The 144,179-nt window shown below is 38.4% G+C and overlaps 2 protein-coding genes and 1 non-coding gene across 3 annotated transcripts; 1 reads left to right on the top strand and 2 right to left on the bottom strand.

Annotated features, from left to right (window-relative positions):
* The first annotated feature begins 802 nt into the window (after positions 1–802).
* On the top strand, positions 803–42,585 carry PRSS12 (serine protease 12). Its single transcript, XM_074154721.1, has 13 exons — positions 803–1,133; positions 9,776–9,914; positions 12,108–12,286; positions 13,741–13,891; positions 18,803–18,981; positions 19,635–19,776; positions 20,746–20,942; positions 24,079–24,220; positions 30,297–30,502; positions 31,150–31,228; positions 33,287–33,409; positions 40,114–40,394; positions 42,278–42,585. The coding sequence occupies exons 1-13, from the start codon at positions 803–805 to the stop codon at positions 42,583–42,585; spliced, it is 2,457 nt and encodes an 818-aa protein (XP_074010822.1).
* A 7,431-nt stretch (positions 42,586–50,016) lies between these two features.
* On the bottom strand, positions 50,017–50,147 carry LOC141469706 (small nucleolar RNA SNORA24). The gene has a single exon (XR_012463473.1). It is a non-coding gene; the product is annotated as a small nucleolar RNA SNORA24 (small nucleolar RNA).
* A 6,922-nt stretch (positions 50,148–57,069) lies between these two features.
* On the bottom strand, positions 57,070–115,794 carry LOC141469700 (bifunctional heparan sulfate N-deacetylase/N-sulfotransferase 3). Its single transcript, XM_074155347.1, has 13 exons — positions 114,814–115,794; positions 93,421–93,508; positions 89,709–89,863; positions 86,143–86,328; positions 83,335–83,463; positions 70,033–70,215; positions 67,919–68,015; positions 67,015–67,138; positions 63,712–63,886; positions 62,503–62,673; positions 58,403–58,512; positions 57,695–57,797; positions 57,070–57,189 (listed from the first exon to the last, which is right to left on the bottom strand). Exons 1-13 carry the CDS (start codon positions 115,792–115,794, stop codon positions 57,070–57,072), a joined length of 2,622 nt encoding a protein of 873 aa, XP_074011448.1.
* Between the last annotated feature and the right edge of the window lie 28,385 nt (positions 115,795–144,179).

Consider the following 144,179-nt stretch of genomic DNA (forward strand, 5'->3'; position numbering starts at 1 on the left):
AAAAAATTAGAGAGGAAAAAAGATCCTATGAAGAGGTGAATCTACAGACTTGTACTACAGACAAATTGGCAAATAAAGGGTGCGCGCTCTAACAGGCAGAGATGAACTTTGCCAAATATGAACATCATAGATTAAAAACAGTGGTAAATTAAAAAATAATACTTAACCCAAGCTAACAACTGAAGAATATGAGACAAAGAGGCAAAAGTAACTGACAGCCATCCTGGTAGAAAAAAGAAACCAGGGATGATCAGGTCACGCAGAACTCTACAGCGGTTTGGAATAAGCAGATTACTATTCAGAGCACATGGGGCTGGGATAAAGCTAAACCGTCAAAGACATTTCTCTTCACGGCATTTGTGTCTAGCCCCTTTGTTTCCCGCAGACACGTCTGGGGCTCTCTCCATCCCTCTCCCTCCTCAGCCGCCGTGCGGGTCCGTTTTGTCCCCTTCTCGCCAGCTTTGCCCGGGCTCCTTCTGCTCTTTGTGAGGCTGACGAAGTGGCCAGGGGAACTGCAGCCGCGGGGACGAGGGCAGAGAAGGAGGTGGCTGGTAGTGGAGTAGCGGGGCGGGGGAGAGCCTGCGGGGCTGCGGCGGGACCGCGAGCAGGGACAAACCCGGGGGGCGGCCGGGGAGGTCCGGGGGAGCAGCGGCAGCGCCCGGGACTGGCGGGGGAGCTGGAGGGAGGGCGGCAGGGGTATGCGGCGTGGGGGATTAGTGGGACGCCGCGGCCCCGCCTTCCCCCTTCGCATCCAAGGAGCGATGAGAGGGGGAGATGGACCCGAGCCGGCGGGACTGGCACCATGACATTCGCCGGCTTCGTGGTAGCACTGGTGATCGGGACGATCCCCGGAGCCCGCGGGCTGGGGCAAGTCTCCGCCAGCCTCCCGGCTGCCCGCCACCCGCAGCCCCCGGCCCCGCCGGCGACCCCCGCTGGCTGCCCCGCCGGGGGCTTCCCCGCGGCCCGGCGTCCCTGGCCACCGGCGGTGGCCGCCCTCCCGCGGCGGGGAACGACGGGCCGGGCGCCGCGGGGCCGTCGCAGCTCCTGCGACCTGCCCGCCGGCGGCGGCGGGCGGCCCGGGTGCGCTGCCGGCGGCGGCCGGGCGGAGCGGGGCCGCGCTGACTGCGAGCGAGGTGAGCAGGGCTGGGGGCGCCGGGCGCTGCGGGGGGCTGGAGCGCGGTGGCTCCGCGGGACTTGGGTCCCTTTGCCGGGCAGGAGTCCTTCATATCCCGGAACCGATTCCCCGTCGCGGGAGGGGAAACAGAGACCTTCTGCCAAAGTGACAGTAAAGGCTTTTCTGACAAGGGGAGTTTAAACTTCTACATCAGCAGATACATCGGAAAGACGAAGATCCTACCTAGTTTTATTCCGAAGCTATTTTAATAGTAAGTAAATCTCGTTAAGAAGCCGTGCCATAAGCATCGAGTAGGCTCAGTTAGCCAGGACTGGCATTCCCTTTTTTGCAATCGGGCACACTTCTCTGGGAAGCACTTGGTCCACAGAAGTGGCAGAAGGAAAAGCAAAAGGATGCCTTGCTCTAAACACGATCTGTTCACGTAGTATCACTTGCTTTCTGATTTTTTTCCCACGTCTTGGGATAATGGGGTCTGCAAGTTAATACTGGTGATTAAGTACATCTGTGAGCCCAGCCAAGAGACCTGTGCTCTCCCCCAAAGACTCCTAGCGAAACCCCTGATCAGTGGCTTCAGTAAAAGTTTTCAGCGCTTAAGGACTGAACAGCAATTTCAGCATTCAGCCCTTGAGCAGCTGATCAGCTTTACATTTCATCACTGCTGGCACCCCTCCACAGGGTTAAATATATTTATGTACAGTCTGGTTTTGAATGACTTCACATTTTCTCCTCCATTGCTCTGGTATTATCTCCTACCTAAATAAGAATTACGTCCTATCTATACCTATACTAAAAATGATCAAGCATAATTGTTGCAATGAAAATAAAAAATCCCTTCTTTGTTGCCTTTCCTTTTACATATTTTGTAATATCACAAGGTCAACAATGAAGTTGATGATTAATATTATTAATAATGATTTTGTTCTTGAGGAAATTGGTTTTGGGATTTTTTTATTTTTTATTAATTTACTTTCAGATCTCTGAAGAAGATTGTTATCTTTCTCTTCCAACACCTTAGAAGGTGTGTGAAAAAAAGATGATAATTTGAACAATGTGATAATTCTACATATTGGTATAAAATATCCCATGAAGAGCATATGGAGGCACCAAAGTCTATATTGATCATTTAAGCATTTAAAAAAATGCAGCTTCCAAAGCTGTGTTCCAAGTCAAATGTTGTATTCCTTCAAGAAAATAGAATGATGTTATGCATCACAGATGTTTCCCTGGAAAGAATACCAGGCAGCTGATGCCACAGAGGAGAAAACAGACAACTAGACGCAGATGAAAAAAAAAAAAAGGCAGAAGACTTCACGCCCTTTAACTGGTCTCAGTTTGGGAAAGGGTCCCACAGTTGCTGCTTTGATTTAGCCCACCATATTTATAGCTTTTTTTCAGAATTCTTCAGTCTGGTTCCCAAAATACTTTGTGAGCACTTGGTCTAATATGTTACAGTGAGGACGAATGCGGCGTTTTATTGCTAAGAACCCAATCTTGCACTGACTAAAGTAAATTCCAGAATCCCCTTTAAGTTCAGCACAAATGTGATTTAAGTAAAAAAATGCCAAAAATACTACATGGTTTGGGTTTAGCTGTGTTTCTTCAGTCTTTTCAGAATGCTGGGTTTTTTTCCCCAGAAGAAGGAAATCCAGGTTAGCCTTCGTTAAAGAGGACATAGCTACTGAACAATAGCCAATACTTTCTAATTGAAAGGTCATCTACTTCTGTTGGACTCAGTGGTAAACTCTCAGTGACATCAATGGGGCAAATGTCTGTCCAAAAGCCCTCACGGAGGTGATATGAAAGAATTAGAGAGTGTGTGGGATGGCTTAAGGTGGAATGTGGAAATATATCAAGCCATTTGCCCAGAAACAGACATTATTACAACATTTGTCCTGAAGTATGTTCCTTTCTTACAAGAAGCAAAGAAGTGCAAGGCAATGTTATGATGCAGTTTATAGCTAGAGAAGGACAGATTACTCAGAGATAAACTCATTGCATGTGTTGCTTTAGTACATGTGCCACAGAAGCACATACTTAGTTATTAGGCACCTGCAATAACTAAATATGATACCATGTTCAAAGCCTTCAATCTCCTGACTTTTCTAGCTTAGTATTAAAACTTATCTGCAGAGTTAATTGGCGAAACTTTGTGCATGTGTATATATTAAACTGCTTTATATTTAAACATTAGTGATGAAAAATTAAAAAAAAAAAGCACCTTTGCAATTATACTATGTGTACCAGTCTAAAATTAGGTTTATAGTTTAAAATAACAGATTTTGGTGTTTCACTTCCTTCCTTCTAAAATGAGAGGCATCTGGGTAATGATTTATTCATGCCTTGAAAGCAAGTAAACCAAATACAAATATATATGAATTATCATGATTAACCAAGGAAATCATATAGGAAAATAAATGAGTACAAAAGTACTCTGTACACAGAGCCAGCCGAAGTCCAGCAGAATTTACTATTTTAGTTACTGCTAATAACAACTTACCTGTGATGTACTCATGCTTCAAAAAAGAGGCCTACCTCAGTCATTAGAAGCAACTGCTGCCACACGATATGTATGTGCCATATAGTTACAGTATTCTGCATGATATGTTGTTCATGCTATGTTTTTACTTATATAAAGCTCTTTGAGTAAAGTGAGTTAACTATTTTTCTTTATTTTACAAAGGGGAAACCCTACAAGAGAGGGTAAGTGTCTTTGCCAGAGGTCACACTACCAATCAGTGGCAGAACTGGAAATAAAATACACATTTCCAGAATGGTGAGATTTAGAGTCTTTCAGTTTAAATTGCTTTTATCACATAGTATTTCCATTAATACCAACAAAATCATGCTTCCCTACACTTTTGTGAGAGAAGAATCAAGCCTCAGGCTTGTAGTCTAAACACTAGATTATTCTCCCTACCTGTTACAGTATAGTCCAGACAGTTGATGGAAGGTCTTTTGGGGGTTTTGGCATTCTTAATAGCATAGGGTTAAAGAAAAAAAGTATGACGAATAATTAAACATGAATGTCTGTATTTTCCTTCTAAGAAGCAGCTTTTCTGGAACTATTCTTATTACAGCATGAGAAGCTTTATGCACAGCATGAGAAGCCTCATTTTCTGCAGCTCTGTACCACAGAAGACAACTGCAGTCCTTTAAAGCCCATTACATTCCGAACACTTATGTTTTCAGAGCCTTAAACTATTGATCGTTGACGTGATGAATCTCAGTGCTGTAGAGGAACCAATTCAGCACATTACAAACTCAATATATACAATATTTATTAAACTTCTAATATGAGGATCCTTAGAGGATCCTTAGTATGCAGCACTGCTATCTGCTAAAGTTCTCAAGATAGTTCTTAAAAAATAATTCCAATGGATGCACCCAAAAAATACTTCTGATGGATGCACCCCTTTTTCAAGGTTAAAATACCAGGAGTAAATAGTTATAATTTTAGACTAAGAGCGGTGCTCAGGAAGGTGGTGGACAATAGCATTCATTGATCGCAGTAAGCGTCAACTGTAGTTCTGCTGAACTCAACAGGATTATTTTTTTTTTATTGTAGCCAGACTTGATCCTGGCAAGGAAGAAAATTTTCCATTGATTTGAACTGGTGTTAGATTTGACCTATACTACAGGTAGCTTCTTACAAGTACCTCAGGCAAACTGATGAATTAGTTTCATTCTGAAACTGGGATAGGCTCTTTCGTATGTATTATGAATCATCCACTAGTGTTCTGAAATACTATGAGTTATAATGTAATACACAGCATGTAACAATGGGAGACTCTCACTTTATGTCAACTTGGACTTACCTAACTGACTCCAAGGCAACAGAGATGAATTATCAGTGCAGGGCCTTTCTGTGGCACTATCCCATGTTGGAACACCTTGGAAATGAAAACAGAAATAAAAATATTTGTTGTTTTTACATATTTCCAAAATTCAAAATACTTATTTCACTTTGCTTTAAATCTGCAATTTCAGAGCACCCAGCACCAGGGTGAAAGGCATAGGCAACTTCTATTTCTGATCCCTCTTTTCCAAATCTACACTTACAGCCAAATTACAAACCTTTGGACACAGGTGTTTATGAAGAAACTGCTGGCACACCTTTAGCCAACACAATAAACCCCACTGCTGTGGCACTTAAATGTACAGCAGAAGTGGAAGTGATTCCCATTCTATCTGCAATTCAGCCACACACAGTAACAATGCTTGTTCTCAGTGAGATGTAGAAAATAAAATAGGGTTTGAAGTTACCCAGCATCTCTGGACGTGCAAATGGTACAGGAAAATAGGCCAAGCACAACAGCACAATTCCTTTGAAGTTCTTCTGCTTTTTGGAGTTAATTAAAAGTTGGCTGAGGTTTTCCTCTCCCTTTTTTCCTGTGTGTCTCATCTTGAGCCTATATGGCAGGTGTTGCAGAGCAAGTCTCAGCAGCACCCACTGGATACCCTTACTTCCTTGCATTTGCAAGTATAACTTAATCTCTTTTAAACAGTGATAGCAGATAGGAAAGACTGACTTGGGCAGATACCAGGGCAACTAAAATTACCAGACTGTACATAAACAACATGAATTGACCGTCAGTAACCTCGGCTCGAACATAATTATAAGAAAAGCTTAAATATTTTTTGAGTGTATATAAATGAAGGAGTTCCTGTCAAGACAGTAGATTTGTATTCTTCAATACAGGGCTGAATTAAGTCTGTCATAAGACTGCAGTATGTGTCCTAGAGCTGCTTAGTTAGCCTGCTTTGTGGTCCTGTGCCCTTATTTCTAACTCTCATGGGGTCAGTTCACCTCTCCTCATCCTTCCTTATCCTGACCAGTGCTGAGGAGGGCACTGAGAGCCATGGGCAGGATCCTTGTACTCATGTTCCCTGCTGTTGAGCTTGGTGTTGAGGCAGTGAAGGTTTGATAAGCCCTATGAGAGGCTTGGTGGAGAGGGGAGAGGGTGCGAGTTTCTCAGAGCATTGCATAAAAACCACAGTAGATACTACTGCATTAGCTCTACTCCCAACATGTTTAGTTTTCTTCAGCAACTAAAAGAGCTGAAAACTTATAGCTTAAAAAATTGAGATGCTATCATATCTACGACTCCAGAAACCTAGAGCCTCCAATGCATACGTTTAAGCCAGACCTGTTTGCTAAGAAGTAATTCAGATGCTCTTCTGCGGAGCTTCTTGTACCCTAGGGGGAGCACAGCAGGAAGCCCCTTGGGCAGATGTGTTGGGGTGGGCTTGAGGTGTTAAAATCTAACAGTAGAAGACTTACTTAACCAGTGAAATTAAGAATTAGCCAGTACCCTTTTAATCATGCTATATTGGATTTCTTGCTGCCTGTGAAGTGAAAGAGTGTTTCCTGGTCATTTTAACAATGCAAACATTGATTATCTTGCAATTAAGACCTTAACACATTCTTAATAACTGAATCTTAAAGACTGAATCATGAGTAATAAACAGATACTTGGTAATATAGCATAAAGATACATGATGGCAGATTATGTTGGTCATCTTGCAATTCCCTATAATCAATTTAGACATGAAGCACAAATCTGTGTTTCATTATGAAGTAAGAGTTTTATCTATTGGAAAGAAAAAATAAGCTACTGAAAATAAAGTCTGTGTTTTAGAGTTCTGTTTTATGAGGTATCCACGTTACTGTACTAATGTATCTCTTGATCCAGTAAAATAACTACTAGGGGTCTGAATACCTCAACGTATTGACTAAGCAACAGAGAAATAATTTTCTCATTAGTGTGCCCTTTGATTTGTTTGCTACATAATTATGACTTGTCATATGATATTGGTTGATAAATACTTCAAAGTGCATATGAAACAAAAAAACTGTATCATTTTACTCTTTATGAATTCAGTGCTGAAAAACTGAGTTAGAAACACTTAGACTAGACTTAGAAAAATATGTTAAGAGATATTAACCTTTCAGATGGTTTTTGATTCTGACTTTTCTTTTAAAAAAATGGTTTTACTTACTGTTTTTCTTGAGGAGAGAATGCTGGAATTTTTCCTGGATGGTTTAGATTAATCATAGCTGCAGATATCAATACTGTCCTATGAGAAGAGTAAGGAGTTGGAGCAATCGGCACGTTAGAATTATTATACCTTATATTCGGTTAACTCTATTAAACAGTAGGCATAATAAAAGATTTAATATTAGTTGCATGGAAAAATAGGCTTTATTTTTACTTCTTTCTGGAGTAACTTATCAGGTGAAAATCAAGGATATTTTAAATCTCTTACAAAATTACCTTTAACAGTCATTCTGTGTGTTTTCTCTTCTGTATGACAGAAGCTGGTTCTCTATCATATTTTCTTGTGAGATGAACAAAGGTCTGTTATGAATGCTACTACCCTTCATAAAACATCAGTGTTCCTATACACAGCTGTAAATCTAAAGGAAAAAAGCAAACCAAAGTATTTTGTTGATATATTAGATGAATTTTTAAAAAATCCCTCACTTAACTGTTTCCATCTACGTCATCTCCCACAGGCACATAGAAATAAGGCACTGTCCCTTCCAGTAATTTTCCCTTCCTTACCAACTGATACCAGTAGTGTGTTTTCCCACTTCAACAGGGACCAGAAGTCACCCAGGGTTCTTTAGGGAAGTGGGTGGTGAGGGGAAGTCTGTTTTCTTTGTTTAATGGTACGCATCCCCAGCAAGAACTCTGTGCTTTTCAAACTTCTTTCCCGAGGCTTCTACCAGAGATGCAAAGGATTTCAGATTTCTTTCATTTTTAATTGTTGTGCAAAAGTTATCTCTTGTGCTATCTTTTGCTCTGTGTATGCAAATATTCTTCCAATGTTGTTATTGGGAATTCTATAAACAGAAAAAGGAGTGAGCCAAATTCTGCCATGGAGACCTTAGAAAAGAATTTCATTCTTTGAGTACTCCCTTATTCAAATATTTAAATAGAAATATTGTGTAATGTGTACTCAGGAAACACTACATTGTTTTCAGTAGGTGTCATGCAGGACTATAAGCAATCATGTAAGAAAATAAACTTATTTTTGGAGATGACATCTTCAAAATTGCCTTCTGGTATGTCAGGAATCACTTTGCTATGACTGCAGTTGATGTTTCAAGGGAAAATAATAGTCTATACAAAAGTCTGGTGAAGAGCAGAAATAAACAAAATTCCAGACTCTGTCTGTATGTGACAGAAAAACACAAAGAGAAAAATTATAAAGACAGATAAATAATGTGCAACTTCTAATAGTATTGTTATAATTAACAATCCTCTATTTGGAATGATAGCTCACGCTGTAACATGAGTTGAATAGGTTTTGTTTGTAATTTACTGCACAGTAAGTTACTGCTGAGAAAGTAAATAGGAGGCAAATAGGAATACACAAAACCAAGTTTGAGGTTAATTAATTCCTCGAGTTATTTGGCAGTTGTTTGGCTTCGTGGTTTTATAAAATACAGTGAACTAAATTAAAACCAGGACGCAATCCAAGTGAAAGCTGCAAGAAAACTGGATCTACCTACTACACTTTTTGGGGTTTTTTTTTACACATATCTGAACACACATACAATGAAATGCAGGCACAAACATTGACTTTTCTCCCACTGCTAAAAACCCTGCAAACTGGATGATGGTGTAGCTTCCAATTTTAAGTAGATCACAGGAGAGAGACAGATGGATTAAGTGAGATTTCAGGCAACACTAATGCATACAATTAGGCTACATTTGATAATTTAACAGAAATGTATTCTTTCTTGTTGAATTACTGCTCTGTTTCAACTCTTTGTTCTGCTTGTGTAGAGTTCTGTAGAATTACACCTATGACCAGCTTTTCCCCACCTTTAGTTCGCAGGGCACTTGGCTACCTTCAACAGCAGATGCATCTGGCATCTCAAGTAAAACTACTGTAATAAAAAGATGCAAAATCTGTTTATTTGCTTGGATTTCTGTATTCTGTAGCTCTCAAGAAGCAGATTTTTTTCCACTTCTTTTAGACAATTCCTCATGTTTTTAGCTTATTTTGTCTGCAAATATGGTAAAGATCTCTCATGAATTAATAGAACTACATCCAGTGTTTTTCTGTCTGAGAACAAGTATGAACAAACGAATTCTTTGGCTAAAATAAACTGCTGACATCCGTGACATGCACAAAGTTATATGGGTCAGAGCAAAAGCTATGCAGTCTATGTGGTTGTTTTCTGATTCCCTTTCATTGGATAGAATTATGTGGAAGATAAAAGTATAGCACTCTATGGATACACGTTTTGCTCATTTGGGTAGAGGCAACCACATTTAAATAATTAGGTGTAGTTTATACATACTTATTTTTCGTGTTAGATCTTTAACTAAGTTGTAGCATCAGAAGTATCAGAAATGTGATGTAATTTCATTATAAGAAGCAAAATTTTTCCTCATGTAAAAAAAAAGGTTATCTCCTTTTGCATATTGCTGTATAAGAAAGTTAGATGTGCCACAGCACTTCTTAGAAGCAGCTCACCCAAAGAGAACAGAGATGGTAATACATGAAACAGAAACTCTCTCTGCAGTAGGAAAATCAGGTTTGGAGTCTTTTGTGGGGGATACGTTAATTGAGCAACGGAATATCTTGGAGGCTTATTTTTTTTTTATTTTTTTTTTTAACCAGGGTCAGTGAGACTCCAGGGTGGCAAGAATGAGTTTGAAGGTACAGTGGAAGTTTATTTGAACGGAATCTGGGGAACAATCTGTGGGAGCCATTGGGACAACAATGATGCAACAGTCGTATGTCGACAGCTTGCACTTGGGTAAGTTTCAGTCCTACTGAAAATCAGTCAACTTACTTTAATGATCTTTCAGTATAATGGACAATCTACTTTGCAAATCCTGAGGGCTTTTTGTGTTTGATGATTATTTTTTCTGTTTGAAAGTTGTTGAATGCTGAAGTTGTTCTTCCCAGAATCCTTTGCTTCCTACAATTGCATTGTACTTCAAAAAAGTCGCTGTGAGAATCAGTATTTCATTTGAAAGCTGCATATGGGATCTGGAGAGGAGCAGAACAGGGTAGATGCTCTTGGCAGAAATATGAGGTCTAATCCTGATCTCACTTATGTAAGTGTCAACTAAGAACAGCTCCAGTAAGGTTACTGAATCTATACAAACATAAATGTGGCCAGAATTAGACTCTACATGGGCTCCTAATCGTAGGAAAATTCCTGGTTCTCAGGAGCATGGGCTTACCCTCGTAATCATCCATTCCATCCTGCTGAAAAACATCTGGGACTCATCCTAGATTTGTGGAAGATGTGGTATTTTTGTTGTGCATATCTTCTTCTAGCTAGATAATTTGTAGGGTTTACTTTCAGAGTTGCACATTGATATCTAAAACCAAAACCAGGGAAGTTTTGCAGCTTTACATTTTCATGGAAATATTTCACGGAGTTACAGCAATATTGGACAGGTTGAAAGTCCCTTCATTTTCCTCATTGACCACTACTTCCCACTGCTGTCAGCATGGAGTTAATCAACAGGACCCTTTAGCATAATTTGGTCATTAAACTCTAGATAATGCCTATAGTGATACTGCAAATGCACAATAAGATGAAACTGAGGTAAGGAAGAAAATGCCCATACCAAAAGAGAGTTTTAAAAATGAAATGAAATTTCAGCTTCTAAAAAATCAATGCTGTTCAAGTTAGCAACCAAATTACTTGAATATCCCCCCTCAGCACCCCATTCAGTTTGCACTTTGTCAATAAGCCACAAAGTATAGCTGGCTTTATTGCCTTTCTAACAGTTCTTTCAGTCACACAGCAAAGTACTGATTTTTTTTTTGCTACAAGCAGTAAGGGGCTTTTATAGCATACTTGCACTGTGACATTCCTAACAATCATTCCACTTTTTAAGACTGCTAGCCAGAACTAAATCTAAGCTGTTTTATAATGTTCAATACTAATCTGCACATAACATGCCAACTTATAAAAATATGAGGATTAGAAGAGATAAAAGTTCAGCCATCTGGAGGCTGTGATTTTGCTTATGACTTAGCTGTCTACGTGCAATGTCTCCTTTCCTCGTTTTCATGTAAGTTCTTTTTCCCTTTCATACCCTAAACATTTCAGCTGAACAAGACTGCTATTAGCAAAAGTAGTTCAGTGATATGGGTGAGTGGTTTGGTCTTTTCAACAGAAATGGCTTAAATCTGAATCCAGGCCAAAAAGCCCCAAGCAAACAGTAGTTGAAAGTTTCTGTTATCCCAAGTGTTTGGCATAAATTTGGATCTATATACTACAAGGTGAACTCACCAGGCATTATTGGTGCTTTTCAGGTGCTTCCATCTATCTGTTAATTTGATTTTTTAATATTTGGGCTTTGTTTTTAATTTAATTTTGCTGGGCAAAATATGGAAGAAAAGATGGCTCAATAATTGTAGCTTTAGATTCAGTTTGGGAAGGAAAGGAAGCTGGTTTTGAATGTTCTGGATGGATAGGAATGGCTGAATAGAGAATAATGGACATGGGCCTGATCTAATGGAATACGAGGTGATTTCACTGCGCCATGGTCACAACCATATTATATGACATGTGCATGGGCAGAGCACTGGTATGTTTTACTGGGGTAAAGGAGAGGGTAAGGGTGAAAGGCTGGTTAGTATTACCTCTCATGGAAGTATAATTGCAGTAGGATGGTAGTGTAGTTTCACCTATGGACTGTGCACTCGGTGTTGATTTTTGTAGTTAAGAACAGTGAGAACAAGAATGTAGCTGGCCTGCAGCAACACAGGCCATTGTACTAAAATATCACACAACAAAATGGTGAGAACTGGGTCACATCTGTTACTTTTCTTTGTGCAGAAGACAATGCTGAACTGTATGAAAATGTGATGAATTTACACTGCTGAAGAAAGCCCTTTCTTTTCTACTCCAAGATTTGTATATGAGAAAATGTTCCACTTCCCCTCCTTCCACTCTAATGTGCTATGCTGATTATTCTTCTTACAGTGGAAAAGGTACAGCAAAACACATACCATTTTCTGGACTGGGCCTTGTTCCTGTTTACTGGAGTGAAGTGCGTTGTCGTGGTGATGAAGAAAATATACTGTTATGTGAAAAAGTCATTGGGCAAGACGGAACATGTCCTCAAAAAATGGCAGCTGCTGTCACATGTAGCTCTTCCCTGGGTAAAAAAAACACTTATGGTTTGGTTAACTCATTACCTTAGTAATAATTACTAAAGTTTAAATTAGAAAAAAATTACTAAGACTTCTTGGAACAGGAAATTAAACAGATTTAATCATCGCATCATTAACCATTTCAAGTTCCTCTATGCTGTGCAAGCAGCAACTAGCTGAACTGCTTTTAACCTTTCTATAATCAACAAGCAAATTATTGCTTTGAGATGTAGGTTGTGAGAAAGTTTGAAGCAGCAAGAATCTCTGGCTGTAAAAGTAGGATTGTTTCCCCCCACATTTTTTTAAACATTTAAAAAAAAAATATTATATTAATTAATTAATTAATTTGTCTACTCAGAGGTTGTCTTTGGTAGCTACATGGGCTACATGTCAATTTGTTAGCTTTTCTTGAACAGTAGGGAGCAGTGGCAATTTCACAAACAGGCTACACAGCCACCTTTGCTACAGAAGCTGACATTCCCTAATGGGAACATGGATGACATCACACAAGGAACTGCCAAGTTTTTGCCCTATTCTGCATACACTTAAAACAGGTCCAGGTCCTCCTAGCTGAAGATTGCTACTTAACACATCACTCACACAAGTCAAAATTATATTATTAATGCTTTAAAGATATATCAGATTATTTTAATGAACATGATAAATGGCAACTATATGGGCAATTATGCCATGAGGTATAAGATATTGCTGACCTCGAGGAAGGCTAGGCTATCAGTGCTGAGGAGCTCACAATGGCAATCTCTTCAGTTGTAACCGGAACATGTATGGCTGCAAGCCAGCTCTGTGCTGCCTTTCCTCTCCTATTGCATTCCTATCAAAAGACAGATGTATTTTTGTCCTAAAGCTCTGCTATTCATGAGGAATATTTTGATAAATTACTTCTAAAAAATCATTTTGGTCATTTAGAAAACTATAGTGTAGAGGGAAGGAAGAATCTTTTTAAGCTAGGAGACAAGCTGAAGCACCAAAGCAAGAGAAATAGTTTTCCCTAAAGAAACTGCAAACTATAAATTTGCAAATTTTACTTTTAGATCATAAAGTATCCCTTCTGTTTATAGACTCTTACTTGAAATTATACCCTCCTGTATAGGACCAAGACTATACAGAGCCAATTTTGCTCTTACTGTTAGAAATGCAGCTCTACAGACTGATTGTAGTATTGGCCTTACAGCCCTAAGTATCTTTGAATGCTTTGACACTTAAGTAACTCAAGATCAGTATGATTACGTGTCTGCATAATATTCTTCAGCTACTGAAAGTGGAGCTTAGGGGAACTCATTTCTAAGAAGTTTAATTTCAGGTTTTCCATCTAACTAGAAAAAATAAGGTGTGGATCTTGAGTGATGTCAGAGAAACCATTAAGCCATCTTCTTTTTCTTTACTATCAGGATAACATTTTGGGAAAGAAATTACCTTTTCCTAAGCTTTATGTTTGATTGCAGCCCCTGTCTTTACTCCGATCCGGCTGGCTGGTGGGAACAATGCTCACGAAGGAAGAGTAGAAGTCTACCATGCTGGCCAGTGGGGAACTGTCTGTGATGATCAGTGGGATGATGCAGATGCTGAAGTTGTCTGTCGGCAGCTTGGCCTTGGGTTTGTTTTTCTACGTATTTTCTACTCCAACAGCAAAGCAGAAGAGTTAATCAGCCACATAGCTTGGAGTTATCAAAAGACACTCCTTTAAAATAGCAGTAATACTTTGAAACAGTAACTAAGTTTATTTATAGAAGGTTCAGGTACAGCACCATTACTTTCTATTATCTGGAATTTTGATTTGTAGGATCCAGTTTTCAGTGTCATGTGATAGGGGCAATTTTGTCTGTAGGACAGACAAAGAATGTGTCTCAGAATAAAGGCTTTTACTTAGTGAAAACTCACTACAATTTCAGTAAAGTTTCAATCAAAAACTCTAGGTGAAGTAAAGGAAGTTGCTTTGACTGTTAAAATCCTGACATCTGTTTTAGTGAAGAGTCTAACAGCCTCCTTGCTTTGGAGTAAGAGCACTGCTTTGTCAGAAAGGATATGCTTTTTGGCATGCCCGTGAAACCTCTCAAGATTTGATAAGTAAGTCACAAGTCTCTCAAGATTGTCAGTTTGCATATACTGAGTAGAGATCTGTTTGAAGTTTTGACAATTAAGCTTGTCAGTGATTCTGTCTGAACTAAGCATGGTCCATTAATACAGTCACAGCAGCAGAACAGGATTTTCTTGCTCCTCTTCTGAACAGCTGGGGGTGATTTTTATATCGCACAGAAAGATAAATATTCAGTATTTGAGGAAAGGTGCTGCAGAAGCGGGAGGCAAAGACGAGAACTGCTGGATGAGAGAGGAAGGAGATGGGGACAACTGGGATGAAAGGCCAGATGGGTTGAACTAGGAGCAAGATGCAGCGAAGACACTAAGATGTAAACCCAAGAAGAAGGGGATTATGTCTGAGACTGGATGAGAACTAAGCAGGTCAGTGCGGAGGAGAATGGAACAGAACTTGCCTGTTCAACCCTGCTGGGATTATGATGAATTAAAAGTGGCATTGAAGGTAGCAAGCTTTGTGGCATTTAATGGGTGGCCCCCAGTGGACATGTTTTGTAATGTGAAACTGAGGCCTTGGACTGCTGGTGCCACCCAAATTAGCTCAAAAGGATGAGAACTGTGCAGTACTTAAAAGGCTTCTAGATCTCCTGGTGAGCCATGTGGGAATCAACATGCTACTCTGACATAAGATTTTCATCTTTCCCCAGTTTATTTTATGCTATATTTCTATATTCCTGTACATTTTTAGCTGGGAATACTTAATAGAAAGTCTATCTTCTTACAAGCTTTTTCTGCTTTTGAATTGGGCCACTATTAAGAAGTTTGGGGAGTTACGAAACTATGCTTTACATTTCTGTATATTAATGACAAATGCCATGCTCTTAACCTGCCTCCTTATTGATTACACTAAAACATTTGATTACTTATATTTAATGATATTTCAGAAACTGCAGTTCTGAGACACTTCTAATTTGATTCATTTTTCTGAGTAAACAAATTGTATTAATATGGTGCTAAATCTTTTTGAAGTATGTCTAGGGATTTACAGAATTTCTCAAGTAATCAAGATGTCTTGACAAATGTGCTCATTACTGTTAAGCACAATTTTACCAACAGTGGCACTAGACCAGTTATGAAGTAATAAAAATAATTTAAAATTGCATACTCTTAATCCATCTGGAAACCTGCCACAAATTGTAAAAGTAAAGGATCTCAGTAAGTAGCTTCCCCCACCTTTCCAGCTTTCCTGTAGCACTCCTATAAAACTTCAGAGTATTAATCTACTATTAATAGGTGAAAAATAATGATAATTTATTTTATTATTTAGTTTTATAAATACTTTTTGCCCTTGTTATAGTAATGGCATCTGTTGTCTCTGCTTTATTGGATCTCCAGAGAATCTTACTAGAATCATAGAATCGTCTAGGTTGGAAGAGACCCTTGGGATCATCAAGTCCAACCATCTACCCTACTCTACAAAGTTCTCCCCTATACCATATCCCCCAACACCACATCTAAACGTCTCTTAAACACATCCAGGGATGGTGACTCAACCACCTCCCTGGGCAGCCTATTCCAATGCCCGACCACTCTTTCTGTGAAAAATTCTTTCCTAATGTTCAGTCTAAACCTACCCTGTTGGAGCTTGAAGCCATTCCCTCTCGTTCTGTCATTCATTACCTGGGAGAAGAGACCAGCACCAACCTCTCTACAGTGTCCTTTCAACTAGATTATGGTATAATTTGTTTTCAACATTCAGAGTAGTCAAGCATTATCTCTTTGATTTCAGCCAGCTTCCCAATCAATAAGGACTTTTTTCTAACACTTTCTATACATTTGTACCAGCATCAGAATTAAAAAAATACAAGAAGCAGAAGCTATGTACAAGAATTTTCTTTTTGTGTAAAGTTTGTATATATGCAAATACTACTCAACAAACTTAAATGAACATAGTTTATCTTATACATATAAATGACACATATAAATATAAAAGTAGAATAATCTTAAAAACTATCAGTAAAAGGCTTTCTGTAATAAGCCTGTAATATATTTAGGGTCATATTAATAAAAATAGGTATCCTGAAAGTAGGCTCTTCAGTCCATATTTATTCAATTCTACAAAACTAGCATGAAGTGCTGAGAACTCACAGAGCCTATCTTGGTACATCAGACATTTTTATTTCTTTAGATGCTTAAATATAAATGGGATATCTATAGCTGAAATAAGTATTACCCTTAGTGTATCCTATGGATTATATTTTCTTAGTTTACTATATAGTCATTCACAATTTAAACAAATTCGGAAAGCAGCTCTTTATGAAATATAGGAGATGAAGGAGTTGGCTCTTTTTACCATTACCAGCATTGCAAAATGCAAGTGTTCAGTAAATTAATGCTATGTATAAAAATACATCGTTACTTAACAAACTAAATGAAAGAAGAGTAAAGGGCAATCAGGAAATGCTTGTGAATCTCTGGGAAAACTATAATTTCTGATCTATTAAAATTGTTCTTGGCATGGCAAAATGAGAAAAATTAGAGCAAGATATCTGTTAATACGTTATTTGGAATAGGAAGTTCATTCCAAAGAAAAATTAATACTGAATTAAAAAGCTCTCTCAAAGGTAGTAACTTCTGACTGAAGCTATGTGTTTTGCTAAAATGTTGCCTGCTGAGTGCTTGAGGATATTTTTGGTTTGCTTACCTGCTTCTTTGAAGCAATCGCTGATTGTAACTTTTCTCCCTACTGAGTAAATAAGACCTGCTTTTTGGTGTTTTCCATGTTCTTCACCACTTCAAGAAGGCATCTGGTCATCAAAGAAACAGTGAAAATTAACAGTGCCTTTTCAAGACTAAAGAAGCACATTAGCTTGAAAATATTAAAAAGAAATTTATTTTAAACAAAATGAAAATGCAAACAACAGATTACTTAATTTACATTTCTTGTGAGTGCTTTTACTTACTGAACACGACCATCTATACAGTCTACTATGAATTTCCATATCCTTCCTTTTTATAGAACTTTTTCCTGATCCTAATTTAATTTTTATAAGCCTCTTAATATTGTTATTTTTCCCATATCCCTTTACTGTTTATCAAGTTTGTATGATTGCTAATTGTAAATTCATTATTGTTTTCCTTTAAAAAAAGAGAGAACAGAAATTGTTATGTATTCATACAAAGCACTAGAAATTAAATCCACACCTACCTAAATCCATACATGGATTAATGAGTCAGTGCCTTAAAAACATGAACTGCTGCAACTTACATTAAAAAAAATAAATCACAGCAATGTACTATTCTGACACACAGTGGCAAAAGCCAGGTAAGAGTTTGAATGATTACATCCTAAAACAAAATAGTCAAGACCTGTCATGTTTTCAGTACAAGCTGAACATGCCATTCCTGTTTGGTGTTACGTGACAATATATGGCTGGTAGTGGAAAATTCTCTTTAAAGCAAATGAATAATTAGTATAGAGCCCTGCACCCAAATTGTATGTTAATGAATTTAAAATAATCCTTTAGATAGGTAATTCATTATAGTAAAAAATTTAGAAAGATATTTCAGCCTTACAATTTGAAAAAGAAGACAGGTATTGAGAATACTCCTATAAAAACTAGACTGGATATGTGAACAGAGAAGCTATTGAGTAGAAGGAAACCAAACCATGAAAAACATTTACACATGAAAGACATGGTATTTTAAATAGAATTGGAAAAGTCCTGATATATGGTCAAATGTTAAACACTGCATAATTTCTGTAATGCTGAAACAATGGAGCGCTTTCAATTTATGTAGGTTTTGGTGCTCAAAATCGTCTGTGCTGACACAAAGAGTGTAACACACAAGGCTAGTCATTGGTCTGTTTTATGTTCTTATTTCTGCCACTGACTGGTGATGTGACATTGTCAAGTCACTTAAGATCTCTTTGCCATGTTTTTTACATGACTAAAGGGGAAACGATCACTTTTATCTGCCTCACCTGGGTATTTGAGATTTGATTCATGTGCTTTGAGGACAACAGGTGAAAGTCACTGTAGAAATATATATCGGATTATTTTTACTACATATAAACATTAAATGAAAATTAAAATTAGAATCCTCATACCTAAGCTGTACATCTATAATCTTTCTAGGAAAGTTATTCTTAAAAATCAAAAGGGATGGGAAAGGAAAATCTCTTAGATACAAAACAATAGAAACTGATGCTCTAAATATGTTCAAACTGTGGAAGTGTGGAAACGGTTTAAGTCACCCCATAGTCTCAGCTGAGACTGAGGTTGACTGTGGAACCACTTCCCATTACATGACCTAAAGCGGGCTGCACTGTCAGTTATCAGTGCAGCAGCTATGTAGGCAGTCCCATCTGCCATTTCAGAAGCTGGATATACAATATTTTAGCTTTCCCCAGTGAGTCCCAGACTCTTCAGCTTGCTTGTTCCTGACTGGGTGTTGGTTACATTTCCACAGGGGTGTTGCTAAGGCATGGAGCCAGGCTTACTTTGGAGAAGGCTCAGGCCCCGTGCTGCTGGATGAAGTGCAGTGCACAGGAAATGAACTATCGATAGAACAGTGTCCAAAAAGCTCCTGGCGAGAACACAACTGCGGCCACAAAGAAGATGCTGGCGTTTCCTGCATGCCTCTCACAGGTACTTCAGTTACCAATAATCACATGGGAAAACAGTGTCAAATGCAGAGTTCACAGCTCTGGAAAGAGAATTTTCAAAGTTTGCAAATGTACAAAACCCCACAGTAATAAAGTGTTCTGGCAGTATCAAAATGAACCAGCTGTTGTCTATGGAAATTTTACAGGTACAGAAGATCTCATTATACAACAAAAATCCTTGGTTCTTCAGTAACCTGCTAACTGCCACTTACTATGTGGGGCATGCCTGAACTGTGTATCACATCTGTCAATGGCAGTAAGCATTTCAACATTAAAGCAATGGGAAATAACAGAAGATATGAAGAAAAAGATAAGGTGTATAGACAGTGAAATCATATAATCAGAGCCCACTAGTGGACTTGGCATCTAAATAAGGGCTTGGGGGGGTCAATACCTTGTGCCATTTCTCTTGCATTTAAGCAAGTGCATTATGCAACACTTCACAGCTGACCAGCTGCGTTGTGGCATTTCTTTCATCTTACTAAATGATACTTAGTGCTCAGCACTAGATTTAGTGGTATAATATTCTGATCAGATGCAGTAAATGCAATAGTACTAGTTTTGTTTCAGAACAATAATTGGACCTACGAAAAACTGATTCTTCTTTTTGTTTTTCCTTACTTGTTAATGACACAGATGGTGCACTAAGACTAACAAGTGGGAAAGGCAGTCATGAGGGACGCCTGGAGGTCTATTATACTGGGCAGTGGGGCACAATCTGCGATGATGGGTGGACAGAGCTGAATACACAGGTGGTTTGCCGGCAGCTGGGATTTAAGTAAGATTACTTGATATTAGATATCTGACTCTTTGACTTGACAATGATAACAAACATTTACATGAACTCTACATTATTCAATAGTCTGTTTTTTTAATATTACCCGAGTGCTTCATAAAAACTACCAAGTTAAAATCCATTAAAGCTTGCTCCTCTCAGTCTTGAAGAGATATTTATGGCCTCAGTTTAGGTAGAAGAAAAAGCTTCAACTGAGGCTGTGATTCAGCAGCTTTTATTCACTGAGTTTCTTCCAATCATGTTTTTGGCTGAGATCAATCAACACATATGTTATAGAGAAAAACTGATTTGTTGTATTCTTTTCTGCCTATAAAATTTTGATTCTTCAAAATCTTTGCTTAGAATCACAGACATTTTCAAGGTATAAGCCATTCTGGATCTAACTCAGAAAACCCCACAGTTTTCCCCTGGAACACCGTTAGATATTGAAAAGCATATTTTAGAAAAAATCCCATTAGTTTCATGCATTCACTCTTCACTACTTTTCGTACCGACTGTGGCTACAAAGACATACTCTCACTAGGTGATTGTTGTCTTGCCTTCAGATTATAACAGCTTACATTCAAAAAACATTTTTGTTTAATTTTTCCCTGGGCTGTGACATTTAAATGTATATATATAATACTAGGAACATGCTTTAAGTCTCAAAGTCAGTGAGACAGTCATATGCTTGGTTGAAAGGAGGCCTTAATCAAAGGTATTACATACTCAAGTTTGCATTAATGTAACAGTAATTCCTCAAAAAAACATTACCAAAGAAGCAGCATATGGTGCTCTCATTGAATTGAATGTTAACTGAATCTGCTCTGTCATGGTTAACACTGTTTACTGTTACTACTTGAGAAACCTTTATTTCTTCAGAAATAATTTATTTCCCTTCTAGTGCTTAAGCATCACATGCCCTCTGATCCCTGTGGACCAAAACATTATGTATATGTATGTGTTATGCAGGTATGGAAAAAGTGTACCTGAGAGCTACTCAGAAGGAAGCTCTGGGCCTATCTGGTTGGATGATGTCAGCTGCTCAGGGAAGGAGACAAACCTTCTGCAGTGCTCAAGGAGAGAGTGGGGAAAGCATGACTGCAGCCATCAGGAGGATGTCAGACTCATTTGCCATCCAGATAACGACAGCCATAAACTCTCACTTGGTAAGGCATCTCTTTGGTAAAGTCACAGTATGAGTATTGCGGTGGTTGTAGAACCAAGCAACGTAGAATATATTTAAGGATGCTTAAAATCTTATTATTTGGCAGATTTGTGCAAAGAAGGAACAGGAAGGGAAAAAAACTCACTTTTCTCCTGAAGATCATAGGAAGTAATCAAGCTTTACTAAAGGAACATAAACGGCCAGAACATTAAAGATCAGCACAAATTTGTAAGGTAACAAAGTCAGATTCCAGAGATCCTGTTCTCTCAATCTCCACCAGATTTGAGACCTATTCAGCACTTCCAAATAGTATACTGCATTTCAACCAACACTCTCCAAGTTCTAAGTAACTGTCTCACGCTATCAACAGTTGGAGACATACCCAAGCACTGAGGAATATAAGTCAATAGTATATCCTCCTATGGCCTTACATACAGACAATCCAGAAAAAAAAAGATATGGAGAAAGAGGGGAAGTTCAGAGATAGCAAGAGGGAGGGGTGAGAAGCATGAAATGATTTCTGTATTACTATTTCCTACCATTTATATTGTGCCTGGGTGAATGGACCCCACTTGCTGACCAGGGCAGAACAATACTACAAACACAGATCAAAGAGCCAGTTCCAATGTCAAAAAGCCTACAAATTTGTATGAAAAGAAAAAAAAAAAAGAAAAAGAAGACAGGTAAGAAAAGAAATGAGAGAAAAATACTAATTACATAGTGACATTGTAGAACAAAATGTATACAAACAAATTCCAAAGATTCCTAAATCCACATGTAGATAATTAAAAAAAGAATTCTGGCTATCAGATATGCACAGTAAAAATTACAGGGGAACAATGGGTTGCTCAGCAATTCTGAAAAACAGTTTAATTTTTAAAATTTGCTACATACAAAGTTTGTAGCTTGTCAGTAGGTAGTCTTTTACAAAATTGTTGCCAATACTCTTTAGTTTACCCAAGAATATTCTAGTCGGTTTTGAAATTAGAATTATAACTAGTGGAGTTAAGAGTCACAGCTTCTACTGAAACATAATGGATTTGTGTGCCTGGGTGCCTGAAGTTCTCTGGAAATTACAGACTGAAGGTCTATCCTGCAAACTAAGAAATTAATTTACTGCACAACATTGCTACCTGTTATAACAACAATCAGCACTTTCACACATACATTTCTAGTCTCTCCCTCTTTATAGTCTTTTTCTTTATAGCCTTTTGATCTCTCACAAATCAATGAATGTTTTATGTTGTGGTACAGTTCCATTATGTGTAGATGATGGCAAATCATATTTGGTAGAAAGAATTTTCTCAGACCAAAAATTACAGGAATTCATATCATGATGCTGTCTTTACAGATACAAACCATCTATGCTGCTTTGCTCAAATTCCTCTAAAATATAATCTTAGCTGATGGAGGTCTGGTTCAGTTAAATGCATCCATATGGTAACATTCTCACATCCCCCATTACCAAAAAGTTATATTAATTTCATGTTCATAAATAAATAAATAAATATTCTAAAACACAAGAAGATGAGATAAAAAGAAAATAGCTATACTGTATCAATAATATCCCATGCCTATAGTTGGGTAATATAATTTTCACCTAAATCATATTCTTGCAGAATAACGCATAATGTCAACAAGAAAATTTAGACAGTGTATCTGACATTTCCTACAATATCTCTGATTGGAAAGTGGACAAAGACTCTGTCGTTACCATTTACTTCCCAGCACTTGAAAAAGCCTTTTTTTCTTCCTCTAAGGATGAATTCAGTAGAAAAATATAAGAAATTAGTGGATTATATGACTTGAGGAAATACAGATATAAGGAACACTAAAAATGAGATAGAATACACTACAATAACTACAACATTTGTTTAGTATGTAAGATCATGACAATGCAGCTAAACAGAAAGTTGGTGAAGTTAATTCATGTAACTGTCAAAGAGTATGAACTCCAATATAAACAATATGCTTTAAATGACATATGAAGCAAACGGACTTTAATTTTGTTTTGAAATCTTTCCTCCTTTAATTAACGAATTAGGCTAGATTTAACTAGCTCTGATCCAGAGTAAACTTTGGTATATAAAAGTTATTCATACCCTAAATTAATCTGAATTAAATACCAAATTCAAATGTCTCAACATACTGCTTTATTTAAGAGCATAAGTAAGTAATTTCTTATCCTTACAGACTTGGAAAACATTAGAAGCAGGTTAGAACAATGAGGAACAGTCTTCCCAATTATTCCAAAAAGAAACTCTCATTAGTATATTAAGGATTATAAAGTATGACATACTAAAATATTTAGAAGGTGATTCTCACTTAAACATTATAAAGTGGCCACAGTGGAATTCATAAGTGTTTTGAGGCTACTTGCATTGCTTGCATGCTATGAAGCAGTTTTAACGTGAGAATCAAATATGTACTTCGCCTAATGGTTCAAAATTTAACCACAGACCAAGCACTGAATGAAACATAATTAATTAAGTCTGACTAATCCACATGAGTGAGATTTTGTATTATGAACATATCCAAATAAGCAATCAATTTAAATTCCTTGAAAAATAATCATGCATTAGTCTAGAATAACATGCTGTAAAACACTATGCTGTCACACAAAATACTCTACTGAATAGCATGCATAACGATAAGTAATAACTGAAGTTCAACACAATGCTGCACTTTTTTGCTGAGACAGTAGTTAAGAAGAGTGGTAGCAACCAGTTTGAGAATGGATTTATGAATTGAGATAAATTCACCCATAAAGTTTCTGCAAGTAAAACATGTCCATCTTGTATGAGTATCATATCAAAGAGAGATCTCGGGTGTTTTCTGGGAGAATTGTTCTATGCCCATTGTGGTCAAATTCTGAGCTATGTCACATATTTGTATGAAATGAAGGAACCAGATGAACTCTGAAGTTCAAAATACAGTAGTATTTTGTATTTGTCTTGTAATTTGTACAAACTGTTTCCTTTTGCCAGCCAGGAAAAATATGACTACTTTAACAGCTGATATTAGGCGTGTTGAACATAAACATCAGTTGACCTTACATACTGAATGTGATGAAAATTACTTAAAGTACTAGTTCTTGCTTCTGTTGTTGTGAGTTGACAGCAGTAATTTATTCCCAGGTCCCCCCATCAGGCTGATGGATGGTGAGAATAAGAAGGAAGGACGTGTAGAGATTTTTATCAATGGCCAGTGGGGCACAATTTGTGATGATGGATGGTCCGATAAGGATGCAGCTGTAGTCTGTCGACAGCTTGGCTACACGTAAGAAAACTCATTAAGCTGTTTCTCAATTTATCTCTTTGCTGTATCTAAAAATGTTAAGTTTCTGCAACCGAATATCACCAACATACATCTGATAACGTAATATATGCCTTTTAAAACTTGTCTGTTTGGCATTCTCTTAGAAAAGCGTATTTATACTATTTTTATAACAAGTAGTAAGGCTATGTCTTCAAATGGAGTATTCATTAACTAGCATAATTGGGAAAAGGAATTTTATTATTCAAAGACATATCACAGTATAGCTGGCAACTCAAATCCTAATTATTAAATATTTTTGTAGAAGTTAAATATTCCAAATTACCAAGCTATTGACTAAATACTATATTTTATACTTATGGTGCTACATGTCTATATGACATAAACATATTACACCTATTTTTTATTTTATTTTTTTTACACTTTGTTGCACTGAAGTAACTGAGAATTTGATTTACTCTATCTGCTCCGCTCTCTTTGCCACTTGAACTGTTCTTAATTTACTTCTTTCATCTTTGGTTTTCAGATTTCTAAACATTTTTAAAAAGCTAGAGTGAAATTTGTGATTTGAAAAAATGGGGAAAACTAGTATTAACAACTAACACAGATGCTTACATATTCTGTGAACTATGTAGATATTCTGTTTTGTGTCTGATCTTGTGTGAGAGCTCTGTGTTTCACCATACCTAAGTGACAATTTTCATTCATATTACAATTCTTATACTGAGTTATCTTTAGTCAACACAGAAAAACTTAAGGAACATAAATTCTAGTGCTTTTGTGATTTGATGTAACAGTATACGTAGAAAAACCTTTGGGAATTTAAAATGCCTTTTTCATTATATTAGTAGAGAAAATGCAAGTATTCAGAACTTAGTTTACTGAAATTGTCTGAAATTTGGCTAAAATTTCAGGGGTAATGGCTGTATTGTTTCAAAAAGCTCCTGATCTGTTTTCACTGAAAGGTATAATTTTGCATATTGTTAATACTTATTTTTGTGAACCTTAATGATGACTTTGAAATCCTTACAGGTTCTAACATAACTGTTAAAATTTTTAATGGAACATAGCAACAGGCCAGTGTTCACTGTCACAAGATGTGGATAGATCTGCAAATTCAGATGTAGGCACACCAGCTACTGAATTCCTAGCTTCATGGTTTTTTTTCCCTTCATTTACTGATCTGACATGACTTAATGTAGCTTGGAGATTTGATAAAACTGTTATAGAAAGGATTATGGCTTCAGCCTGCACGACAGTAATTTCAATAAGCTTAATTTAATACAGGAATAGACCTGACAGGATAAAAAAAAACCTCATTAAAAAAAGCACTGCAACGTATACGTGCCGCTTTTGAACTAAGTTGGTTAATCAGTCTTACATCATTCATAAGCAATTTTTTTCTGGATACCTAAGAGCAGTAAAGATGTAACAGCTATAGGGCAGACATGTAAATAGCAGAAAAAATATGAGCTGAAAAATATCCAGAACATTAGTGAAATAAAACAGGAAACTAGTGAAATGCCTTCTCTGAGAAATACAAATCATGTTATCCGTTTGCTGTACCTAACAATGTTTAGTTTGTGCAACCAGATATCATCAAATTATATCTGAACACATAATATATGCCTTTTAAAAACTGTCTGGTATTTGTTTAGTAAAGCATATTTATAAGTAGCAGTAGACTATGGCTTCAAAACTACAAATCTCCTACTGAATCATTCATTTAGTCAGCTTTATGATCAGCCTCTCTGGTCTTTTATGTATCTCCTTCAGATGATCAAACTCAACCACTTATCCCCACCTTCTGTTTTTATATCTCTGCAAAGCCAGACAGTTGGCTGGATTCCCAATTTGTGTCATGTCAGAATAGGGGGTTAAGATTATGGGATACAACAGAGCACATGTTTCCTGAAGAATTAGGGACAGACACATTTTAGAAATCTAAAATTAGGCTCCAGAAATTGGGAGAGCTTGTTGGAAATGCTGGATCTTGGTGACCCTATGTCTAGACAGCTGCATTCCACAAACCTGACTATGCCATTACAGGCACTGATGAGCTGGAATTGCTTCTGGGCCTAGGAGTTCATGCCCAGATCTTTTTGCTGAAGTTCAAATTCCATTCAGTGGTCACTTCACTGTTCCAAAGCAAGGATGGGGCTTCTAGATTGATGCACCTGAGCTTGAGGCTTGATGAATGTTTTTTCTTTAGAAATAAACACATTATGACCTTTTGGAAGGAATTAAAAAAGCACCCAATACTGAAGTTGATATCAGTTTTCTTTAAGACTGATCACAGAACTAAACAGTATCATTCAGCTCCCTTTACAAAGCTATGTTTAATTCTCAAGTCTTTCCTACTGGGAAATTACATTCCTTGAGGGGGCAGGGAAAGGGGGAAATCACACATTTATTATTAAAAATGAGATAAAAGAGTGCCTTAAAAAGGAAGACTTGTGTAAGCAAAAGATAAGCAGAGAAAATGGACTGAGATTTTCCTGCATATGTTACTCATATTGTCCATGCTTATCTGTACATTTATTTTATGAAATCCTGCTTCAGAACATTCTCAGCCATTTACTAGGGTTCATTCTGAGACTGAAATAAGAAAAACCCTGAGTTGGCAAAATCACTAGGTTCAAAGCAATACTAGTTTTAAAGATGTCTCGTTAAGCCAATTTGGCAAATTCACAATTAACGTTAGAAAAACATAATATAGAGAACATTAGAAAACAGCCCTAGTCATTGGCTAAAATCAGTCATAAAAATAATTAATAGCACCCTAGTCAAAGTATATTTGCAGCAAGATAAACACGAAGAGAACACACACCTTTTCTGAAGTACTATCTACTATGTGATTTGGTTTAACATACAAAAGTATTTTGGCATAACGAGTAAAGAGCAAAAGACAGTTTTACAAGCTCTTGCATTTTAGTGAATTAAGTGGCCCAGTAAAATCGGACCCTTTTAATTTAGGACAGGCTTCTAAGAACACACATGCACCCCTCCTCATCTTCCCCAAAATGAACACATACCCTGCTATTAGTGCTCCAAAAATTATCTACTACAGGGAAAAAAAAAAAAGTTCTAGGGTAGTTGGCCATCTATACTAAGCCAGTTTTTTCCTGATTAACAGTATTATGAATAATGGTAATACTGCATCTGAAGAACTCAGCATGTTATTGTGTAGGGCCTTATGTCTGAGAAAAGCTAGGGGATAAGACCTGAAGCCGTCTTTCTCTCTAGCGACAGATCTGAGCAAGCAAAAAGGTTGTTTCTCTGATGGCCATCTGTGCATAAATAGCTGGCCTGGAAAGCAGCAATTAAGAGACACATACACCTTGGTTAAGGGTAGACTAAAACCAGTTGTAAGAGCACATTCCAGCGTGTAACAAACACAGATGATGTAACACTTCTACATTTAGAGATCTCCCCATTACATAATTTTCTCTATTAAGCTGCACTACTTGCTTTAGAACATCAAAAATTTTACATTTGTTTCCTGGTAGTTGTTCTATTTATATAGTGGGGTTTTTTTGTTAAGAGTAGGTATGTACAAACCTTTCATAGCAATTACCAGCAAACTGACAGATTACTTACGCACAGTAAGAGACAGATAGCTTTCATAGAAAGGTATGAAGAATCTTTGCAGCCCAAGTCCCATGATTCAGTTCATGTCAATGCATGATTGCGATCCATACACAACAAGTTCCCTTCTTCATCTTTGTCTCTTTACACTTCTTTTCACCTAAAATATTTACATATGCAACCTCATAGATGTCAGAATATTCTTTGAGATTTACTTGGTAAGCCAATGCAGGCAGTGCCCTTATAAAGTAGCCAGTAAGAGTCTGCAGAGACAATTCTATACTAAACTGCAATAAATACTTCTCTGGGAAAGGTTAAGAATACTGTGGTGATTCACCATGAAGAAGTTTTCATACCCTGGGGAACTTTACAGCAATGCCCTAAAGCAGAAACCTAGTTTTTGACATAGAGATAACAAAACCAGATAAGATTTTGCAACGAGTGCCTGTACTGTCTCACTATTTTGTAATAGCACATAGACACATCAGTTGCCTATGGTTATCAGAGCTGGACATTTTTTGTAGTTATCTGTAATCAGAGTATCATTCACAAAAGAAAAATATTTGGAGGAAAAAGAGACACATTGCTTATGACTGACAAGTTAATCATACTAAACTCATTAGGCAAAGATTGTCCTATGCTGGTTCCAAAGTCATTTAAGGCTTTGGATTATCTGGTAACTACATACTAGCCATGGAAATTAAAAATGTGTAAGGACAGTTGACCTTGTGGTATCATCTCTGTCAGATGTTTTACATACTTCTCTTTCCTGGCTTTTTATAATTCATGCATTCTAACCAACATTCCCTACTTCGAAAACCTGCCCACCTACCCTTCAGTACATGGTAAAAAAATCCAAACAGGCAAGGCTTTCTGCTTGCAAGTTTGAAAAAAAAAAAGGAAACTTCTATGTATTACTTCCATATTTCAATTATATGGACATGGGCAATTGAGGGCTGGATTCTTTGAGTTTGATCCAGCCACACTTCTAGTATGAAGAAGTTTTGAAAATGGTATGACAAATCAAAATTCTCCCCAACAGACAATCCCTAGCTGATGAAGGGACATCATAAACTCTTTATGCAATGCTAACCTATCTTCCCCAGCATTGCAGGTATTACGAAAGGTAGAAAAAGAGGTGTAAAGGGAGAGAAATACTTTCTTGCCTAATACATTTTCATTGTTAAACTCTCTTTCTCTACTCCAGCATTTCATTTACATGCAGTTACTCTTTTGTAGATATAGAAGTACTGTCCTTTACAATATGCAATTATAACATATCTTTTAAAATGGAAACCTATGATATAGTGCAGCATTTTAGTTATCTAGAATTCAGTGTATTCTTATCACCATAAAATATTAGTAAATTGCTCTTAACTGATTATGTAAACTTGTAGTTCAGACACACCTAGAAGCAGCTGTGGCTTCCTGCCCCACTTCTCTGTATAGCCAGTTGGGTTATCTCCACTCATAATTCTTTCTGGCTCTTAAACCCTATACAACAAAACATCTATTTATATATTAAGAAGCATTATCCTAAGTAATTAAAAGTAAAAATCTACCACAAAGTTACCAAATCAGATGCTTACATGCACAACACGTTGTTTTTTTATTGCATTTGTTCATCCACTCCCTCATTTTGGAAAAAAGTTCACCTTTCAAAAGAGGTCCTTCACTCAACTGACACAGCGGTCATTGCTGAAGTTGCAGGGCACTGCATATAAGCTATAAGGATCAGGACTTCAAACCCTAATAAAATGTCCTAAGTCTGACATTTAAATACTTAGGTTTGATACTTATCCTCATACAAGCATAGGATTATCATACTGACCTTCTTTGTAAAGTGCCTTGAGGCCTATGAATGACGACGCCACACAAGCACGAAGTATGGGGAAAAGGTGGGTGCGGAGACTGAACTGGGTTCAGTCTTTCTCCAATCACACTACAGTTTTAGAACTCAACTGTGGGGTGCACTTTAAAAATAGCATGAAAATGAAGTATGTTAATAACTATGAACAACTAATATATCTGTAAATCGTAGCTCCTACTACACTGCAAGTATATGGTATTTGACTGGCCCATCTTTCTGAGGGAATCAGACCAGAACAAATTATTTTTAGCATTCACAGATGCTGATTTTATATGAGGATTAAAGAGATTATGAAAAAGCAGCTTTCATATATTTTGCTTTATAGGTATTTGTAATACCATTACAAGATGTTACTTTGCATAGTGCCTTCTAACTAGATACATAAAAGCACTTTTTAAACATTAATGCACTGTAGCAATTTTGTTGCACTTATTTTTTTCTACTTACCAGAGTAACAGAGGCAGTGAGAAGTTGTCATCAAGTGAATCAGTGACAGGACTTAGAATAAAACCTCAATGCCTTTCATGACTCAATATTTCACTCAATATTTCAGTTGAGTAAAACGTAGAAATATTTGCCTCAAAATGTTTAATAACAATAAAAAAAATGCTTTGTTTCCAGAGGTCCGGCTAAAGCAAGGACAATGGCATATTTTGGGGAGGGCAAAGGCCCGATCCACGTGGATAACGCAAAATGCACAGGAAATGAGAGATCCTTGGCAGACTGCATTAAGCAGGACATTGGGACGCACAACTGCCGTCACAGCGAGGACGCAGGAGTCATCTGCGACCACCTAAGCAAGAAGAACCCTGGGAACAGCAATAAAGGTGAAGCCCCGTTGTGAGTGGCAGACCAACAGGTTGAGATGGGGAATTGTCACAGTAGAAAGAGACGAATGTAAACAATCCCACCTCACAAAGGAAATATATATCAAAAGAACTATAGAAACAAAAAGTGGTGGGAAATCCTCTCTGCTTACACTGAGTGATCTTACTGCTGTGCAAAGGAATCATAAAGACTATTCAAATGATACAGGGTAATTGTCTACAACAGCTTACAGCAGTCATGTTTCAAGTTGCACAAGGGACATGAAAATGCAAAAACCTAGACAGCTACTTTCAACTTTTCAAGGTATAGGTTACCTTCAGCTGAGGACTGAGACCTATGTGGTATGCCAAGCTCTGCTTCCACTTACATGAAGAACCCTATAAAAAAATCCTACACTTGAGAAGCAGAGCACAAATGTCTAAATTGCTCTGTGATCACAGTCAAAAGATCTCAGCTAAAAAGAATTTCTATGTCTGAGAGAATTCAGTGTATTTTCCCTGAGCAAAATTTGGTTGTTAAAAACTACATGAAACACACAGTAACTTCAGCCTTAGTGTTTGGTTTTTTTTTTCAGTTAACTCTCATTGAAGATCGGCTACTTTTCATTTTGAGTTTAATGCTGTCTACATCTCCCTTTCTGGTTTAGATTCTCTTGCTTCTGTTTGTGGATTGCGGTTACTACATCGTCGACAAAAGCGAATAATTGGTGGGAGAAATTCTTTACGGTAAATATTTGGTAAAGACAAGTAATTTTGAAAATAAAGCTTCTAAGACATGCACTTGCTACAAGCAGTGTGCCTAATTTATGGTTTTATTGTAGGTTTGTTGGTTTTTTTCTCTGTTGACTTGTCATGAGGTAGAAGACAAAATACACTCAAAGCAAATTTGGTAGGAAATTAAAAAATATTAATTGATAAATACTTGCAGCATTAGTTGAAAATCTGTAGATGCTTATGGGTTTAGTCCTTGATTGGGTTAAATTTCTTACTTTCAAAATAGCCATTTTACTTTTTTTCAAAGGATATCTTGATATCAGGATGTGAGCTATATGAAGAGAGCCATGAATACAGTACAAGGTTTTAAATGGTACCTACACTGAAAAAAAAAAGGCCTGGGTATTATTTACTGCCTAAGACCTGATTTTCCTTCGCAAAATAAGCCTTGATGATGACACAGCTATAAAACCACTTTGTTCTTAGCTTTTAATTACATGTTTACATTTAGTTAATATAAACAGATTAACCGAATAATACTACTACTATTAAATGCTACAACAGGAAGTACAGGCTTTATTTTCTGAACAGTTGTGAGTAACAACAAAAAATATGTATTCACAGAGTTTTACAAAAGGAATTGTAAAAAATACACTTAATTGTGCAACCTATTTCAAACTACATGCACAGCATCAATCAATCCATTTCAAAAAAAGACACTGCCTAAGACACTGGAGGAGCTTCAAAGAACAGTAACAAGAGAGAGTCCAGAAAAAATTTAAGTGCAGTCAGACAGAGTGAAGTAGGATTACTTACCCTAGTAAAGAGACAAATGTGATTAATAAATAACAGATTGCACAGATAAAGAATATTGAGAATTATTGTCTCAGAATACGTGTACAAAGGACACTGAATGAAATGAAATGGTGACAAATAATGGACTGCACAGTAAGTCAAAGCAATACATTTGATCTCATAATAAATAAGCTTGGGGACATTAGATGAAGAAAAAGGTGAGAGGAATCAAATAGTGCACTTAGAAATGCTTCAAAATCAAGAAAATATGAACAATATAAGAAAAGAACTCATTGTCACAAGAAATGATTAAGACAAAGAACTTGACAAAGGCTGAAAAGGAACTGAATACTTACATACATACCAGGAAATCCAAAGCTATCCAAATTGGAAAGACATATTAAATCACACCTTCCAAAACTAAGAAAATGTCTAAATTGTTTTATGCTTTATGGGAAGTAAATTCCTCCACCTTACTTTAAAACATTTGGGACTGGCAACTCTGAGATAGGATGCTGGACTAGATGATCCTGGGCAGCTCTTGTACTCTAGCACACCTATTCAACTTGACAGTACTCAGAAAACACCTAGGCCTACCTGTTGCTTACTCTTGGATATTGCCGTTGCTTACAGGTGCACCTCTCTCCCACTCCGTATTTTGCTAATCTATTAAACTGGCGAAAAATAATCCACCCTATCTTCATAGGCCTGCAAATACACACCCCAGACCTACTATACAAAACAGATGATCAAAGGCTGCAAAAAGGTGCTTATCTGTTACTTGTGGTTTCTAGAGTTCCTTTAGACCTCTTGGTTTGCCAGCTTTCCTTTTCAAACAGCTCAGAACCGACAAAGATATTAACACAGACAGGAAAGGATGCTGGGTTAAGCTTTTCAAGAAATTCCCTTCTTTACCCTCTCCAGATGACAGGAAATTTCTGGTTTGTTGACTTGGACGGTATTTGGCAAGGAACTCACAGAATGTATTTTGGCACAAATGAATGCAATCTGAGAAGGGAAAATTAAAATAATTGACAGTGGGAGGAAGCACTCAGAGTGCCGGATGTCCCAAAAAAATCTGTAAAGTAATCCTGACCATTGTTAAACGGAAATCCGAATCCTGCAGGAATATAAAGGTATTCTCAACTGTTACTCAATAAATAACATGGTTTACAGTCAAAGAAACTAAAGAAGATTTACATTTAAGGTGACTGACAAACTACCTTACTTTTCCATTGTTGTACACTGAATGCCAATGTCTTATGTCCTCTGCAGAGGTGGCTGGCCATGGCAGGTTGCACTCCGACTGAAATCTTCTCATGGTGATGGAAGACTCTTGTGTGGTGCTACTCTCATCAGCAGCTGCTGGGTCCTCACAGCTGCACATTGCTTTAAAAGGTAGGTCTCTCTTCAATAGTGAAGTGCATTTTCAAACTATTTTGTTGTTCTGGGTATAGGCAAAACATTCCAGTTCAAGCCCTCTGAAAACTGTTCCAAGGAGTTGGCCTTTGGTTTAAAAAAACCCTACCAACCAACCTCCTTTCCCTACAAGTGAAAACAAACAAAAAACCCTAATACACTGAAATTATTCCGGGTGTCATCATTTATGAGAGTTGTATTCAAAACTTCAGCACTTCCATGAGAAAAATATAGACAATACTTCCGACATTTTAACACAGCTTTCCGTTCCAAAAAACCTGCACCTTATGGCTCTCAGGTTTCCTCAGACAACTGAGCAAACATCAAACACAAGGACTGTAATATTTTGGATTATTTTTTGGTAATGATAGATACTGGCAGTGATAGACATTTTCACTGTAATCCTGCAGTGACTAGATGAACCAGTCCCCTCAAACCCATTTTAGTGTAAAGCAATATTATGTATTTTGCTGAGTCTAACAGGATAATAAATCTGTACACCTTTAGCTCTAAGTTGACATTGGACAGACTGGGCTGAACTTCCTAATCATCTCCGAGTGATTTTAAGGGGCTAGGTTTCCAAGAGCTATCTATAGATCAAGCGCCTTCTTCACATATTTTCCACAGAGAGACAAGAGAAAGGCCAGTATAGCATTTCTCATATCCTGGAAATTGGAACACTGCTTAAGTAACAAAAGTGGGCTCATCTGTACTATGGATAAAAATTAAATGCAATTTTATGCATGATGATTAGAATTGTTCACCAGTAGTATAGCAGTATTACTGGTTTCTGTAATGTCATAGACACATAATTTAAGATCAAAAATTATTTGAAGGTACTTTTCCTTTTATAACCCACCCATCTTACTAGCAAGTTTTGTTCTGAGTGGTTCTGATGGGTATAGGGAATTTGCAGGTCTATACATAAAAAAAAAATTAACTTTGGATAATTAGAAACATGAGGCATAGAAAAAAATGAAATTACATTGACCAGGATGTCATTTTAGGAAATACTGTGTTACTTGAACACTGTACTGTTTTAATAATATAACTCTTATTTAAGTGCTTCTTTAGCATTCCTGAACACCCATGTATACTTCAACATGGTTCTGGTAACTGGTTTTTTTGAGAACTAGGGACCCTGAGGCACAGTGGAGCCAAATACCTAGTAAGACACCAGAAACCAAAGCAATCACCAGAATTAAAATTCAGTTTTCTCAAATTTAGCATGAATGGTGATATGAATTCAGGTATGCCTTCACTGTCAGTACATTACTTGACTGGCAGCAGGATGATATTAGCATGGTGGCTGATTAAACCATCCTCCAGGAACTGGCTGGGAAATAAACCTTCTAGGAGGTGCTAAGGTGAACATTGCCAGGCTGCACTAGACCTTAAAGGCATGTCCAGCCCAGTGATCCATCAGAGGTGTAACACCCTGAAAGCAACGTTATTTTCCGCCCTTGAAGCACTCCCAGACGACTCCTCTGCCTCCATTCTTCAAATGTGATACAAGTGATGGTTCTCTACCATTTCATAGGTGGCTTTTGGGTGATGAAGACTGGACACCCCTGAGCTAGACTACTTTGCCTTTTTCACATACTGATGCTCTATCACAATATTTCCACATTTGGCAAATACCAGCTACTACAGGGGAAGAAATAGAGTGAAATTGTCTACAGATTCAAAAATCAGTTTAAGAAAGCCTTATGCATGTGAATGTGCACAGAAACGTGCACGTCTGTAAATCTGTGCAGAGACTGCTCATTAAGCTTCTCACGAGAAGCCTTGTAGCTATTAAAATTTCATACATTTGCATGAGAAGCAGCACTTCTCATTCTATTAAATGTTTAAAATCAGTACTTTTAATTAAGATAAGCTTTCCTGAATCTCCTGTCTTCATTATTCTGCTATAAATAACCACCATCCATGACACAGAAAAACAACTGGAACCTATTAAAGAGAACACTGCTCCTTTTGTCAGAATCAAGGATGTAACATTAAATAGAAGCAGCAAGTTTTCTACTACACTATTTGATACATGGCTGACAGCAGAGCACTCGTTATCACTAGTCATAAACAACTTTCCTTCACCCTTAGCTTACAAATCGAAATAAACAATTTAAAATCAAGTTCCTTTCATTATTAAACCAGGTTAGGAAGGAAGTGTGTTCATTTCTCATCTAAATTACAAACACCTAATACATTTGTGATTCTGTAGAACTCTGACTTCCTTGAGGTTTAAAAAAAAAACACCACAAGAAAAACCCACACAACCCCTGTGCCCCTTCAAATGGCATTAAAGATAATGGATAGAGTATTTGGTAAATCCTGTAATTGATGTTGTGGAGAAGGCCTATAAACTAAAATGCAGAGGCACCCATTACATTTAAAAAGAAAATAAAGATTTATACCATGTAAAATTACATTACCTTTCTCTACTTGAAAGCAAAATTTCCATTGCACCACTGATAATGCACATCTGCAAAGTACTGTGATTGTGTTTGTTTATATATACAAAACCTTTATGTCAGTGTACATAATGGTTAACTTAGATGGGCAAATATTTATTGACTGCAAAAAAGCTTTCATAATCCAGAAAATATCTGCATAGCACTAATACGTGGTTTGCTGCACAGAGCCAAAAGTGTATCTATAAATTATGAGAGAGTATTTTCACTGACCCTTGGAAATGTTTTTGGCAGACTATGTCAGGCAAATATATATTTAATGCTAATGACCTTGTACATTTGTATTCCGATATGACACTCAGACATGTACCAAAATTTGTTAAAATATTACTTTCAAACATTCAAAGATTGTATCTAGCAATACATTCTAGGGTACAGAATCCTTTTTATGTTAGCTTTTCACAGCAACAAGACCAACAGTTAAAACCAATTGCTGTAGCACAAATTATTAAACTATTTAATATTGCTTAACTGGCAAAGGAAATAGCATAATTTTATTTAATTTACTTGGCTCAGTTGCTATATCATTTAGATTCTTAAGTGGAATGTCATCATGCAGTTATGAAATTTGAGCAGAAAAATATATCTGATATGTCAGTAACAAAACCAACTCTTCCATTTACTTTAACGAGGGTTTTGCATGCAAGTTAAGAGTAATTCAAATGAAAATATTAAAGCCATTTTACCGCAATAGTAACTACAGCACTTTCTGTATCAGCTTCCTTTTCTAATTTACTCTGAGCAAAATAGATCCTACAAAGTTGGCTAGCGCATCAGCCAAGATTGTTTGTAATCTCGGCCTGGGCAAGACATCGGAGAAGTACTTAGTTGGCTGTATAACTCATCCCAGTGTTACTACACTCTTTACGTTCTGATCATTATATCTGTTCTGTAAATAGATTTTGTAAAAGTGAAAGTGTTTGATACTGCACACCCTGACCATTCAGCTACCTACCTCTATACTGACCTTGTCCACTTTGGAGAGGGGCACAGGAGTTGTGCTGTCAGTGTGGTAAACATTCTATAGTTGGGTGTTTTATTCCTCTGTTTTACAAGTTTCACAAAAGACCAATGAACTGATTAGCCTACACAATAAAATGAACTACCATGGTCTGTCAGTTTAGTTTTCATAGTGTATTCAAGTTACTTTATATATCATAGTAGCACGCTTTCTGTCAAATGATCAATATTATGGATACTTCCATGAAAAAGATGGCCAAAATTATCAATACACTTGCCCTTGATTTAGTAGTTTCTCTTGCTGCAACCAATTCAGAAATCTTTAAGCTGTAGTTCCAGGAAATACTCTACCTATGAGGTTATATAACTTCCATGTGAAGACACAACCAACCATTTCATATATATAAATATGGAACTCCAGATGCAACTTTCTACAGAACACAAGATTAAACTAAGGAATCAGATTCATTTTCCTACCAATATTTTTTCATAACTAGAGGAATAAAAAGTACTTTCCCCCTAATTTGTATATTTATATAAAAATATGTTTCTAACTTTGAATGCTATCGTTTTGCCAAAGCATTACTGAAAATTTTTGCACATGGACCAGGAAAATTTGCTTTCAAGTCTATCTATATGTAAACATGCTAAATTAAACTCTGAATTATAGTTTCTAAAAATTCCCAGAAGCAATAGCGAGCAAATACATAAAACCTATTCAGTATAAACTGGTACTGAAATGTACCAAGCATTTTATTGTAAAGATGCACAACTTATGCATAAAAAAGTCACTTTCACAGAAATAATGCTAGAAGAAAGCTGTGTTAAGTAACACCTATACAATATGGTATTTTAATGTACTGAACATGTGTGTAGCCTTACACCTTGCTGTATTAAGGAAAGCAAAATAGATGGTGAAAGAAAAAACAAAAAAGCAGCTCACCCAATGTCACAGATCATAACACAGCACTGCTGTAAAAAACCCCTGTTTTCTAGCCAATGCCAGACTCTACTTTTACAGGCTCCCACATCATAGCTCAGAGTAACAATAATAGAAGTTATATTGACAATATACTGATAATAGTATACTAAGTGTCTCGGCAAAGTATCGTAAGATTAACCTTTTCTGATGTAAGATGTGTGGCTACAGTGACCCAGGAGGGGATTCATCAGTGTCAGAGCAGAAATCCTTGGCAGGCAGCAGGCGGCAAGGTTTTGACAGACAATCCATAAGGCTGCAGAATTTAGAACTTCACTGATGGGCAGATACAGATGCATATCCAGAAACTAGTTAAGACCTAACTAGATGCAGATCCAGAAACTAGTTAAGGCCTAACAGCCTTTCTTACTCTGAAGAATCTCCTTGAAGGCAACAAAAATAAAAGCAACGTATCAGGTGCCAAACCTACTTCCATGGAATTTTGCCATTTATTTTATTAGGAAAAGAATCAACTATGAAGTCTTAGTGAGCTTTTAAAACTGGCAAAACCACACAAGATGGTCTAGAAATGAGAAAGTGAGATCCAGTGCAAGAGAAAGAGAGATTCAAGTACTTGTTTTTTAGAAAAGCTTACAAAGAAATACTTTTATCCTAGAAACTTCAAGGGACTGGAGTCAGAACGCCTGGAGCAGAAAAATTCCTAAGGAAAATTGATTCGGTGATAAGTTACAAAATACTAGCACTTTTGTGGTCAAAATAGAAAGATTAGTAATGTGACACATACAAACAGAGGTTTTTTTCCTAAATATCTTTGAGATAAACATACTGATCCACAAATTAAAAAAGCTCTTGAGCTATTTTTTCAGGGAGGAAACAAGTAATGTATTCGGTAGAACATATGATTCAATTTTTCTCAGTTCTCCCTCTGAGACTAAAGCCAGTATGAATACTTTTTTAAACACCTCTGTAAACTTTAAAAGTCTGCATCAGCTGCATCTCTTCACTTCCAGCTGCTATAGTATTTTGATTTCCAACCACAAGGAAAATACATTATCTGGAGAGTATTTCACAGAGACTACTACAGAGGAGGACCTGGAAAAAAGGTCTTGTGGTAGACAAGTTACTTCATTTTTCCTATACAGAAGGTCATCTTCAGATGAACATATGTTTGGTCATAGTCTGCAACTCTCTCTCCATACAAGCCTAGAAGTGAAATTTTGCTCATAGAAGACCTGAAGAAGATGTGCAGAATTTGACAAAGAAAGCTTTGCAGGCAACCAGGAATGCAATCCACAATTAGAAGAAATATTTAGTGGTACAGCTATATATTGTTCAGAAGAAACCTGTAATGTTCCTGCTTTGTCTGCTGCTCCTCAAGCAGGCTTTAGTATGCTATGGAGATCAGCACACTGCTGGAGGGTATAAAAAGAACAAGTATAAAAAGAACAAGTATAGGTTAGAAGGTGACGGAACACTGTAGGGTATTTTCTGTACACGTATTACAAATTTCCTGTTGAAGGCCATGAGGGCAAGGGAGAAGTCAAAGGAAAAATATTTGGGTTAGCTTAGCCAGATATTAAAATAAATATATGTACCCAACAGTACTCCCTTGTTTGCATTTTCCTGAGAAGGGGTGTGTATCCTGTAATCCAAAAATCTCCAAAGGCACATACAGAAAATTGTTATTTGAGCAACAGTAATCATCTCTAAGCTATTTACCATTTAGTCTATGATGTGAAAGAAATTGAGTCATATTAGATGCAAAACAAGTCTAAGATGTGCAGGCCTTCTGTCACTTTGACAATAGGTTCTTGCGATGCACATATGCTTTGTTTTTCTTATTATAACTTCAGTTTATCAAGTTATCTAGGCCTCTAGAATTTCTCAACCAACCTACAAAGCAAGTTTGAACACTGTTTTCATTTCAGTAACTATTTAGAGTATCACAATGACGTTAGTACTCAGGTTTTCATTATAATTACTAGCAGTTTGTGTTACCCTTACGAAATACATTTATAATGCACACCTTTGAAATCAGTGCTAGTCATGGCACATGGCCAGAAGAAACCTTGCCTATGAAAATATACAAAAAGGCACATAGCTCAACCCGAAACTTTAGGAGAAGTTTTTTGGTGTTCTTTAGGATACACTTGACTGTCAATCTAAACATCTGAGAAGGCATTTTTGCTCTTTAAAAAAAACTTTTGGTATCGTTATTTATATGAGCAATAAAGACCCTGATCAAATCTGTTTGCATGCTCAGGACCTGACTCTGCATGAGCCAGCCCTATTTGTTTTCACCTCAATCTTAGGTATGGCAACAACACTCGGAACTATGCTGTGCGAGTTGGAGACTATCACACATTGGTACCAGAAGAGTATGAGGAAGAAATTGCAGTCCAACAGATTGTGATGCATAAAGAGTACAGGCCTGACAGCAGCGACTATGACATTGCACTGGTGAGGCTACAGGGGCCAGAGGAACAGTGTGCCAGATTCAGTACCCACGTCTTACCTGCTTGTTTGCCATTAAGGAGAGAGAGACCACAGAAAACTGCTCCCAACTGTTATATCACCGGATGGGGTGACACAGGTAAAAATGTTTTAATGGTTTCCACCCACTGATCTCGTTACCTGGGGCTGTTTAAAAAAAAAATCTCAAATATTTAAGATAATGCTCAAAAGGGAATAAATTTACTCTTTTTATATAGGGGAATATTTTCTCACCTGATCCTTAAACAGGAATGACAACACTTTGTTTACTGAATTTAGTTAGTGCTTGAAAAGTGGCAATTAACCCTGTCACTCTAAATCACAGAACGAGGCAGTAAGATGGCCTCATTAAGACTGACAAGCATGAATGAAAGCCAGGCACACCCTGCACAACAGCTTATCACCTCCTGCCTCAGAACATAACTAACAGCTCTAGTATATTTAAGGTTTTTAAGGTAAGTCCTTTGAATATTTTAGAAAGGTTATTTAAATTATACTACTTCAACAGAAAAATTGATAGAAAATATACATATAATAGAATTTTAGACATTTTTAGTCTCCCTTGTTACCACTGACATTTTCAATCACAAGTTAGATTTAAATAAGAGAACAACTTGCCAAAATTTACAAGAGCCACAATGCAATCAGCCAGTATAAGATTCTTCCTCTTCAAAGGTCTTTGTCCCTTAGATGTTTCACAAATTAATAACCATGGTTTACTTTCATGCTTTTGTGGTGCTGAATACAGTGCAAGAGAGCAACCACACTTGAGCCTTTGTTCCAGTGACTCATTCAAACTGGCAAGTAGACAAGGCAGCAAGGCCAAATATCAGTTTTTCCTCTACATGCCTTAATCTGTGTGCACAGATGTCTGGGTCACTGTGCCACAATAAAGGAGACAGACACAAGGCTACAAAGGGCGGGGGTCTTGCTAAAAACAATTGCTAATTCATTGCCTAGCTCTGTCTAGATTTTTACACAATTCACTGAAAGTTCTGCAATACTGTTAATCTAGGACATCTATTTAAGGAAACATTAACCACTGCAATTGACTTTAATTACAGTAAGAAATTACATCATTGCAGTACTTCAGTTGACATTTCACACTTACTATATGAATCATAATTACAAGTATTAAGATTTTTAAAAAAACCCAACACTGGCTTTGATTTCCCATGTTTCCAACTGAAAAAGGTGCTAGCAATAGAAAAAAAGCCAAATGATTTAGATCTTGACCTTTTATAAGCAGAGCACTGCCTATACAATGCAGGATTCACTACAGATAAAGAAAACCAAAAGGCAAGTTCTGGTCACCCCCAAAAAATGAAGATTAGTGTCATTAGTACTCTGGTACACAGAAGTTGCCAGGATTGTAAAAGACTCAAAATGATACCACCGCTCTCTACCAGAGTACACTTGGGCTCAGAAACTTTAGCTCCTCAGGTGAGGTGACAAGCAAGTTTACATGTACTTCCAGGGCATAAGCCTGATGGTTGGCTGGACGCTCTGCTTGGAAGCCGACAGAGAATCTGCCAGGCTGAGCGAGACTAAATTTGAACTGGTGAACTTGAAATGAACTTTTTCTACAGCGTTAGTCTCTACTGCTCAAGACTCCTAAAAATAGCTTCCTCATTTAAGTATTAAGGCATGTATTATTGTAGAAGACACAGAAAGTTTATCTGGAACAAAACAAAACCCAGCCTTGGAAAGGTCCAGTGAACAAGAGGAGTAAAGTTACACCTTACATGTTCAACTTTTTTTTTTTTCCAAAACAAAATCTATATTCTGTATTTACAATATCTACATAGTATTTTAGTATTATATATAATGGACAGCAGATTTTTCAGTATTTACTCTTGTTTTTGGTTATTTTATTTAATGACAAAGAGTGTGAAAGACTGACAGCAAACATTAGATTAAATCTTATTTATGTTTCCAAGACCAAGCATCTTAATGAGACAATAATTTGGGTCCTCTTTTCAGGAAGAGCTTATTCAAGAACACTACAACAGGCTGCCATCCCCTTACTTCCCAAGAGGGTATGTGAAGAGCGTTACAAAAGAAGATTCACAGGAAGAATGCTCTGTGCTGGAAATGTCCAGGAACAGAAACGTGTTGATAGCTGTCAAGGAGATAGTGGCGGACCACTGATGTGTGAACGTCCAGGGGAAAGCTGGGTTGTGTATGGTGTGACCTCCTGGGGCTACGGTTGTGGAGTTAAAGATTCTCCAGGTGTCTATACAAAAGTATCATCTTTTGTACCCTGGATAAAAAGTGTGACCAAACTATGAATGACCATAATGGAAACCAAACTTTTTTTAATAAAGTTTGAGGCAGGACAACTTGATCAGCACAAACAGTGCACAGCTGGGGCCCACAGTGGGTGGAAACTGGCACATTTTCCTGATTCATGTTTTTGTTAAATCCAAGCTATATACACGCAACGTTTCCAGTTAGGGATTACTATCCAAACAAAACCCCTCTGTGTTAAGGAAGTTTATATATTGCACGAACAAGCTACCATGTATCTAAGATGAAGAGAAAAGTGATAGCCAGCTTAGACTAACACTGGAGCAGGAGGACAGCTGGAGAGTTCACCATGAGATTCACTGCCCACAGGAAGACCGTAGTAGCTCCAAGCTATTTATTCTCCAGGCTTCTCTAGAATTAATTACAGATCCCAGCCAAGTTTATTTAATCAGCTGTTGACTGTTTTCCTGTTATTCCTATGATCTTACACTCAGCCCTCTAATTTTGACTCATATTTCATTAGCTAATGAGACCATTAGCCGGTTGATTCTTGGTAAGTAATTCTGAGTATGTATTAAACATTAGAAGAAAAATAATCGTGAATAATCAGATCTCTGGCTATTCTGACAACTGTTCTCACAGCTTAGTATGCATAAAGTACATTCCCAAGTAAAACGGGCAGTACGCTGGAAGTTAGTTGCCCTGCAAACATCCTGCACAGCTGCAACAGCTAGATCAAAAACAAATGACTTATTTTCTTTCCTCTAGACAGATACATTTGTATTCTTTCTGAAACTCATCATTTTTAATACATACAGCATTTCAGAGAGAATTTACTTTTCCTATTTGCCACTAGCTGTCAGTACAGTATCAGACAAACATCCCAATTCTCTCATTGATGGTTTTGGAAGGGCTTTACTCAAGTAACACTAAGAACTTCTGACAATCTTACAAGAGGATGTTGTAAGTACGTGCAATGCAAATATTGGAGATGTTGAGTCTTAAACTACTATTCTCTACAAGATATTTAGACAATTCTCTCCTGCTTAGTTGCAACACTGGTTCAGACTGATCATACAGGAAAGGTGAGAGCTAGATAGTTTTAAGTGACTTCTGAAGTATTGACATATTTTGATTGCATTTAATTCCTTCTATAGATACTGTCCCCCACGCTATGAAAACCGTAGTGGTTTATTATAAAAATTCACTGATAAAAAGTTACTCTTGACGTACAAGTCAAATACAAACCAACTTGCTATCCTTTTAGAAAGGGCCAGCCCACTGAATTTACCACCCAGAACACAGGAAGTAATCATGATCTTAGGGCAACAACAGGTATCAGGCTTGAAAATATTCGAGACAAACTACAGTCAAGAGGGAGACAGGAAAGTTCAGTGCTACCTCTATGACCCCTGCCAAAGGCCATTCTGCATGTGTGCTCTACATATTACATTAATAAACATGCTTCTTAAAAAGCAGAACTGAAAGCTCTGTGGGCCATAAAACACTCCAGTGTGGCAGATGTGTGTCACCACATCGTGACTGTGCAAACTGACCACCAGTGACTATTGTCCTGTGTTTCCTATCCCCAAACACTGGCTATCAGTGTTGTGTGGCGCTTCGTGAACAAAGTGGGATGCTTGTATTCACGTTGTAAGTGGGCAGTAATTCATTTCTGTATGGTTCTATGTCTCTCTGGTGTTTTAAAAAATACCCAAGGCAACTCAATTTGCATACAAAAATGGTGATGATATTGCAGAAGCCCATGAGATTGAAGACTTAGCCCTTAATTTCTCTCTGACCTCAAACTTAGTTTTCAAGGGTCACGACTAGTTTAAATATCTTGTTGGAACTGGTGCTAAACTAGTACATGAGGTGCTTTAATATATTTTAGTTTTCTGTAATTCCACACTATTTGAAATAGTGTGAAATATTTTATTTAAACATATGTCAAAAATCATAGTACTGTGACCACCTACTGTTAGACCTGCTAGTGAACTTCAAACCCATTTACATTTTTACTTATTGCACACAGCCCTTTTAATTAAAGGGGAAGTAAATCTGTCAAAATATATCTACTTGTACCATCAAAGCTTTGCTATACAAGACCCATTGTTTTGAGACTTGTGGTAAAGTAGGCTACATAGTGCAATACATATGTAGTAAACAGTGGAAATAATTTTTAGAAGTTGCACCACAGAAACATGATACTGGGGGGTGGGGGGGACGACACACGACGACACCAGGTCTGCATACTAAATGTAGTATTTAGTACAGTAGTTTTGCTCTTTTAATAGGATGCTTTTTTAGATTTTAAAATGTTGCACTATCATTTTCATGCAGAAAGCATGTCTTTTCAGTTTCTAATGTAAAATGAAATTGTGTTTGTTATGCCATTCTAATTTTTGTTCAATGAGCCTGATGATGTAAATGTATACAATAAAAACTGCCACACTGACTACAACTTTTATGCATTAATCTTGTGGATAACATACAAGCAGAAGCTGCAGGAACATCAGCTGGGTAAACTTCACATGAGCTTTCTTTAGCAGAAAAGGGTGCTCTTGATAGTATTTTCTCCAAAGCATGTAAGATTTGGACCATTTTCTCAGACAAAAAAAAGTTTGGTTTGTATGATGGAATTCCTAGTGCTTTGTGTCCTTTAACTTAGACCAGTTAGGTTATCATAAATAAGTTTCTCCTACAGTCTTAAAACTGCTCATTATTTCTTTTGACCTTTGCTGTTCTTCTCTGTTCAAGATTTTTAATACATACAAGGTTGTAGAAAAAAAACTGTTCTTTGGCTTACGCTAAGGGTTTTTTGTATTAAGCAGGTTGGTCAGTGTTAACAGTGGCATAAAACTAAGAAAACACCCAGCACTTCTATTTCCAGATTAGATGACCATCTTAAACACTGATGTGTAATCTATCCAGGTTCCCCAACATTGTTAAGATTTATAATCAGATGCAGTCCCCTTGATTTTCCCGAGTTTTTGTCCATTTTCCAGAGAATATACAGAAAAGTAAGATAAAGAGCAGAAACATGACTGCAACTGACACAAAACCTGTTTAACATGCATTTATCTCAACCCTGAACAACCCCCCAAAGTAAAAGGGCACATATCTGTAAACCACAGATAAACCAAGATCCCATTTTATGATCATTATATGCAGAATATCTATAACCTCAGCTTATTTCCAGGAAAATTCACAGCACTATAATAACTTATACTTAACAAGTCAGTCCTGAATCGATGTTTTCCATCGTTTTCAATGTTGCTGCAACCATTTCACACTTTTGAAGTGCTAGAATATTTATGCTCAAGATTTTAATGCTGTTACAATTTCAGAGCAGCAATCATGAAACATAACATAAAAGAAGGCTAAAACAATTAGGCTCGAGTAGCAGATCCCAGTAGAAGAAACCACCCAGAAAACAAGAATTTTGTGGTATCAGGAAAGAAAAATGGGTTTTGTTTGTGCTCCAAGCTGCTAGCTAAGTTAACTAGTTAAGTTAATGCAGTTAACTGAGGTAGTAGAGACCAGACCTACCTCATACACATTATATACCTGCTCAGATGCAGTAGTTCCTATTCCATTTATTTAGCATGGAACACAGAAACCGCCCATATAACTTCCTGCAAATATAACACCAAGCAACCACAGACAGGAGAAAGATGACCTAGGAATTTGGAAATAAGTATTTACCTTTGTAATAATGTAAAGGAAAAAAAAGACAGTGTTGGATGGAAGTTGGAGAGGCATGAGACACTAATGTAACTGCAGATAGAACAGTATGCAGAAAAATAAGGAGCATCTATAAAGGCAAGAGCTAAGATGGAACAGGAATAGATTGAAAAGATGGGAAGCAGCCATTTGGGAAATGGGAATTAAATTTTAAGAGAAATCATGACAAACAAGCCATCCTAAGCCATATGGAAATGAGGAAATCACATCTTTTAATACCTCTATTGTACTCAAGTAATGACAGAAAGCAGATTTTACTATCCTCTGTGCATGTGACAGTGCTCATGAAAAGCTTGTCATAGGCAAAGGCTATGGAACCTCACTAAGCACTCAGAAATAGTAAGATACCCACAGCAAACATTATAGTTCATACTTTTGCATTTGACCATAATGTTGAAAATTAGTTTTTCCTTCTCTTGATCCAAACACAGTTTTATCTTTGCAAGTTCTAAATATTGATGCAGAGCTAAAAATTGAAAATCTAACCTGCAGGCCAGATCAAGCCACCAGGCCAATTTATTCAGCCTGTGACCTACTTGCCACCACCTGTTCCGAAGAACCTTAAAGCACTCCCCCACAGATCATGGGATTCATGACCACTGAGGTGGAATACCAGTGACCTCATCACTTAGCTCACACAATGGACTAGCAGGACAGCTACAGGGCTCTCCTTTTAGTTTCACACAGAAAGATCCTCCTTATAGGAGGCAGAGACAGGACAGTCACTCTTCAAAGCACAACTTGTAAAAAAAAAAGAAAAAAAAAAGGAACAAAACCCAAGATAATATCATGCACTGGAGTTGCTAAAATAGATTAAAAAGGCACCTGCTGTCTGGTAAGAGCAAAGGTTAAAATACAAGGGAATTACCACATCAGTGGAATGCCATACAGTAGCTAAAAGCAAACACCAGAAAATCTAAACTTTTCAATATCATTTCAGTGAACGCAAAAGAAAAATGCTTTTCTCCAGACCTTCATGTCACATTCTTGAGCTTTGTATTGTGTGTTAGTAATTTTCATGCATTTCAGATCCCTGGAGAAATAGGTCCCCAGCCCTACTCCTGCTTCTTCCTATTCATGTGCCTATACCTGATTTTCTTCGTGGGATCAAACCCAGTCACACAAAAAAAAATTGATGTAAAAACTCAGGAAGCCACTTTGCATCAGGGTGCCTGCCAGAACAGCAACCACACAGTGCTAGCACTCTCCCACCCACACCTTGTCCCTGGATAGCAGCAGCTCTCTCCTGGCCACTGCCCTTGTAGAATAGATGTATTAATTTACATTTCCAAAAGCACTACGGTTACTACCGAAGTCCACTCTTCTTGGAGAAAAGGAAATTTGTAGTACACGCTCATCGTGACTGTTGGCTACCAGGCCTGGCAGCCACAAACTTGGAATCCTAAGCACTAAAGATGTCATATGATAGGGTTGTACACAGAGCTGTTTAAAAGGAAGGAGTAATCACACACCACCAATTAAACAGGTGTAGTACCACTTATTATAACTCCACACAGAATATACAATCAGCCATACTTTGGCAATGGCAAGAAAAAGCACCTGCTTGAAAAAAAAAAAGCCACACCAAAACGTTTCCTGTGACAGCTCCCTAATCTCCCTATCATTCTATTCGAAAGTGTGACTAACATGAACATCGGAAGTCATTTCCTCAGACCTAATCCATGTTGTAATTAAAGTCCACAATTCTACCCCCATCCACTTCAAATAGTAATCTCCCCCCATCAGTTGCCAAGTACTTAGAAGTAACTGCATTGCCTGCTGATCTCAGTTCTAACTTCACGGATTTTGTTTCCCAGTCCTTTAAAGACTCCTTTCCCCCCTAACTTTTCAGTTTGCAATGATTTGCGAAAAAATGCCTTATTAACTAGAAGATATTCCACAAAAGACTGTGCCAGCAGAGCTGGTATTAGCTAAGACCGTAAATTTACTTGTAAGTAAAACATGTACCTTGTCTTGATTCTGCAATGACTCACCATCTACTGGAGCTCCACAGATTCTTTTCTTGAATATGGATTAAATAAAAGATCCCCAAGTAACCAAAACTGAAAAAGCAGCTATATTCAAAGTCACATGTTCTCCCCTGCAGCAGTAACCTCTCTTTAAAATCATGTGACTTCTGGAACAGCTCCCAGACAATGCATTAGCCACTGCTTTGCCCTGAAACCATAGAGTCATAAATATAAGGCCCAGCTACCAAAAGCTGTATTCCCCACAACTGGCAGATTTGGCATCTATCAGTACTTTCAAAGAACATGTGCAGGTCTAGTTTTGGTTATCAGTAGGCTTGTAAGGAAGAAGCGACACTTGCAGTGAAAGTTGATATCTCTTTATTAACTTATTCATACATTTGAATGGTTTACATTGACATATATACTAAAATTATGACTGTAAATTTCACATTTATTTTCTACACTTCACAGACTTACCTTCAGCTTAGGTTGCTGCAAGAAGTATCCGTGAACTGCACTTCTAACACACTTAAACAGCAGAAGAGCCAACACTGAAGGTGCACAGAACTGGATTTAATAATACTGCAGTATGGTCAGCCACATGACAGACTGCAGTGCAGTCACTAGATTACTGAGAGCATTATTATAATTGCTTAAGACTTGGTGACAGCCCAAAGATCCAGGAAAGCAGCACAAAATGAGCTAGTCTAGTCATGCTAATCGTAAGCAGCAAAGGCTAACTTTAGGCACACTAAGCTACACTCCAGCCCCTTTCTAAAGATGAGAAATGGGCTGCATAACATCCCATTTGGGCTCCAAGTCTGAACTTTATCAAAACCCACTCGTTTGCCTTAAGTCTTAGGCAAGATTAAGATCTAGCCTAGAATTAGCTTTCAGTAGCTCTGCGTGATAAACAGAAATACTATTGCTTGCAAAAGGCATCATCAATTCCAGACGATTAGACAAATCCACCCTACCCTAAATTAAAAGTTCTAGTCACAGCTACTCATAGAGTTCACATGTGGAATTTAGCCCCATCTTCTTCTGTCATCACAACTCAAGAGTTTTTCCCCTGTAAAAACAAGTTTGAGGCAGTTTAATAGTGCTACCAGAAACACACACAACACAGCAAACATCACTGAACCGTATGATGCCCTCCTAGGAGTTGTAAACTGCACTGAAACAGTTCTTGCACAGACATCCCTGAGAAATCTGTGGATTCGGATGCCTCCAGTTTGGCAGTCGAAGGTTCTGGCAACGGACCCTTTATCATAATTCCGTATTCCTAGTATAAGTAATACATCTACACCCAAGCCCATTTCTTCCTAGTCGCACTAACTTATGCCCTTCGTTATATTTTTCTGTCAATAAAACAGACACGCAAACGAAGTATGCCTTAAAATCAAAACACTAAACCTATACCTTGATTTCAACAAGTATCAGTAGTTTAGTCACTAAAGAGAAGTTAGCAAATCGGTATTATCCCCACCCAAACACTCAGTTTAAAGGGTTTATTACGTAACACGCACCCAGTCACATACTTTTTGGAGGAAAGGATCTTGAACGGCAACGGATGCGTCTCCGGGCTTTCAGTTTCTGCACTCCTAAGAGGAAAAAAAAAAAAAAAGGAGGCAAAAAAAAAAAAGGAGAAAATGTTTAAAAACTAGTCTCTAACGCTTATCGAGAAAAACAAACAAAAAACACGAAAGGGGGCAGGCGGCAAAACCCGCGGTGGAGCACACCTCGGCCGACTCGGCCTGTTACTTGCTACAGTCAACGACTAATGCCCACAAGAGGGTAAAAGTTTTGCCAATTAGCAAGGAACTGCTCTTCCATGCCTAGGAAGGGAGACAGCCACAGGCGGCTGCCCCTATGGAGTCATGGATCACCCCTCCCCACCCTCCGCCACGTGGCGGCCGCCATTTTTCCTCCCTCCCCCGCTTCCTCTCCCCCCGGCCCCCTATCTCTCCCTCCTCCCGACGCGGGCCCCACCGCCGCCTAACGACTCCCGCCCGCCCCTCACCTCACCTCGGCGCCCACCTGCTGCTCGTTCCGCTCCTCCGCCGCGGCCGGTCCGCTAGGGCTCGATCAACCGCGCCTGTGGAGAGGAGCGCGCCACAGTGCCTCACGCCTCCCCAGCCCTCCGCCTCACCCCCAACGGCTGTCCCGCGCGCCCGCCAACGGCCGCCAGCTCTTCGTCAACGGCCGTCTCGCGCGCCCGCCAACGGCCGCCAGCTCTTCATCAACGGGCTGCCCCGCGCCACCCAGCAGCTCGGAGAGCTCGCGCCACGAGACCACCACCGCCCGCGCCGCCTGGAAGTGGGCACTGTCGGGGCGGGGCGCTCCGCCCACGGGGTGGGCGGGGCCGTCCCCCTGCGCGCGCAGTGGGCGGGGCAGAGGGCAGGGCAGCGGCTCCGCCTCCGCGGCTCTGGGACCGGACGTCCAGCTGGTTCCGGCATTGGTGCCGCTTCCTGTCTGCAGGTAGGGGTACGTGCTCTATGCAGATACATACGCGTACGTGTGCTCGGTCAAGTCATAAGATGGGCCTTAAATGCTAAACCGCCGCTATTTGTTATTTGGTAAGCGTGGACCAGTGAGAAAGACGAACTTGTGAAAGATGCAGTAGAAAATGAAGTCACCCCTTTAGGTGAACACGGGAAATTTTCCTTTTCTGGTCTATTATAAACAAGGGTAAGTGGTTAATGCTGGCCAAATTCCCCCACCCTCATTTTTAATTAGGACAGGACAGGATAGGACAGGACTATTTCAGTTGGCTGGGACCTACAAGGATCACCTGGTTCAGCTGCCTGACCACTTCATGGCTGACCAGAAGTTAAAGCAAGTTGTTAAGGGCCTTGTCCAAAGACCTCTTGAACACCACCGTGTTCGGGGCAGCGGCCACCCCTCTGGGAAGCCTGTTCCAGGGTCTGACCAACTTCTCGGTAAAGAAACGCTTCTTCATGTCAAACCTAAACCTCCCCTAATTGCCATACCTCTCTGCTTCTTAATTTAAGCATTACTGCAGTCACCCTCAGGGCAGGGAAGGGCGGTTTTTTAAAGGCTGGGCACAGGCTGCCACTCATCTCAAAGGTGAGTTCGTGTTCTGTTCACGGGTGCACTGGAAAGACGAGACAGGCAATTTTGGCTTCTGCAGGCCAGATGCCCGTGACCTGACACAGCCAGGGGACTGAAACTCTGGCTCAATCAGCTACAGATGACTTTGTATTCGAATTGTTGGGGAGAACTTTGAAGAGGCTGGAAGCGATGACTAGTGCAGTGCAGGAAGCTGCCTTCTGGCTCGTATTTTAGTATCCATATTTCTTACCTTTTTTTTTCCTGTGGAAAAGATAGGAAATTATTTAAGGCATATCTGTCACATTAGGTGTTTTTCATCATTTTCAGACAATGGTGGTGCTGCTGCAAATTTAGGACTATCAAGCAGTGTTGCAGAATATGAAACTGCTGCAAGCGCAGAGACAAATTCCAGTCCTGCCATGTCCTACAGTCCTACCTGTGCTGTGAGCTAAGCCTCAGCTCCTCTGACCTTGCACCGTTTGCGTTCAGGAATTTTATTTCTACTCTGTCATGTGTGTAAGAGAGCTGGCTGCTGCCTTTAGGTCATAATGTTGTCCTTCCAGGCAGAGTTCTATCATTAAAACATATGTACTGTGTTTGTGTATACAGTTATGCCAAAAATGCTTTTCTGTTTTGTTTTTGTTTGGGTTTTTTTTTTTTGTACAGGAGTAAATCGGTTCAGAATTTAGCTGAAGAAAGGAGCTCTACTGGGAGAGATAATAGGACAGACAGTCTTGATGAGATAATTCAGGAGAAAAGAGTAAGAATTTCTTTTCAGGCAAAAAGCCCATTTCTCTGATCTCCTGAATAACACAGGTTATAGGATTTGAACTGGTTTCAGTTGTTAATTACTTTCCTGTTCCTGTGATTTGTCCTTTGATGCTGACTGTTGTGCTTTCCTCATCCATGTGGTCCACAGAGACAAAAAAGTGTTTTTTGCCCTTGAGCTCTTAAGAATTTTGGGATTGGAAGAACTGAAAAGAAACATTAAATGAAAGCAGATAAATTGGAGACAGAGGTCAGGCAGCTGTTATTTGTAGCAGGATCTTTTCCCTTTGCTTAGTACCTTTCTGTTATAACTTCACTGTTCCACTTTTGTTATTCTTAGAGGTTATAGAGATGAGTATCCTAAAAGAAGCTTAGACTTCTAAATAGAGGTTCCATCATTTCTCTGTAATGAACAGAGTATTTTGTTAACGTAGGTTTCCTATTTTCTGCACCCCTATGAATGTATTAAGCAGCTTTAGCCCAGCTAGATAGTACACTTTTCTATTCTGTTCCGAATTTGTTGATAACAGTGAACTTCCCTTTGGACATTCATACTGTCTTTAGAGGTTTCTCCTAAGAATGGTTTTCTCACGTCTGTGTGGGCCGATGCATTGGCACAACTATTGAATCCCCAAGGCAAATAATTTGAATAAAGTCTGCTTGTTATCTTAAAAATAGCAAGCTCTGGAAGGGTTTCTACAACACATTAGCAATTTCTGGCACAAGAAATAAAAAGTAAGCAGGAAGCAAAAGCAGTAAAATGAGCAGCTGCATAAAGTGGTAATATTCACTCACAGAGAAAGCAAGCAATATTTTTCATTTCTGAAAGCATTTCATGCTGCTCCCATGCTCCTGGATTGTGTTGTAGCTCAGTGTCAAGCTGCAATAGCTGCTAACAAACCTGGAAAAGGACAACTTTTGTGAACATAAAATTCACTTCCACACAGCACTACATTTTCTTATCAGAGTTTATTGTTGCACTTCAGATACCATGCCACTATCAGAATAATATCTATTTTTTATTTTAAAAAAATTTGAGAAAAATGTTTCCAGCAATTTTCATTCAATGTGAATGACAAGAGTATTACATCTATAAACATTGAAATATCTATTTAATTTCTTCCTGAGGAAGTTTCACATTTTTAAGCAATGAAAAAGGATATTCTGTACAAGATAGTCTGCAAATCATTGAAACTAATTCTGTCTGCACAAGTAGAACTGGGAAAATATCACAGTATTTTCAGGAATGTTTGCTCAAATAATTAAGTGATTTCATATCAGCCTCTGTCTTTACACCACCCCTAATGGTCGCTTTCTGCTCCTGATCATGCATTGATTTTTAATGGCATGGATGTCTGCAGAAAGCAAATTTCAGAATCATATTTATGAATATAAAGGTGAAGCTCCAATAATTAAGCATTTGTTAAAGAAATTGCTTGTGCAGTTACCTACCAGGGGAACAGAAACCATGGCTGTGTTACCAACCACAATAAAATATCTGACTTTGACAAACAAATATAAAATTGTTGTAATGAATCAGTATTTTTCAAGAGTGTTAATACTGACAGTCTATTTCTGGAAATCACTGATTGTAGGTAAGCTGTGAATAGAAGAGGTTAAACTTTGTCAGATCATTCATGCTGTATGACTTGCTTACTCAGCTGTACTCATGTGCATCCCGTGATTTGGGGAATACCACATCTAGCTGTTGTCTGCATGCTTTGCTCAGGCTCTTCATGCTTCACCAAGCTGACTGAACGTTAAAAGTCATTCTGTTTTAAAGTCTCCTGTTAAACGTAAGAACATGTTTAAATAGAATAGTTCTGCAGAAAAAAAAAAAAAGCCTCATACCATCTTTGTATAAAGAAGTAATAAGCGAACATCAGAAATCCAGAACTGCAGAGCTCCAGCAGTTTGCCTTTACTTCTTCATTGCTTTGGTATCTGGCACTAGCCCGCCTAGCGTACAAGCAGCTAATCCCGCAGCACCTTTTCTAAGGATGCTAGTGCTTAACAGCTGCTTCTCAACAGGAGATTTATATTCAAGATCACGCCCTTTCAGATGCACAGTTCCAGGTCAAGCTACTATGGTCACAGTATCAATTCAGGTAGTTACCACAGGAATCCACTGAAGATTTCCCTAAGAACTCATTCGTTTTGTTCCCAGTTCATCCCTTAGGAAGGGCACTGGGACGATCCAAGAGCTCCACCCTGCTGGTCATCATCATGACTTGAGGGTCACCATGCTCATCCTGGAGGACCAGCTTTGTGTTTAGCTGCCAAACCAAGCCTAGTCCATGCAAGGCCAAGGCCATGTGTGTGGGGGGCTTATCCTCCCAGTGTTACATGGCGACTGCAGGTGGGCTGCTTTACTCGATCACCAGTTATATGGGGCTCCTTGCCGTAGCTCAGAGAGGACTTCACAGAAGTAGTCCACAGATCTGAGACATGTCACCTTGTCTGTTGTAAAATTTCTGGAGGGACAATGCGACTGATGTGCATATCCCTTTCGCCACTCTCTCCTTGACTGCCCACTCATTCTCACTCTATGGAGCGTTGATTTCCCAGAGAAAGAAGACAGAAAGGGAGTTCTTGAAAAGAATGAACTATGAATGTGGCTGAAGCCCCTTCCTCCTGCACGTAGGAGGCACTCAATTTGTGTGCAGAGGGTTCTCTCACCATGAAAACTTCAGTCACTTCATAGTGCCCAAGCTTTTTCCTATTTCTTCTATTTTATAATTGCTGCACTGAAGAACATGGAGTAACTGAGGCAGGAGTGCACAAAACAGGAGCTTTGTGCAATCCTTGTGGATTTTTTGAAAATGTTTGAGTGATGTTACATCAGGTTATATCAAGGGTAAAATCAATCATGTCAGGATGAAAATCCCGGGTATTTTGTCCTGTTATTCAATTTAGTTGTAACAAATCCATATAGATGTTTGCAGGATGCGTGAGCTGTCCATAGTATGCAGAGTATTTGCTTTTATGGATGTTCAGAATCCAGAGTGTTTCTTTTATCAAATAAGAAGTATTTTAAGACAAGTCAGCTTTTGGGACGAATCTATATGACAGTGAATATTTAAAGTGAAATGAAAATTCTCATTCTGTCTAATAAATAATAAAGATGTTCATCTTAAAAAATGTCTACTCTAGTAGGTCCTCATCATCAATCATGCATATTCCCTTAGCAAAAATGTGCTGCGTAAAGAATATTGTTATATACAGCAAATTTGTCTAGATTTTTTTCTTTACAGGCCTATCAAAACCACGTATTACATAGACAAAATCAATAAATAATAAAGATTACCAGTTAGAGGTACAGTAAGGATCTCAACATCTGTTTTCTATTTAGGGAATAACAAACTGGTTTCCATTCCATTACCTTGAAAGTTAAATTATATGATTACATAAATGTTGTAAAACAGCACTGAGACATATAAAGTTTTCCCATCATTTGATGCATGTTTTTAACTATTCACCCTAAAACAAATTATGATAACATCACAGAGCTACTGTAAAAAGCATTGCATTTAGTACTGTATTTCTCTTTTGCTTTCACTACCTCTTCATGCCTTTACAAACACTCAGAGCCAAAGTTCAGTGGAGAAGCATTAAGGCCATACTTAGCTGAAGTTTTCATTGATCTTCTTTCTTGACTTTTAAGTACTATTAATTAGACTTTATCTCACATCTAAACTGATGCATTGTGAGATGTATCATTGAAATGTATCATATAAATGTAAAGCTGGATACTTGTGATTTCCATGATTAGGGAGTAATTTTCTACCATGTTTACACACTGTGTTTATTTTTTTTCTCCTAAAGTTTTTTCCCTAATATTTAATACCAAACATGTTTAAAATGTCTGGAACCAAAACCAGTATTTTAACCTGGAAATCTGATAGATTTTTGCAGCTGATGTAAACTGAAGGTTACTGAAAGATGCTACAATTTTAATCGGGTTGAAGGATCTTAGAATACATAAAGCATAGATCAAAGGCAATAAATTAAGGGAAAAACAGTGGGGTAAATTAAGGCAATCTATTTCTGCTCTTTACGAGTTTTTTGTTCATTTCAGTGGAGTCATTCCTGATTCACAGCAATGTAAGCCCAGAGTGCAGTCTGTGCATCTGGCTGCTCATAGAAGCCAGGAGTGAAAGCCTGTTCATACTGCTCATAAGGATTATACTGCAATTCTTGTGCTTCACACGTCCAATTAAATTTCTGTTCAGATAATGGCTATATTCTGTATTTTGCCATTTCAGTACAAAATCAGACATAGTAATTATGGACAAAGACACTTACCACATTGTGTTTGTTGTTACAGGATATAAGGATTGGTAATGTTTTCTCTGTGTGTGTGTGTTTTTTTCTACACTGCTTTTGCCTGTGGCTTCCAGGTTTTGCTCCATGTATTTTGCTGCTGTGCACAGCTAAGTCATGTATGATAACTGTACTTCTCACCCTTGTTAGTATATACTTTGGGTATTAGCAAGCTGATTCCAAAGGCAGAAGTACACCTGGCATTTTGTGCTACATTGTTTTCTTATTTTATGCAAGACAATAATCAAATAGTAAGAAAAACTGTCAGTGGTCTAACAATGGGCTACAAAACCTACATGAGACACAATACTTTTAAACTGATATACAAAAATGTAAATATTTACCATGAAATTGGACAGGTCATGTATCTCTGAAGCTTATACCAGTTGCAAATAATTTCCACATATGTGCACAGTAGTCCACAAGTCCACAGGTCCAGAAATGTTTATGAGAAAGATTTGACCCACCAGAGCTCTAAGAAACATGTGTATTTTCACAATCCACATGCCAGCATATGGAAATAATTTCTATCTTCTACTCATTTTTGAAGAGGTATATCTTACAAGACCTTCTGGTAGATACTGGAGACTTTAGGTATGATGACTGAAGTGTGGAAGAGATTTCAAAAAGCCTTTTTTCAATGCTATCTTACTTTCTGTAGCTCCTGTCTCAGCCACGATGGCAGGGGTTGTCCTAATTTGTGTAGAAGTTTTGACAGTTCCACATTGTGATCTCTGTAGTAGCTTGACAGAAAAGCCCTGCACTGATGGACACAAAAGGAGATATTTTTATTTAATAAAATGCTGTAGTGCAGTTGTTGTGAATTCTAGGTTTCAAAGTTTGTTTTACCTGTGTCAAAACTTTACTTTCTCTTATGCAATTTATGTTGTTTTATGCTATCTACTGCATGCAAGTTTTAAGCTTGTCAGTTAGAAGCTGAAGTCTAAAAGGTAATTTCAAGAGAAACACAGGTCCAAAATAAACAATGAAGTCAAAGCAAAGAATCTGATTCTACTCTCAGGTAGTCATGTAAATTAAGAATTGCACTGAAGCAGATGCGGTTACTTTGAATTTATTGAAGTGAGACTGAAACTAAAGCTTTGAAAATATCTTTGTAGCTATCTTAAATGTTTCATTTGTAGGGAAAGGAAGTCAAATAATTAACATCTACTTAATTTTGTTTTGTCTCCCTACTTATGATTTTGCCTGTGTGGTGTCCTATGTGTAGCAAATGAATCTGTATAATGCAAATGAGCGTAATGGTTTACCTCAGAATCCATAGGAGGGTATTTTCTACCTTTGCTCTTGCCAAGACACTTTGTTTTTCCTTCTTCCAGGAGCTGACACCAGAAACCTTTATGTGAATCAAACCTGAAACAAATATTTTGCAGTGTAAAGGCTGTGAGATACTTCAAGGAGGATGCATCTCTCAAGTTTAGACAGAAGACTCAAAAGAGTAAACCTAAGGTTATCAGTCTTAATTTAATGACAAACAAATCTAAATGTCAGAATCCAAAGGATCTGTGTACATGTGTATTTAAGATATACAGAGTGGATGTTACATTCCTGATTGATACTATTGAATCTGTCTTGCAGCTAATGTCAAAAATAAAGAGAAACTAATTTTTTTTCCTTTCTGTTTATGCATGTCAGCATTCCATGTTTCACTTATGAAAACAGAAATTCCTTTCAATTCATCCAAAGTTCATATGCAGTTCTCACAACCCAAGACTTACTTTGTCCGTTTGTCAGAGCTCTACTTCTCCAACAGTCAAGCTCCACATTGAGTGGCTCAGTGGATGATTCACAGAAAATCTAACCCTGAGTTGTGTTCTTTGCAGACATTGAAGAATACATCCTACTGACAGCTCGGAGGAGAAGTACGAGAGGCTTTATTTTGCACTAAGCTTACCTACAGACTAACTGGCATTTTAGGAATGTAGGAACATGTGAAAATGATGATTAAATTAACTCACGTCAGGGCTTCAGAGTAATTATAATGAGGAGAGACTCCCAGAAATTTCTGTACTTCATCCATTACGGTAGATGGGTCAGTTCTCAGCTGCTGTCCATCAATAATTAGCAACTACAACAATAAAATAAATGGAAGTTTAATTTAAAATTCATTATTTCAAGCTTCAAATCGAAAATTCCACCTCTGTCAAACTCATTCAATATATGGAGAATATTGTCCCAGAGAATGATAATTGGTCCAGTTTTAATTGTCACCATCATTAATGACCTGGGAGCAGGATAAATGGCATGTTAGTTAAATCTGAAAAGATACTAAACTGGAAGCTGTTGTAACAACAGAGAAGGATACAGAAAGATAAGAAATATTAGCAGGAAACTGAGATTTGACCAGCCAAGAAAAAAAGGTATTAATGTCTAGAGAAATAACCTATAGTTCTCATAGACACAAATATATATATATGTTACAGTGATGTTGAAAAGTTTGTCACTGGAAATGACCAGAAAGACAGAAACTAGTAGGTAGATGTTAGGTGAAATGCCTTACTTCTAAACCCATACAACAATACATGAAAGTATGAAAAAAACTTCTTTGAGAATACGAATAAAGGACCTTAAGGCAGGGATGCAGAGAGATACAGAATGTGCAACACATCTCTAAGAAAGCCAGGTACCGGTAGGTAATTTCTCTTTCTTCTTTTCAAGTGCTTGACCATATATACACTCACAGTAGGTTACTTCAGACAAGACCACCCTTTCACCTGGAGGTGAATCTTCAGGGAAACAGATCCTACCTGAGAATTTTGTCAAATATGGTATTATGCCCAAATGATGGTGCAGTGAGTTTGGGTCTTTGTGACTGTTGGAAGAGAAGCAAGGTCCCAAATGGATTAGTCAAGCATTCATTTCATGTCATGGAAACACCTCAACTTTTTCCATCATGCTTTAGTGATGAAAAGGAGAGGGGAAACAGATTTGCAGATGGTTCAACAATCTCCTTCTGCAAGCAGTGCTGAAGCTTGTATCTACACTTCCATGCAAACAGAGAGGCTAAAATCATATGAATTGCTGCCAGGACTGGATGAAACTTAAGGTTTGCAAGACTATGAAGTTTCAGAGCATAATCAAAAGTGGGAAAATGTCTTTTCTTTTGAAAGATGGTCTTTGGAATTACCCATATATAGCATGTAGATTGAGAGATGTGGATTAGTGGAAGTATCAGGCCATTCAGAAAGCAGTAGCTCATTCCAGAAGTCTTTGCAATCAGATGCTTGATGACTGCCTGAGTCCAAAAATGAACTCACTGCTTTCCTAAGACATTAACTTTGAAAATAGGCCTTAAGTGCTTCATAGCACCAAGGTCAAAAAACATCCCAAATGGGGGATATTTCCATCTGAAAGAAAAAGAGTGAGGGTTTTTTCCTTCACTATTTAAAACACATGTAGAGATAAATATCTGTGCCATTCCCACTTCTGCCACTCCAAAAAAGACACACGTAAGAAAAAGTTTTACCAGCAAAAATTCATTCCAATTCCTGACATTCACAGGGAGCAGGTAACAAAAAATGCTCCCTCTCAACCTTCATGGAGGTGTAAGGAACCGAGGCAAAATTTTTCCTGACTTGTACTGATTGATTCATGCCCTGATCTCAGGAAGATGTAATTTCCCAAAATTCCTCAAAATCTAAGTAATTTTATGTGTTGGTGATGTGGAAAAATTAAATAGTGAAATTTTTACAAAGTAGATAGCTTCATATACAATGAAAATACTACCGATGAAGTATTCTGAGTCACTTTACAGCATATTGATCATTTGACTGTCATATTGCTGACAGCTGAAGAGATTGTTTAAGTCCCTGCTTTCCTACTATACATGAGTTACTTCATGTCTAAAAGTGACCATGGTGGGAGAGGAGCAAGAAAGAGTTTGGAGAAGATAACAGCTTAGAAATAGCCCAAGTCCTTCAGCTTCAAACCAGCCATTTAACAATGGCTGTTGCAAAATCAGCTTGGTGTCTTGTAGGGGTGGTGCATGAGCATATCTTCTGCCTCATGAGAGAGTTCGTCATGCTAGGTCATCTTTTCTTCTGTAAGACTGCATTGAATCAATGAGTTACAGGTGGGAAATGAACTTAAGAGCTTCCTGAACTTCTAGAGATCTGTCTTGGCGGCCAGACAAAAGAGGACTATTTGTACAACTTACCCGATAATAAGTTAAGTCAATCAAAATTCTAAATATCTGAATGCCATGAAGCCTGCAAGGCTGGCCCAAAAGAGAATATATGGAGAACAACACCAACTAGATGCATCAGAGCTTCCTTGGCACACTCTGGGAAAACAGAAGGTGCAGACTCCAGCCAACTTGTCTCAGCTAAGCGAGTCCTCGATAAACAGAAGGTTCAGATTGCAGCCAACCTCCCTCAACCAAAGTAATCTTTAAACGTTGGGTGAGGAGTGTTGCCAGACACACTGCTAATGCCAGAAAAACCCATTCCAGAAATAAATCTACCAAGGAGATACTGATCACGTGGCATTGCCTGCCTGGTCTTGTGTATCACATGATGTTCAGGGCTTAGGACATGCAGCTTTTGAGGCTTGATCTTACACAGGGCCAGAAGGAGGCTAATGATTTCTATGTTATAAGCCAACAGAAGCTTGCGGGGAGATCCAATTTTCAGGTTGCTTATGTGCCACCTGTACTGAAACCTATGGGTCCATAAACACATACCCTTTGAGGCTCAAAGACACACAGAGAAACTGATCTTAACAGAAAGAATAAGTTGAGGATTGAGGGTCAGTGATAGATACCAAATGTAGGTGATTAGGAATACCAACACATCAAACTTGTTTCAGTGCATGAATGAGTCCCAGTAGAGGCTGTGGTGTGTGGATGTGCCGTTATGGGCAGCAATGTATGAGGAATTTCCAAAAACAAAGTGTGCAAAGGAGACCCAGTGCTTTGGTAATTACAGAAAAGTCATGTTAGGCAAAACACGAATTCATCTAAAAAACTGGTGATGCCTGAGATGGCAAACTTGATGATGTACACAAAGGCTATATTGCTAATTAAATCAAACCAGAGACAGCTTTCTGGTCTGGAGGCCAAATGGCGCAGCATGACCTGGATCCATGTTGCTAAACTCTTTCACCTGCAAAACCAAATTGGTTGAGTCCACATACCCCAATGGTAATGGTTCTTGTTATCTTTCTAACTGTGCTCTGGAACTGCTTGGCAAGATGATTATTGCTATGGGTCCTAACTGTGCCAGAAGTGTATTAAAAATCAAACAGTATGGACAGCATTGGGACAGTGTGTGAACTCTTGCACAGGTACAGGTTTATTTACTACTGCAATCACAGCTCTAAGGAGATTGACACAGCAGGAGATTACTGCATGAAAGGACCAAGAAGTGGGTGAAGACACTGATGCATTTAAACATTAAGGTGTTACAAAACCACTAGATAACATCCATTTCCACATGGTAATCCCCATTTCAGACAGAAAAGATAATTTTTACACCTCGAAGTGTTCAGACACCAAAACGCTTCTACACCCATGGAGGGAGGGCAATATCCCAGCTGACATCCCTTGATGCTCATTGATACTTGTTACCACTGAGAGTAGACAGAAATATTATTGAGCAGCTTCCCTTTATTTTCCTTCAGTTTTTCCTTTGGGAACCCTGATGGACCATCTGATACTAAAGAGACCACAAAGCACTGCCTGCCTGGTTCTCTTTTCCTCAGCATTACTGACATGATGAAAGCATGAGCAAGTGAAAACCAGATTAAGTTAAAAGGCAGTTCAGGGTACAAGAGAGTTCAAGGAGCAGCAGTAACATTTCTTGAGCTTCCAGACTATTGTTATGATTTGTTTTGCAGAAGAAGCTCCCAGCTGTAAGGTGCTAAGACATGACAACCCTAGCAATGTCAACCAATTACTTAGAACATGGCTATGAAGAATCACAATCAATGTCTTAAAACATGCTCTAGTATATCTAGGATATCCCTGAGGATGAGTATTCAGTAGGCAAGACTTCTATGAGGTAATCTTCTAGGATATCATATATGTAAGATTAGGATGTCAAGTTACAGTCTTATTCACCTGATAAGGTGGGAAGTAAGTTAGCCATCTTTCAATATGGGTAGCATACCATCCGGGTGCTAGGCATCTCTTTTGGAGAGCTCTAAGCTCAGATGGGGCTCGAGGTCCAGCTGTAATCACCTGATAGAAGCTGAATTTTAGAGCTGCAGGGTCTTCATGTGATCGCTGATGCTGTAAAAGAATTTACATTACTTTACTTGTAACTGTACTTGTAACTGTAAAGTTACAAATAAGTAACTTTACAGACCACAAGACTTGGGAAAATAAGAGAAAACTGGTTGCTCTTACTAACCTGGCCTTAGTGACCTTGCTAAGAGTGATTATTTACATTAAAAGTTACTTAAAGTTAAGAAGTCTTCATCAGCATTAATTTATTGAAAATGCTGGGATAAATATTGTTGTATCAATAAATATTTTTTTTGTCTAAAGAAATCAAAGCTAGACTGATCATAGCAATAACAAAACAGAATGTATAAATGTTTGTTTTCAATAAACAGTGGCAGGTTTTGCACAAACGAATCAGGCATAATAAACACAAATACTAAGAAGGTCTGCTTCTAGTAGTTTCATATTTTGTTTTTTTAACTTATACAAGGTAAATTTGAACACAGGTAGTTATGAGGATCATTGGATTATTCAGGTCAGAAGGGATCTGTCAGTTTCTAGTCAAGCCTCCTGTCCAAAGCAGAGTAAGCTATGCCATCAGATTCAGGGCTGTGATTACTTCTCACCAAAAATTAACATAAAATAAGTCATTGAAGTTCTAAGAACTTTTTTCTCTTTGGAGTTTTATACTTTTAAAAAGTATCTTTATTTTTCCAAATTCCTATTCTAACCTGCAGACCAGAAAAATAAAAATTTTTTAATCTATCTTGTATTTTGAGCATGAACTAGGTAACCGTGCCTATGAACTATTTTTTGTATGTGTTAATTACATAAATTAATTGAGTAGGTAACCATTTTTACATGCTTATATTACAGGCAGACTTTTGAAAAAGTGGTTTGTGTTATTTAAACCCTTGAAAGATTTTCAGATTTACACTGACAGATACCTCAGGCCCATGGGTGATTGTATATGGTGCACTGACTGACAAATAAAAGCTTGTATTATCCAAACCCTTTATATTCCTAGATACTGAAAGGACATACAGAGAGGACTCAAGGTGGAAAGCTTGATTTGTGCCCGCCTGTGTTCTTCAAAGTGCATACCTGATACCAGGAATACGCCCGATCGGATGGGTCAATGAGGATGGTGATAATCTTGGCCTTGGGGATGAGGGAAGCAGCTCGCTTAGGAGCTTCCTCAGAATGGAAATAGTTGGCACTTTTCTCAAAGAGGAAGTCAGTTGTGACATTAGAAGGAGTGGGGAAGAAATCCATGTACCTAGGAAAGAAACATCATTCTCAGAATTACTTAAAAGTCGCACAAAGGTTGACAAATCTGTTAAGTATATTTTATTCTAGAATAATAAATTAAAATAATAGCCTAATTGGCAAATAAAAGCAAACAGAAGTTTACATTATAGTTTTGATCTTATTTTACTTGGTACTAGCTTTTTTCTTCTCACTACAGATAACTAGACATTGCAGCTATTTTTTGGTAACTGGATGAAAATGTTACAATATTCATACAGCTTCTTAAAATTAGCAAATTCTCACTTCTCAGTCAGAACAAACTCCTACCAAAGTCAAAAGCAGAAAATGAGTTTTCCAAATTTGGCCTTTTGCTGACATCAATTACAGTGCAATACCGTAAGAAAAAGATATTCAGTACCAGAATTGCTTTTACTCAAGAGAAAAGAGCTCGTTTATGTGGAAAAGATGCACTGAAAAAATAGCCCACAGCTTCATCAGGTAAAAGGTTTCTAAGCAGCGACAGCATCTTTCACTTATTGTTCTGTCAGTCACATTTTTGTGTTTTCTTTGTGAGCTTTCCTCATCCGTTATAAGTTGCAGTTAATTTCCAGCAAACTCCTATGTCACACACAGACTTGTTTGCCCATGGCCCTCAGACCGCTTTTTGTTATTATTGGGGAAAAGGATAAATGGGAAATGTTGGTCTTGGTTTCTCAGTTCAACTCTGTATTGATAAAATAAATGCCATTTAAAATAAACTCTTCTGAAGATTGTGCTTAAGGACTGACATTTCTTCCAGTGCCGAGACTTTGTTCTATTCATAGAAGTGAGCTACTTCTAATACAAATATTCTTGTTGGCTTTGAAGTCGTGACCGTTGCAGTCAAGGCCAGAAGACTTGGTAGGATGGAACTGTCTGGTCACATGCAGTGTTCTTTAGGACACAGATCTCACAAGATGATGATTAGCACACAGGCACTGATTACAAAGTACTTAGAGAAATGGAAGGAATTACAGTTGTTTAAAGAAACTGAACTCTGTGACACCTGATTCTGCTAAGTTAATTCTTATGAGCGACTTTTATGTATACATAAGCAAACATTGTTAAGTTAATGTTTTGTGCTTCTTTGGCACACGAATGGATACCTGTTATCAGAATTGTGCAAAAGAAGTGGGTTGGCCTTCGCGTGACAATTTTCTATGTATTAGATAAGGAATAATAGTCGTGGATTCATGCAAGGTTTTAAGAGTAGCAGTTGGTAGATTGCCTTGTATCAGAAAAACCTAAATGATGTCATGCGAAGGGCTGATGGATAGGCCTGCATAATATGCTCAAGCTTGCATTCAAAAATTCTGCTACAAAGTTGTATAGCTATTGCTGATCTCACATGCAGACTGTACGTAAAAAAACCCTGAAATAAGAAGGCAACCAAGCAGAACAGAATGAAAGGCTGTCACTGCCCTATTAAGCGTTTATATCTGCCTAATACTAATGCAAATATCTGAGAATATGATACTGTTTCATTGAATGATGGACTCTATTTCCCAAGGGCTGAATCGATGAAAATGATGAAGGTATTTCAATTTCTGCTCACAAATAAAATTATTAGAAACTAATCACTCAACCTGACTGCGTGACCTCAGAATGTTTTACCAGAACATCAACAGCAAAGAAAAAGGCCAGCTTTGAAAGAGGCAATCTACTACAGGCACATGTGCTCTAGATCATATATGGTGTCATTACGCTGTTGTACTGAAGTCCTAGTGGCAGACCGAGTAAATACAAGGCAATGAGGACTACAACCGTATAAGGAAACACTTAACATTAAATATGGTACTACATTGAATTTTGGAAAAAAAGTTAATCGATTCTTTAGATAAAATGGCAAATCTGAAAAAAGTAGAAGTTGATGTGGTGTCAGTGAAAAATGGTAAGGAGATTGGACCAGGTCGGGTACCAAGAGGTTACAAATTTAGGCTCAGAATTTTTGCTGAACATAGACTGCCCAGTAGAACATAGACTCTTGCCCAGTAGAGAAGCAGCAAAAGTGGTCTTCTAGCAACATGAAAATATGGATTTTGCGGAAGAACTGGCTCACTGTACTTAGGCTGCCTCCATCAGTGTGGACCCGCTGTATCTTGCTTGCATGTCATCTGCTCTGACTTCAGAAGTCTCCACAGCAAGGAGTCAGTTTTCTAATTTCCAGTCATTCAGCTGGCATCTCTCTATTGGTTATAACTATCTGACTCACCACAATTTGTAATAAGAATCTGCAGCAACAATTATAACTCTGTAAAAACAAAGGGACTTAAAAGGCAATTGGATCTAGTGTATCTTCACTAAGACCATGTAACAGTGTTCACCCTCCTGATTTTATAGATGAATACTAAGTCAAAGGCAAGAAAACTATTTTCCCTTAAGCTGGGGGGGAAGAAAGAAATAAGAAAAAATATCAATCATCTTTTACTGGTGCTTGCCAGCCACTAGAGCACGTTACCGCTTTTCATCTTGTAGTGCTTTATACCGCAGCACTTCCTGAAAGTAATAGAAATCAAGAATGACCCGCTGGGTGTAGCTATGTCCACTGATTCCGCAGTAGCCACAGTGAACGTGGCAGCCGCGTCACATTCTCTTTTTTAGCACCACTTACTAACCCCACTGAGACATTTATGTTCTCCTAATTACCTGATCTTTGAAAAACATTTTGAGAGGCTTTCCCCATCCCTCTTTTACCTGATTGCTATTTCTAAATCCTATTTAAAGGAAAAAATGCCTCTCCCTGATATTACTTCTTTTCTCTTAAGAAATAAGATTTCCAACACGAACGTAATTTTTGCCTCCGTATATTCAACTAACAGCCATTACTGTTCCAACTTCAAAGGCGTGTGTAATGAGAAATACATATTTTGTTACTGTTTTGCATATATTAATACATGGATATTTACAAGAAATCCTCTCAAAAGTTCATGCATTTATAATATTCTGCAGTAAGATTGTTATTCACTTGCATCTATTTATCATTTCAGAAGGACACCGAAGGTCTTTTGTTTTTAATCTCACTCTATATATAAACAGTTACCATTACCAACAGTAATGTCATTTTTGTATTGTTCACAATATATAAACTTTTATATTTATACTAATAACCCATCTTACCAATCAATCCCCCTGTGGTAGTTATTTCTATTAAAGAACTGTACCTCCTCAAAGGTTTTTGGGCTGGGGGAGTTACTAATGATGGAAGGATGCATGATCAGGAACAAATACAAGGCAGTGGTACCTGCAAATAGGATAAAAGTCCAAGATTAAGAAAAATACACACATTTTTTTGGGGGACTCATACCCACAGATGGTCTAAACCAGCTTTATTTCATTTCATTTCAGTGAGGGGATGCTGATTTATGTCACCTAAGAATCTGTGCCTTCCGTACTTTTAAATTGAAGACATTTAAAGAACTGAAAATAGTTAACAGAAATCGGAGTGCCAATGCTGAAATCTGTTTTACACACTTGTAATAGCTATGTTTTAAATGTAATTATTGGTTCTTATGAGACTGTCACAAAAATAATTTAAAAATCTCACACTCAGTAGCTATTGGGAATTGGTGAAGATGAAAGGAAGCACATACGCAATTTTCTGATTACAGAGGAAAAAAAATCAGCCATTAAGTTAATTTATAAACTATTGCAACCTTGGAATTTGAACTGTTAATTAGGAACTTCTTGACTTGAAATAAAGGCCAGGAACTAACAAGTTTCTATAAATCAGACGCTTGCAGGAGAGAGAATCTATCTTGTTTATTTCTTTATCAAAGCATTACTCATTTTGACATAAAGCCAAAAAAATCTGACAAACACCTAAACCCTGCATTTTCAATATGTGTACTGTCTGTTGTTGTAACTTACACGATTAAACTATAGGTAGATGATATCTGAAAATAAAAAAATGCTATTAGATGATCAAGATCTCTATACAGCAGTCTGAGTAAAAAGTGATTAAGCAGTATAATTATTTGAATATACACATAGCCTATCTTGTTGAAATACAATAAAATCTCACCAGTTTTCTGGGGTCCTACAACCAAGAATTTTGGTAATCGATCACAGGTTTTTTCTTTAGACCAGATATCTCTGTGCCGTTTGTCATCACAGGGATTCTAAAATGGAAAAGAACAATTAAACATTTCATTGGTAATCACACCTGATAAGATTCTCAAATTATCTTTATATAAATTTCACTAATGTGCAAATATTCTTACCAGAAAATATTATTTTATCTTATGATAGAAAACCATGTTATGTATTAAAGAACTATCTCAGTGGTTCAGGAAGTTATTTGCAATGTAACCAGGCAAGAAACTGTATCTCAAGTATCTCAAGTGGGTTTTTTCTGATGAGACAAGTATGTTCAAGAAGTGTGGTTTCCATTCTACATATATATAGTTGCCCCAGTCATCCAACAGACCTTGGGACAACATCATTTCTCCTATGAAATGTCAGTGTGTTCAGTGGAATTATGCCAAATGCAAGTCTGATCTACTTGAGATGTGAGAATAATTCAAAATCAATTGATCAATTACATAGAAGTTAGGAAGACTTGAAATTGCTAATGGGTTATCTAATTACTGAGTTTTTCTTTTACATTATTGTAACAGCTACCACCCTACACATGCTGTAGTTTTTTAAACCTAAATAGTAAATTAATTATAATTTAAGGATTTCCATTCACAAATACGTATTCTTATCCTCCAGTTAACATCAGTACATAATATTGAATCCTGCTTTTTCATGTGCTGCTTTACGATTGAAGGAATTTTAATTTGTTTTAGAAATGCTACTGCTAACAGTTTTTGACACCATTGTTTGGTAGTACTGCACTGAGATGAAGGGAATTATCAATCTTCTACGCTTAAAAAATATAAATGTATTCAGATTCACGTGCATTATAGACAGGAGACACCACATTCCGTATATGTTTGCCACTATTACTTACAAATCTCTTTTCTAAGTAATTCTAATTTTTCACATCATTTGGCTACAAGGTATTTTCCATTTTTTAAATTCATTCTCTCTTAACACTATGCAAAATTCTTGACATTTTTCCCCTATGTTTCCCAATGTTTTATTCAATAATAGCATGAATTTCAAGATGTATATTTAAGTCCAGATTTGCAATCTCATACTCAGATTCTAAGTTGGCAATTCAATATCCCATGCTAGAAAACATTTGAGTAAGCAAGCTAAAATACGTTTTTATGTTTGATCTAGTAAAGTTTGCTCTTCCGAGTACTTCTACCAAGTCACCTCAAAAGGATAATATTTGTGATATATAGTATCACTGTAAGGACACATGTACCTACAGCACTCAGACTTCCCACTGAATTGGCTGAACAGTCGCCAGCACGTGCACAAGGAACATGAGAGCGTTCATCAATTGGTGCAGCAGTTTCTCATTAGGGACTGTGATCTTAGCACTGGCTGATGGGCTGAAGATGTGTCAACTGCAAGGCCAACGCAAGCTTCAGTCTTAGCAGGTCTTCACACTCCTGATACTTTTAATTTGCTCACTTAGAAGAGTGGGATAATCAAGCAGCAGAGTTGACAACATCCATGTATTAAGTGCTGTTAAACTTCTTGCTTAGGCAGTTCTCAGCCGTTTATGAATAACTTTCTAATCTATCTAATCTATTTCTAATTGGCTAGCCAGTTTTAGCATTAAGGTAGCCACAGTCTTAATGCTCTTTTCTCTTTGTGGATGCCCTCACGCACTTGGAAAAACGTTTATTTCTTTAATGGCCAGTTGGTGAAATACGCGTATACATCTCTGTCAAATGCTTTATTCCTGTTAGTTCCAAAAGGAGGAAAGAAACAACAACATGCCTTTTCTGCACTCCTCATTATTTCTAAAAGCAAGTAAAATTGCAAATACAATGCATTAAGATAGTTTTAATTACACATCTTAATACATCTTAATTTCACAACCTTTCTATGGAGATTTAAGCAACAGGAAAAACAATCATGTACACTGAAGCGTCAGTAAGCTGTTTTATGGAACCAACTAGTAAATCTGAAAATGTTACAGCTTTTCTCTGCAGGAAACTGAAACAAAGAACTTCACAAAAACCACCATCAAGACGATTTTTTTCTGATCTTTTAATCAGCAAGCCTGCCTACCTGCCAGAGAGGGTCCTTTTGCTCAGGGAATAGTTCAAAATACTTGTGAGCCAGCTGAACTGGAGGAAGAGTCTGCAGTTTCAGGTTTGTCCAGGTATGAACAAAGTTGGCCAGATTCACAAAGGTGTATAGCCCCAGGCGGTCATTTCCATAATTAGACAAATGTGTCATGAAGATGCTAATCTTTAGAAAACAAAATAAAGAAAGCAGACATTGACTCTCTGTATCACTAGATGGCAGTGTAACCACAGATAATACAAATTTGATTTACATTTTGCTCCTATTTAGAGATGCAAGACTTTGATCACATTCACGTAGATCTTACTATCCTTGCTCTTTGTTGAATTACGTCCTTCTTCTCAAGTCAACTCACTGCAATCAACAAAGAAAAATTGTGGAATAGGTACCACGAGCTCTGTGTGAACTAGGATATGCAATCCTACCCCGGGGGCTGTATAATATTTACATAATCTTTATGCAAATTTACTTAATGAAGAATACAACAAAAACAATACCCACAGTTTTACCTCAAGTGGAATACAAATGCAATATTGAAAATGTGAATTCTTTTTTTGTGGAAGAGTAAAGAAGTCAGAGACCAAGGGGATAGCTGACTTCTATTGCTGTAATTTAAATCTTGTTGCTCCGACTGTAAGTTTTATAGATTACGTAGCTCTCCTCTTCTACAAAGCTATTCTGCATGCACTGGGCAGATAGTCAAATCATAGGCAGAAACAAACAAAAAAAAATCTGAAACGTGATTGAGTACTTTCAAATAATTGTGCACAAAATACTTCCAAATCTAAAAAAATGCTCAATATCCCAGCAGCTGTAAGGCCGCTTGTATTTTGCTCTTGCAACAACTTACTGTAGAACTGCTACTCAGGTAAATCCTCCCCGCTACATCCATTGGTCCAGCTGCACTCTCTCACTCCCAGTGGAAGCAATGCCTGCTGTGAAGGCTTCTCACAGGAAGGGCATGTTTGGATGCACATAAACTGTGCTGAGGAGCGGAGCAAGAACACACAGACAGCAGGGATGGTCTCTCACGGACTGAGGACCGAAATCTCCATTTTGCAAAATGATCCATTTTCAAAGTAATTTTTCACTGATGAAACTGTCTGTTCTTACCCTAAAATCTGCAAACCCTTGCCTCTTTAGCAGTGGGTTTTTTTTGAAGTGTTTCTTTAAAATAGGAGAACTCTCGCAAGATAAACTCTCCAGACTAATTTCCATTAAAAAATTAGAAACATGAAGTTTTATAAATAAATCTGCTAATGCCATGATTAGGCAATTTCTATTTAAAGTAAAACTTGATGTAAGCCACTTTAAAAAGAAAAAGGCTTATCATGGCTGTAATTCTGCAATTAGTTCAGGAACTGTAGTTAATCTTTTGTAAAGGAATGCCAGCCTTCAATTTAAAAAAGAGAAAAGAATGAAAAATTTCAATCTACAGCTTTATTCTTTTGTTTCAGAGTGTTTAAAACACTGCCTTCCTTTGATATAAAACATTCAAAGCCATTGAGCTGCTATTTTTGAAGACCTGACTGAAAAACTACAGAGTACTTGCAGTACACAGAAAATGGGTTTATCAATTGTCAATAGAGGGTCATTCGGTGACACCTCTTGGCTTATAAAGTAAGCTGAGGGCTTCAGTTTGTCTGACTCAAGAAAAATTAGAAGATATACACTGCTAAATCATACGGATACAATATTTCTTTCCAGACAGGACTGAGATTGAAAAAAAAAAAACCAAACAACTTCCCCCTTTAGGCAACCAATAATAAGTATTTTGCCAAATGTATAACCTTTCCAAGTTTCCTCTTTTATTTCAGTTCTCAAAGCAAGAACAGACCAGTCATAGGACCACGTTGTTCTCAACTAAGATACAATCAGAGGGTTTCCATAAAAAAGGTTAACTTGTTTTCTTGACAGGCTGTTTCTTTCCTACACACGCATTGACCTCTGACATTTATGTCAGTTCACCTCCTGGCAACTCCTCACCTGCCAACAACTGGAATAAAAAGCAAGAGAACTTGAAAAGATTGCTAGTTTGGGGAAAACATGTATTATTCTTTCCCTGAAGGGAATATCACTGTAATTTTAAGAACGTCAGAGTGGAGGCTGAAAAATTGATCGGACATATAATCATAAATAATTTCCAGCATATGAAACTGTGTCAATGAAGGGGAAAAAATATAGCAGATACCTTAGTTCCCATTTTACAGTTATTTTTTAATGTCAAATACTTTATGGTTAATTATTTACAACAAAAAGAAAGATGATCAAATGCTGGTTTAAAGCATGAATGGCTAAATCTTGAGAAGAAGTCCATACTTAGCATAACCAAATACATGATCTAATATACAACTTTATATTGAAGAAAAGGTCTCCTTTACTTCTATATGGCATCAAAAATATTACAGATCAGTTGAGACCATCTTCCAGGAAAATCTGAACAAAAGTTTTTCCCTTCCTGTTGCTACTGCACAAATTTCTAGTAAAATCACTACCACTACTGTGTAAGATTAGCAAACTACAATCCTGTGCTTCATAGAATAAAATATTGCTGACCCAGGGCCTAATCCACCTGATCTGACCTGAGAACTACTTACTCTTCCTTTCAGCTGCAAATGTCTTTACAGGCTAAGCTAGCAGCCTGAGTAACTAACAGGAGCGTGATGCTGCAATGGCTGCATTCCCATTGCTCTGAGAAGGACCTTTGCACTTTGCACCCCAGGGATCCCTACGAGAGATGCCTACAGTACTACAGTTCGTGATGCCAACTGCCAGCTGTGCTCTCCTACTCTAGGGGCGTTCCCTTGAGTTTGTCGACAAATGCTACACAGCCACGGCACTGGGAGAGATGTATAAGCTGATCCTCCAGTTTCCCTGGCTACAAGGAGAAAATGATATTCAAGTGCCATTTTGAGGGATTTCACCTTGGTGCTGGCCCAGCTGCGGGGCACGGTGTGTTGCTACCCATGTCCCTGCTTTCCCACTAAGCTGCCCAGAAGGACAGACACTGGTATCATTGCCCTTCCATTTGCAGGTGTGTAGTCTCACACCAAGACGAAACATAATTATTACTTTTTCTCTTCCATATTGAGTTATGATGCTCTGTTTTGTTGTATCAAACCACATTCTGTTCCACTCAAAAAAGTTCTAACTAATGAGAATGATTACTCTTTCTGTGCCAGCTAATAGTCAGCATGTTATGTTATTAAAGATTTATTCTCTTAAAACCACAGATCAGGAAATATAAAAGGAATCCTTTGTGGGCATCTCAGAAGACTAGATCTAGTAAATAACACTATTTATTCATTCAATAATCTTGCACCTCTGGGAAACGCTGCAAAATATAAATAGAGATTCATATATTTCTTTATTCCTTCTTCAAAAGGGAAGCAGCTGTGAATGGACTTATATTTACTCTAACAAGCATTTTAGCTTCCCTTTCAGTTAAAAAGAGCTTATTTGATTTTATTATTCCCAGCCCTCTTCTAAACTAATTTCTTTCAGGGTACCTAAGCCTTCTCTTCATCTCAGTGCAAGAGGGATCACCCTTTTTAGCTGTTCTTCATAAACAAACTATCATCTTGGTTGCACTTCAATGCACACTCTCCACGGGATTTAATATCTTTCACGAGGGGACTGAAATGGAATGCAGACAATTTTAAAAATGATGGTTTGGGACCAAATCTGGTCTCCGGGCAGCAGCTCCTTTATTGCTCCCACTCATCTTTCAATCAGACTAGCAAAGGTGCTTTACTTTGCCTTCTCACAGAGCCTTACCGGCAGCTGTATGACCTGCTCCTTTCACCTTCTCCTCACCATTTCTGCATTCCTCCTTCCCCAGAACGAAAAGGCAGAGGACTATTTCTGTTTTGCTCTTCCTCCCAATCTCTAATTTTATTTGGGATTCTGACTAGTATTACAGAGATATAGGGAAATGAGGACAAGCACTCAGAAGAAACAGCTTTTATCTTTTTGAATGCTCATTCCGTGCTGTGTTTCCTTACTACAACATTTCCCAATTAGAGGCAATAGCTTCTAGGTCAACAAATTAGAGTTGAGACTGAGATTGAGCTGCTGCTATTAAATCACTTGTATCAGGAAAAGATGAACCAGCATGATCTAATTTATGTATGAAGAACAGAGAAAACAAAAGATGCTTGACAAACAATTTCTACAAAACAAAAAAAATGCAACAAGTTACCCAGCTTCTAGCGAGGGATGGTATTTCACCAGGCTGCATACTTTAAAAAATATTGATCACTACAAAATCAACAGTATGAGGAAGCTGCACCTACTAAAATTATACAATAAAGATACTACTAACTAAGCTTCTACAGCCTTGATAGCAGTGTTGTTTTCCTGACAAAAACAGAGGTGCCCGTCTCTTAAAGGAATGGCATTACCCTTTCATTCCCCAGCGCAAGAAGCCCCTCTTATAGCTGCTGGCTTGTGCCATGTTTGCATTCCTGGCTTCTTCCCCCTGGAGTCAAGGGGTCTATTTTTGGAAAGCCAGGGCTAAGAAGAACCATTTAAGGATAGTGGGAAAAACCTTTTTTTTTTTTTTTTTTTTTTTCTGTTTTTACCTTACCAAGCTCTTTGGTATTCTCTACATTGGGAGAGAAATGATTTACAGTAAGCAAGACCAGCTGCTCTGATGGAAAACAGCAGAGTGGACATCTTTGTGTTGGACAACCTGCAAACATTCCCACTTCTTTCCATATATCCTGATAAGCAAAATGTACCTTGCTTCATATTCAAACTGTTTTACACAAACATTCTGCAGATGAATAGGTTGCACTTAGAACTCACTATTATTCTTCTTCATACCCCTTTTCTGTTTATACCTCCTTAATGGTGTATGGCATCAGGAGGACTTTGATTTGGTTTCAGTTACAGTAATAATGCAGGAAAGTAAAGAAGTGGCAATGTCTACAGCAGAGTGAAACAAATCAACCACAAAAATCTCTAGAACAGTAAAAAGAACTGTAGAACAGTAGTCCACTAAGCCAGAGGTCTCCAAATGTTTTTGATCGCCCACACCTATCAGTAAAAATTTTTTGAGCGTGTACCCCCAACGTATGTATATTTCATTTATAAATTATATACTTCTACTACTGAAGTTCCAATATTTTTTTCCCACACCCAAAGGGATCATCTTGAGCACCCCCTGAGGTGCACGTACCCCACTTTGGAGACCTCTGCACTAAGCTGTCAGAATAGGGCCATAACCCAAGAGCAGAGAGAAGATTCCCTTTTCAGAGATTAGGGGGACCCTCTTTGGAAAGCATCAGGGAAGTGTAGGGAGGACTCAGACTTGCAGTGACATTGATGTTGTCCAACAGATTTAATATTACTTTGGCATTTCAAATCTGGAACTAGAAGAGTTGGCACAAGAAAATAATTAGTAATAACCATTTCTTATGGACTGGGCACATCTTTCATTTTTTTACCACATATCAATCTATTGCAGGCAATCCAACTTGAATAAATTCATACTATTGAACCAGTCATCAAGGTACTTTTGTCATGGGCGGTCTGTCCTCCTCCAGCCTGTGCAACAACATTAAAAGGCAGCATTGAGGCCTCCCAACTTAGTGAAGTTAAGCACAACACTTTAAAATGAAGTTAAATTATGATTGACAATTAATTAGGTGATCGCTGCTAGGCACTAGGGGCAGATGCATTACCAATTTAGTATGTTGCTGATTTTTAGCTACTGAACAAATGTTTACAGGCCACAAGAGTATGTCTAACTCTCAGAACACCTATATTCCAATTAATTTGGCATTGTGCACACTCTGCCGTTCTGATATTGTCTGCATGTTACTCAAAAGAATTTTGTTTCACGTATTCAGAGACTCAGTAACAGCTGGTTTTCCTCCATTAGACTAACAAAGTGATAGAATAATGAATCAGATTGCAGTCTATGCTTGAATATATATTTTTAATAGTTGAAGGATATTCCTTTTAGACCTGTATGCTACCAGAAGAGCTGTCAATTCCATCACAGAGAGATTCTAGCTTGCAGCTCCCCTTTTTTTTCCTGAGGCTGTCCTGCTGGCTTCACAGCTGCCATGGATCTCCACTTGCAAAGACGGCAAGCCAACTAGCTGAATTGATGTAGCAGTGTCTCCACTATAAATATAATGGAGCCAGGGAAGATTTATAAGATCAAACAAAATTACGTATTTGGTGTAGTTCCGAATTATTAATCTGACAGCCAGGAAACCCGAGTTTATTTTCAGCTGTTGGACAAACTTTTTTTGCTTTTCTCTGTAAATTGCTTATTACCCTTGTGACTCAATTTCCCAATTGGCAGTACCGCTCAAAAGACTTGCTTCACAAATAGCTGTAAAACCACTTGTACAGGGCTTTCCATTTGAGAATTTTTAAGAAGGGCAAAGCTTTCTTATTGCCCAGAATTTCAATGCATTTATTGTACACCGTTACAAGGAATCACCTCTAATTAGACAGCTAATCCCATCTGTTCCGCAGCCCTTCCATGCTGCCTGTTCATTTAGGTTTTTTAATACTTTGTCTATTCCATCCACAAAATACCAGACTCTGGCTTTTATGGGCGAGGTTTGAAGAACAGATAGGAAGGCAAGGAATACTTGTATTTTGCAGTCGATAAAAATGCTAGGCAAAACTGACTTCCCCCTGCCTCAATTCATGGCAACTCCCCAAACTACTGTTGGGGTTCCCAAGAGCTCCTAAAATGGTCATGAGAGGACAGTGCCTTTCTCACTCACCCATGAAGTGGGCCAAACCTGCCGAAGTGAACCAGCCCACTGGAGAGGCCAGGTTATGCTCCCAGTGGTGCTACTGTGGGATGCCAACAATGGACCCCACACATCAGATCTCAGGGATATACCTGCACGTCAGTGCGCTTCTTAACACATTTGTCATCTTTCATGCCTTTTACACTTGGTACCATTAAATGTGAGGTTGTGCAAAGCAGGACAGACAAAAAGGGTAGATCTGAGCCTGAACGTCTTTGTTTTTCTACTTTCCTCCACAGTCCCAGTGCCTAACTATTCATCTCATTTAGGGTCACAGTAAGATACAGTAGGTTCTGCTGATGATCATATAAATCCTCTCATTTTCAGTCCTAAAGGAGATAATTTCTCCCTTGCTGCAAGTCAATTAGCTTAATAACAGCTCTACTCACTGTAACTTGGGAGAGGTAAAAATTAGAGGAAAATAAGACTTAGAACTGAACGTGCACAAAGATTACAATTATTTTAAGATCAACCAGACACAGGGCCTAAACCATTAACAGTATTCCCTCTTGATCAGTACTGCTGTAACCGTACGGAGAACATACAGCTGGCTACACATTAGTTTCATTGTTGGGCTGTCAACCATTTGAAGGCTTTCACCAAATTCCTCTCCGCAGGGCGTTTTCCTTTTTCTTTAGATCTGTAGACACATAGTACTTTGTAAGGAAGTGCACGTAAGTGCAGGTAATGCAATTCCTGTGTTCTGTTCTGTTTGTTTTTCTTGGGAGCAGAAAGGGTATAGAAGATTTTAATGAATCATTGTTTTCCCTTAACATTCATCTTGTAGGATAGCAAAGCTCCCAATCTGTATCCTCCATCATTCAAAGGATATTTTAGAACTATTTAGCAATGTGTGCCTTCTACAAAGTTAAACTGAGACACCTTAACTTTTAGTTATGCTACTGGAAAAAAAGCATCCAATGTTGCTTTAGACCATGTCTCTCATCAAAGTCCCAGTCTCATATTAAGAAAAATTAGATTACTTGGATTTTAGAATCAAAATATACCTTCCACATCATCATTTGAAAACTAAACCAAACAGATTAACAAATGGAAATAAACTTTAGGAATAAAACCTAGAGGACTGGTAGAAAGCAGATGAGATATACTCCTTTTCATATTGTTTATCTGCTTCATGAATTTTATTTTTAATATTGAAAATTTGCACTTAGAAAACCAGAAAGCTTTTCCATATTAAAAAAAATGAATAGAACTAGTAGGTTTGTCCTGCATTTGGCCTGTTTATTGAGTGCAGCATGCTGTCTACAGAAGCAGATGGCATCAGAGAGATGTATGAGGAAAGTATAGGATACTCTACATCTGGGAGATGTGTGAAAAACAATCCCCTATGAAAGTCTTCCCTGCTTTCCAGGGTTACATAAAGCATGGAATTTTATATGGAATACATGTCTTATCAACTACTACAGGCATAAATACTCAAATTTAATTCCATATTTCAAATCTTATTAAGTTCTTGAAGTCACAAACACTACCTTAGAGGAAGATTCTGATACAATTCTCATTAAAATTCTCATCCTCATTTAATTGGCTATCCTCTGGTTTTCTGTTTCAAGATAGGTAACAGGAGTTCATTGTCTAGGTACCTCATGCAATTTCATAGTTGTTTCTGTTTTTCATCTCTTTTCAAATAGACTCCAATTTGAAGAGAAATCAAAATGATCAAGATTGATTATTTCTCAGTCCTTCATAGTCCTCTTCAGTCAACTGCTTCCAGTTTTGCAAATAAGATTGAGTCTGCAGAGCGTTCTGGAGGAACCTGTACCATGGATTTCCACCACTTCATTATACAACTCTCTGCATTATTTTCAACTCTGCTCCTTCCACAGTGTGTCAATGCCTTAAAGAATAAGGGACAATGATATACCTACATATTATCCCACTAATAGGAACAAGAATGGGAAGGAAATGGGAAAAATCCCACTGACTTTGCTGTGCAAAATGTGCAGATCCACGTTAAGATTATTGATTTGTATACATTCCACAGAATCCAAATATACAAACTCACAGATAGGAACCTTTGTCTTCTGTTACTGGGATATAACATGCTCTTTACAGTAACGCCTTTTTAAATTGGCTTAACTATAAGCAAGTTATTTCATAGAAAAGTGAACGCATTTTCCTATTTTCTGTGTAGCACAGAGTAAGCTAACGCATCGTTTGCGTCAACTGAGGTTGCTGGCCGTGCAGCCTCAAGGAGAACAAGAGCTGTTCAATATGTTTGTCTCTTACTCTGTAGCCTCCCTCAGCCCGGTGGGACAGGTGAGTGAATTTCAAGTGCTCATCTGACAATAGCTGCTCTAATAGCTCATCTCTAATAGCTGCTTTCATGAAAGACCATGCACATCATTAGAGAAAATGCTGCAATATGCTGTGCTGTCCTTAGCAGAATCCTGTTCCAGTCACAATTTTTACTTTTCCTGAAACGATGAAGAGTGTAGAGCCTTTATGTATGTTTATGTATTATTGTACTATGTATTCATCACCAAGACAGTCAGATTTGTTAAGTTCCTGTTAATGATTGAACAGTACCGTTTTATATCAAATAATTTCACAATAGATAGCTTAAGTTACTCAGTTAATCAAGTTTTGGTACTTAAATCCATTGCAACACATGTGCAACCTAAAAGCAGCTCATTTTTAACTTAGGTGGCTGAATACTTTATTATATCAGTGCTTTTTGAACTGTTCAGGTCTCAGAATAAAATACAATAAAATACCTAGCGTACTTTATTGTACACGTTCCACACTAACTACCTACAGAAACAATGGCTATGGCACAGACAGGTAACTAGTACAGACATATTTCCATAAAGCAGCAACACGTATGTGTGTTCCTAGTTGCAGGAGAGGAAAATATACAGTGACAGACAAAGGAATATTCAAATAGTATTTATAAAGGCATGTTCAGTTCACCTATGTTTAGTTTAGCTTGGTTCTTAGGTCTAATTATTTTCAGAGTGGTTCAGAAGTATTGATAGAGACTTGTCAGTATTGGTACAGATTTACTAGCAAACCTGACAAGAAATGATACAGTTGATGGCAGCATCTATACCTCCCTCATCACTATATATAGCTCAATCTCTAATTGCTCACTACCTTCATCATTTACAAGACATACTTAGGAGACTGGTACAATTTCATTCTAAGAGACGTTTAGCAGAAATTTGTTTATTAATCCAAGAATTTCACTCAATATTGTAGAGAGAGATAGATGAATCTGCGGTAACTGAAGATTCCACAGGTTTATCAGGAAAAATACTTGCTAAAAAGTTTTAAAGTCATTACAGTGCTAGGGAAAAGAGTAACAATGTGAAATAATAAAACAAAGAAAGAGAGCCATCTGATTGGATAAGATACTTATCATTAAAGACTTCCACAATCCATGTTTTCCTTGTGGTTTTACTACAAAATTCCCTTGCTAAACAAGTGCAAGTCACACAACCTCCCTCTAAGTCCATTATCCAACCGATAATGTGGGGAAAATAATGCCAGTGTATTAACACTACAGGGCTGCTGAAGGCTTCTTTTTTTTTTTTTTTGGTCTTTTTTATTTTTCTTCTGTAAAACATTCTGTGTAAGATCCTGATATAGTACGATCTTGCCTAAGGGCCGCTGAAGTCAGCAAGATCTTTAACAGAAGACAGACACATAAAATAGTATTGGAAAAGTAGATAGTGTGTTATATTACTACTTAGGCTCTTTTTCAAGTTGGTGGCACTTCAGCATTCTAGAAGCCTTATGAACACAATGGGCATAGCTGTCAAGATCACTTTATAGCCCCCATCAGATCACAATCAAACCAGCAGTGAGGGGATATAAATGCATACCACATAAATACAGCTCACCAGCCACAAGATTAGCTACTCCAACAAACAAACTCTTAGTTCCCATATAAAATATAGCTAGCAGAGATCACTTGCAGAGCAGGATTTCCTGATGCTTTTCTTACCTGCAGGATTTCTGACTGTACAATGCCCTGGGAACAGGGCAATAACGCTGGTTCTCATGTCAAAAGCTTACAGCTGCACATGTGGTCCTGTGTTTTTTTGTGGTTTACTCTGCAGGTTGTGGTAGATCTGGCATACTCTAAGGAAGCAGAGCCTCTCTTGTGAATAGCTACCATTACACAGCCAAACCACAAAGAAATTTTGGGCTTTATTCTTAGAGGAATTTATTTCAGTGTAGGGTACTCAGTTTCTAAAACCTTAGCCTAGTAACCTACACCTCAGAAACTATATTCACTTAAGATCAGTTATCCAAGTTAAACTAGGAAATGAAATTAAGGACTTTGTTAAGATTTACATTTAATTTACACCCATATCTTCCATTTTTGGAAACTAAAAATTTATGTACTCATTACTGAGAATATTATTGAGCTGACATTGTAATGATTCATAGGTAATGTGTTGTTCTTTGTTTTGCATCGGTGAAAAATAAAGTTTAGAAAATGCCTCATAACGGATTTTTTGCATCCTCCAAAAAGCAGTGTGTTTCACGTTAAGAAATCTCAGCAATTTTGATTAAAACACAGGAAAGCTTATGAAATCCAAAATTCCACTTCATAAATAGACAAATTCCTAAGGCTACTTAGTTTTCATTTTAATGCCTAATCTTTGCCCAGCTCTGACTTGCAAATTATGGTATAAATACATGTAATGCTTAAAAACCCACAAAGATGCAAACTCTAGTATTTAAATTGATTACATGCCTTTGTAATCAATTTTAGATTACAAAACTTTAGAAACTGTTTATAAGCAGCTATTTAAAACCAGACACATCACCTTTTCAAAGGCACTCCTTAAAAGGATTGCAACAATTTGTCTTAGGCAAATTTCTGCCTGATAGTCATGTATGGTTGTATTTATAAAATAGTGCATTTAACTTCTGTTCTTTTAGCCTGTACTGTATTGGAGATATCGTATTTCTCAGAACTAGGTGATCATACAGTCTACATTACAATGCATAAATCGAAGATCTAATTGTAATATATAAAAAAACATTATTCTGCTCACATTCAAGGACGTTAGGGAGGCATGATCAAACTTCTATGACTAATACCAAAAATCACAATTGTTTCACTGCTCATCTTGTCTTCCCCTCCATTCTCTTCATTCTTTTAATTTGAAAGGCTTACACCTCGAGCAACCATATTAAATTCTGCTGTTTTCCTACTGTTGTAAGATGGTAAAATAGTTTTCGGCTAAGTTGTGGCTGTGTTTCAATATGGAATACAGTCTGTCCTGATTCCAAATGTTGTTACTATATGTCTTCCTCTAAGTCTCATTTGTGAAGCTAGTATCTCTTAGTTAAAATCCATACGTTGCCAGAGCATCACTATGGTACCAATACCCTCCCACCCATGGAATTTTCCACATCTCACCTCTGTTAAAATCATATACATCCAAGTTAGCACAGGGACTAGTGCCATCCTCTAGAAGGGAAACCACATGTATGCTGAGGAAGTGAAGTTTTTATTTCCTAATTCTGCTATACGAACATGAAAAAGGAGAACGAAACACAGTGATTGCTCTCAAAGAACCAAAACTATAGTCTGAAAGAATTTGAGGCTTGAAAAATAGACCTGCATATAAATTGTTGAAGTAGCTGACAGCAGCTTTTTTCCTTTGGACTTCCATTAAATTATAGAAGATTAAAAAAAGGGCACAAAAATATTTAGGCTAGCATTCCAAAGGATTTGACTGGAAATAGGTTTTGTTCCCTTTGATGTTCTGAAAAAAATGAGTCCTAGGGATTACATTTGTATAAAATCGGTAAATTTTATTTAAATGTTTCATTTGGACTTCAGATCAAAAACTCACCTAAAAGCTTGTCTAAAAGGTCAGTTTTGATGCAACTGACCTAATCCCATGCCATTTTGAAGTACTACACTATTCTCTTCTGTCAGTAGTCTGTAGTTTCATAGCCTCTTTTATTGTTTATTCTTCCATTAAAGATAAGGCAAAGCAGATGTATTAACGATGTGGTTTACTTACTTGGATCTTTTTGTTGAAGCTATTATGAATTGGCAACTGAAAATTCTCAAAGCAGATTTAGGCGCAAGCACTCCTTACTTGCAACTTTCCTAAACCCATGAGTGTTCCTAACATTTCTGATTATGAATTTGGCAGAGGAGGAAAACGGACTTTACCTGAGGTACTCATCTCACGGTAGTATCAGTTCTTAACATTTGAATTCTTTTAAAAATTAAATCTCAGGGTTCTTATTTCATGCAAAAGTAAAGAACAAGAAGACAGGTTGCTACTACTGCATTCCTAACATTGTCAAAAAACATGGAGATTATTTTTGTACAACTAACAGAACACACAATATTACATCTTAAATTAATTAACTGAAAAAGCAGAAGAGCTCACTGTGGCTAATTATTACTATTTGGGAGACTCAGCTGATTAGCCCTGAAGCACTCAATAACTTCTCCTTTAACTAATTTTTGAAAAACTTTTCAAAATTACACTGTACTTACTGGATTGAGAACCACTGTGAAGAACAACTCTCCTCCTTGAATACTTTTGTCTAGTTCCTTTGGGCCTCCAGGATACTCTTTGTAGAAAATTGTGTGAGTAAATAAGCCACAAGTTTGCCTAGGAAGCACCTGAATTTATTTAAAAAAAAAAAAAAAATTCAAAAGAAATTCACAAAAAATATTTATACTTTTAATGAGATAATAAATGCCAAATAAGTAACACATAACTGATAATGTTCCTTTGTGATAATTGCTCGGTAGATTTGGCACCACAACTTTGCCAGAAGTCAATAATGATCTACTTGAATTAATACATCGGCAGATTAATAAATAGTGCTTACTGAAAGAAACAACATTTTTATTATCAGTGAATTCAGACATTGAAAAATTCAACACATTTTTTTTTTGAAACTGGAGACTGATCAGTAAGCTACAATTCAGCAACCTCCTCAAACTAATTTTGTCCGTAACACCTGATACCAATATCAAGTATTTGAAGTCTGGTCATCAAAGATTTCTAATATTTTAAAATAATTTGAAACATAATCTGAAATATTATCAGTCTACATTGTATTAATCGGTTCCACTTTTTATTTGAATGATGGCTTTGTTGTAAATTTAAACAGGAATTTGAAAGTCAATTTTCTTTTTTTTGTCTTAGGCATCATGACCAATAATAATTCTACACTGACACAGGATGAATTTTGCTGATAAAGCTCACATTGTAAGAAATATGTGCTTTTCATCCAACTGTGCTAGCTTTGTAAGACCAGTTGCAATAAAAAGTAGCATAAACAAAAGTATTTTTAAAAACACGCAAAGAACAAGTCTTCTGAATGGGAAGAACTAATAAATACAGTTAGGTTTTCCAGTAGAACTTCAAAATATTTTCTATTGACTTCAGAAAATAATTTGCTAGGGAGTATTTCATCTATTTTTTATGGAAAATTAACAGCTGAGTATTGATGTTTGTGTATAATTCTTAAATTGGGATTGTTCTCAAACATTTTAGTCCAATTTAGAACATTAATTATATGATATCTCAAACTTTTAAAGCATACAAGTCCCTTACTTGACACAGACTATGGTTTTGTAGATACTCTTCATTTCCTGTAGTTTCATTTCTCAACATCTTTTTTTGTAATGTACAGGAGGATACTGCAACCACAGATCGTAAATTCTGTGTTGTCAGAAAATGTATGGAATTTGTATGTTTGCTATAAACTTGCATATGCTTTTTAAAAACCTTTGGATTTCACTGATGAAATATGAGAACAATTCTTCACAGAGGCAGGGAATGAAACTGTACTGGATGGGAAATGCTCTGACACATCTTACAAAACGATTTTATTACTGAATGTATTCATCACTATAAGCCTGCAGATGTAATTGCCCTGGAGAACTGAAAGCGTGAGACTCCCAAAACAGGTGGTTTTATACGACTGTTCTTGGAAATAGATTTTTGGCCCCAGCGTCCTTGTGTTAAATCTCATTATGTGTCTTCAAATGACATGTTTTTACAAAAATTTATAAAAGAGACTTTTGGAGATTTGGAGAGTCAATCAGTCTTCCTCAAATGCTTCATGCCCCTTGAGCATATCCACAAACCCATTATTTCACATGCAGCTATTGCTTTGAGGAGAACGAACTGCAGCTCAAATCTGTATAGCGTCAATTTTTTTCCTGGATGTCTGGAGATCATTTTAGTTTGCTTCATCCAAAAATAGATCAAAACTTTTAAAGATTATTATTTTGCTTAGAAAAGTGGTATCCATGGCAACTCGAGGACAATACCAGAATTCTGTTATAAGCTAAGTGACAGTCTTGTGCAAAGGCACTTGACCCTCCAAAACGGCTTGTTGCAGCCAGAGGTACAACAGTACACACACTAGGATCTTTCCCATTCACCACTCTCCTACACACTCCAAAAGAGAGTGACTGAAGAACATACCATCAAGTATTTTGGAAAGTTGTTTTGAAACACTTCTCAGATAATAATGACAATATGTGAATCAGAAATGGCCTACGCCCCGGTAACCAGATGGTATTAGCATAATGCCTTCCATGTCAGTTGTGTATAACCCCTTTTGGCAAACACTGCTGTCAGTGAACAACACTGTAAATTGTGTGATACAGAAAAACTGTGTGATTTGACTTGTGGCTGCCTCACAGAGCAATTTCACAGTCTGAAGGTACTGTGGTGTGTGCGTGCCTTCCTTCCCTCCAACCTTTTAAGTGTTTGCCCTGCACCCAAATGGACGGCCTGGGCCCAGAGCCTAGCTGCAGGGTTAAGCCACAGCACAAAGCACAGGTCACATTTCTGTATGGCAGGAAGCAAAATGAGGGCAACTGTGCACCATTCAAATGCAAGAAAAAAAAAAAAAAATTATGCACCAAGATCCAGATTCTCAGATGGCATAAACTGGCAAAACTCTTTTGCAGCTAATGGTACTATGCAAATTTAAAACCTGCTAGAAATCTAACCCATAATATTCTGTTAAAAGATGCAAAGTTGCCTTTTTTCCTTGAGATCTCTGAACCAGTATTAACAGTAGGACTAGAACAGTTATCAGCCTGTTAACTGTTAACAGGGGGCTGCCTGGAGGCCACCTTCATCAGCAGTAACATCATCAGTAACAGACTGATTTTATTTAACAAGATACTGTCAAATATATCTTGCTACTTATGCATAGCAATATGTGCTTCTCACAATGTGAGCTTTCAGGATACTGTGCTTTTCCACTTAAAAATAAATTGTTCATAAAACGGTAGAGTGGTTGGGATACGAACATAATAAATACAACTCACCATGATATTTTTGTGGATGAAGCCTCGTCTATACCTGGCAGGCTTCAGATGAGGGTATTCTTCTGTGCTGGTAACTCTGATATTCCAGACCTTCTTCCAGGCATCATAAAGTTGAACATGTACTGGATAGACTCCAGAATGGTGTGGAGCCACTGCGTAGCCAAAATCAGTTGGAATACCATGTTCCTAAAACATAACAGAACAATAACTGCTTTCAAAAATTTAAGAAACTTGATGTTTTGGCATTTCTCAAATCCTTTGTTTGTAAAAGATCAAGAAGAGGTCTGAAATGCAAATAATGGTGATATCAGAATATGCTGATATGTAAGGGAGACGGAAAGCAGCATGGTGAAGATGAAACATGAGACTTTAATACAAAAGCCTTTTTAATAAATATTTTTATGAGGATGTAGGGAAGAGTGATATAGATGTATATTACGTTGGTTTCTTCCATCTACATTAAGCAGAAAGCTGCACTGTTTCAAGTTCTTGCAAGGATTTACTCACAAGCTAAGAATTCACAGAGAAAATTACTGGCACATATTCAACACAACAGATAGCATTTGGCAGTTACAATAGCAAAGGTGTGATTTCCACTACATGTCCCTACACAATTACTTGGATTGTTAGCTGAATTTCAGAGAGTCACTGCATGTCCCCTTCAGTCCACTTGAAAAATTAAACCATATTAAAAAAACAGCTTAACCACTTTAGTGACATTTTTAAAAAGATAACCACTTATAAAATTCTGAGGATAATAGGCAGATGTTAGATGTAGACTAACCCCTTTTGTAATACATCGTCCATTTTTTGCAGACTCCTGCCATTTATCTTGTTTATATACTGACCTTGCTGGTATTAGCTTCTGTTGACGTTCAATATATTTTCTTACCAGTTTCTGTTTTCCAACATACTCTAATGAATTTTGACGCCTTTTCTCCTTTCTTTCATGTTACTTTTCAAAGGAACAGTATATAGCAGATATTTCTTTGATAGCCTGATTAGCTGCATACACTGTCCACAAGATGTTGTTATACTGCAATGACTTAGGAAAACTGCCTTTGCACAACCTTGGAATTCTCTTCAAGAGCTTTTTATATTGTTTGTATTTGTATGGTCATCTTCACCATATTTTCTAATCATACTTCGTGTGCAAAGGTAAGAGTTCATTGATACTGGGGTCTCTTCCTTTGAATAAACTAGTTACTAAGGAATATGAAAAACTCTGTAAGTCTTATCTCAAAGAAAAACGAGTGTATGACCTTAGTAAAATCATCTTTCTTCATCTTTTCTGGGGGAGGATTGGACTACTGCAGGAAAGGTAACGTACTGGACTTAAAAAGCTTAAATAATCAGGATCCAATATTAGACATATCTGTTATAATTTAAATATGACAAGTTTACTAACAGCTGAAAACAAAGCAAATTCACGCATAATGGGGCATTAGATGCAGCTTTTGGAACTCTTGTAAGGCAGTATCGCGCATGGATAAGATCCAAACCCCCCATCAGCGATCCCACTGCACCCAGGGAGCGCGTTGGCTGCTGCTTTACAGCTGGGGTGCACTGTGTGTGGTCTGACAAAGTAGGAATGAGTAAGATCTGGCCTGTTGGTTTTACTGCGTGAGGAGATAAAGAATGGATACACCATCAGTTACACAGCTTTACACTGTTTAATTCCATTGCAGATATTTCAGTTTCTCTTCACTTTATCTTTTCTACTTCCCTTAAGCATGCATAAACATCAGGAAGAAAAATCTCTACAGAACATGTAAGAAACTGCATTTTCTCATGTCCCATTTAATCTCCATTCAGCTATAAACAAATGTCTGATTTTTAAGAGTTTCTTCCTCAAGTTTTACAATATGAAGTAATAAATATGTGATTAAAATCTTTCATTCTAATTATGAGCCTATCATCTTCAATGTATCAGCATCTCCATTATTTCTTAGTGACTGTAATTTCCAAGTTGAGCATTTCACACACGATATACACATTCAGCTTGGTAATGCACGAGGCATCACCAATTTCAGCCTCTTTCAAAAAAAGCAGAATACTTACCTTTGTTATTAATTTAAATGTTTTAAGCAAATGAAGCATGAATAGCTTCATGTCTATACATAGCTTCGGACACGAAAAATATTTAATATAAGGTATGTGTAAGAATTAAGAGCATTGAAAGTAGTGAAGAAACCAGAAAATGGTGAAGTTACCTAAAACAAGATTGAATATTAACTATTCTAATAACATACTTTAATGGTTGCACGTTGTAGACTAATCCCAGAGGATGTCTTAGATCACACCAGAATTACAAGAACTAATTTATTTGCAATGGAGCTTCCAACAGTACACAGGAGAAAAAGGGAATTTTGCACACAGGATTTTTAAATTTTCATGGTTCTAACTTCTACTGAACTGCTTTCTTTAATGGAAACAGTAAAATTGAGCTGGCCTGTGCTCAGTACAATTACAGCTTACTGTAAACTTGGTAAAATTTTGAGTCAAAAGAAAGCACATGCCCTACTTAAAAGCAAGGTTTTCAAATACAAATTTTAATTGCGATATTCTAGGTCTATGCCTTTCTCCTACACTCACTGACACATGACCATCAGTGCACTGCATTTTTGTTCCGGTATTTCAAATCTCCCTGCTGTTTCAAGGAACAAAGTCACTACCTGCCAGCTAAAGAACAACCACTGTGTTTTGAAAAGGGAGAAATGAAATTAGGCTGTTGGAAGATAAAGGACTTCATTCTAATATAAGACTTCATGCCTTTACATTGGACCATTTCTTCAGACAAATAATATGTACTATGTATGGAAGTTTGGTTTTGTATTATTGTATGAGATTAACTGTAGAGAAAAGGTAAGTCTGTTTCTCTAGTATCCTCAGACCTAAAGATCTGGTTTTATTTTTACTTCTATCTCACCAAAACATTTTTCCTCAGACCTTTGCTGTGAATAAATAATTAGTAAAGGCAGTGCTTTTCAAAACAAGGTTTTATAAACCTGATCCAAAGGGAATATATAAGATGCTATTAGGTATCACCACAGACAAGTATCTTTCAAAGTGTGGCATACTTCATTGATCTTAACATGCATTGTTTTCATAAAGTCATTTGACATGTTTTGATGGAGTATTTATACTTTCAGAAAACTGGATTTTTTCTAATCTAAACAATGGTTTATTTGGACAAAATTTTTTTTAGGAAAATATTTAAATAGAAAAATTTTTATCTATACTGACTTTCCAAGATGGTAACATATTAATTCTTCATTCTGAAATAATTTTTCCATTCAAAATTCTTCAGCAGGAACAACAACAACAACAAAAAAAAAAAAAAAAAAAAATCAAGCTTCAATTGAGAAGGAAATCCAAAACTGTAGAGAAATAGAATTTTCATAGCACAACACAGAGTGATTGCAATACGCACTTAATCACAACTTTTTTTTTTTTTTCAATTCTTGAGATTAAAACAAATTCTGCAGGGACTGATTTTCATACAAAATAGGAAGAACAGTTTCTGAATACTTCAATTCAATATAAAATACAAAAATGTAACTCACTAAGGCAAATTTTTTGTTGAGGATCATCTGCTCCACCAGTGACGACTCATTGTGGAAGAGATGAGGCTGCATGTGACTCCACATATGGGGAAACCACCAAAACTCATCTACAGACCTCAACAACAGGTCATCGCCTTCATCTTCCTCCTCAGTGCCTGGAAAAAAAAAAAAAAAAAAAAAAAAAAGTATCTCTGAAGTAAAGCCTCTACTTTTTATTATATTCTTAAAAATGTTTGAAAATATGAGAGACATTAGCATAATAAAATGCGGCCATTAAAAGTACTGAGGATTTTAAATGTTTCCAAGTACATATTCCTTTTCCTGAAGTAATTTTTTCCAAGTGAAAGACTAAGACCCTTGTTTTCACAGCATCTGGAATGCATGGTACAACACTTGTCCTCACACGGATGTGTGGTATCACCAACATCAGTAGCTAAGGGACAGAATCAGAGAAATTGTATACAAGCCAGTTTAATACAGGGTAGAAATGAAAGCATTGACAACTCTTTCCTGGTATCCTTATCCAATGTAGGATCAAGGATATCCACTCCTCAATCAAAATTATTTTCCTTTCATTACCTTTCATATGTGGAAGTATTTTTTTCAGCAGCCTTTTCAAAATATTATGCATAATACAATTATTTTCTCTTCGCTGCCAATTCCAACCTTCCTGATCACGGCCTATCCAGGAGTTCCCAGAAATCCAGATCTTTGAAGAGACTTTAAGGGTGGCTGGAGCTCACCGAGACATTTCTCAGGCCCCAGGCCTGTCTTTTCAAACGCTCCCCTGCGTGTTCCTAAGAACGCGGTGTGGGGAACGGGCCCTACCGCTGTTTCTAACTGAGGCGCTGGTGAAGAGGAATCTCTCGGGTAGCAGCCTACAGCCCTGCCGCTCCCCCACACCTCTCGCGCTGCAGCTACAGTGCTAGAGAAGCCAGCGGCGGGGCCCGTCCTCAGCCCTGAGCCAGCTGGCCCCTTTCATGCTCGTAAATCCTGCCAGTCTGAGAGAGAAGCAGCCACATCCCAGCTACCCCCTGGGCCGGGCCCCTGCTCCCCTTGGTGCTGGCAGCGGGGGCTGGCTGGGACCCCCAGCACTCCAGAGGCCATTGGTGTAATGGGAGGGCAATGACAGCCCGCTCTGCGCACTCGGGCCTGTGCCTTGGCTCTCTATAACCTACTTGCAGAGATTCAGCCCTCGGGGATGGGACGTGTCAGGGTCTAATGAGCTGGCAGATCAGGACATCCCTTCCACCCCCAAGCCCAGATATTTATCCTAGTCCCACTGTTCTTTTAATGACAAAGTCCTGTCAAAGGCAGTCACATTTAAATTACCCCTTAATGGGCTGCTGTATAAAGACTGTATGACCCGAAGATTGACAACCTATAGCTTAACATATCTATATGCTGTGTCTGCTTCCTGCTTTTCTGATTGTTCCCACTCTCGCCAACAATCAACACAACTTGACAAATCCTCTCAGCATTTTGCAATATCTATTCTCCTTTTTCCATCTTTAGCCAAATGTGCTTTCTGCATCCATACAGCAGCACTCTCACTAACCCTACATGCCTTTTGCTTTTCCTTTTCCCTTCAGCAAACCTTGTCTGACGTACCTTCACTGCTGTGATTTCACTCCTCATTACCTCTGAGGGAACTACAGCAGTGAATGAAAAATGTGGGCAGACGTATGTAATGATGTGTCAATATCCGTAGGATCATTAGATTTTAGGACTCCACATGAGTCCATGGGGCCCTGTGTGATGTTCACACGCTGTCAAAGAAAGTGACAGGAGTGCTTAAAGGTCAGATGATAGCCAGATCAGGGAGAGGAAACCTTATCGAGAAAGGCAGAAAGCCACAGCAAGGGATAGGCTGTGACAGAGACAGACTCGACTCATTCAGTTTACAGCCAGTACCTGGCTCAACTTGTACTACAAACATACAATACCTTTGCCAGATTCTACTCAGCCAAAACCAGGAAACCCATGCGCACGTTCCCTTCAGAGCATCTGAACTGTGAACTAAGGCAAAAGAAATGGTCTGGAAAGTTGATCTGTCTGCTGAGACACTGGCAGGTGACAAACTTGGTTGTCAGGACCATTTTGCTAGGCCATTCTAGGCAAAAGAAAGGGGATGGATGGAGCAAGCTATGTCCTGAACGTGAAAAAATATTAAGGCATCTCTAGTCTCTCTGTACTGTGCAGGTGACACCTGGATTGCAGGGGTGAAACCTGAACATTTACCAAGTCTAGCTGAAGTCTGCTAAGCCCAAGAGAGACCTGTGGAGGGACTGTGCAGCCCCAGCTGCTTTCCTTTCCAGCTGTTCAGCTCTAAAAAACCAGACTTCTTTCCCTGCCTCTTCTCTCCTTAATATGACAACTAATCCTGACCAAGGTGCACAGCTGAGCACAAGAGGAATGATCATGCCTCTGCTATATAACATGCACACTATTGAGCATATTCAAGTTCTGTATATCTATCTTTCGTTTTGAACAAATCCGGTTTTGGTTCCTAGTCGCAGCTAACGTCACTTCACATCCCGCTTTTCATATTAATATCCCTCAACTATGACGTTACTTTGTGTTGTCTTTTGCCTCTCTCTTCCAGGCTTCAAGGCTGTCCTATTTTGCACGTGTGTCTTTTTCTTTCTGTTTGTCAGTAGAGAACACCCTCTTTCTTCTATATCACATCCTATTTAATACCTTGTCTTTTATTTCTCCCTATTTCTACAGTGGTTTAAGTATAAAATTATTTTAATGGATAATAAATATTGCTATATCTCTACGGTAGAGATTAAGGCATCTAAAAGGATAAACTGTGGTAGCTCAATAGATCCCTCAATGAAGTCAATAGAAAAATTCATTTCATTGGTGGAATTTACCACTCAACAACAGGTTGAAAGGAACTGAATTTTATTAAAAGGGAAAGACGAATTCAGACTGCTCTGCACCAGTACCTACCAGGCACTGCAGCTTACTAGAATTAAAGGTGCCTCATCCTGAGATGTTCCAGCCCACCTAAAATCACCACCTAAATTCTCTGTATGCTCAGGAAACGGATGCTGAGAAAAATCCAGTTCACCTATTCTATGTAGATGCCTCCGTCTCTCCACTTCCTGGGAGAGGTTCTGTAGCGAGCATCTGAGCTAGCTCAAATTGAATGAAATTATAAAGAAAAAGTAAGAGATGTTTTTATTCCACCCTTAGGATTGATTTTACTGTTATCCAATGACACATATATAACATGTATAATCCCTACAGAAAGCCGTCATCCCAAGCTTGGACTGCCTCTTGCAAAGTCTCCTCCTGGCTCTGTGACCACCATTTCTGCATGTCCCAGCTTGCAGAAGGAGGAGGAACATTTCTCTTATTCAGGAACCTTAACAGCCTGACAGGACACTTTTCTGAAGGGCTTTAGTCTTTTCTCTTGCAAACTACGTCCTGGGTCTACCTACATGGTTACTTCCAGACAGACAACAGCTTGAACAAAAGGTTAATGTGGTATAATAACTCTAGGAGAAAAAAATGATACAGCAAATCACACAAATGTATCTCCCAAAGCAACCTGGAAGAAAGAACAATTTGATTTTTCAGTTATCCAATTCTGAAGGAAATCCTTCTCTGGACTCAGACCCTTAGTCTCTATTATTCCTGCTTTCCTCATACCACAAAGAACACCATCAAAATGAAAGTTACTTTACTATTTCATTCTTACCTGTGTGATAAAATTTCCCTGAAAATCCCAGGTTGAAAGTAAAATTTGTAATCTGAGCTCTCAAAAGATTCTGAGTGTCAAGCAGGGCCTGAAAAAAAACAAAACACCTCACCATATAAACATATCTGCAGAAAATTACACCTGACAGAGAAATTTCATATAACAATATAAAAATTTTTACAGGCATATATCTTTTCAAGTGGTTGTGCTATTTAAAACCATCTCTTTTTATATGATAAAAAAGTAACATATTTTCATTGCCATTTAAAGATTAAAGACAGCATGCAAACTCCATGGTTTTCCTCATAAAGATGACCAGCAATTAAATATTACTCTCTGGGTAATGAGACAGGAAAACAAAGGCATGCGCCAGAGAAAAGACCTTCCACTTATTACTCAGTAAACCTGGGACACAGCCAGGAATGAAATCCAGATCTCTTGTGCCTCGACCACTGCTCCATTCCCTGGGGTGAACAGCGTCCATTAGAATTATGTTTCTCTTGATGAGGTCAAGTACGTACACAGCATTTTAGTCATGTTTCAAAATTACAGGCAATGAAAAAAAAAATCCAGAAAGACAGAAAGAAGCTAGATGAAGCCTATTCCACATCAAAGAAACTAATCCTAAATTCCTCCAAATTCTGACTCATTTCGCAGATAGTTAGCATACTGGCTGTCAGCATACGTGTACTTGCACTAAATTAGTACAAACAAAAAAACAGCATGCAGGAAGAAAGGGGAAAGCTATTATTCATCAGATACAGCTTCAATATGCTCTTCTTGATTTGTCACTTCCAAGATTTACATATTACTTTCAGGAGTTATCTTCCAGACTCCTAACACTCCGCTGTTGTTCGCTCTTTCAGTTTTCCAGGTGTAACAAAGGCACCTGCCTTTCCAATGCAAAACAGAACTTTGCAAAGAAAGAACAAAACAGAAGAGCAAAAAGCCTCTTCTAAAATGAGACTTGGAGCGACATTCCTCCAAAGAGCCTGCCTTCAACTGACCACTTGGCAGCTGGTAATTCAGGAACACATTGGACTCTTCGGAGATATGTGACACTGTACACTGCACATCAGAAGTGTAGAGCCAGCTGCTGCACACACACACTTGGAGACAGGCACTCACGCACTACCTTTGAAAGAAAGGAAAATATTTATACATCAAAGGTCATCAAAGAGTTTTCCAAGTAAATAGATATTCTAGCACAATGATCTTAATAAAGTAACTCTAAGCACATTATGAAAGGGGAATGTATTTAAAAGCACAAAAAAAAATAGTAAAATCACTGGATATTTTCAAAGTTTTAAAGGTCTAGTAAGCTTCCCACTCTTGAAATTCAATGACAATTTGGTGCCCTGAAAACTATAAGCCAGTAATTTTAATTATAGTTTCTTCAGACATTTTCATTATACGAGTAATTTGCCTACAATTAGCTTTTTAACTGGAACGCCAATGACAACAAAACATTAGCACAGAAGTCAAGCTCAGATTTAGATGTAGGCGTAGCATAGTCAAGCTACAGTTCCTTAAAATATGAGTATAAGCAGTTTCAAAGAGCAGTACTAGTAAGGTAAAGATCATCTTCTTTCACTGGAAAGCCTGAAAAATGTCCTATGAACAAGGGACTTTATAAAGGAATGAGTAAAATGAAGCACAGAATAGAGATAATTGAAAACAAGCTCGAGACTTGTGAAGTGGAATATTAAGCTAAAAATCTTGCAATACTGTAACAAGGGCTTTTGCACAGGCTGGGAATGCAAAGATGACCGAAGAGACTTCTTACTCTAATGTAAAGTTAGGAAATCTGCAGAGGATTTATTATGAAAACCATCCTTGAGCTGCTGGGAACCTATTCAATGAAATAATTTTATCTTTGCACGGTTAAAAAATGTAGGAGGCAAATGATACGGCTATACACTTCTTATGTTAACAGTACATATTGTCAAATGAAAGAGATCCTGAGTGCAGCTTAACAGCAAGGTGGCATGAATGGGCTGCACAGTTCTTTCCCTCCAAATTAAGAACTGTGAGCATTTTTTGAGCTGAAGGTCTTATTCCTGTACCTTTCCAACACCTTCTCCGCTTGTCAGCTCCAGCCTAGTCTTAGCATGATAGAAAAACAGAATGGGAAAAACTGAAGAGCAGTTGGAAATGCCAGAGACACACGACCTGGAAGGAGATCTTTGCTGCACCTCCCTGCCACAATGCAGCTATAGGGCTGGCAGGGGAGTCACAAATGCAGGCTTTCAAATCGGAGGAGGGAGAAAGGTTGTAAAAAGCCCATAACATGTCTATGGTAAAGCAACAGAGAGTTTACTTCTCTGCAAGGAATTGATTTTGCTGGTGTAACTACCACCTTGCCTCAATGGCTGCCTGGTGGCTGCATTTTATTTAGGCCAGCAGGCATGGTAAGACACTCCAAATAACAGTCAAATAACACAAAACTCTAAAGTAAATCTGAAGTTCACCTTCTACAGAACAAACTTTGAAAGGGATGCCGTTGAGGTTTTTTTGGCCACATTACTCTCATTAAGATCAACAGGAGAGCTTCTGCTAAGGCCCTGCGGTGGTGTTTGAAAATGCGTCAGCTAATACCAACAGTGTACCTGCTCGCCTGCTCCGTCTGCAGAGGGAGGGCACAGACCTACTGTGAACCACTTCTTGTACAGACAAGCTGAGATAACATTTGAGTTGTCGTGCCTATGATTATTTTCTGGGTGACTTGACATTTTACTCATCTTTCAGGTTCTAAAAACAAAATGTTAGAACTCATGAAAAATATATAGCAGCAGATGGCAGGGCCTATTACTGTGAGCTTCTATCAGAAAGACAGAAAAAAAAGAAAAGTAGGGGGAGGAAAAGCCTGAAATTTCATTTCTAAATGCTGTTTTATATGCTGAAGGTAAGATGGTGATATTTTCTGTATATTTTATGATTGGTTTATGAACAGTCCCTCTGGATATCTGCATGAGATGTTATATAAATACACCAGTACTGAAGATTATATTTTAAAAACTGTTTAGTAAAGCCTTCAAATGTTTATAAATAATTATTTAGCACATATGTTATACTTCCACTGGTACTATAAGGAAAATAAATTACTAGCTGCATAATCACTTTCATGTACATAGCTACAATGGAGTACTTTACTTTCTTTTCAACCTTTCCTAAGCTCACATATTAGGTTAAGGAAATTCTTTGTGCCAGAAATCAAATGTGAGAATTCAATATATGATGGAAGACCCCCTTCTTCACCAACAATGCAAAATAATCTCAGAAAAAAGGCCCTGTTACAATCCAAGGAATAGACAAAAGTTATCCCAACAGCAAAACAACAGAGTTCTTTCAATTTTGCATCTCAGAAGTTTATAGTACGATGAAAGGAATATAAGAAATCACGTATGTTATAAATAAAGCCAGATTCTCAGATGATTAATCAGCATCATCCCGTTTAAGTTATTTCTATTTCATTTCTGATAAAACATCTCAGCAAATGCAAGTTGCTGTAATTGCCAATGGAATCTCAGCCGAGTGAGAATTTAGGAGAAAATGGACTCTAACATCACAAATGGAACAGAAGGAACCATGAGAATTATTCTTTAATTGAAATATCAATGCAATGGAAACGTATGAAAATTCTTGCCTTTGTATAGATAGCTTCTTTCTTTACAACTATAATGTTCAGCTCTTTTCATCACTTTTCATTCAGAAGTATCAACTTTGTTTACAAAGGAAACAATTCTGTCTGATTTTTCTCATCTTACAGACAGGACAAACAGAAGGACAGACAGATGACAGGCTGTCAAAAGCTCCTGCTCAAATAAATCAGCTGTAAAGCCAAGGATAAAACTCGTATCACCCAACTTGCTTCCATTTCCATAGCCAGGAAAGCATCCTGCCTCCTGTCCTCAAATATCTCTTTACATGACTTCACTTTATAGTCTGTCACAGAGAAGTCACAAGTGTCCTTATTAAACAGCCAGTAGTAATTTCTTCAGCATCAACAAAAGTATTCAGACCCAAACATCTTGCCTGATCAAACAAATAAATCAAGAGTGCTTTGCTGACCTCTGCTTCACCAAAGAGGAACTATGACTTCTTTCTGTAGTCCTACCAACATATTTATGACTATTTTCCTACTCAAAAGCTGCTCAAGAATGTAGCCACTTGAAAAGTGGAATAGTTCAGAACACTTAGTTTTACTTGTAATTACATGGATTTTAACTAAATTGGCAAGCAGACATAGCCTCACAATGCTGCAGCATTAATATCTTAAACTTCAAATCAGTACATGCTTTCATGTCAGTAACAAAGGCAAGAAAGGTCGGCTTCATAATTTTCCAAAAAGCCTATCTCCTCCCCCTTTTTTTGGGAAGCACATCTCACCTCTCAACGCTTGCTTTACTATTGCGTATCTAACAATACTATCAAAGGAGCCATTAAATTAGGAATTACTTTGCTTTTGAGGAAACTTCTAATACCATACTGGCTCTTTAATAAAGGCAAGGACCTTCTGAAAAGGTGAAACAAATTAATAGAAAGTGTAATGTGAAAGCACACGAGTTAAGCACGAAGCCCCTTTATGGGGCCTTTATTCTGCTCTTATGCAGAAGTAGCTTTAATTTTCTGTACCGTATTTCCTCTTTAGTTTAATCCCTGCAAGAGAGTAAAGAAACAGAACTAAAGCCATTTTAACTTCTGAGCGGAGTTCTTAATATAGGGGTTTAATGAGCTGTAACTGATGTGATGTGATGTCCTTTTACTTTGCACTTTTTGTGACATCATTCTGCCTTTCCCGAGCACATCCGTGCTTGAGAAGAGAGTCCTGCAACTCAAGCTGGCTGTACGGGTATATGCACATCACCTGCACATCACAAAAAAAAAAAACAAACCCCAAAACAAACAAACAAACAAAAAAAAAACAAAACAAAAAAAAGAAAGAAGGTTGGGAAGGAAATGGAAAAGAGAATTGAGGAACGTAACATATACGTGACTGAAGTTTGCATTTACAATGCATACAAAAATTACAGCCTTTAGAGAAACAGAAGAGAGGCCAGGCTAACAAGCTGTGCCCAATATAAGTCCCAGGTTTGTCCTAGCACTGCCAATTTTGATGGTGGAAATGGGAGGAGAGGGGACATGCTGGCTTGGGAAGGGAGAGATGAAAGGGAGGGAACAGTGGGGAAATGTTGCAGCAGCAGGGTGGTAGGAGCCCAAAAGCGAGAAGCACTGAGATTGTGATGGCAGGTCCTCAAGAAACTATGGCAGTGATTGGGGATGGGAAGGCAGCGGGCAAGAATGTGGAGTGTTTGCAGGCAGCAAGAGGCAGCATGGCAAGAAGAAAGAGAAGACAGCCTCAGTGAAGGTCCATCCCAAATGGCCGGGAATCATTATTTTATTAGACAGACTATTTTGCTTCTGAGGAAAAATGTTTCCTTCATGATAAATTATGTATTTTGGAACCTCATTAAAATTCAATGTCTATTCTTTCTAGATTTCCAAGATTAGCATTTTGACACCCATTACCATAAACATTTAATCTCTGCAGGAGAAAGAATAATTGCTTTGGGTATACTGGGTATATCTGAAAAAATATTTTGAATATCCTTCAGACAAAAGGAGAAGAATGCTTACATTTTCTTAGTGCACTCTCTTAACAGAGCTGACACTACAGAGAGAGCAAGAGAAGAAAATGTAGAACACCTTCAGCTTTTTCAGCAAAGTATTTAGCTGGCAAAGACCATAAATCACAAACAGACCCTAAACTGTGTAAGTGGGGAAAGGACACTGCTCTACAGTTTGGTGGAAGCAAGGTTTCCAACAGGACACCATCCATCAAAAATAGAAACGCTGATGAAACAGGGAAGGAAAATCTAAACTGCTGACAATATCTATGTTCAAGTTTATAAAATACCAGATTCCATATGAGCTGAAGACAACTATTCCTGCTACTTTGTACAACAAAATTGAAACCAGGGGTGTGTAAAACTTTGCTAAGATATAGTAGCTTCCAGAAACAAATTATTCTTTCAATTAAAAACATGGATTTTTAAAAGTCTACCAAGTCCTTGAAAAGATGTAACAGTTCACAAGTACCACATGCCAGTGGGATGCCTTTTTACAAAGGGCCATGTAACATGCTAGAATTTGAAACAGAAAAGGCGTGCAAAAATTCCTTTGAGAGGAAACAAAGTACCTGGTTTCAGTTACTTAAAAATTATTGTAGTTTTCTGACAGCTAGATTCTATCTGCAGCAATGGTGTTTTTAAATTGTCAACCATGGATGCCTTGGAGACTGACTTTAATGTGCAGGACAGGCAAAGCTCCCATTGAGTGTTTGGGACTGTTTGCCAGATCCATTCGCCTGAGTATCTTAGCTGACTTCCTATAATATTAAGGCCCATACTCGGCAGTTGAAAAGTCAGTGTGAGTCCTCCCAGTAAATTCAATACGGACCATTAACTGGGTAACGCAGCTTCTCTTCAAAGTGTCAATAAGACGAGACACCAGGCTGGAGCCCAGCTACTTGCATCTTGGTTTTTCACTGTCCAACGTAAGACACACTGGACCCTATTTTCAAAAAAATCCAGGCACCACAACTTTATGTGCCCAGCTGCTGTCACTAGGTATCTGAATTGGAGGTCCACTAAAGGATACTAAAAATCTAAGTAACCACTTCAGAAAACATCTCAAATTATTTCAATCAAGAGTTTTTTTCATCAGAACACACTGTTTTAATGTTACTGGGTCTTCCTTCGGAGGTTTTTTTATATCACATACAATAATGATCTTGATGATGGTCCAATTATGTATTTTCAAGTAATTAGGCTCTTTCATCTAGGTAAATAAATTTGTACAACCAAGCAATTTAAGAAATATTTCTAACTTCCTTCACCAGCTTCTCACTTCTTGGAGGTTGAGATAGCAGCTAATGAGAATAAGCTAATTATGGCAAGGTAAGTTGAAGGTTTTAAATACTTGAAGTCAATATCACTCAATAAAGTAAAGTAATTAGCATGCTGTTTTCAGGACTCTATAAGAAATTGTGTATTGTTAGCTCTTAATTAAACTGTACTTTGATGAAAGAGGTTACTGTTACTAAACAGCTAAATGACCTTGTTATTCTGCAGTTAACAGAAAAAAAATCCTGCATTTCTTTTAATTAAAGGTCAAAAAAACACCAGGCCAATTGAAATAGAATTCATAATCACCCTAACTGCTGCGTATGATATTTTTCCCTGGATTTTGGTAAGACAGGATTCAATAGAAAACTTGTTGGTTCTTGCATTTTTGCCTAAGACTTTATCTGCTTATGCAACTCCAAGTATGAAGAGGCAAATTCTCAGAGTATAACAGAACTCAAAATAAAACCAAAGTCACTCTGAAGTGCATTTAAAATCTCTTTATCCAGTTAAGTTCTTGCAATCTGGTGATTGTTGATGAGCCAGTACAGTGGGAAACTGAGGCTTGTAAGCCACAAGGCAAGCATTCAGGTAGCTGTACTGCAAAGTCACACACACCCCCCACCAGCTGCCTCAGCTTTGAGCACAATGGGCCACCTCTCAGGGTGACAAGAGTAGTTCAGATCCTGCTCCAGTTCACCCCAGGCCACTGTGCTGTGCCTGCTTGGTTTGGCTTTTCTCCATTGCCTCCCATCAGCAGTAAGTAAATTGTCCGAGTTGTTCACCGATTCACGCAGACACTTGGGTAGCTAGCAGTAAATGTTAGGACTCAAAAACTCAGGTTCAAGCAATAACCTCAGATACAAAACATTTATACCCCCTCATTAGACAACTCCACACTTTTACAGCTTCAGGTCTTGTTTGGTAGGATGCACGGTATTTCGTCATAGAAGTGAAAACAACGGCATGGCTATTCAGTCTAATGGGGCATCTATTTTACAGTCATGCAGCTCAGATAGAACAGAGGTTATTATCCAAGCTCCTAGGCCCACATTCATCACCAACAGCACGTTTGCTTCTTATTTAATGCTTCCTCGGATGCCAGCTCCAGCTTAGCTTTCACTGCAGCCAACAGGCACAGCAGGCAGAGTCTGGCTGGAGGACATGGGCTACTCTCCAAGCAAGGCAGACCTCTGCTGCACCGGCTGGCCATGAGCTTCCGCTGCGGCAAAGCCTGCGCTCCTTTACCCACCACCACACACTGTTCAGGGCCCTTTTACCCTGCTGTTGGCAACATGTGGCTCTCTACAGCCATGGAATGCTGAAAGTATCTAGAAGGTTCAACACTGGAAGAATTTCTAGGCCTAATCTCTCAGCAGCAGAGACAACGGTGGCCTCACCTGAATGCACAGGAAGCTGCAGCTGGGTCACTACACCTGCTCCACTACAATGAGTTTGTCAATGGCTACATTACTCTGTCCAAAATGCCAAGACTTTTAGAGAAGCAATTTAGATTTCAAGTTTACCTTAACACCCACGGCCCACATACAAACCAAGAAATTTATTCCATAAAATCTAGTTTCCTATACATTGTTTCCCAAATTGCTATTCCCACAGTGCTGCCCGGGACCTACCCTCCCCCTATCAGGTCTCTGAAGCACCTCGTTCACTTCCTGCTCTGCCCCACACACCCGGTCTAGATGAAAAAGGGACAGTACATGCTACCACTGGCTCCAAGACACAATACACAATTAGCCAGGGACAGGTCAAAGCGAAGGATAAATCCAGAGCTCACCGAAACCTCTGCTTCAGTGCAGGAACTGCTTTGCATCCATGTCTTGCCCCACGCTGAACTCCAGGATGTCAGCAGGAATTTAACAGTCTTTGAGAACTGCCTGTATCTGTCACATTGGAGTGAATCTGGCCAGCAGGTTCAAACTTCATTAGATGGATCATAGAATCAAGGAATGATTTGGGTTGGAAGGGACCTTCAAAGATCATCTAGTCCAATCGCCTGCTGTGGGCAGGAACATCTTTCACTAGACCAGGTTGCTCAAAGCCCCATCCAGCCTGACTTTGAACGCCTCCAGGGATGGGGCACCCTCAGCTTCTCTAGGCAACCTCTTCCACTGCCTCACCACCTTCATCATAAAAAATCCCTTCCTTATGTCCAAGCCAAGCCTTTCAGTTTAATTGCTGGACTGACAAAGGGCAACAGGGACATTAAAAACACCTGATTGCTTTAGGAAATTAAAGTAAAAATAGGGTATCAATGTTGTATACATCAAATTCCAACAGTCTGTGAATATGGCCTTCAAAAAAACCTCCAGTCTTACATTTTTCTCCAATGTCAGTATTCATTGGACCTCAATGCCTGAGCCTGGATAAAATAAGACTCACCTGTCCCTGTAAGCCCTGAAGCCTGTTCTTCCTGCTTAGCAGAATTTTAAATTAACAAGATTTCAAAGTTTTGTCTACATCATCATGAAGATGAACACAGCTCAATAGTGGCAGGTATTTATCTGTTTTTCCAGAGCACACAGAATTCAAAGCATTTAAATTTTCACAATATTTTTCCAGCATTTAGAAAGTGATCACTCAGTAACAGTGGCTACAATGACAATATAAATCTGTTATGTGAGCACGGGAAAACTCAAGTCCACAGACCAAGATATAAAAAGCTGCTTTTTAAGAAGCTTTAAAGAAATATTGGACATTACAAGCTATGTCTAAAACGTTGGTACCAATCAAAGAGAAACACTTTGGGGTTTGTTCACTTCTAAGCTTATACTATTCCCCCCCTTGTAAGACTACAGCTTCTAGACAAGCACACTATTTATGTTAATGCTTAGTTTTACATACTAGAGAACATATAAAGTGCAAATAAATGAAAATTCAAACCCTCTAGTTTATATAAAAACCGCAATAGCCATGGTTGCTCTCCATGTTTAGTAAAGCACAGCAGAGTTACCACATCACTGGCACGTTAAATAAATGGATTACTCCACAGGCTGGGCAACACACCACTGACACAACCCATTCACAAATGTTTCTTAGTTGTTGTCGTTTCTTTTCCTAATAGAGCCAAAAAAATTCCTGTGCTTCACTTCATGCTGTATCTGATTAAAAACATCTGTCTACCTTTGTCCCTATGTCTGGGCGAGCTGAGGCACGCCGAAAACTCTTTTTCTCTCTATGCTCCACCTTCATTGACAGAAAAAAAAATAATAATCTTTGATCAAAAAGATTTTCATTTCTCTTTTTACCTGAAGGTTCCATGTCATAAACAGCTGGGAATTCAGTCTTCAGCTTGCTCAACAGCTAAGGGTCACAAATATTTATTTTTTTCTTTCTCCTTATGAGTAGTTCTTGCTTCTGAATGAAATTCCCCTGTTACATCAGCATCAGTATCAATGAAATGACAGAAAAAGAGAAAGCAAGCAAGAGAAGCCTGCATAAATTAACAGATAGCTAACTCTTTCCTCAAGTCATATTTCTTACAGTTACATGTAGTCAACATAGAAAAGACATGATAAGAACTTAACTTCAAGCTAATAAAAATGTGAACAGTTTCATTGAGTCCTACATAGTACCTAGTGTAAGGGATGTAATTCAGCAGAAAAAAAACAACCCAAGATGTTAGTGAAAAATAGGACATTAATAAAGAAACATGTGGGGGTGATTTTGTTAGAAGTGTTAATACATACTTTTCCTGGTTTTGCACGTGTTTGGGTTTCTAGAAGACAACATCTACATAGATAAACATCCCAGCTGGCCAAATCTTACACTTGCAGACTCAGACCGACACACAGGAATCCAAACTGAGCTCTGCATTTGATTATACTGTAAGAGATTGAGAATACATCTCAGTACAAATTCCCTGCCAATATTATATTCCTTCCAACAGCATATTTCATACCCTTTTGCTAAATCTAATTTTTAAAGACTTACATAATCCTTTTACTTCCTTTTGGATATTAGTCTCTATTCTGCCACTTTTATTGTCTATTCAGCCTATACTTAAACATCTCTGTGCCTTACATTAAATATTTTTATCCATCCTCACTGTTTGTACCCTGCAGACATCTGCAGCCTATTGCTTTCTGCTTTGGTCATCATTACTTACCGAATTCTTTAGCCATTATTTTTTCAGTTTTTGCTCAGACATTTCCTGGCTATTCTGGTGTCTCTAAGCACTCTCTAAATATTTCTGATTAAGTGGTGCAGAACTGAGCACAATATTCTAGAAACCTCCTCTGTCAGTACGATGAAGTACTTTCCTGATGCAAAATGATATTTTTCATAGTCAGCTTAAATTTCAAACCAGCTTACTTTACAAACTCAGGTATATATAAAATATTGTTTTTAGGATATTTACAGGATTACCATTTTCAACATTTCTATTACCTTTAACAAATGCAGTGAGAAAGGACAAGGGATAAGAGAAACATTTTGCACCATTAAAAAAACCACCTTTATATAAATGCAAAATTATTTTTCAGCCTCTTTTCTAGTTCCATTAGAGTTCTATCAAAGGCAACTCTAAGTTATCTTTAGTCCAAGTATGCTTTAAAATGGGAGCAGAAACACTTGGATTATTCCCAGGAGTGCTAACACTGAAAGGGCAAGTGAATGGGAGCTCAATGTAGAGCCGTGGGGCTTATTAGCTCCACAAAAATGCAAGTGGTGTTCCCAGCCCTAACCCGTTAGCTCTGTACTGCACCACTGGGCCTTTGCCACATGAATTTACTGACTTGGGTTAGAACAAATCCGTGGAGCCTTACTCTGCATGGTCACTGACTTCTCATTTGTCCTCTCCGCCACTTGTATGTTCAAATGTCTTGTAGTATCATTTTGCAATATAAAATGGTATTTAATTTATGATTTATTCCAGGTATTTTAAGGAGCAGTACTAACTCATCTCCAGGACTGTTAAGTATCAGAAGGAATCTCCTAGACAGTAAATATTTTTAATATGTTTAAAAAATTTTATTATTTTAAAATATTTTTAAAAATTGGCTTTAAGGTATTTATGCTCTGTCAGACAATTTTTAAATAGAGAGTAACACTTCTAGTTTGTACAAGTGTTGAAGTTTACACAGAAAAAGAAACTGGAAACAGATAGGGCATTGTTATTCCATGTGGGATTAGATATACATTGGCAACCAAATGCTTCTCTTTTACTTTGTTTTATAAGCATAATCACCAAGAATCAGTCATGTAGTTGCATTGACTTCTTCCAGAATGAACAGCTAAGAAGAAAGGACACAGCAGCTGTACTGTAAAAGAAACTAATGAAATAGTCCCACTTCTATGCTCATTTTTTTCTTTTTGCCAGACTGTGCCTTCTTACTATGACTGAAGATTGGAAAAGAGGTAGGCCCAATTTTGGTATCAAGTTTTTTAGTTAATTGCTTCAATTTCTAGATCCGTCTGCAGTATGTTTTTATTTGTCGGTTGTGAAAATTTTATTCAGTTCCGTTAACAGCAGGAATTGAATGGCAAACTTGTCATCTGAAAAAGCCCAGAATAAGCCTTGCAGCAGCCACTAGCGCGCTGATGAATCTGTACAGCTCTGTGGTAAGCTGTAGTTGCATTATTATTATTATTATTAGTATTATCAAAGTGCTTTCTGAACAAAAAACACAGAACAAAAAGAGCCTCTGACCAAGAGAACTTGTAATCTAAGGAAAGAGAGAGACTGACGGGATAGCTGAGGGATACACTGCCAGGCAGCTGAAAAGTGGTTTCAGCACATCACCGTTCTTAATTCAGCCTCCAGGCGTGCGGCAGACAGAGCTAGAACCCTGGCTCGGGTCTGGTGCATTAACTCTGCAACATCTACGCCCAGCAAGTGCCTCCTTTCTTTTGCTCTCTGAACAATAACTGGCAACTTTTAAATACTGACCTTGAAACTTTGAGAAAGGTTTTTTAAGTGGAGACAAATTTCCCAGTTGATGTGAACACCTTACAGTGCACACTAAGGTTTCAATATGTCTTGACACACGTTTAACTTCATAGATTTTGGAATGGCAGATTTTGCTTTCACAGTCAGGTGGATCAACCCAGAGCCGAGCCCATATTATGCTGACAGTACTCAAAGTGTACAGAATCACATGCGGTTCCATCTCATCCATGAAAATATTAATGTACATTCTTAAAGGATATGTTTCTGAGAAGAGAGAGGAATACGGAACTTGCTAACTATATGGCTGTGAATCAAAAATGATGGCTGAAGACCGGCACACTGGGTGGACATAAGCGTTTGCGTGGATTTCTTTGGAAGGGAAACCTTATGCTCAAGTGTAAAGATGTCTCTGGATAACAAACTAAGTCAAAGGAAAAAGCAGAAACAGCGCACTTGATCTCAGGTGAGCATAACTGCTTAATACTGAAATAAAAGACATAACACAACTCCATTAAGAACAGGAATCAGAATACAACAGGCGGGTACTATTGGTAAGAGAGTTCCTTCAGCCTAAGGACAGCAAAGTATCCACTACTAAAGAGAAATATGGGGAATTAAAAAATGAAAAAAACCCAACAAACTGTAATTTTCCGGAAAGATGTATATGACTGCATCCATAGTGTACATCTACTTATGTGGGAAATCAACAGTGGATTCATAGAAGCCATGATATCCTTACTTTGGTTCAATCATGAAAACAAACCAAAGACCAGGGAGCTTGTAACCAACAGTCAAATCTGGTGCTGGGGTAGAAGAGCTTGAAGGAAATCATTCTCAATGCCCTCAAAGATCTCATGAGATTCACCACGCCAAGAAGCAGTTTCTGCAGCCTCTTTGATAATAAAAAAGCTGAAATTGAGATGGATTTCTCTTCTCTTAGTTCCCTGCCATGGAATTCATAACAGGAGGATATGGTGCAAACCTTGAAAAAAATCACTGTTTCAAGATTTAGGTTTGCATGGAAGTGTATACCAAACCAAAAAAACACCCAGATTTGGTTACTCCAGCACTGCAAAACTAAGCAGAAGGGAAAAAAAATAAAAAAAATCGCTATAAACAACTTTATGATTAGCGATCTGCCTCATCCTTCTGAGATATCTTTTGTCTTAATGCTCCAGAGGACTCCACACTCAGCAGTTAAGTTTCTTCGTGGTCGATAAATATAAATGAGGGAGGATGGAGCAGTACCGCTCTCCTGACGCAACCCTGCCATGCAAGACAATTCTGAAGTCCAGGCTGTGCACGCTTGTGAATGAATGGGCAGTACGTCCACAGGATTCCTTTGGAATAGAAAATATTTGGCATCTTTTAGGCCCAGATGCATAAACAAGTAGGAAACTAGATACATAGAATATTATTCTCCTTAAGATTAAAACTTAAACTGCTTCACTAAAGGCCTCAAAGGCTGCAGCACATCAGTACTGAGCTGCAAAATTCAATGTCTAGGACCTGCTGACTCTCCTAGGTTCAATGGAATGAAAGCCTACCATATCCAACTGCTTTATTTTTCCAAAACCTGATTTTTCAGAAAAACAACAACTCCAACATACCACCACCAAACCAAACAAGACAAGCTATGAATTTCAGCAAATGCAGAACTAACAAAAAACACAGATCAAAAAAGAACAAAGACTGAAATTTTGTTTCCTCATAACAGAAGTAGCACTGGCACAATAAGCTTCCTCACACTTACAACTTCTCACAGATACCAACTCTGTGCTAGAAAGAACGTCCACTGGTCAATCAGTATTCACTTTCTTTCACATTTTCAGTGTAGAACAAGATGGCTTAGATACACAGCATCTTTTTATGCTTCCTATGCTGTGCCTAGGAAATATTGTATAGATCAACAAAGTGGATAGTTAAGGCAAAAAGAACAGGTAAATGTAGTTCCATTCTGGCACAAGTATGGCTTCTTGTGTAGCTGCAGAGGAGTCTGCCAGCTTTATTTGATATACACACTCCCTTTACAGATCTCCTATGGAGGCCCATACTCATCCCACATCCCCAGGGAGGGAGGTAGCGTTGTTTGTAAAACCTCGTCCTTCCCACATATAATACCTATATGCCAATCAACACAAAGCATGGAGTAGGGGCATTTGAACACACAAAAAAGGTAGCCTCCTCTCCCTTTGCTTGGTGGTCCACAGAGATATGACGCGGAACTTGGCTATTATTAGACACAGTTACTTCATGGATAAACTGTAAAATTAATCTGGTTGCCAAGCTTGTTCTGTGAGGTTTGGTTATATCGAGCTCTCTCTATGCGGGTGCAGAACAGGAGGAGGAAGCACACGTGGAACTCTCAGCATTGCCTTGGCAGTCCCAGAAGTGTCATGCCTGAGACAGAGCCAGCTCTCTCCCGTGTCCCCCTCACCCTTCCACAGCCACCCTCCTCTGGTCAAGGACTTTTATCCAGCTTTCTGTTTCAAACATCAGTACACTTTTAAGAACAAAAGCTGGGCTGTATTGAGCAGAGTTGTAACAATCTTACTAGATTAAAATTCACAGAAGTTGGTACATAAAACAATTTACTTTTAGAAGTTAAACATTAAGATGACTGACTAGTGGAGCATTCTATATGCTGGTATCAGCCCATAAAATATATATAAAACAATGTTTATAACTTAGTTTAAAGTTATACTTTAGTTCCGAGATCCAATTCTAATTCTCTACTGCCACACAGTGCACTGTATTCCACACTATTGTACCTGATAACAATACTCTCAAGAAGTTAAATCAGTCTTCCAAGGGCATCAGACACCTATGGACACACCACAGTCAGCCATATTCCTTCTCTTTGACTCTAAGGACAGAACGTACTTTTCACTTGTTATTTCAGCCAAGTCAATACAAAATACCTTAGGAGCTTCAGGTCAAATTAAGAAAGAATATATGTAGGCACAAAGTAAGCACATTGAACAGTGGCATAAAGGTACTGTGGCTAAAGGATTGGGAATGTAAAATGATTTAGCAGAACAGAAGTTCTTAATGGTTAATTCCTTATGTCATTTAAAGAGGTGATTAAAAAAGATTTCTTCCAATCTCCCCAAAGGAAAGATTTATGGCTCAGTGCAACCAAATAGATGAGAGTATCTCTGGTGGTTCTGCAACTGAAACATTTGATGACACATCCATCATCTCTTTACTGATAACTTTCTACTTGATCCTATAGATAAAGAAGCAACTAACTTAAAGAATCAGACTTCCTTCTGTGACAGGAACCATTCTGCATCTTGACAGCTCAGGTTTTCGGCACCTTTTAGCAATTCTGCCTTAACAGGAAATACATCTATGCCTCTCTTCTAAGGCAAGTATTTAGGTCACTTCTATGCAAGAGTAACTGACAAGATATGTTACCGTTCTTTTTAAATTTATATCCAAGTGGTATGCTTTACCATGGAAAGTTCTGTTTTCTTTCCATGTATACTACACAAGGTGAAGACATTAAATGGGTTTTAAACAACTGTAGTAATTTAAGCTGTGCTGACTAATGTGGATGAGTTTGTAATATAGTCAATAAACAACTAGTTCTTGGGGGAAAAAATCTGCTATTAAACAAAATTTTATTATATTTAATGAAAGACTAGGCTGCTAATGCACTAAGGAAATAAAAAAAAAAGTGACAGCACTGACTTTTCAACATGGAAGAAGACTGATCTGATCAAATGCACATGTTTATATTTTATCTTAGTCACTGTAGAAACATTTTATGAACAACAGAAACAAATACATATTTTTAAGGTGCAATTCACTCAACCAGTGCCTGCCTGAAGATGTGCATTTTTTCTACATTGTCTATTATGGAAATTTAGAGGACTAGCTCCAGTGTCTACATTATAAACTTCAAAATCTGGGAAAGATGACAGACTGTGCAAGTGATGGAGACTAAAATGCTAAGAATTTATTCTTTCTGGCTAAATCCTCTCCGTTATCAGAATGCTGTTTGCCACACACGATACACAAAGAGGATAGCTCGTTTTCCAATTCTTCAATGACTCTAATGCCAAAAGACGGCAGATGCAAGCTTGTATTGCCCATTTCAACGCACATATACTAACAGAAGCACTCACAAAATAGAATGAGAAAAAAAAAAAAACGATATCTCATTGCCTCCCAATAATGAATATGGTTAATACGAAGCTTTTTGCTTGGTAATTATAAAAGAATAATTACAAGTGTAGAAAAAGAACAGGCTTACATGAAGAAAGTGAAGAGATCCCCACCCTGACTTCAATTCAAAATGTCTCTTTCGAAAAGCACATGACGGGCAAGAGAGTCAAGAGGAGATCACACGGCTAATTATTTGGAAAAAAATAATTTCCCAGTGTTCTAATTTTTTATTTTGAAAACGTGATCAACTCTTGAGGAAATACAGAAAGTGCATGTATTGGGGAAATGAAGGAAAAGGTAGACCAACTCACTCCCTAGACCATCAGCACTGCACAAACTGTCAATAGGAAAAAAAGTAATCATATTTAATTTTCCCCCTATTATCACCCACTTTTCCCTTTGAGAAATCTCAACACTTTAGTGTCATAAAAATTTCACAGAGTACCTGTAACAAAAAAAGATATTAAATTATTAAACCGTCAGCCAGAACAACCATGATCTATTAAGATAAACTTACTCTGTGGATATCTAGATATATTTTCCCCTGTATGTTCATTTAAATGAATTATTTGCACCGTGCAGGCTCTTAGTCTTCAAAAAGACAGAAAGAAAATAAAATATAACATTGTCACAGCATAACGATCCCTCCTGCCTGACAGACATTAGGAGAAAAAAAAAGTTACTGTAAAATGAACATTGAGATGACATTACCAAGCTTATTTTCAAAGTGGGAGGCAATTAAACTATGAAAGTGTTCTCTTCCATTATTTCTATTATAGAAGAGGAAGATAAAGCAAATAAATGTGAAGATGGATGGTCACTGTTGATTCACAGTGACAGCTACTCAGTATGTTGTGTTAAAGAACTATGTTGTATCAGTCAAGATTTTACACAGTGACAGGCAAATCTATAAGATTTTTAGACTTCGTGATTGTTAAGTACAGTCTCAAGTTGTTCGGGTCTTCTCTGAAACTAGAATGAAATTCATCTGTTGTTTAATAAAACAGACCATTTATTAGTTTAACAGGAATTAGGTTGATAAACTATGTCAAAAAATTTTCGGAAAGGCTCTTTGCACTAGCGTCCCTGACACTATAGATACTCAAGCTGAAGTACCACCACTTTGCCTCATCTTTAGAGGTATAAAAGACACTCATTTAGAGGGTGTGATTTTGACTTGACCTCTTCTGAGGTCAATATATAGCAACGGTAAAAAATTACCACTCAATCTTATGAGAGCCATTTTCTAAGTGCTCAACTCCAATCCACAAACTTAAAAGAGGAGGCCAGTTTATCCTAACGTCCAAATATTAACTATTCTGGCCACTTAGCAAGTCTTCTTTAGGTATCTGAAGAAGAAATTCCCTTGAAAACCTGATTTTACATGCAATCAGCATCTCCCTCCTTGCAGACAGTCAAGAGGTACCTGGACGTGGGGGGTTGGACCAGATGACCTCCAGAGGTGCCTTCCAACCTCAACCATTCTGTGACTCTCTAAATTGCAATGTAACAACTACCTCGTTCCTCTGCAATCCTATAGGATATCTTTTGTTATCTATTTTAACTCTTAACAAAGAAAGAGCAGTACAGACATAGCTTTCAACTTGCTCACCTAACTTGTGCCTGAACTTTAGGGGCTTAATGAATCAGTCCTAAAACAAATCTAGGTTCTCTACACACTCAACAGAGAAAAGCCTTTTTCTCAGAAGACCCAAGACAAATGCTGCCTTCTTGAGTTAGGTAATGAATCATTAATGAGCAATTATTTTTGCTCTCAGTTCTGCATTAACCCTCCAGTTTCTGAACTCCGTCCTATCCAGAGGAATGAGCAGAGCCAATCCTAGATGTTCTCTGGATGTTGGGAGCTTTCTGAAGTGTTTTAGGTTACCTTGCATTATCAGAACACATGTAGAAACACTCACTTCACTCTCAGCAAGCTCACAGTCCTACCAGATGTGAGTATATCCAGAAAATATTAAATAGGAGACACGTCAAACAATATTAAAACACAAAAAAAGCATTATACCCAATTCTATATTGCTAGTATTTAAACTGTTAAGCTTAGTAGATATGAGTTAATCTTGAGTACTGAAATTATACAAAGTCTACATTTAGCAACCTATTTTCACACTTGCAGAGCACAATTCTCTGTCACAGTCAATGCAGCAGAACTCAGTCAAACACTCCTGTTTAATAGGATGTCATTTACCCACAAATATACTTTCCAATAACGGATCTTCAACTACCACAAATTGATTTTATTTCATTCCTTCCACATGTCATTGTGCCACAGAGGATAACTCCTTTGATATTAATAGTAATGAAGATGCATTGCATCTGACAGCTCTAACAACATGTTTAATAGAACATTTTAACTTTAAGTAGATGAAGAATCAGAAGGGAACATTTTTTCAGATTCCACTGCTTCAGAACACAGTTCTGTATAAATGAAATTATCCTACTTAAAAGTTATTTCCAAATTGATATTATTTCCATTTAATTTGACAGTTTTATTTTGGGAAGATAACATTCTGACATAGTGCAAATTATTCTCCCAAAACAATACAGCTTATCCTTTTCTATCTGCTTTAATCAAATTTGTCTAAATAGCCTTCTGTTTCTGGTAAGTACTTCTGGCAATTAATCATCCTTATTTATCCTAAAATGACAATCCTAAGGTGTCACTCACAAAGAAAAACAACAGAAAACATACTGTTCCAAACTGCTACTACACAACACAATGAGAGATATATTCAGGCTTTATTTTGCATATTTTGTTACCAGAAACCGCTGCTTTTGCAGAACAACAGCAGTTTTGCCTGTCATGCGGGTCAGACCTTATTTCTTTCCTGCTATTTGAGTTTGCCCTTAGGAGATTCTCAAATCACACTCACCCACCTAACTCAAATACTGCCATCATGTTCTACACAGGAACTCCATTTACTGAGTTGCACTTTTATTCCAGCTCTTTCCCGTGCAATTTGTTTGCATAAGGAAAACATTCAGTTATTTAGGAGGCATAACTTATTTATCATTGCACGTGTAGAGAAGGTTTTAGAAAAGAGCATATGCTGCAATTTTAAAGCAAACTGAAGCACAAGCACAGGTTCAAACCTTTTGTTTAAGGATGCAATGTATGCAGGGTTACTGCAGCTTAACAAATATACTAACACCGAGAAAACAAAAATCTAGTTAAAAATGAAACAAAAGTGACCATCAACTGCATGCAATGCTGTCATTGCCTTTCCTTTTCCTAGTTCCTCTTTCCATTACGAAAAGTTCTAACAAAACATTCCCCCTTATTTTTAGCACAAACCAGGCAAGAATCGGTATCTTACAGACTTTTAGCTTCTAGACCAAGTACTAGTTTTGCAAGGTGATCTCTAACTACCCGCTTTGTAACAACACTCTTCACAAAAAGAAAGCGAGGTATACAGCAAAAAATCATGTTAAAATGTTGCTCCTACTGACCCGTAACTACCACCTCACTTGAACAGCACAATAGAGAGTGAAAACTGACCTTCAGCAATGTACACCTTAAAATGTTAAAATGGAAATTTTCAAATCATTTAGTGACAGAACAAGCTTTTAAGACCAACATTAACACAAATCTTGCTTGCAAGCAAGGGCCATAAAACAGAGATAAGAAAGGTGAAATGTTGCAACCAACCCCTGACATGGGAAACATATTTCAAACAGGTAATAATCCAGTCTATCCTTCAAAACTTATGTTTTCATTTACTTTTGCTCACCATATTTACCTCCCGCTTGTAAGATGAGAAACATGCATATTACATATGAATAGCTCTTGGGTCCAGCTCTGAAGTCCTGTGCTGTTTTCAAATGCCACCGAAGCATGTGCTTAGACAGAAGCTATCATCAGACTAGAGAGTTAAACACCCTGCAATTATGCTTAGAATTGTGCGTGTTGGTGGGGTGCGGTGTGTGTGAAAACATTACCATTCCTACCCCCTTTTCTTTATCAGTTACTTAGCAACTAGTTGTCTTTAATTTCCTTTCGTGAGACTATTCCATATATAGTAAGGGGAACAGAATTCAGAGGTGTCCACCAACCCATTTATAGAACTTAGCTTAGCAGGGACCAGTGTGTTCCTTGAGAGAAAACAAGTGATAGTAACCAGTGAGTTGTCTTGTTTTGCACTGTTTTCTAGTACAGGTACAAGTGACACTGCATGGACTCTCCTCCAGCCTGGCGGTTGACGGAACATGGAATCAGTGACTACTCAGAGCCAGGCAGATTGGCTTCTCTTTGTAGGCCCAAACAATTTGCATTGCTACTTACTGATCTGCATCCTCCATGAGTTCCAACTATTAATAACTGTTCACTTTAAGATTAAAAAAATGGCACTTTGTCGTAACGACCATTAGTTTGTGCACATACGTTACCTGTACATCGTTGGTGTTCATTCTTGTTCCTTCCTTCCCAACAAAGATGTCATCTATGTCAACCAGAATGTACCTATCCAAGGACAGTCTGAGCTTCTTTCCAGACAGGAAAGAGATAGCATCTATGAAAATCAGCTTATGCAGCCAAAAATTCAAGTTATTGCCGAAAAGGACTCGTTGAATTCCATCGTGGAGCCCCAGGTCATGAATTACTGTGGCATGGAGAGCATTTTTTGCAGCAGGTGGTGAAACGTTTTCTGGTGTCTTCACTTTTGCAAAAATCACTGGTTGATAAGATGTATGATTAATCTGGAAAACCGCCCAGTCATTTCCAAGCAAGGGACCTTTCTCAAGCTTAGAAGATTTAGTCACATGGAGCAGTGGGGAATGAGGGTTAATGCAACAGTCCTTAATACCCAGATTGCTGAGGACATGGAAAGGAAAGCCCTTCAACTGAAAGCTCTGCAAGCTGTTCTCATTGCCTTTGTGAAATCCAATAACACCTACACCATATTCTATACAGTACTTATCTAGAAGGCCTCTGTTCCAAGAGTCCATATTCACATACTTTAGAATATTTTCATATACTATGAGAGCATATTTGCCTTTATTTTTGTCTATAAGCACTGGGAGGTCACCTTTCCCAGGTGCAATCTCAATGTGAAACTGAAATCTGCTAGATTCTAAAATGGTTATAATATCTTGGCCTAATGTTGAGTACTGACTTTCCACAAACACCAGCACTACAAGATCTGTCCTCAGGGGATCAATAGGCTTCATGGTCTTCATCTCCATCAGCTTGTATGGCAACAGTTGAAGATCACCACATTCCACTTCTGAAGAGATTTCAGAAAGTTCATTTTCCTGTTTGTAGCCATTGTACAAGTAGTACGCAGAAATAACTATGCTCACCATACAAAAAGTGGCCAGCAAAATAACTGTTCTTTGAAAATGTCTGTGAAGTTTCATGATAAAACTCATGTTGTTTACTTGCCTTAGATTGTTCTTGACAGCAGCATTAAAAACAAACACAGATTCTCAACAACTTGTTCCAGTCCTCTGAAATATTTATGTCACCATTGCAGCACACACATCTATCTTCCACAAAACTTTACAGAAGGTATTGTCTAGAAGAAAAGAAAATCAGAGATTTAATTGAGGCAATTGTGAAGTTTAATCACGCTTTAATTGTGAAATATCATCACACTTTAACTAACTAACTTAAAATAATGAGCAAAGAAATCACTGCCAAACAGAGGTTTAGAAACAAACAGCTAAAAACTTTGGTGGTTTCTTTTTGAAGTTTTGGATTAGTAGCACTATTTCTTCCTGCTCCCACCAGTTGCCGTCTGCATTTGAATGTCTCTCAGGTTCCTTGCCCCAGAGGATCAAGGAAAAGACGGTACACACAGGAAGAACTGAAAAATCAAGATACAGTGCCAAAGAACTTACTATTTTTCTGAAAATTTTTTACCCAAAGATAAAAGTTAACTCCAAATGGACAACTGCTGACAACCTACACATTGAATAAAATTTATAACCTTCCTCCTTCCGCCCCCAAGAAGCTGGAGGAATATCAGTCTACATGATTAAATGAATTCTGTCTTATATTCATTTTCGAAGAACCAAGACATTCTTAATAAAACATGCGCATTTTAACTGTTGTACACATACTGAAAAACCCTATAATACATGTATTATAGGAGTATTTTAAAAACAAAATTACTTTTTCCTGCAACATTAGAAGTAAACGAATAGTATTTTAATGGACTGTGTACTGTTTTGCAAATTGTTAGAAGCACTTTGTATTTCTTTGTATTTAAAAAAAGCATAAAATACTGCAGCTCTTAAATTTGAGAAAAGAGAACAATAAATCAAAAGCTAACGTCAAGAGGCAGATAACCTAAGGATATACTTATGCTTTAACTTGTACCTAAGAAAAGCAGTCATTTTTCAAGCCGACACTACAACTGCTGTCAAAAGTAAAACAACTGAACAATGTGACAAGCATAAAATAATTAAGTACCGTAAGTTATAAAGGACGGTTAACAGCAGATTTTGAAAATTATGAAGATTATGAAGATCTAGAACATGCTCCTGTAACTTCACAATGTAGCACACATCCATCCTCATTTGTAAATGGAGCTAGGATCCACACTCATTTTTAAAAAAAAATAAAGTAGGGCTTAAAATGTGTATAATAAGAAGGTCCAGAAGTATAATCAATATAAAATATGAACTTTTCTGTACAGATTGACAGAGAGAATTACATTTTTCTTGACAGATCATGATAACAAATACAGGCTGAGGGATAAATGGATTGAGAGCAGCCCTGAGGAGGACTTGGGGGTGTTGGTGGATGAGAAGCTTGACATGAGCCAGCAACATGCGCTGGCAGCCCAGAAAGCCAACTGCATTCTGGGCTGCTGGTGAGGGGTCTGGAGCACAAGTCTTACGAAGAGAGGCTGAGGGAGCTGGTGTTGTTCAGTCTAGGGAAGAGGAGACTGAGGGGAGACCTTATCGCTCTCTACAACTACCTGAAAGGAGGCTGTAGAGAGGCGGGGCTCGGTCTCTTCTCCCAAGTTACAGATGATAGGACAAGGGGTAATGGCCTCAAGTTACGCCAGGGGAAGTTCAGGTTAGATATTAGGAAATATTTCTTTACTGAAAGGGTTATCAGGCATTGGAATGGGCTGCCCAGGGAGGTGGTTGAGGCACCATCCCTGGAGGTATTCAAGAGAGGAGTTGACATGGTGCTTGGGAATATGGATTAGTGTTGGGTGGTGTGGTGGGGGGTGTGTGTGTGTGTTGTGGTTTTGTTTTTTTTTTTTTTTTTTTTTTTCATTGGTTGGACTAGATGATCTTAAAAGGTCCCTTCCAACCTAGGTGATTCTGTGATTCTGTGAAAAGAAATGTGGCCAGCAAGGCGAGGGAGGTGATTCTGCCCTTCTATTCCACTCTCATGAGACCCCACCTGGAGTACTGCATCCAGGTCTGGTGCCCCCAACATAAGAAGGATGTGGACCTGTTGGAGTGGGTCCAGAGGAGGGCCACAAGGATGATCAGAGGGCTGGAGCACCTCAACTACGAAGAAAGGCTGAGAGAATTGGGGTTGTTCAGTCTCCAGAAGAGAAGGCTCCAGGGTGACCATATAGCCCCTTCCAGTAACCAAAGGGGGCCTACAGGAGAGATAGGGAGGGACTCTTTATCAGGGAGTATAGAGATAGGACCAGGGGTAATGGCTTCAAACTCAAAGAGGGGAGATTTAGATTAGATATTAGTATGAAATTCTTTACTGCGAGGGTGGTGAGACACTGGAAGAGGTTGCTCAGAGAAGCTGTGGATGCCTCATCTCTGGAGGTGTTCAAGGTCAGGCTGGATGGGGCTTTGAGCAACCTTGTCTGGTGGGAGGTGTCCCTGCCCATGGCAGGGGGATTGGAAGTAGATGGTCTTTACGGTCCTTTCCAATTCTAACCATTCCGTGATTCTAACAAATGTTATCTACTCAAGCTCTATCCCATGTTTTGTACTTTATAAGGTTTACTGGGTTTTTGTTAGAAGTTCTGATTCCTAGAATGGTTGACAACCTTCACTACTGAATCAGAGAGCAGATGATAGTAGAAGAAAAATAGTCAGCTTCTGATCCAAAAGAAATTGAAGTATATAAAAGATGAGTTACGTATTAATAAAGGGGGCAGGGGGGAAATTGTCAAAAAAACCCCAAACAACGACCAACCAAACAACTGACAAAAGCAAACAACATGTCATGTACCTGGGCCACTTAACCACTTGATAAGACATCCTACATTGTACCTTACATCCTACATTGTAAACAAGGTGGCCTGTCACTCCCAGTTTTCAAAAAAGGTAAAAAAATATTATATACTTAACAGCACCTGTGTAACTTCCACAACTCTAATAAAATCCCAAAGATTGATCCTCCCAGTGTTGTGATGAGCACAAAGTTAAATGAGCAGGAAAATGAGATAATAGGAAAGAGAGAAACTACATGGCATCCTATTTAAAAATTAGGAAAATTAAATTTTTCTTATTAATTAAAAATTTAAAAAATTAGCAAAAACAAAAAATTAAAATTTTAAGAAAATTTAAAAATTAGCAAAATTAAGCACCAAGAGTAAGCATACGTAAGCTGTCTCATTCATAATTAAGATTCCCTTTAAACATACATCTCACCAGAGAAGCCTGCTTTCTGGATATATTCTACTCTCTTCATCTTCTACTCACAGATGCCAGTATATGCCTTTCTGTTCTGGGTGGACCTCCACCCAGCCTTGAACCTTACCTGCAGCTGTACAAAGACTTGAACATAGCTTTTAGACAGAAGACTGGCCTTTCACCCAGGCATATAGGCTCATTAATCAGTGTTAGACAAAAATAGCATAATCCCAGCTTCTCGGTTTCTAGAGGCATGTATCTGAAAAGAAGTTAAAGAATGCATAAAGACTGAATGACAATTTGAAAGTACCTTTAGAAGAACTCAAAGAACATTTTTAAGTGTTGAGATGTCCGATCCTTGTCACGCTACCTTCAACAATATCAGTTTAAATAGCAGAAAAGAGATATTTAGTATGGTAAGAAGTCAGGCGACAAAGAAGGAGCTCCGTCCTGAATGAGTAAAACCAGAGAGATTTTTCCAGACCGATAATTTCTCATTACGCACACAAAGAATTATCTTCATTTTGCATTTCCAATTCAGTTGCCTGAATGCCAAGAAACTCCTAACTTTAGTGGCCAAAAATTAATACTGCTGTAAATATGCCTTCTTATCTTCAATAACCACAGTCTGGCTGGCTTACCCCACATAGAGCTCAGGCCTGGTGTACACAGAAGAGAGACGTGAGCCTGCAAAGTGGAACTCTTGCTGACAGAAGTACAATAAATCACCTCTTTGAATGACACGAAGTCAAGCACCGCACAACCAACAAGCACAATGCTTGTCTTCTCATTTTAACCCTAAGCTCCTCTCACACAGACCTAAAATACCCCTATTCTTATGATGGAAACCACCAAAGTCCTATTGAGAGGCAGTTCCCAGCAGCATGATTTAGGAGTTTCTTTCTCTACCAGCCCACGTTCCTGACCAGACAGTCACCTGAACCTGAGAATCCTGCCTGGAGCACAAAAAATTTACAGTCATCTAAGCTCATGGCAAGAAAGCGCCAATTAGACAGAGTTGTTTGAATGAGATATTACAGAAGGGTTGCAACACAAGGGCTGCTAAAGTAAGCAGCAGGAGCACTTGAAACATTTGCAGCATGGACGTAGTTCCTAATGCCATTCCATGGAGCAAAAAGGCTGGAGCCAGCTCAGAAACCTCTATTTTCTTCAATAAAAACTCTGTCATTTTATCCTTAGCTGCTAATTGCAGGTACCTCCTGGGGCTACAGAATGCAGCTGTAAGGAGGAGTGGATGGAAATGCCAAGACAGATGTGAGGTTTTACTCTGAGGAACGAGGAATTCTCCGAGATCCAGCAGGACACAGCCAGTCTTGGCACCCTCACCACTGAAGACAGGGAAGAAAGGCAATGGAACAGAATAAGACACAAGTTTTAAAAGCATGCTCTCTTGAATAAGCTTGGTGTTTATGTAATTTTTCACTTATTTAAGGACTGTTTTGCATGGCAAGAGTTCAAAACAACATAGAAAATTATAAAAAAAAAAACCACAAAGAGAACACACATTTAATATCAAAATAGTTTCAAAGCCTTGACAAGGTACAGCTGTTTTCCTAGAGGAACAGCAGCATTTTACTGTAAGCAACAACACTTGCTAGATATTCCACTGGTATCTTACAGCACCATGGCTAAGATAACTCATCATGCACCAAACTTGACAGTGGTATAGAGATCTTCGGAGTGTATCACCTACCACACACTCTGGGACCTGCCGAGACCACTATAGTGACCTTTATCACAACTTTAGACACGGCTTCAAGGAAAATGGTCCTTGTCCACTATCGCTTCCAACAGTAAAAGCAGACAAAGGGTGTAATTCAGAACGTATCAACAGTGGGAAAGCTGTTAGAAGCAGCATTTCAGAACAGGACAGTACTTATGGAGTCTAACTTTCAGGACAAAAGAACACAATAGAAGAAGTCATGATAGCTTGAACTGCAATACAGAAAAAAAATAATAATCCAGGTATAAGAAAAAGCCTTAAAGAAAAGAAAATTTAATCAAAGAGTCTAGAAACTCTTCACAAGAGCTCAAGCTTGTTAGCATTGTTTCAGTGAAAAAAACATGAAAAAGACCCATAGATAACATAGCAATCTTGGCTCATTAATTTCAATGGAGTCATGTGGAGTTCAATGAAAGGAGGATATGGTCCCACCTATATCTCAGAGCACTTCAAAGCAGATGTCAGACATTATATGAATCCGATGTTCAACAGAGGTGATGTTGAATTAAATTTTACCTATAAAATAATTTTGTGATACTTTTCCACCGTCTGAAGCAATAAAAGCTGCCTCATTGTTCTTTCCCTAGAACCTTATTATTTTAGAAGAATCTGTATCTGATCCCCTACAGAATTTTGCATTTTTATGCCATCATCTGAAAATTCAGACCAGAACTTTTTACCTGTGTTGTTCCAATTATGAGGTATCAAAATAGCCCCTTAATGTGAAAATTAGCATCTTTGAATACTTGGAATTTTGTTTTTAACTTGTGGACTCACTACGGAGGAGAAGATCTTACTATAAGAAATTTGAGTCATGCAAATAAGTTTTGCATTTTCTTCTGAATACAGCAAGGTTCAATATCACTCTTATCTACTGTGGAAGTGATTTCTGCAGCCCAGGACTAGTTCATGTGAAAATCTTGTGGGTACACAAAATGAATATCAATTTATTAATTGGAAGATTTACAATTCTAAGCAATACTGCTGAATAATCACAATTACAGGTATCTTCAGACAGCTAGCCGGAAACAGATACATTAGAAGACAGATGTTCAAGTGTATGTTTGTTTGGGTTTTATTTATTTTGGGGGTGGGGTGGGAGGGTGTAGGGTGTGAGTTTTTTGTTTGGTTTTTGTTCGGGTTTGTTTTTTTTTTAAATTCACTAACAAGGTAGTACTGAGGAGAGAACAAATACCACGATGAACTCAAAAGAGCTGAATTGCACCATAATGAGTCTGGTGAGTTCCTCCCATTTGCAGTTTTCTTTAGTTTGTTGCTTCATTGCTAAGCATAAATGACCAAATTCTTGGCTTCTATAAATCATTTCAGCATAATAACCCTAATGGCAATACTTACATGAGACAATACTGGCTGGGGACTTAGCCTACTAATGACATGCAGTAAGTGAACATAAAGAACATGAAATCGTTAAGTCTTGATTTTTGTGTTTTCTGGCAACAAAATGTATGTAATAAATACCAAAGCACCTTCCCCAGAAGTCTCTGCAGTCAGCCTGGAACCCGGTCCCTGGGCTCAGACTCATGGGCAGCCACTGGCAGTCTCTGCTCTGTGAATGTCATGGAAACCCCACAAACATAGTGCAAAAAAGACACCAATGAGGGCACAAAGACTTTCATGGTGCACACAGCTCTGTTCCATGGGCTTTGTATGGCTGGCTTTTCCATGCAGGAGAAACACACTATTTTCTGGATTTGGTAGTTGAAAAGAAATGTGGTTCTGACCATTCAATTTCATAATTAGTATTTATATTTTCTAGAACTAAAAAAAAAAACCTAAATCCCTCAAATGATATCAAATTCAGGTTCAGATCATCATACATCAATGAACAGATGCTCAAATAGGAAACCAGGCAGCCACACAGACACATAAAACTGCATACAATTAAAAAAAAATCTAAACTAATAAAGTTGTATCATGAATATCAATAAAATTCTTAAAACTACAAGAAACATTTTTATTGAATTCACTTGTGCTAAAAACTACAAAGATTAAAATAATGGGCTGAGCTAAAATTTCCACAAGCAAATGAGAAACTGCTCTCAAATCACATTTTTCAAAGCCCAATAAAAAGAATCTGGTTTAGTCTTACCTCAGGCCTGTGCAAGGGCAACTGTTTACTGTGACCCTTGATTAGAAACAATAACGTTGTGTCATACTTATATATACATAGACATAAAAGAATACTGTTAAAGGTTAAGAAAAATCCTTTTCATCACTGCCAAAAAACGGAGCTAGCTCAGAACTGATTACTCATCAATATTATTCAGCTAGATACCATTTGTCTGGTTACATATACCTGGACATATTTTTAAACCTCTTTCTCCTATTCTAATAATCCCCATCATTACATTCTGGTTCTGTTCTTTACCAAACTGGCCACTACCACAGTGCCAGTGACATACTGCTGATACGCTAAATGAAGGATGAGTTTTAAATGAAGAATGGACAAAAAAATAGACATACTGTTCAGCATATTAGTATGGGCATTTAAATCTCCACTGATTAGAATGGTATGTAATTGCTTTGAACAATGAAAGCCTGCTCTGGCCAGCCACCGTGAAACATGACCTTAAAGGAAGTATTCCAAAGTCATTACATTAGTGTTACTAAAAGGGAAATCTCTGGATATCCGAATGACATGGTAGGAAGCAGCAAAGTGCATTTGAAAAAAACAAACAAACCTGGAATGGATAGTAGTGCTCAGCTTTTTAAATCAATTATGAAAACATGAAACTCCAAATACTGAGTACCCCCTTCTTACAACACTATTCTCCTGACTGAAGTATTCAAGCAGCGACAACACAGACAAGGAAATCCAGGCCGAGAATGAGATCTTACAACTGCATATTAAAAAGACATTTTCAACTTGAAAAGGTGGTGATATGAGACATGAACTGCCAAGGGAAGTCATCGAAACCCTTTAGTATCACATAACAAACCCTGTAATGCGTGACTATTGAAGGGCTTACATTCTCTTATATATGTTTAAAAAAAAAAAGGAATGGCTTAGGAAGAACAAAAATTCTGGTAGATAGATAAGCTTTTTCAAGTCCTTGGAGCAAACAATTTTCAGTTTCTATTGTGCCTATGTTATCCTTAGCTCCATGCTGTATTGCTTCATGCATTACTAGAGAATCTTACAGGATAGGAATTCATGATGCATCAAAATTTCTCATTAAAAGATATTTATAAAGATTAAAACTACAGTATTTTACAATACTTTAAAAGAAGGCCTGGAAGACTTTAACAAAGCACACAAGTTACATTTAATGTTCAAATCACCACTTTACCTTCATACAATGCTTTCTACCAAAAGATCTTAAAACACATCATATCTCATACAATTTTTCTGAGACAAACCCTATTATTTCTCAGCACTTGTGGAAACATCACTGTCTAAAGACTAAATGATTTGCCCAAGTCTTTAAGATAAATGTACGGCACATTCTCTTGTCAAAGCCCATACCATTACTTCTCCCTCTCCTTTCTCCCACAACTGCCAAGCACAAGCAAGTGTAAAGAGTTAATAAGGCAGAGTTCATCACCATTCCTTCTCAGAGACCTGAGTGGTGATGCTGACAGTGAGAGAAAGCCCATTTCTTCCACTTTCCATTTTATTAAAAAGAAAAAAAAAACCCACCACACCAAAACCCGACGCAATTATCTAGCCCATTAAGTAGTGAATTAAATAATACAGAAGTTTTCTGCCATTTCCCAAAGGTTGCATGTGCCAGTAATACACACCAATTTCCGCACGGGATTTTGGGAATCCAAGTAGCTATGAACACCTGAAGTTATTAATAATTACTGCACTACAATGACTAATTCTGTTCCCCAGCACAGCCATCAACCAATGTCCGCAAACACTAGAGGGCAACAGCGTCGCACGGAAGGAGACCAGGAGGAGAGGAGAAAGGGAAAAAAATTCTAACCAGCTGAAGGGTTGGTGTGGGTACCACACCAGGCAGGCAGATGCTAAGTGAGCTAGTAAAGAAGGAAAACAAAACAAAACCCAGAGTAACACCCCCAAACAAACACGAAAACGCTCCCGGGTGCGGCGGGACGCTCTCGTGTGCCGGGGGACGAAGCCTCGGTAGCGCTGCCGCCTCCCGCTCCAGCGCCGGGCATCCGCCCCGGCCGGCGCAGGAGCCTCCGGAGCGGTCGGACACCGCCTTGCCGGCGGCGCACAACTTTGCGAGGGGACAGCGGAGGACAGCGCGGGGCGGACTGGAGGGAGGCGACCGCGCACCGCCCGCCCGCCAAGTTGGGAGACTTCGCCCCACCGGGCCCGGGGACACCGCGGGGAGGAGCCGCCCGCCCCGAGCGTTACCTCCAGGCGCGCTCCGCCGACATGCCGCCGCCCCGGGGCCCGCCTGAGGGCGAGCGCCCGCCGCAGCTCCCGCTCCCGCTCCCGTCCGCCGGCTGCCGAGGCTCCTCCGGGGAGAGGCGGCTGCACCCGGCGGGCGCGGCGCGGCACCGCCCCAGCCGCGGGGAGGTGCGGCGGGGCTGCCCGCCCGGGGCTGCCGGCGCCGCTCGCCTCCCCTCGCCTCGCCCTCCCGAAGGAGGGGCGCCGCGCCGCCGCTCCCGCACTCACCGGCGAGGGGCGGGCGGGGGCTCCGCCGCGCCGCCTCCGCGCCACCGGCGGCGCTGCCGCTCGCCGTCGCCTCCTCCTCCTCCTCCTCCTCCTCCTCCTTCTCGGGAGGCTCGGCCGGGCCGGGCCGGGAGCGGCGGGGAGGCGGGGCGGGGGCCGCGCCCGCGGGCTTCTCCGTCCCGCAGCGAGCCGTGGCGGCAGCAAGGGGCACCGAGGGCCGGAGCTCCTCCCCAGGGCAACTCCTGCGACCGCCGGCAAACGGCAAACTCCCTCTGCTGTGGGGTTTTTACCCCCTATGGAAAATAAAGTATGGGGTTTTAATAATTTATGTTTTTTCTTGCTTCTCCAAAAATAATATATTTAGCAACCCCCTTCTACAATAATGCTGAGGGGAAGTTTAACTCAAATCTGCTCATCAAACCTATCGCTGCTCCTGCAGGTTGAGGATCTGGCTGATTTCTGAAACGTTTTCAATGTAGCACACAATGGGTGGAAATTCCATGAGGTCAATTATATTTTCTTAAGACCATTTGGGGTTAAAATCTTGAGAGAATGCCAAGTAGTGTGTCCGCAGCCTCACTGCTTTTCTTTATTGAATTTTCTAACCCCCCCTGTATTTTTCCCTGACACTCTGCATCCTTCACTCGGGAGACGGGGCTATTCCATTACTGCGGGTTAGGGAGTTACGATTCCCTGCCTGAACCGCATTAGCAGAATTCTAGGCTTCACAAATGGGAAATAAAATTAATAAATTTTACAAGTGCCCTCTTGATCTAACTAATTTACTTCACAATTGCACGGTGATTGTTAGCTCACCTAATGGCTGACAATTCAATACACCAGATTAACTCCATCACTGGCTGTTGTCTGTCCAAACCTTTCTTCCTATGACTCACTCAAGACTTGAAGAAAAAAAAGCTAAAGTCATCTGAATGTTCCTTTTCCGAACATCAGCAGAATTTACAGCCCTTGATTCAGGAATATTCTTATTTACTGCTTTCTCCTCTTTTTTTTCCTCCCTTTTATTTGCATGACACACTCTGAAGGAACACCCCAGATTGTCTTCTAAAACTAAAAAGCATGTAAGGTCCCAGGCCCCGTGAGCTAGATTTCCATTAGGACAGAGGACTTGTTGACACAAGGGCTTACCCTGCGTGAGGTAAGCAGGTAATCCACAGAACAGAGAGTCCATCTGCAATCCTGTTGCCCTCTCAACATTCTACACAAAGGGATTTTCTCCCATATTAAGCTTCTCGACTGCGTGGATATCCTGATACAGGCTTGGTTTTGGGATCTCTCTATTATGAAGGATTCTTCCTACAACATGCTATGGAGTATGGGGAGGAAGCCAGCCAAAAGTGACTGAAATTCTGGGATGTGAGTTCAAACTCACAAATGTGCATGGCTTCCCTCCTACCATTCTTTCTGAGTAGCAGGCACTGTTTTTAAGTTACCAGTGGCCAACATGGACAGAAGCGTGTTACATACCGCTTGTCCTCATAAGCACTTGGATGCTCGCAGAGAGTGCGAGACATCTCACAGCTGAGGGCTTCAGCACTGCAAGTCAGCAGCTGTAGTAGCGAGTGGTTCTGGCAGCAATATTAACAGCTTTGATCTTTCTTGGTGCAACTTTTCAGTTTTTTGCTCTTGAGCTGTCATTGCAGCGTGAAATGGGCATGATGTCTTAGCCATTCTTTTAGCAATACATCTTCAGACACTGCTGAGTGTGCTTCTGGCCAAGATTTCTGCCTGGCCCCCAGCACCTCACGAACAAACTACAGTAATATGGTGTCACGTTATCACAGAGTGCTACCACAAATGGCATAATTGTGGCTGTTTGCAACATCTGAGGCCACATCTGATGTGCCCCACCCCAGAACTGAATAAGTAAATGAGTAGTTAGTTAGTCCAGAAAAGAAATTAGGCGGGAGGGAAACTGGTGGGCTACTGAACTGCATGCAAAACAGAAGCACATTCAGAGAACTGCTAGTCTGTATCATCAACAGCAGCACTTAAGCTGCTGCTGTTGCTATGCAAGGCAGGGCCTGATGTACCCTAGATGTACGTACTGACCTTTGTCCATATATTTAGTAAAGAACAGACATTGAACCAAACTGTCCTCTGTTCTCTGCCTGGGAATGTTTGCCAAGAAAACTACTTATCTCATCTGATATTGTTTCCCCAAACCAACTACATTCCATGTGAAGGATTCAAGACTCTAGGACTCTAGTGTAGACCAACACTACAGATCACAGAATGGCTGAGGTTGGAAGGCACCTCTGGAGGTCACCTGGTCCATCCCCCCTGTTCAAGCAGGGTCACCCACAGCAGGCTGCCCAGGACCCCGTCCAGATGGCTTTTGAACATCTCCAGGGATGGAGACTCCACAACCTCTCTGGCCAGCCTCTGCCAGTGCTTGGTCACCCTCACAGTACAAGTTTCCTGATGTTGAGAGGGAACCTCCTGTGTTTCAGTTTTTGCCTCTGGTCCTGGCACTGGGCACCGCTGAAAAGAGCCTGGCTTTGTCCTCTTTGCACCCTCCTTTGCAGGTATTCGTACACATTGATGAGAACCTCCTCTGAGTCTTCCCTTCTCTAGGCTGAACAATCCCATCTCTCTCAGCCTTTCCTCATAGGAGAGATGCTCCAGTCCCTTAATCATCCTAGTGGTCCTTCACTGGACTGTTCCCCCACAGCTCCATGTCTCTTTTACTGTGGAGCCCAGAACTGGACCCCACACACCATGTGTGTCCTCACCAGTGCTGAGTAGAGGGCAAGGATCACCTCCATTGATCTGCTGGCAATACTCCTCCTAATGTAGCCCAGGATGCGTTTGTCCTCCCTGCAAGGGCACATTGTTGACTTGTGTTCAACCTGGTGTCCACCAGGACCCCCAGGTCCTTCTCTGCAAAGCTGCTTTCCAGCTGGTTGGCCCCCAGTGTGTCCTGGTCTGTGGGCTTGATCCTTCCAAGGTGCACTTCCCCTTGTTGAACACCATGAGGTTCCTGTTGGCCCATTTCTCCAGTCTGTCAAGGTCCCTCTACTGACGTACCACATGCATTTGAATTTGAATTCCCTGATTTCCCATTAATGGATGCCTTCAGTTTATATGAACACAGGTCACTTCAACATGAATTAACTAAACTTGGGAAAAATAAAATGCTATGTACACACAAGCCTTTACTCTCCTACCGAAATATGTAGCTTAGGCACTGAAATGCCATTCAGTATCTGGCGTTGAATCCTTACTTTGAATATCTATCCTGTTTCTGATAAATTGGTTATTTTCAAGCTAATTACTTTGAAAATTGCACCTTAATGAATTCCTATTTATATAAATTACATTGTGTTCTCACAGCACTGCTGACTACTTACACCCTTATACATACACATAACTATGTGTGCACACTTACACACAAGCTGGTAATTCCAATTACCCTCTTTCTCCTGGAATACTACAGTGAAAAAAGATGAAAAAATGTGTTTAAGAACTTCCAGTAATAACAGTTCCATCTTAGTTCAGCTTGGCTTTTTAGTCATCTCCTATCTGAAGCATGTCTAAACATGTTTTCTTTCAACAAAGATAGGCTTTAAAAAGAGGTGGCCAGCCTTCCCCGGTGAGAGCCTCAGGTTTTTGCCTTTCTTACTGCTGGCCTCTATATATGTACGCTCTCTTTCTCATTCACATTTTTCTTCAAGTCTTCAAACAGTGCTTCATCCTTTTGCATAATCAACAATCTTTCACTCTTTCTCAAGCGAACCGAATCCTATCTTGCCTTGTAGTCTCATATCTCTTTCAGGCTATTACTGCAAGAAATAGTTCTAACCATTGCATGGTTCAAAGTCTGCAAATGAACTCTTGGTCCTCCCAAGTCCTGCTGAAATCTGTGTAAAATTTAGGCATTTTTGTGATGGTGGTTATTACTACAACTCCTATAACAATTTGTATTGATAAAATAGGCAGATTGATTACCTTGGGCATCATTTCCCAAGCCAGGGAAAGGTTATTGGTTGGAGACTTACATGTAATAACAACAGTTTTCAATTAATACAAGAATACTTTATCTAGTCCTGCCGTTTCAAAGATTAAATATTTCTTTTAACCAAACACTAATTATTATTTGCATTATTTCTGTGAACATTTTCTTGCAGGGAGCCATTACAGTGACCTAGGTATTTGAAAACAAGGAGCATCCAGGCAAGTGCTTGATATTAATCGTTTCATTGTTACTTTTTTAAAGCTATTACAAGTACTGCTAGCCAAAAAGCAAAGTTACAGTAGATTCTTTCATAATGCTCTTCAGATTAATCAGAAACTAGATTTTAAAACAAATCTAATAAATACACAATATTAACAATGCTTAATATATTTATCTTTTAAATAATATGCAAATATTGATTAATGAGTCCTTAAAGGGTATTTTTGTTGTGGGTATGGATATTAGTATTGCTTTCCACATAGTTGACATAGAATATTACTCTAAGAAATTGCCAAAGATCAGGGCAATGACTCTGAAGGTTATGATTAGAAGTCAGAGGTTCTCGCCTCAGGTCTGAGTTCGGACTATGAGACCATCTCACACTGTACTAGAACAGATATGGTCTGACACCAGTGAATGCTGTTCCATGGTAAAGTGCAAAAACCTAATTTCTCCCCTTAGTTAAACTGGAAAAGGCTCCTTCACAAGTTTCATCTATATAATGAAGAGAAAAATATGGCCTAAGATTTAAGAAACACGTGTGGTCAAAAAAGTAATCAACTAAGAGGCTATCTCAGAGAATCAAAAAACCAAACCCAGCATTGTTCAATTATATAATTGTACTACATTGTTTCCATGTTATTACAATACCCTTCATTTGGGAAGTGTTTAAAGATTATTCTGTAGCAAATAATATGGGAAACCAGCCACACTAATGCATATTCTCTAAAAAGTCGCTAGCTTTCAGATGGAAAATACATTTATTGTTTCTTTTCAATAGTTTCTATTTCATTTTCAACACCTTATCCTAAAAAATCCTACTATCTGCATACATTGTAGTAATATCTTTCAAACCAGTGGAAGGCAAGTTGCTAATTACATGCCGTGGGTGATGCCTGCTTGGCAGCAGAAAAGCATTTTAATCTCTAGGCTTAGAATAAACTATTCTTATAAATATGTTTTGTTCCATTTTAATCAGGGTATCGAGACAATTGTCATCTTTGTACAATGATCAAATGGCCAGCTTTGGAATTCAAGAAGCTCAAAAAATCATTAGGTATTTCTGTTCTAAGCTGCAAAACCATCATTTACTGCTCAAGTCACATGCCATATGAAGTGTAAGACAGATTCATTAATGAGGAGTATTTTCTGTCACAATTTAGCAGGAAATTTGCTTATGAAAAGAGAGGAAAGACTCTTCCTTCCCATTATATGAGGTTTGTAGGCTTCAAGTTAATAAATATTCAAAAAAATAGCAGTACAGATTCAGAATGTATTAATTTTAGTTAGCTGTTTTGAATGTATGTCAATTTGAGTGAAAGCTCCTTAGTAATATTGAAATTGGTTACAGGAAAGTAATAATGGGGATGGAAGAGAATTAAAAAGAAACCAAGTTGCTATAAGCCCAATCAACACTAAAGCATCCCTGCCCTTTTAAAGGAAGTAGTATGTAATTAAAACTTCTGTTAAAAATTGATTTTAGGATATGTAATAAAATAGGGCATACTCTGGGCTAAGAAAAACCTGCATTATTACCCTAAACTCAACTATTTTTTTCCCATCAATAACAAGGGAAAAGTTCTAAAAAAACTTGTAATTTGCAAAGGGGGAAAAAAAATAAATTGCCATACCCAGCTCTTCAGTCCAACAATAATCCAAACTCTTCCTAAAGCAGAACGTCATTTACAGTCAGCTGGAAAAATCATTGTCATTTCATCTTTCCTTTCCTTCAACAAAAGTAACTCTGGAGAACAAGGCTAATTTAGCTAATTTTTTTTAAAGAAAAGAAGCATCCTACAGCACTGCCTTCAGCTTCCTCATGCCCTTCTCATTTTTTCTATACAAATAAATTATTCCTGCCTTCTCTGCTCCTTGAACATGCAACACCTAAAGCACAGCCCGGCTTCCCTGTGCCCTTGAAGGCAGCAGACAAAGAGCAATAAACAGAGGAGTTTGCACAGGGACAAGAAGTTATTCGGAATGCAAGGTAACGCACTGCCGGATCAATGACATGAATGTCTGCTATAAACTGGGAGCTCATCAGCTGGAAATCACTGAGGTGAGAAAGGACGTGGGTACTAGTCAAAGTCAGAGAATGTCTGTCAGCTGTCAAAGTGATGTGTCTAGAAAATACCACAAGCAGCGCTTGCCAAGGAAAAGAAGAGATGGAAATATTGAAAGTGTTGATGCTATTGCATAAGGCTGCTGTAAGTCCTCACCTGGAACACTGTTTAAAGTTCAGGGAAAGTGATTCAAAGTGGAAGAGGTGGAGAGCAAAGAGCTGGTACTGTGATTAAGGGAAGATGCAGCCTATCGTACGACAGGCCAGGTGAAGGCTGAGAGGTGATGTAGGTACTGCACATGAGGGGGAGAGAGAAATACGCAACGGTAGCTAACAAGTACTTAAGAAAAAAGATTTTTAGCATAAAAACGCTTGGGTAAAAATTGTGCACGTACTTAGGCTGGAAATTAGAAGAAGCTTTTAAATCATGGGAGTGAAGCAGACTCATCCTGCGAACAGCAAGACCAAAAATCTTAAAGACTTTAAGATGGAGCTTGAGTGACTACAGGACATTACTCATCAGGGTGCTAGCCTGGACTTGATGACTTAAGAGGATCTTATCGATCAGTGACCCTACATTTTTTATTGTGCTGGGATCAACAACAACAAGAACACTGACAATAAATCCTCATTGTTGACATTTAAAGTTGCTATCAGCTGATACAGCTGCGGGGTTTTGTTTGTTGCATTGATTGTTGCAGGCTGTCTGTAGGCACTAGCAAAGAAGAGCACCTGCATTCTGTTCACATGAATATGAACATCACCTTCCAAGTCATAATTTTTTAATGAAAGCTTATATTCTGGAACACAAGATGTTAACCTCCAGGGAAACGTATCAGGTTATGTCATCCGTCCCAGAAGTCAATAGGTAAAGGAAAAAAAAGAGGGAAAAATTGGGTTTTTTTCCTGCTAGAATTAATTTGAATACTTTTTTTTTTCTGCTTATTAATATTTCAGTTCTCTCCAAACATGAAATGGATTAAAATATCAGATATGCTGGTAGAAGTCTTGTTTTTGTCATATATTATTTTGATTTAATCATAACGAATTATGCCAATAGGTTGCCCATATGTAATCACGCATCGCGCGCAGAGATCTTAACTACCCTGTTCATCAAGTAAGGATATTCATTATAGCACATATTATCCAGGGTATTATCCTATATTGTAATATGTGATGCCACATGAATACCAGATGGGAGAGGGATTTAAAAAAGGTTACAGGCTAATAAGAGTATTTTATTCCACTCAGAAAACTCAAGAGAAACAGTTCTTTTCAAAGATCCAGAGACTGTAATTACATGCAAAAAGTTAAGTCATCTTAAAGGTAAATGGTAACCCAGGAAGACTGCAGATTAAAATCAAAAGCTGAAATTTCCTATTGTTATTAGTGTCCCACTGCACTAGATATTGTGCAAATATATGAAAAAGGTGGCTCTCGTCACAAGGAGTTTAATTCTACCTTTCAGCTTGTGTTGTTCTAGAGAAGAAATTGTAGTAGGTTTAAGCAAGCAGCTGGTGGTCATATAATAGCAGTGAATTATAATGCTTTATAATGCCATGAATTTTATATGTAATTTCCTGTGAAATTTACTAGAAGCTGTGCCTTAAAAATGATGCTTCGGCATAAGCTCAAATGTCATTTCATTTTTTTCCCCACTGTGTGCCACAGCCCTTGCGCATCCGGCCTTCTCTGAGGCCACAAACTCCACGGGCCGGGGCACACAAGGAGCTAGAGAACCAAGCTGATTTGCACAAAATCTGTATACAGCTCTCTGTCGATTATTTGTGTAATGAGATTATATAGATATATAAGCAGTAAGCGATGCTTCTATCATCCTTCAATTCAGCAGGGGGAGCACAACTGGTATCTCTGCTAAATGACAATGCTATTGTGATTCCATAATACTATGTTGTGTCTTCTAACGCAATTTGTAATCATCTGGATCGTATTTAAAGACTTGATCCTGCAAACGAATCAAGTAGATACGTGACTGTACACACAGGAGTAGCCTCTGTAGCAGTGAGGCCTAGTAATCTCTGTGTCACTTCAGATCCAGAGATCTGGACCCAGTTATGACGTGCCCTTGCTTCCCTCTTCTCTTGCATTGTCTCCTGCACCTGCACCAGGAACCAATGCAATTTGCAATGCTGCAATGAGGATACAAATAATTCTAGTGCTGTAGTAAAGGAATTAATCATGGATTGAATCAGGGTGTGAATGTCTCTTCCCATGGCTGTGGCTGCTGAAGCACGTTCATGGTGGCATGCTGCATCCCCTGCTTCGGTGCATGTGAGTGCAGGCTGGGCTTTGATGTTGCTCTGCATGACCTTCAACACAGGACTACACAGGAGATAGCCTGTCCCTTCCAGAAAACAAATTAATTGCTATTGAATAAAGAGCAAAACCAAGCAAAAATAGCAAGCTACTTACGAATTTCGTATTTCCTAAAGTATTCTCTCACCACAGTGAAAGCCCTGATGAATCCTCAGAGCCTCTTCTCTTCAAGAGGCACTTGAGGAGGGCTGGATTGCCAAAGACGGGCCTGTGCTGCTGCAGCGTGATCACGAGGAGCACGCACATTTCCCTGTGCGCTAGGCAGAGCCATTTGCTACTGGTGTGAGTAGGGGAGAGCTCAGATACCAACTGCATGGGAAGCAGCCACCATGCGCTCCTACCAGTGAAGGGGACAGCAGCAAAGCAGCTACATCCTCGTCTCTCAGAATCTCTCAGCCTTTCTGAGGAATCGTTCCTTCTCCCTTTTATTCCTCTTCTACCAGCACACTGTCCCTATGGTTTGGAGCTAAGAGTTTCCTGTTCAAAGGGGCTGCAAATACATAACAATCTTAGACAGCAGGGGGAGAATTCCCTTTCCCCCCCATTTCTCTCCTTTTCCTTGCTTTTCCTGCCTTTCTTTTCACTTTTCTCATTATCCCCCCGCTTCTGTTCCCCTCTTCTCTCTCTTCTCCCTTTTTTCTCTTTTTCTTTCCCCAGAGAAGTGAGACGTAAATAAAATGTACATTTAAAACAAAATCACACACATTATACAGAACTACAATAATATTGACTTCAGCAAGCCTATTATTAGATGAAAAAAGGACAAAATTTACCCTATAGTAGCAATGCTCTAAAAAAATACAGAGAAGCATTGTCAACTTTCAGAATAAAATTTACACAAATTTAGCATGTTCGTCCCTATTAAAACATCTAAGCCACCTGACTAGCAACCCTTGGCTTCAGAGGCTGTCAGTGATACCGCACCGAGAGAAATCTCACCATGGTGACTGACCTTCTCTCCCTCTCTCCTCCCTTCCATTTACTTTCCATATAAATCAGATACAGAAGTTTCATAATTCTAGTGGTATCAATATAACATCCTCCAACTGAAATGTCTGTAGGCTACAGGATGTAAGTTCTACTTTTACAATGTAAGAAATAGATACAGTAGAACACTGGCAGTGTTTGTAATTGTGCATCTCTAGGGTTGTGATAAAATACTCTTAGGCAGACGTTAAGGGAATTCACTGTGATATTGGAGGCCGATTACTGATCATCTCTGCTTATTGTTCTGTTCAATGGGTGAGCCAAATTCTCCATGTCAGTCCAATCAGCTCCAGTCTTAAAGACACAGTGGTTTGCTGTGGTCAATGAGATGTTGAAAAAGCTTGAAGGTTTCCTGAATCTAACTATTCAGTCTATTGGTCTCTCTCATGCCTCAGATGAGTGGTATGATAACATTTACCCTATAAACTTTTTCCCCTGATCTAGTACCCAACTGGAGTACAGGGCCAAAACACCTAACTGGTTTTAAGACAGACCTATCTATTAAAGGTTTTAAGACAGACCTATCTATTAAATAGCTGAGGCATACTCAGTTTAATTAAAAGGCCCAAGTTCACGATGAGTGAGCACCAGAGCCAGCGGAAGAACTGAAGAGCCCTGGCTCCTACTGAGGAGCTTCCATGTCAGTACATTTTAGTGTCAGGTATTTTTCACTGAGAGGCACTATCCCCTACCAGGCCCTTTCAACTAATACAGGGAATTGTTTTTAAACAATTTGGCTAAAAATATTATTTTTGCTTTTCCAGACAATATTTGCTGTTTGAAGCTTGTTTCTGACTGCAGACTGGTGGAGGTGCATGTTTTGCATGTAGCACAGGAGCATTCTCCTTCTTTCTTTAACACTGCAATATTTCTTCTCTTTGACATAAACAGTGTCCAAAGTACTCTAATCCCATCCACGTACAGTACAAATAGAACAAACAAGGAATGATTTATGCACACTTGACTGTGCTCTATATCTTATAGATGAAGATAAATTACTGTGCTGGACAGGGACACATTCTTCTGAAAAATCCATCTTTGTAGATTTCTGGTGCTCAATCTCGTGTCTTCTGGAAATGCATTTTAGCATGCTATGGCTATTTTCCACTTGCTGATCTCTGCTGTACCATGCACAAAATATGTGGCCCTGAAGGAGGACTGAAGCAGGGTCCCTTGCTAGCAGGGGATGCTGCAAGATACAGCTCTCATTGTATCACCTACTCACAAATTATTCTGCTCTTGTGTTGTATGACAGATGTCATTTCCCAATTTCTGCCAGATGTTGATGATGTTATTTAAGCAAAAGAATTAATCCTCTCCCTCTTTCCTCCCATCATCATATTGTATACACTATACTTTCTGCCTTCATAGTCACTTCTGAGAGATAAATTCATCAATTTATATACAGACCAAGAATTTAACTTTGTTGACATATGACAGAAAGCCTAGGGTTTACTTCTTGTGAGAAGTATATGATATGTATATGAAGTATATGAAGAAATAAATGATGATTTCTTCTGGAGCAAATCTGTATTTGAAAGCATGAATTGTTCACTTGGTATCAGAAAAGTCCCAATACGGTTTGTATTTAAGTCATTGGACAGGTATGTTAGCTATTGCTCAAACCAACAAAGCAGTAAATTAACAACAGACAAGCTATTTTTTCCCCTTCTCCTTTCATTTTCTTCAGCTTTCAATATGAAATGATCAAACTCAAATTTAGTTTGTCTCCTCCCACAGTATCTTACTCTTCACCCATGTAAACACTGAATAAAACAGATTTTCAAGCCCCTTCTTCCAAAGGTAACGAAGTGATAACACTCATGTTAGACAAGCTGCATCAAAATTTTTAAGAAATCAGTCTTTATATAAGCATTTCTAGAAGTCTTCTTCTAGAACTGGCAGAGTAATGAATAACGTTCCCTACCCCTTAGTTGTCAGACCATCATTAAAATACTCTTCAATAGTTTTGAAATTTCTCTATCTTCTAATGAGATTTAGGTTAGTACTGTTATTATTGTGTGAATACACATATCAGTATGAGAAACACGTACTCAGGCATTCTCTATCTACCCAAAAGACCTACATTTAAGAGCCAGAACTGAGGAGAAAAGAAAATGAGAGATTCAGTGATGGTCCAGAAATAAAGCAAAGAGATTGGAAAGCCAGGGGAGGAAGCAGTACTTGCATTACGGTAAGGTATATTGGCTTGCAGCCTTTTGTACATATTGCACTTCCCAAAATGGAGTGACTCATCACACTCTGGCCAAAGGCAAGGAACCACCTTGGTCAAGCCCTACATCCAGAGCAGCCATGTATGTTATAGAAACAGTGCCACAGACAGACAGTGGATCATCGGTGTGACACAAAGCTGTATTTGCAAACAGCATTAGGAAAGGACAAAAGGACACACTGCAGTCTGGCAAGGCAGGCAGAACCAGCTACCTGCCCAGTGTTTCAAAGTTTCTTTCAAAAAACAGCTGTCTGTGCACAGCAGAACTCCAAGCAGTGAAGTATATGGATACTGAGCATTGTACTGGGTTAGCATTAGTCATTATGAAAGACATTTAAAAGACAGTGTTGGACTGCTAAGCAGTCCAGTGGTGACCAGTGCTTTACGGTTCGTTTGGAGACTGACACATCTGCCTCCCTTTGAAATGGATTGCCTGAGGCTACCAAAGAATTTCTCTGCACCAAATGGAAAAATGTTTTTGTAAAGCTTTTTAATTATGCTCTATGTTCTCATATTTATTTTTTCTTCGTCTTTTTTCTTTTTTTAATGTATACAATATTTGTGAAAGATAAGATTCTCAACAAATAAACTTCTGCTATTTCTTACTTCTTGCCTGCTGGGACAACGGAGAGACAAACCTGTACAGCTTCACTTGCAACTGGCAATACTCTGTGATTTCAGGGTCACAGCTAGTAGTGAGTGGGTAGGTACCTGTTCACTCACTTGGTCCCAGCTAAGGTCCCAGACGGAACTAGCTGTGGTGGTGCTTGTTACTTTCCCTGCCAAAGGCATCCATTGGGAACTGAACTGAGAACTCTCACTTCACAAAAGCCACTGAATAGCCATTACGAGAGCTTTATTATGAATTCCTTCTCTATACAAAGCTACCACTGACTTCAGAGGATTTTTTGTGTGCCAAGAAACATAGGACTGGGTCTCAGATGGTAGTGATTTCCAACTGATGTGGACATGAGCCAGCTTGAAATATCAGCTCCAGAAGCAAAAAGTTCTATAAGCACAATGATGCCCTTGAGATACTCAGTTATATGGGTCTTTGCTTTAAATATAATGAATCACATTCTTTTCCCCACCCCTTTAAATCAAAAGAATAATATTTTTCCATACAATCAGGAGGCTGCATTCTCAACATGATTTTATGAGTGTGATGACAACTCCCATATTCTTTGAAGAAGTTATATGACTATTGCACAGAAAACGTCCTCCTATTTTGCAGTAGACATTCCCTAGTGCAACATTTTTTCTTTCAGTCTTAATTGAATTTTGAAGCATTTGCTTGTTCATGTTGTTGTCCATGTAAGCTTTTCATTTTTCTTTTTTTTTTTTTAATTAGATGTGCCATTTACAGTACACCTTCTGCCAGGTGAAAGAATAGAAGAATAGGAGACTAGAAATCCAACTTTATATAACAGCCAGCAATACAAATTTCTAAATCAAGCAAAGAGGTAGTATAATGCAGTGTTAATTTTTGTATGGCAGATAGAATATGAAATATTTTTATGTCCCTAATCATTAACAAACAGAGTACATTAGTTTTATGTTTTGAAATCAGGTAGTTACCAAAAGGTTTGTCTTTAAAACTGTTTCATAAGGAAGGGAAAATCCAATACTTACACAGGAGCTAGGAAATTGTCACCATGTTGAACACTCGGTTACTTCTGCATTAAACTGACAGCTTAGGCAGTTTTCTTATAGGAGAACTGGGAGAAGTTAAAACACATTAACCCTCCTGCCACCTCATGCTCAAACGGTTGTGGACAAAATGGATATTTAAATTATAGTGCCTGTTCAGTTTAACTCATTTCTTCAACTGCTGACCAAAAGCAGTAGGATTTCAGAAGTGATCTCTCCTCTTCTGCTTTTTGTAATTATACATTTTCTGAACTGCCACTTATACTTTTGTTCTGTACAAGAGGGAGAAGTGCTCTATTAGCTGGAGTCCTGGGTTTACTAAGACTTTGTGTGAGCTCTCCAGCGGGTGCCCAGTGATTATTCAACACTCAATGTCAATGCAAGAACTCAGCTTTGTTCTATGCCCTCTTCCAACTGACTGGGCGTAACAGCAACAGTCTCATATGTGTGGAGATAATGGAAATCGTAAAGTCCAAGAAAAAGGACACAAACCAGAAATGTGTCTCTGCTTGCAATGATGAGTTTTTAAAGTCACAGCATCTGATACTATTTCTTCATTTCCAAACCAAAACTATTATCAAAAGCCTTGAAAACTAACATTGAACTAAGATCAATTTGCACGTACAACCAACCTTATGGTAATCCACATGCACACTTTTATTCCTAACTTTCAGTTATTTATTCTGTTATTCAGAATTTACTTCACTGACTGACTTTAGCTCAAAGCCTTTTTTATCCCAAAGCTGACTGAAGTCTGTCACAATGTTGATCTACCTTTATTTCCTCAGAAAAAATGTAATCTAATAAACCAGCAGAGCTTTCTACCATAAAAAATGCACTGTATTTCCCAGAGAAATAGCCAGAGTATCCAAAGCATGAGACACAAATGAAATGGGAATCTGTGGAGAAAGCTTCAGTGTTCTGTTTGTGCAAGAACACCTGTATGGTGTTCTGCACCTGGCAGAACCCTTCTGAAATAACCAGCATGAAAACCACGTGGCACCGGCCAGCTCCTCAGATGGTACTCTCTCTGCAAGATATTTCCTTTTAATGCATTAATTGCTTTGAAACTGTCTCATTTCCCCTCTATAACAGACAAAACATAATATTGTCTATTTGGTCTGTGATTCCCAGCAATATCATTCTATCCAGCCACTCTTTGGGCTATGAGGTGAATGTCCTAAGGATCTCAACTGTGAAGTAGCTGGACTTTTCTTTTCTGGGAGACCAATCTCTCTTTCTGGAAAATGTCCTCAAATCCTTCCTCAACTATTTTCACTCCATGACCCATCAGTTAGCCTCTCATGTATGAGATGAAGGACTTCACACTATCAAAAAACACATGACCTCTTCTTAGGTATTATTACAAGACAGCAGCATTACTGGTATCATCTGCCTTTGTTCAAAAATGTCCCTTCTGCTTGCTTCATAGTATGCACTTCTCCAGCATTTATAGTAGTTACTTGCACTTCACTTAATGAAAGCTAATAAAAACATCAGGTGCTTCAGTATCATCTTTTTCACAAAGTTTTCATTTTTCTGTCACCCACCACTTCCAGACGAAAAGTGAACTCCCCCTGCACCAAATTCCCAGAACTTTTCTCATTCTTTTTGTAGCTTTTGTACAATATAGTGCACAATAAAAGATTACCTGGTGTTTCAAGTGGCTGAAAAACATCTACTATGCCATATCCAAATACTCCTGCATAATGAAACCTTTCCTGTACTCCACGCAGTCTGTGAGACTGAAGTTCAGTCTTAAAGGCTCATTTACAATATCTCCCCTAGCAGAAGAAATCCAGGAAGAGATTTTTTTTGAGAATGAGCAGAGCCTACGTCCATATTGCTGTTGAATTTCATTTATCTCTATGAGAAAAAACTATTTTCCCTTGTGGGATTTCCAAGTAGTAGGGCATATTGCTACATTTTCTATTCCACTTTTACATGGAGGCAATAAGATTCAAAAATATGAAGCTTGGACACAGATGTAAGGGGTCATAAAGCGACGAGAGTAAGCAAAGTTCAAAATAGCAGGGATCCAGAGATACTGGGTCTGTTCAGTGAAAATGGAGTGCAGGGAGGCTGCCAGAGGTGCCTTCCAACCTCAGCCATTCTGTGATTCTGTGAAACCAAAGGATTTTACTCTACACTTGCTGCTGCCACGAGACCATTCTGTCACAAATGTCTTGAACTATTTTTGAAGATTCTCAGAAGTCACTGGTAACTGTTCGACTTGCTTGACTTCCTTGAGAACAAATTAGTTCTCTTCATATACGCTTTACCTTTTCTCATATTATTATCTTGCTCCTGTAGACCTTATTCAGTGAGGCAAAACCTTCACTGATTTTAATGACAATATTGCTGTAATAATTACTGCAGGGCTGAGCCCTAGAAAATCATCAAACTTTTCTCTTCTTTTTTCTATTTGTGTTTTTAGAGGCAAATTACCTATGGTGCTTCCTGCAATTTATTTATGCTTGAGAGTGCAGGAATACGCAACGTAGAAGTCTTTTGCTGCAAAGTCACTCACCCTGCTGATAGCTGATATGATTAAAATCCAAAACCTAGTGTTTCTAACTCATACTTGAATTTAGACCGGTGATCTGTGAGCAGCCATACTCTCTGCTCTCAGGTACGACTGGATGAACTTCTCTTGTGTCAACTTGACAGTTCTACCCAACCTTGGCAGCTTCTGAGTTTTATGAGTTGCTTTGCTGCAGTGCTAAGGCCCGGATAAGTACAAAATATGTTACCATCAGATATACAAACAAATTCTCTGAGGCACAGTAGATGTTCTTACAAGAATGTTCTGCTCTGCTTGGTTCAGTCTTCTTGGTCTGTAACTTTTAGACTATACTGGAACTGGAAATAATTCAGAAGCTGGGGAAAAAAATGTAATTTCAGAGAAGTTTGCAGTCATTTTCAAAGAAAACTTAATTAGTTTTCTATCCTTGTGAGCAAAAAGCATGTCTTTTTCTTTTGTCAAACCTGAAAGAATTATGGAACTTAGGCACAACTATATGCCACGATGCTAATGAAGCTTTTCCTTAGTTTCAATTCATTGTATGTGGAAGCAATCAGAGTGAATTACCTTCAGAAAAAAAACCAAAACCAAAACACCAAAACCAACCCAAAATCCTATTTGCTCCTACCTCTGAAGAATTTAAGGGCAGAGTTTGATGAATCTATTTTGTTTTATTCCTGTCTTGATTATTTTTATTTCAATTTTCTGAAAAAAAAAAAGGTATTTATTATTCTTCTTTTGACCTCCATTATTTATATAACTTGAAGTTGATCACTATTTTCTTTTCATTGATACTTGACCTTTACTCAAGAAAAGCAGCCTGAAAAACTGCTGCTCTTTCAAAATTTCAAATTTGCATTGAAATTTCAGTTCAAAATTTCAAATTTTCATTTAAAAAAATGACATTAAATTACTTCAAAGTTCCATGGTCATCTTATGATGAATACTTAACAGAGTCTTTGTTCTTGCTCATGGAGCTATATATCTCCTTAAAAATAATTTATTTCATGTCATTCTTTTGGGGGAAAACTCTGTGGAAATGGGAATGCAGCTATGAAGTAACTCCTGCTTTCTCTAAGTCAGTTTAACTGAAGGTCAAAAAGCTATTTCTCTTGCTTTTATTTTTGATACGGACATAAGGAAGTGCACTTACATAAGATATGAACCCAGGTATAACTGATTCTTAGATACACAATTCAGAGTTAAGGTCAATATACAAAGCTTTAGGAAATGCCAACTTTATTTTTGTTTAATATCCATGTACTTTCATGTCACGCATAGAATTTAAGTCAATTCTTATATTCACGTGATAAGTATGTGCATGGTGATATTTCCTTTATTGCACAGTATAAAATTCTACCTTTCCAACTTAGTAGCATGTTGGGATTGGTTCCTTCTGAGAGTGAGTGGAGATGGTGTCTCTAAATTGCTCTGGATGTGTAAAGACAGAAGAAGAGAGAGGAATTAAATCTGCAGACTTCATTAAGATGATAAATGTGAAAAGGTTGGTGATTTATGCAAATAATCAGGGTTGTGGTTTTTTTTTTTTTTACTCAAAGCTAGGAAGTTCCTTCTACAGGCTGCAAGAACAAGACACAGTCTGAGGACTTTGTGGAAAATCAGAAGAATAGAACATGTGACCATTCAAACGAAGATGTGTGCAGATGCCTTAATTGTTTTACCTTACCCCTATTGAACATGATAGCAAACCTCCTTTAGGTAACAAGTTGATGAAGTGGTTGTGTTTAAGCTCATAACAAGATTAGAGTTAACACAAAATCTTGGTGTAGAAATATTTGAACATTTTATCCTAATATTTCTTGGCAAAATTATTTCCTGTAAGCCTTTGACATTGAGCCCCTTCACTTCGTTAACTGCTGGACAAATACAGAACAAAACCAACAGTGTCTACTGAAGAATGCAAATATCAGGGAAGAGATGAATACAGACACACCAAGGACACACAAAGAAACCTGTCTGAAGTAATTTTAATGCTACCAAGCAGTGCGAGCAAAATTAAGGAGAAAATAACTGCAGGGGATGAAGTAGGAGGATCACAAAAGTTGCAGGAGTCTGGGTTGAGGAAGCTAAGGTGAAGATCCAGTGGAGTTTTGAAGAGCAACGGGAAGCTGGAGAGAATTTATTAATATGGATGGGATCTCAATATCGCTTTCCTTCCACATTAAACCAGTCAAACGTTGAAGCACCTCTGTTCCTGGGATCCTCTCCTCATTCCCGTCCCTCCCCCCATGCAGCAATCTGTTACAGAGCTTCCCTGCCCCATCCTCTCCTCCCAGCAACAGCTGTATCCTTGCCTCTGTATTGCTTTGCTTGTGGCTGTGGTAAGTGGAGAGAGATACAGCTGAAGGAAGCAGGATGGTGATGTGTAACTGTGCAGAGGAAAAGCAAAGTCTGGCTGCTTAGGAAGTAGTTGCTGCTCAAACAGGTAAGTCTCCTCTCTCTTCCAGCACTGGCAGAATGGCTCTTTTCTGCTGCCATTCGCTGCTGCCCTGGGACAACAGCTACCTTGCTGTACCCAAAGTCAGAATCACGAACACAGAAATTAAGATGTTTTACATTAATATTTCTAGTGGTTTGTAACAGCATGGGGTTCTGTACCAGCTACTATGTAGGTAAACGGTGTACAAAGTAGAGGGAAAAAGAAGGTGTATCTTCTACGCAAGATCTGGTCTTGCAGTCATCTGGTTTTAGCTCACCACCAGAAATCAGAAACACCCTTTTTGAAGCATCAGGATGAAAAAAGTATGTCATATTTTCATTTACTCTATGTATTATTAGTATTGCATAGCAATCTGAATCCCTTCCAGATATCTTGCAAATAA

This window comes from Numenius arquata, chromosome 10, assembly GCF_964106895.1.
Source record: "Numenius arquata chromosome 10, bNumArq3.hap1.1, whole genome shotgun sequence".
Classification (NCBI taxonomy): Eukaryota; Metazoa; Chordata; class Aves; order Charadriiformes; family Scolopacidae; genus Numenius; species Numenius arquata.

Bases quoted from the DNA above. Each gene is read 5' to 3' on its own strand.
- PRSS12 (XM_074154721.1), top strand. From the start codon at position 803: ATGACATTCGCCGGCTTCGTGGTAGCACTGGTGATCGGGACGATCCCC. The intron at 19,777-20,745 runs GTAAGATTACTT...TGTGTTATGCAG, and splicing joins TGCCGGCAGCTGGGATTTAA to GTATGGAAAAAGTGTACCTG. The intron at 24,221-30,296 runs GTAAGAAAACTC...CTTTGTTTCCAG, and splicing joins TGTCGACAGCTTGGCTACAC to AGGTCCGGCTAAAGCAAGGA.
- LOC141469700 (XM_074155347.1), bottom strand. From the start codon at position 115,794: ATGAGTTTTATCATGAAACTTCACAGACATTTTCAAAGAACAGTTATT. The intron at 93,509-114,813 runs GTAACGTATGTG...GTTTTTTTTCAG, and splicing joins TGAACACCAACGATGTACAG to GCCCTGCTTGACACTCAGAA. The intron at 83,464-86,142 runs GTGAGTTGTATT...AAATAAATTCAG, and splicing joins TCATCCACAAAAATATCATG to GTGCTTCCTAGGCAAACTTG.